At 34.8% G+C, this 144,179-nt stretch overlaps 1 protein-coding gene across 4 annotated transcripts; it reads left to right on the top strand.

The window, feature by feature from the left end:
• The first annotated feature begins 31,895 nt into the window (after positions 1 to 31,895).
• On the top strand, positions 31,896 to 139,577 carry LOC143252036 (uncharacterized). Of its 4 annotated transcripts, none has more exons than XM_076503587.1 (5): positions 45,661 to 45,795; positions 45,993 to 46,176; positions 66,999 to 67,316; positions 134,639 to 134,804; positions 136,791 to 139,577. In XM_076503587.1, the coding sequence occupies exons 3-5, from the start codon at positions 67,021 to 67,023 to the stop codon at positions 138,036 to 138,038; spliced, it is 1,710 nt and encodes a 569-aa protein (XP_076359702.1). In that variant the 5' UTR covers positions 45,661 to 45,795; positions 45,993 to 46,176; positions 66,999 to 67,020; the 3' UTR covers positions 138,039 to 139,577. The 4 variants fall into 4 exon arrangements, with proteins under 4 accessions (XP_076359722.1, XP_076359702.1, XP_076359733.1 ...); XM_076503596.1 differs by lacking the exon at positions 45,661 to 45,795 and adding an exon at positions 45,797 to 45,812; XM_076503607.1 differs by lacking the exons at positions 45,661 to 45,795; positions 45,993 to 46,176 and adding an exon at positions 31,896 to 32,031.
• The last annotated feature ends 4,602 nt before the right edge of the window (positions 139,578 to 144,179 follow it).

Below are 144,179 nucleotides of genomic sequence, written 5' to 3'. Positions count from 1 at the left end.
AATATTATTCGTAAAATTTAGTGAATAGCTTTGTTTTCCTTGGATTTATATAATATGAACTAGGTATTAAATTAGTTGTTGGTTAAAACTCACTATTTAAATCAAGTGAATAGCTTTCTTTTTTAGGTTTGTATATTATGAACTAGGTATTAAATTAATTATTGATTAAAACTCACTATTTAAATTAAATGAACAGCTTTCTTTTTTTAGGTTTATATATTATGAACTGGGTATTAAATTAGTTGTTGGTTAAAACATTATTGGTAAAATTTTCTCAGAGAAAATTCATGTTGTGAACATTAATATTATTTGGCTTCTTTGGTTATTCAAAGTATATGGGAAAATATCGAGTAGAATCTGCCAAGATTGAAGGAAAGGTCTATTAATATGGCCAGAAATACTTCAAATATAGCAATACAATATAGACTTCTAATAATTTTTTCAATTCTCCTTCGAAGCAGTAACCGGTAGAAATATATGGAAACTACATTTAAAACATGCATTTAATTGTATATCTTATATCACAGTGCTCACACAGAAACATAAATTAAAATTAAATATTTTTAGTCATTAATGTTAGCAATTCATTGAAATGCAGTTTTTGGTGATTGCAAACCAAATAAGCCCGCATTTCAAAATCCCTCGTTATAGAATAATCTGTTGGCTTGCTTTGTGATTATGCACACAACGATGAAACCAATTTCCTGCCGAGTTGACGGTCTGAGATGAGCTGATCGTGACGTATATAAACTTTCTAATTAGAACAACATTGCATTTCTCCACCAATCAAACAGAAGCTTCTTACCTGCAACCTAGACCAAATTCCACAAGTTTAATCTTTTGAACGGTAGAAACTAATTGGTGTTGGCATTAGTGTCACCTCATTCAAATCAAACCTGTTTATTTACGAAACAAGATCTACTGTAAGGTTAAAGCAAATTCTCGTGCCTTTCCACATAAGCAACTTGTATCATTTTAATTCCAAAGTGCTTAGATCTTTAATTTATGAGAGGCTTTCAAATCTTATATTATATAAACATTCACCCCTCCCCCCAAAAAAAAATCAAAACAACTAATATTTCTTGAGTGGCAAATCATAATGTAAGTTACTTCCACTGACGTCACTAAACTTTGAAATGTTAGATTTCTTACTTACCCACCAATTATTTCACCTTCATAAACAGTTCATATTGAAAATATTGTGTGCTACTTGTTTGTGCATTATAGCTTTGCTACCGAGTTGAACAAATAAAAATACAAACTAATTATGAAAAGGAGGAAACCTATAACACCAGGAAAATTGGACGTAACTGCAATTCCAAAAAACAGATATGTTATTATAAGTCATGAATTTATTTTACACATTCTGATATGAAAATAAAAGTTATTTTCCAGTTTTATTGGAAGTGCCACTAATTCTCTTTTATCTCATTTGTTTTAAAATTCCATTGGTCGTTTAAGATTGGATGTTTTGTTAACTGTTTTCGAATTTGCCTTTTTTTTTTAAGGTTAGCTGTGTGGTAGTGTTACCAACTCGTGGCTGACGAAGGACTTGTCGATTGTCAACAAATACTGAAAAAAGCACAACAAAATAATGTTCAAATGTTGAAAACAGGACAAGCCCAGAGACAAGCTGCAGTTGAAAAGATCGTAGACATGTTATTAAATAGCTACTCTGTACATTAGGTAGTTTGGTTAAAGTCGTGAAAGAGCTGAAAACATGGCCATTATAAATGAATAATCTACCTTTCAATCAATGTGTACTTCGGAAAATGATTAAAATGTAGGCAACAGACACCTTTAGCCTAGCTTAAGGTCAAGGAGGCTTGCTTCAGCCATGCAGCTGACTTCAAAATATGTTCAGGTTTTTGTTGAGATCACCGGCAATATTTTTGATAGCCTACCATGAACAAGACATCATTGAAGTCATGGGGTAGCTAACAGTAAAACGAAATTTATATTCGATTTGGGAACTCCTCAAAATCGACGTTTTTGATATCTTACCTACAATCTTAAGTCAAAAAGCTTTCCGCTGTTATGAATGACTTAAGTAACAGAATTTCACAAAGTTATGTCCACTGATTGATCTTAAATATGCTCCATGGTCTGTACTCGTTGCTGACCATCACCTTTTGCAAAATAAGACTTCTTGAGACAGATCAATTCAGTCAGAGCGTATTTATATTGCACAAGTTTATGACCATAGTGAAATAGTACAAATTAATTCAGATAAAAGCTACAACTACAAAATTATACTTCAGTTTCATCTTTGTTGTTCCTTCGGATCAGATACAATTTAACAATTTACTCTTGTATTAAATTATACTGTTTTATTATACATATTTTTGGTGCAGTTAGGATAATACTTTGAATGTAAAATAACAACAAATTAAACATTATTTTTGTAATTAAATTATAGATCACTGCTTAATTATATACGAGTATATTCTTATGGTTAAGATTGTACTGACTTGTTTGTTTTCTGACCCGCAAAACTGGTATTTAGAAGTGTAGATATCTCATCAAAACTATCCACTGTCAACACTTTACCTACTCTGATACCAAGGAAATCTAGGAAAGATAATCACATTATAGTTCGCTTATGAATGAAAGGGTGGACGCCTTCGATGACGGGATTTAAACCAACGATCCATAATTGGTTAGTACAGCACCCTAATCACCAAATCCTATATTGAGTTGAAATTTGATATTCTATTTTATTTTCAGTGTTCTTATTATCTATTATTATTTCAAGTATGAATTTGAGCAATAATGTTTGTTTGCTTGTTACATTTCGCACAAAGCTACTTAAGGGTTTTCTGCAATAGCCGCCCTTAATTTAGAAGTTTCATGTTGCAAAGCAATTAGGCTATCTGCGCCCTTAATTTAGAAGTGATAGACTAAAGGGAAGGCAGCTAGTCAACACCACCCATTACTAAATTTTGGCCTACTTTCATTCCAAAGAAAAATGGGAATTATCACGTATTAACGTCCCCTAGGCTTAAAGGGCAAACATGTTCGGTAATGGATTGAAGTCAAATGCTCAGCAATAATGTAAGTTTAACTTTGTGTCTGTTGTTTTCAACACAAAGTTACCACTTATTATACAATAAAACTAAAACCTTTGCACATTTAAACTTAACTAAATATCAATTTCTTTTGATGAAGACAGAAGCTTTTAAAATTATTCTTTATTGGCTAAGAAAACTGGAAGAAAACTATTCTGGTAAGTTTAAAAAAGGTTATTGATATCATCCATATCTCTGTAGGCCGGCATAGCCAGATGGTTAAGGCTCTCGACTCGTAATCTGAGGGTCGCGGGTTTGAATTCTCGTCACACCAAACATGCTCGCCTTTCAGCTAATGTGACGGTTAATCTCACTATTCGTTGGTAAAAGAGTAGCTCAAGAATTGGCGGTGGGTAGTGATGACTAGTTAGATGACTTCTCTCTAGTCTTACACTACTAAATTAGGAACGGCTATTGTAGACAGTCCTCGTCTAGCTTTGCGCGAAATTCAAAAAACAAACAAACATATATCTGTATAGTGGTCGTTAGCGATAGGGTGTCAGTTCACTTGTATTAATTGGGTAAACTAAGAAATATGCCAACTTTTCCAAGTGTAGCAGAAATAAGAGGTAATCCTCAATAGCTGCGGCTGCAATTTGATCTCAAATCGATAGAGAGATGGAGCTATAAGCTGAAAGTTTGTATACGTATTTATACTTTAAAAAACAAAAAACTCGGAATCATTCTGTGAGCCACTAAGCCGCGCTAAACTTTAAACTTTTTCCTCAATTATTAGCTCATTTTATTTTACAATCTACGTTCATATTTTTATAAAAATGTATTGTAATAATATCATTGCGAAAATATATTGTTTATTTCTCATAAATTTTATGTCATATTGGAAGAAGAGCAAATTTCATGGTGTGAAAAATATTCCTGTTTCTTTGAAAGTGTAACGACAATTTGATATAAATAAATCTTTTTCGTTTGTTTACTGTTACTACTCAGAGAGTCTCCCGCTGGTACAGCGGTAAGTCTACGGATCTACAACTCTAAAATCAGGTGTTCAATTCCTCTCGGAGGCCTCAGCAGATAGCCCGATATGGCTTTGCTATAAGAAAACACACAAACGTACATACTACATAGAGGGTTCGAAACCAAATTTTCAGGGTTGTAAGCCCTAAAATTTAATGTGTATTTCCTCACAATATTTGAAAATATATTTTTATTACAAAACAATGCTGACTCTGTTTTATTCCACTATGTTAAACCTTTAATACTATTCTAAATGTTATGTATTCACCATAAGTTAAGGACTCTCTTAAGTGTATTTGGTAACTTGTGACGTGCCTTCTGTTTTCCACTTAAACTTTTCAAAAATAAAATAAACTTGTAGCATACGTTTATTCTAATATTCAGTTTAACCAGGTTAAAAATTACTGCACTCTCTGGTTCTTGAAGTAATGCAGACAATGGAAGGTTTAAAAAGACCGTAATGGTACTGTAACTTTGTTATAAGCTACACGTGGGCGAAATACAATTATAACCTCTTTCAAATAAAACTTAATCCTATTAAAGTGTTTTTATTCAAACTACAAAAAAAATTAGCTGTTTGGGACATTGCACTTCACTATTTAGATTAGATGCCCCTCTCCTCTCAGGATAATGCCTGAAAAGCCTTCCTGAATTGAAAGAGACTTTATTTAAAGTGAGAGTAGTGAGGAGGGTAGAATAAATGAAAATAATAGCGCTTTAAAAAAATCACACCCCTCATTTTTCCGGCAAAAACCTTTTGAAACCTCTATTTGTCATACACTCGAAAGGGAATAGTCGCTTTGATTTTTTTTTGCTACTTTTATGTCATTTTTTTGTGCACAAGTCACGTGAAAAAGACCATAAAAAGGGGAAAGAATACTCAGTTCTTTAAGGCCAGCAAACATTTCTTGAAAAATGCAAATTGAAGTCAATACTGAGACTCTAGTGACAGGGTTGTAAAGTTGTGACTCACCCGTTTTCTCCGCATGATGTGACACTAGGTCCTCGTTAATAGAAAGAAATTAACGAGATAGCACATGTTTGAACTGAATGACTCAGGACTCACATTGTGTGTAAAAAGAAACACAATTTTACAAAGCGAGAGTTTTGGTTTCTTCGTCGAATTATTAAAAAATTCGAGCTTATAACATAGGAAACTTTAAACCACTGACGTTTGCAATTACCATTTCAGTATATGACTCTGTTAAGGGTCTTCAGATATTAGTTGATAGAGTTATGTGTGTAGACTAACAAGGAATAACCAGAACTACGAAATATGCAGTTTTTTTTTACTGTAAAATATTCAGGTAAGTTTTGATCAATAACTGTGACTGTTTAAGTTACACAGAAGGTTATTTAATGTTATCAGTTCGTTTAAAAATTTCTAGAGTTAAACTCTATTTCATATTTTGTGACTGTCATGTATATAAAATTGTTATTACCGTTTTTTTCCTCACTTACGTGTCGGTTACGTTATTGTAGAAACTTTATGTTCGTGTATAATATTAGTTGGTTATGTACAATAATAATATTGAAATATACCTTTACTATCATATCGGTTCTCACAGTACTTATGAAAACCTAGCCAAACATGTGAACTGAATAAGTTAGGCTTTCGTTTATGAAATCGTAAAGTTGTTTAAGTTCATTATCTTAACGATATATCGAGTTAGTTGCAAATATAATAGGGCAGTGAACTGCCTAATAGTTAGCGTCCCAGGACTGTTAATCCGAAGGTTCATGGTTCGTTGTCCGTTGTTGTAGAAACACTCTTCTCACGTTGGAGCTACGGGTAACAGTGAAATCCTACAAATAGTTAAGGGAAGAGTAACCTTAGAGGTGGCGATGGGTGATGGTTGTAAGCTGCCCTTCCTCTAGCCTATCAGTTTAAAATTAGGGACATTTCTGCACATATAGTTCCTTATGCAACTTTTCATAAAAGAGTTGAAAACAACCGCATTTAATAACACTCCAAATTTACTTTTAGAGCTGCAGTCACTAGCTTAGAAGCTCTGGTTGTGTAGAAGCATTAGTAGCTTAAAAACTTGAATCTTGCGAGTTTAATAACATAGTTTGAACTTGCATTTGTAATGTAAGCATAACAAACAAACAATCTTTTCAGATGTCTGCTCTAAGTAGTTGGTGTTACGCAATCTCTCAGTGATCGATATAACATTATCTGAATATTTGAAGCTACATATTATCTTAGTGATTGATTCTGTTTCATCTTTGTACGCCAGATTTTATTGATTATCTGATTGATGAACCTCCTTAATATCTGAATGAATAGCACTAGACAGTCTCTGAGGGTTATAAATATTTCGTAACTTTGTCAATTTATGAACTAACTGTCTGCTGCATAAATCGATTATCTGTTGTTCTTTTATTAATACTTTTTAGAATGTTCGCATACCATTATTTGTAAATGACAAGACAACTTTTCTTCATATATAGTTTATAAGCCGCCATCTATAAACAGGAATTAATCGACTGTCAGTCGTGTGATTCGTTGATCCATGCTCATAACTCACTTAGGCTTAAGCTTTGCTTGGTCCTCCAAAATAATGAAAGATTGTGACACAGGACGAGAGAAAATAAAGCCCTGTTTCCCACTTAACATCGCTTTGGTTGCTACAAAAAATATTTTTACTTATTTGTTTGTTGTTAAGGATAAAGATACACAATGATCTGTCTACCTGTGCTGTGTTCACTACGAGTATCGAAGCTCAGTTTTTAGCGTTAGAAATTTTCAGAATTTTAACTGTTATATAGAAACATAAATTTGAAATTAATGTTTTCAGTTAACTAACAAACGAAGAATAAATACCATTCGTCTAGCGTTTAGATGACAAATATTGGAATAAATGGATATTCTGGTTACTTATGTAAAAAAAAAAATCCAGAATATCTACGTATTGTGGTACATAAGAAATAAGAAGCAAGAAACTGCTGATATACTGCATAAGACTGAGTTCCGAAAGAGTTAAATATATTGCATATCCTTTCAAGATGCTCTCTACCATTCAGTGTGTATGTTACTTTAAATTGTTTGTCATGAATTATCGTTTCATAGTTATTTTTTAACTGAGATACCAAACTCTAATACTACACAGTTGTCAAATGTAGCGACCTATTGACGAATTTAGCAAAGGTTCACAGGTTTATTTAAGTAAACTCATAGCAATTGTAAACTGGGTTTTTAATACCTTTAACCTCACAATATGGAGAATGAAACATATTTATCGCTAATACTACAATTAATTTAAAAAAAAAAGAGTCGAAGGAGATATCATTGAAGAGGTTGTCCGCTTTTGACCCCTTTACGTAAATGAACAGCTTTAAATTGGTAGACAAATTTCGCTGTACGGAATATGATTACAATGTGATCATTGTGGTATTCAGTGTAAAGAAATAAACGCACAGGTAATTTGCCGTTGCAGTAATAACAGAAAAAAAGATATCTATATAGCAGGTAACTAATGAGTACAAAGTGGAAGGACATTGTGACATTGTGGACGAGGCATAACGAAAGAGAGACCAGAAGCAGTAAATGTGAGTTAACGTGCGCCATATCTATTCAGAGGTAAAACAAAGGTTAGACTTGCATAAAACAGAAATGAGTCGCCACAAAATGGGCCAATACAGAACTTCACCTGGACTTTACTATTCGTATGAATATTGAGAGATTACCTCGAGAAAGACCGCCTTCACTGTGACGATTATAAAGGTGAGAGTCGGTCTTGGGATTATACATATAAATTGTTGTTTTTTGACAAATCTGTCATTACGTTCTATAAGGGTAAAATATGATAAAGTTACAAACATATAACCTACAACGATAACCTACCAGTCTCTGTTCTTGTTGTTTTTTCGGATGATGCAATAAACTACAGCCACAACTGTACAGTTAAAAATGTGGTAAGAAGTTGTGTACATTAAACGTGCTTGCATCTCTATACTAATAATATCCGTTTCGTTAGGCCTGCGATGTGTCTGTTAATGAGGCAGCTGTAGGTTTACGGACTTGTAATGCTCGATTACCCATGGTGGACAGATCGCATATAGCATATCGTATAGCTTTGTGCTAAAAGAAAAGTATCTAATATTTCTGGCCTGGCGGTTACGGTGTTCGACTCGCAATCTGTCCATAGTCTCAGTATACAATAAAATATTTATTGAATTATTGACTGCATATAAATAAAAGCCTTTAACTCTTCGGATGACGACATTAATTCTAATTTGGATATTTAATGTTTCGTTTGATAAAGCATGATTTTTTCCAAAAAATTGTTTGCGATTTCAGTAATAAGATTGTGAGTTTTTCTCAAGTTTAAAAACGGTGTTTCGAACGGCTTCATAGTCATTTTAAAAATAATTTGTAACGATAAAATAAGGGTTAAGAATAAATTTTGAAAAAGTAACCATTATTGATCATGCGTCTCAGGGACTACAATAATGACATGTTTGAAATTGTAGGGGACGCTGTATATATTTAATTGCATTATTGTATTACTATTCAATAGTGTTAAGTACGCGAAAACGTTTTGTGAAATAATCAATATAGGTATGAAAGTGTTCTTTCGATGCTGGTTTATTGTGGGTTTAAGTTCTTGTATTACGAGAGATTCTTTTATTTCTCGTTTAGTCACCTTTGATTCTCTTAGCGTGTCAGTATTTTCTATGCTTATGTTATGTTTATCTAAATTAAGATGTTCATAAACATGTGACAGTGTTTGTTTTTTATGCTCACTAAGCCTAATTTCACACTTTCACCTTATTTCTCTGAATTATGGCACTTGCATTATATTTTATATATAACTTTAATATTGTGTTTCTCAGAGTAGTTTTTACATAGTGCAAATCTTAGTTTTCTCCCTAGTTTTTGGATGAATTTACTGTTATAAGTTATTTCCAAATGTGAGTTATTTTTTTGTTTGTATGTGGAATGTACGGCATGTTTTGTTATTGGTTGCTTCACTGAATTTTGATTATTGGTTGGCTCTCCATTGTGTTGTTGGTTGATGTTTCTGTGTATAATTCTTTTTACAATGTTCAGAGGAAACTTATTCACAGTGATAAAGTGCTGTTTCAGTTACTTGAATGCGTCATTAAGACTTTCAGGTGTGCAAAGTTTTGTGACCGTGTTTATTTGGCTTATTAGTACGTTATGTTTTTGTTCCATGGAATGAACAATCCAGTATGAGTGATTTTTCTGTAGCTTTACTTTAGGTTTGTATTTATTCATGTGATACTGAGGCTAAGAAATGTTAGTACTTTTTTTTTATGATATTCACTGGTGACTTAATATTTGGAGTTAATGAACTTGAGAAAGCTGTATGTGTGTGTTCTATGGATGTGCATACGGTAAATGTATGGACTGTACCATTACAGCAGTGGGTGTAAAGTGGAACTGACAGATTTAGTTCAATCTGATCGTAAATATGTTAGCTAGGATTAGCGACATCGGGCTGCTGATGCTTAAACGTAGTTTCTACGTAGTTTTGGTTGTTTAACGTAAAATTAGCTCTTGAGGTAGTAAATTATTAATGAGTTGCTAGGGATGTGTATCATCTTTGATGTAAAGCCCTAAATCTATGTTGCAGGATTCGGTGGGTGGAACTTCTGTGAAGAGGAAGACTACGTAACAGGGTTTAGTTGATCAGTTATAGTTTAAAAGTTAAAGGCGTCTTTGATAAAAGTGTTTACAACTTAGAAATTACCCACGATATGTATTTACCTAGTAGACAATCTATTTTGTGGGTTTTTGGGAGCTAATACACTTCAGTAGTGGAGGTCTCAGAATCACGGTCTGTCTCCATGAAAACCACTGTTATGTAGAGTATACAAGACGACAGAAACACACCTTGTTAAGGCTTAAAAACACCTTTATGAGATACAAACAGTTCTTTGTTGTCAATAACTTTGAACTCAGAAAAACTCGGAGTTCTTATTTTATATCCCATACAATGATATAATAAAATACATTAACTTTTCAAACTGTGTTTTCAGAGCTTTACGGAGTTTTCTATTTCCTACTTCTCTAAATATTTGTTTTGTTGACATAGAAAACCGGATGTGTAATTATCATTCCTACAGCACCCATCAAAGTTTTATAGAATGGTGTGTTGTTTATCACGTCTATTCTCTTCATTTTGTTACCTACACTAGCATTACAGTGTAAATGTTGTTTGTAATGTGGGTTATTCTTTGCCGTTCAAAACGTTATCATGAACTTCAGTTGATCGGGTACACGAGCACGTGCATACATCCATAATTCAAGAAACACCTGGTCCGGCATGGCCAGGTGGTTAGGACGCTCGACTTGTAAGATGAGGATTGCGGGTTCGGATCCCCGTCACACAAAACATGCTCGCTCTTTCAGCCGTGAGGGCGTTATAATGTGACGGTCAATCCTACTATTAGTTGGTAAAAGAGTAGCCCAAGAGTTGGCGGTGGGTGGTGATGTGTAGTTGCCTTTCTTTTAGTCTTACGCTGCTAAATTAGGGACTGCTGGCGCAGGTAGCCTTCGTTTAGCTTTGCACGAAATTCAAAACAAAGAAGCAAGAAACACCTAATTCAATCTGCAATTAACACCTCAATTGAACTGGTCGTAAACAGAAAGCTTTTAACAGATTAAGATGAAATGATACTTTAATCCCAATTAGGGTTAACGTGCTCGGATTATGAAGTGATATTTAAGCGTGACGACCAAATCCATTTATTAGGCCAGTCAAAACTAGTCTGAGATTTGTCCATGAGTACTGCTGAGTGGCTACCTACGTTTTCTATCTAGTCGGTTAATTTCAAATTAGGGACGGATATGCACAAATAAAAGTTGTATAGTTTTGTGCCGAAAATTTAAAATATAAGTACAAGATATATTAGAAAAAAATATTCTGATATGTATGAATTATGCAATTTTGTTAACCATTATTACTAGCTGAGGGTACCCGTTGAGGAAAAATAAAGGATAATGTTAGATCAGTGGTTCCCAACCTTTTTTATGCCCCGCACCCCTAAAAAAAATTAATATGTTCTCGTACTCCTCACAGTAATTATTTATTTAAGAATAAAGGTGAAGATGGCCAAAACAAATGTTATCTCGCATCCTTTGGAACGCGAGCACCCCTGGTTGGGAACCACTGTGTTAGATAATATTTCTATTCATTCTTTATTTTATTATTATATTCTTAATTACCTTACTATGTGCTAATTCCATAAACTGCTTGTCGATAGGCAGTAACTGACGCGTTTAACTGATTAAGCACTTGTATCTTTTAATTCAAAACCAGAAATCTATTAAAAAATGAAAATATGTTCTATTTCAGGGGCTTTTATACCTTTCTCTAAGTCAAAAATCCGAAAACTAAATAGCTTATGTACACCCTCGGACAGTTTCCAGTTGCTACATCAAACCTTACAGCAATCAACTGTGGGTGCTGGATGCTAACACACTGCTGCACATAACGAATAAATCATCTTAATAGCTAGATTATTTATCATATAATAAAAGTGACAACCTTTATTTGTGAGGTCATTTAGGGTGTTCAGCGAAATAAAATGGGTATCGACTGTGTTGCTCGCTGTTAAGTGTTCATTGAATCAGTTTTTGAACTGGTTTGATGTCACGATGAATAATTTAAAACTCTGGTTCATGATATTTATAACCATTGTTATTGATGTTTGTTTTTCGATTTTATAAAAGCGTGTATTTATTCAGACGCATGTCTTACAAGACTTCTTCGTGGACTTGATGTGCTCCAAAGCAATAGTCCTGTAAATGCTGTCATCATAAACTACTTTTAGTTGACTTAACATTAAACTATACCCGACACTTTCCCGGGTAACAAATAAACTAACATTGAACGTAAATCGTTTGAAAACATATTATGTTGAGACAATGGTTCTTCCCACAAAAACTGCTCCTTGTGAACCCGAGTACTTTCCTCTCTTTCTACCTATTTTTTAAGAGAAACCTGCTCCTTCACCGAGAAACAGATGACTGACCATACAGGGTTTGGAATACATATTCGCTCAATACTTGAAAAGCTGGACATTTCGTTTCCCTAAACGTGTACGTGATACTAATACTGAAACGCTCGCTAATCTCAAACACATCCGTCACACCATTACTTCCATGTTTGATCAAAAGTTACTTTCTTTGCACGTAAAAGTAAAAAAGAAACACCCTGTACATAGATATAAATAAAATGTTTTCTTTATCTCATAGAGCAACTTAATGTGACCTTCAACGGAACTCAATCACATATTTTACCTATGATATAAAAGTCAGCTACACGGATACGGTATCAAGCACAGTCTTGTTTATGTACTCTTTTTCCAATTATCTTCTTTCTAGATATTTCCTGGTGGTTCAGTGGTAAGTCTTAGGACTTATAAATTTTAACGCTAAAATATGGGTTTCGATACTCGCAGTAGACACAGCACAAATAGCACATTGTATTGCTTTATGCTGAGTAATAAGCAACAAATAAATCTTCCAACTTAAATAAATAAATAAATACATATATAGCTTTCGTATCAGCACAGCGATTTATATGACTTGTAAATGGTTTGGTAAAAGATCAACATGACTCGCAAAATTCCACAAGCGACATTTATTTCGTTGACTTCACTTGGATGACAGAACAGTGGGCGTTTGTGAGTGCCATTAGTCATTTAGATCTACTAATACCAGCATATAATATCCAAGAAATTCATCCCTACTAGCCAGAGTCTTCATATGTAACTATTTTCGAAGCATTATCTAGCTTTTACTTCTGGATGTGCTGAAAGATTGGAACAGATCCAAGAACCCCTGAAATAATCATGGCGATCAGCATTTAGAGAATTGGCACTCAGGCAGTTGCAACGGGGAGAAATGGAGCGTTTCCTAAACTCTTACAATTAGAGAAAGCTTATAAAGTAAGAGTTTTCAGAACCCCGTTGGAACTTATTCAGAAACCATTGTAAGTTTCATGGTGATATGGTGATTTAAAAGCTAGAAATTGAGAAGCATGCAGCCATAAGCCACTTTAATGTATAGATTGTTCAAACACTTAAATGTTGTCACTTTGTTCAGTTGTATAACATCAAGCGAACTAATTGTTCCTAATTTTCTCAGTATTTAGTACTAATTAAGAAGAAATTTTTTAGCAAGATGACGCCCAAGTGTTACATAAAATCAGTATCTCAGACGCGATTATTACTTCATTTGTCAATGGACTCAGGCGGTAGATGCAGCATAAAGGGAACAAACAATGAATCAACATTACTGAAGAGGATTAAATATCAAACAAATACCTAATAAAACAACTTCGTCTGTTTAGAATGAATTTAATATTACGTCCTACGTACGTATTATAGTAATAATGATTAAAACACTTGTAAGAAAAAAATGTTTGAAACTCGAACATAAAACTGTAAAACTTAAAGATAAGTAAGTTTACAAAATCAAATTACAAGACCCTAGTTGTTTAACGGATTCGAAAAAAAATAATGCTATGTATACCTTCAGTAGTTTTGTATTTCACACACATTACAATAGGTCCAGCATGGCCAGATGGATAAGGCACTCGACTCGTAATGTGAGGGTCGCGGGTTCGGATGTTCGTCACACCAAACATGCTCGTCTTCTCAATCGCGGGGCGTTATAATGTGACGACCAATCCCACTTTTCGTTGGTAAAAGAGTAAACCAAGAGTTGGCATTGGGTGGTGATGACTAGTTGCCTTCCCTCTATTCTTACACTGCAAAATTAGGGACAGCTTGCACAGATAGCCCTCGTATAGCTTTGCGCGAAATTCAAACCACATTACAATAAAACAATAAAAATACTGTATACCATTCGTTGCTTTTGTGTTACACAGAAAAGAGCAAATGCAGCTATTTTGACTAAGGCCTATATTATAATTTTTTTTAACTTTTGCTTTGGATGTAAAACGTTTAATTATTCAATTTTCAAATACGATAATATACCCGCAAAAGCCTTGTAGTTACACGCGGATAAGAGAATTAGTCAATCACATAAACGTTTCAATTTGTTTGAGGCCAAAAGAAAAAAAATAAAATTATGCCGAAGGAAATATAAAATAATTGGCTCCTTAGATATGAAATAGCAGTGTCGCCTTTACTGAACAGGAAGAAGTTAATTAATTTTGACATTATTCAGAGTTCACCTGATAATAGAATAATTTCAAATGGCCTACGGGTAACTACATGTGAGAAATAAACAACAACGAATTGGTCATTTATTTATGTTAACATGAAATATAAAATGCCAACTTATTTTTTGTTCGAGTAAGCTTATAACTATATGATATGGCCCGGCATGGCCAAGCGTGTTAAGGCGTTCGACTCGTAATCCGAGGCTCGCGGGTTCGAATCCCGGTAGCACCAAACATGCTCGCCCTTTCAGCCGTGGGGGCGTTATAATGTTACGGTCAATCCCACTATTGGTTGGTAAAAGAGTAGCCCAACAGTTGGCGGTGGGTGGTGATGAGTAGTTGCCTTTCTTCTAGTCTTACACTGCTAAATTAGGGACGGCTAGCGCAGATAGCCCTCGAGTAGCTTTACGCGAAATTCAAAACAAACAAATTATATGATATACACAAGAGAGATCTATGCCTTTCCAATATTGTTTGCCAGTCAGTATTACATATTATAATTTATCCCGGACAACGTTAAATAACAATAAAAGGTCGTTATTTCAAAAATCTCGAAATAGAATTATATACGTTAGACATCTCGTAACTTTCTCTCTATCTCTAATATTAGAAGAAATTTATTGTGACGTGTTTTGTTCTCTAATCAGTCCAGTGGATCAGCGGAAAGTTTACATATTCGTTAAAATTAAACGATCGATTCCCGTCGTGGACATGAAAAGCTTTTCGATAAAACAACAAAATTTCTACATTTAATCCCCTGATTGGTCAAATGTAAGTTTATAAACTAACAATATTAAAACCTGGAGTTCATTTTCCAATGGTGGACACAGTTCATATAACCCACTATGTATCTTTGTCTAAAACAAATAAATTACATGTTTGTATACAATTCTATACAAGACCTATGAATAGGGTGGTTATGCAAGTTGTGAGCCTGCACATAGTGCCAACCAATAGAGCGCGCGTGTTTACGTCTTTGATTAGGTATTTTTGCAGAGAATCTATACCTCGCAAAGTTCAGCATCAACGATCCGTAGGCCCTACTTATGAACAGCAATACCAGTTACATACAAAGGCATTAAGTGATATTAAAACGATTTTGAATATGCAAAGTAGCAAGCCACATGCCAACCATGACCGATATAAAGTAGCAATAGAAGAACTCCACTTCGAAATTGTTTTGCGCTTCGTAGGTATTGTCTTTGTTTGTTTGTTTTTAATTTTGCGTAAAGCTACACAAGAGCTACCTGCGCTAGCCGTCCATAATTTAGCGGTGGAAGACTAGAAGGAAGGCAACTAGTCATCACCACCCACCGCCAACTCTTGAGTTACTGTTTTACCAACAAATAGTGGAACCGACCATCACTAACGCTTCCACGGCTGAAAGGGCGAGAATGCTTAGAGTGACAGGTTTTCGAACCCTCGACCTTTAGATTACGAATAGAGTACCGATTTTTTTCTTTTCGTATTTGGAAAGGATATGTAACAGCCTATTATTATACAAAACATTCATACCCTCATGTCAAAATCTAGAACTTCCAAGACCTGCAGAAAGTCGTACCTTTGTCATTAGGTAAAGTGTACGAAAGTTTTCTGTGAAACATTACAGGGTAAAATAAGCAGCGTCTTACGAAAGTCTGATCTTAAATACATCATCATCATGACACGTATTTCTCGCTGGTACAGAGGTAAGTCTACGGATTTACAACGCTCAAATCGGGGGTTCGACTCTCATCGGTGGACTCAGTAGATAGCCCAATGTGGCTTTGCTGCAAGAAAACACACACCCTCATCAGATGTTGGGGTGATTCTCAAGCACAACATTAAACCGTTTACAGGTTTATAAGAGGTCATGTAAGACTACGATCTCTACTATTTTCATTCCTTTACGACCTCTTCAAGGGAGTTTAGTATTTGTCTCCAGAATAAGTTACTCTTAAGGGAAAAAGTTATTTTTATTTGAAATATAGATATAATTGTAAATTGTGACTAGTTAGACTAATTTATCTTCTTCCTCGTTAAATCATACAAACTTCAAGTATTAGGCTTATGGTCTGATGGGTAACTTATGGATTAAGAACTACCATAAATACGAACATTCATATATTGGCAATATTGATAATTTTAATCTATATAATTATTATTATTTCATGACATTCTAATATTTGGTTTCGTGGTTAGTTCGCTTACTTCGCAATTTGATAGTCACTTGTTCGACTCTCTTTCACTGAATGTGCTCGCCCTTTCAGCCATTTTAAAGAGTAACTCAAGGGTTTGCGGTGGTAGTTCTAGTACATCTCGCAATTTGATTGTAACTCAAGAGTTAGCAGTGTTAGGCCCAGTCTATCGCACTATTTTTTTGTTGTTAACGTAAGAGAAGGCAATGGGTAATGGTAGTAAGTAGCTCTAATCTTTCATTAGTAAATTAAGGAACAGTTAGCGCAGATAGCCTTCGAGTAGCTTTGCGCGAAATTCAAAACAGCGAAACACACCCAACCATACTAATATTTTTCAATGAACCTAACTCTCTCTGGTAGGCCTAAATCCTGAGAAAGAAGAATTGTGAAAGTCTGATATTTGAAAGTAAAATCAAAATGGCACTTTTTTGTTGTTTTGAAGTTCTACAAACCGTACTTAAACAAGTGAGAAATATAGCTGCCCTTATTTTGTTATACGCCGTTTAAAACATCATTGTTTAAGATTAATGAATGTTTGTTTGTACGTGTACCTGGTTTCTATAAAGAGATCTTTTTGAAAAGTTTAGAAATAAAAACTAATTCGTTGATTCTACCGAAGTTTAAATTTTTACAAACAGAAATCTGCTAAACATCTGCGATCATAGTACTACTTTTTTGTAAGAGTGCTTCTTTAAATATTGAATTTCTGGAATATCAAAAAATTATAATCGTAAACACCGAAATCTAATCTATAAGTCCTTTTCACTTAGGCTTAATCTTAGCTAAGCCATTTTTTAATACGGCCTATATTCAATAACAAGATTAATAAATGCTCAAATTTGTATATATATTTGGATTTAGCATGTAAAGGGCTGGTTAAAAGAATAGCATCTAAACTGCCGATTTTTGAAATTTTTAACTTTGTTGAGTATTTAGAAAAATTCAAGTCTGTAATTGGATCAACATTAAAAGTAAAACGCGAAGTAGGAATGGGGATAAAAATGGCTACGCCTACTTTAAGGTTGCGCAGTGTCAAAATCCATCAAGTGTTGTAATGTTATCTCGCCAGTTCTTACCTATTTTCCTTACTTTTTTGACGTTTATCTTTCTTCTTCCAAAGTTTCTGCTTGAGGTTTTTACACACTTGTTTCATAATTTTTGTTAATACTAAGGATTGAAAGTCACTAAGCGTCTTATCGTAGCTTTTCTTCGAGCTATCTCTTGACATTTCGTGACTTTTGCTGATGTCTTTGATACAGTTTTTCTTCTTTTTAAGCAAGGCAGCAACCTTTTCTTTGGCTATACTAATAAATAAGATTTTTTCGCATATTCGACGTATCTTTTTCAAACCTTATTTTTATTTCTGCAGTAACAATTTCTTTCTTGAGACAAAGATTTTTCAAAGATATCAAAATAAGATTTTCTCATATTCACTCATGTTGTTTCCTTGAAAAGCATATTTTAAAAAATGCACTGTTTCAAATGCAACTTGAAATGTTAATACATCAATATTCGCATATGATGAGAGAACGTATCGTTACTGGGAATTTATAGAGCGTGTTTGTAATCATAGAATATGGTTACTAGTATACTGTTAGCTCGTTAGTAGTATTGCAAAATGGTTATTGTCACTACTTGTTATTACCAAGGTTATAATAAAAATTAAGAAAACAGTTTATAGCCAAAGTAGCATAATTCAATCATGTGCATTTCGATTTGCATAAGGTGAAGGCAAGAAAGACCTATGCCTTTCCAACATTGTTAGTCAGGCAGTATTACATATTGTAATTTATCCCGGACAAGCTCTTAATTTATTATTGATACGTATTAGGGTTTCATATAGGCTGAAATTTTCATTTTCATTTAGAAGTTAATTGAATATCGATATGTAAAAAAAATATATTTCCCAACAAAATTGATTATACACAATTTTTTTCTTAACCAAATATATTTTAATATATGTAAACAATAATACAATTTATAATAACGGTAATTGCAACTAGTTATTACAAATAATGATTTATATACCAAAGTTTTACAATCTTACAAAAAATGCTGAGCATTCTATCTGGTCTGGGAATGAATATTTTATCTATGGTTCAGGTACAATTCACTTGACGGAAAATTAGCTAGCTCTATTCTTGGCTGGTTTCACACGGTTAACTAAATAACTTTTCTCTGAAATTGAACGGTTTGTAATGTTCCAAATCTATTAACGTTCCTGATGAAATATATATAGTTTTCCGATCAATAAGCGTTTATCACAGTTATAGCTTTTGAGGTATATAGTATACTAACTGTAGCAAACCAACAATATAAAATTTTCTCTTGGCACATCGACTTATAAACGTTTATGGTGAGGTTATCGAAGGTTCGGTAGGCCTCAATGTAAAACATGTTGTTGATTCTTACACTCGAGAATCTTCTACACATTTCGAGAATAAACTGGAATTTCGCGACATGTATTGAACACTATAAGTTACATGCATTTCTAAATATACACTTAATTGAAACGACCATTGATATTAAAATAAATACATAATAGTAATTCCGTTACAGTCAGTCAGATTAACAAATTTGTGATTTACATTTTTACTCTACCAACTTGTTCGCATCCTTCGATGGCCTGTTACTGAGCAGTTGGTTTGCTTACTACTCAATAACGTCTGTAAAGCGTTTATACAATTTTGCTTACATACTGTTTGAAGTTTGTTTGAGATTTTAGTTTGTATTGTACATCTAACCCGTTACTACTCATTGTACTACTGTACATATGGCGTTCATATCCTCCTTTTTTGTTTTACTGTTGTTGAAATGAAGTACGCACGCATTTTCAGAATCCCATTCTCACAGTACTTCCTCCACGGTATTACTAGTTAATGCACTTTTAACAGTAAAAACTACTTGTCTTTCAAATATACACAAACTTTCTAAGAGATTCTATAGCGATCAGAGTTCTGTTCTCTAAATTTTGCACAGACCACTTAGTGATGACCTCAGAAACATTTTAAACTGTATGTTCTAACTTTTATAAGAATTATTTGTCTCAATAAAATAACAGCAGTAAGTAATTACATGAGCGATTTATCAGCGTTTAGTTGTTTATGTCGTTTCCTGTATCACCTTTCACTTGCTTATATAGTTTTTGTATCAGGCTTGAATTGTTTATATAGGTTTCTTTGTATCACCCTTCAGTGGTTTGTATAGTTTTTGCATCACCCTTTAGTTGTTTTATATAGTGGTTTGTTTAATTTTGTTCTTGTTCAAAAGACGAATATTTTTTTATTTTCTTTTACTTATCATGTTGTCTCTATTTATGGATTGCAGGTTTCTTGCTCTAATAGACAAGCTTAAATGTTCATAAATGGTCAGAAATATTTTGATGTAAAAGGCAAAACAGAAGTTAATTTTCAGAAAATTTTGTTGATTTATCTTCGAAAGACATAATAGTGCGTGTTAGTAATGTTTGTCCATATGTCTTAATTGTTTATGTTTTGTTAAGTACATTTTCTGAATTGAAGAAAATAAATGCTGATTATGCTTGTAATTTTTATTCGCATTACTCTTAAATAATTTGACAGATTAGAACCAATGTTATCCATGAGATACACAGATCGCTTAGAACCCGGTTATAGATTACTAAATGTACGAACTTCGTGTTCAAGTGAATGTCGGTTAGAAAGTTTAAACTAAATAAGATGTACAAATATGGCGATTACTTGTATGACACGTCATAACTTCATTGTTAAGTTTATTCTTTTGTACATTTAGAGAAAGTTATGGTACTTTGCAAGATCGGTTTATGTAATAGTAAATTAATCATGATTTGGATACAGTATTAATTTCGCGGTATTTAATCAAACATGATTTAGATGCAATAATTCTCTTATAGTATTCAGTCAACCATAATCCATTTTTTGTAATACTTTTGTAGTGTTCATCAATCATGATTCAGTTTTGTAGTATTTCCATAGTAGTAAGTCAACCATGATATAGATATAGTAGTACATATGTAGTACTAAGTAAATCCTGATTTAATTATGATAGTGTTTTTAAGTAGTAAGTCGATGATGGTTTAACAATTGTTTAAGTGATTGTTGTAGTATTAACTCAATCGTACTAGAGGTGTACTAGTATTTTTATAATGTTAACTCAATTCTGATTTAGGTATGAGAATTTGTTTCTTTCTTTGATTTGAATTTCGCGCAAAGCTACACGAGGACTATCTGCGCTAGCCGTCCCTAATTTAGCAGTGTAAGACTAGAGGAAAGGCAGCTAGTCATCACCACTCACTGCAAACTCTTGGGCTACTCTTTTATAGTGGAATTGACCGTCACATTATAACGCCTCAACGACTGAAAGGGCGAGCATGTTTGGGTTGACGGGAATTCGAACTCGCGACCCTTGCATTACGAGTCGTGCGCCTTAACCACCTGGCCATGCTGGACCTGGTATGATAATTATGGTCTTTGTAGCATTTGAAACGTCGTCACTTATCGTCTAGACAGGGTACAGGTTCTTTCTTCCCTGGAAATTAGCACTACAAACTTCAAAACGTTTCCTTAAACCATTTATGAGTTACAACAGTGAATAAACATTTGGACATTAAAATTAATTCTCGGAGCTTTAGAAATATATGGGATAAAAAAATAAATTTTTTAATTAAAATTCTTTTTTTTTTTCAATTATTATGTTTCAAACGTGTATGTTAAATGTATCACAAAATAATGAGATTGGAATGAGGGTTTTACCAATACCTTTTACAATATATATCATGTAGATGCAGAGTCCACTGTTAATAACAGTTCGATGTTTTCGTTTTTGTCGTAGCTGAAAGGAAGTGTAGAATACAATAGAAGAAATATTTAAGCTTTTATTTTGTCGGTGCTCAGAAGAAAAGTCCCAATAGAGTTTCTGTAGTTCTATACCTTTAGTGTAGAAAAGTGAAAAGTTGTTATTTCTTTTGTCAAATTTTTTCATTGTTATGGTTGTTTTAAATCTTTACTGTTGCAAAAGTTTGTTTTTAACTTACGCGAGAAATAAATACAATAAGAAATAAAATTTTCTTTGTATCCCGGAAAACATTAATGAATCCTCTTATTTTCAACAGATCATAGTAAAAGTTTATTTCCCTTAGACTTAACTAGACTATTTGGGCTTTGGTCTGTTAATCCCTTCTTGTCCTGTTTCGCTCACAAACGAATCTTTTGCAGCTGCTTTCCCACGTGACAGTATCTGTCATCAGTTTCATTTCTTTTTTTGTTATTGTTATTTGTTTTTGCTTTTAACTGAACAGACACTGACATGTTTGAAAATTACACGCTTTTGTTTTTGACTGCAATTTGTATCACAACAGGCGTGCAGATTCCATTTTATGGTCATTACCAGATTACTTGGCTGTTGGCAAAAGTAAAAATAAAAACAGAGTGTTAAGTGTCAGGAAACCTTTAGTTTCATACGCCAATTTTTGTCGCCATTTTATCTACTTCAATCTTTCGTTTCTTTACTTTCAAAGAAGAAAGCAAAGTACCGATGGACGCGTTGTAACAACTGCCATGTAGTGAGTGCATCGTTCTCGTAAAAGCTAAATATATCCTCCCTCCCTGCAACGAAGCTGGTATCCATACCATAAGTAACACCCCAGGGTTGATGGAATCTGTCATTTCGTCGTTTGTCATATGTTACACGATGGAGGAGCGAACGTACGCCTGCGAATTACATATAATCAAGAGTCTAGATATCTTGGAGTTTGGTTGTATCTATGTTTGAACAATTTACTTCTCACAAGATCTTGTTTACCTATAAAAAAAATTGGCAAATGTAATAAAGTAGGTTAACCCACGGAGAAGCACAAGAAATCGTAGTCTGAAAATGTCAAAATATTGTCTTTTCAGTGTGTTTGTGTTTTCGAGTCAATTCACTGTGAAACTGGTACTTAAGAAATCTCGTGCTGACCAGCTATTAGCTAGTCTTCCAAATGGATTGCCTCGTTGCGTACTTAACCACGTCTACAACTTCACTGTCGACAAAAATGAGCAGTTTCATCATCATGGTTACAAGTTTTTCACCATCTAGCATAAGAAAATACTGCTACTAATACTGTCTTCGTTTCTTAATAGTTCACATCAACCTTAGCAGTACTTAATTGACTAACTGAAATTCATAAATTTGCCAACGCCAATCGTTGAGCCTCAAAGCAAGCCATTAGACATAAAGGTTTACAAAGTTAGAGGTTGCCTATTCTGGAAGTTATGATAAAGTAAAGAGTCTTTGCTTCCTTTTCTTTTTGTGACATTATACACTTTTGTTCATATCTTAAGTCTGACGGAAGTCTAAAAGTTGTGTAACACACACATTTGTTAAGCTGAATAAAACTTATTATATATAGATATCTGAAATGTTAACAAAAACGAGTCTTATACAACTGTATTAGGTTAAGAGTGTTCATTGTGGTCATGATTAGAACATTAATGTCTAATACTATCAATCGTTTTTTGGTAGCAAGAAAACCGAAATACCAAAATAGAGAAACAATAAAGATTCGTAATGGAGTTTTATGAAGGTTATTGTGGCAGGAGGTCACTGAAATCTGTGGTATTTTATTTTCCAAGCGTGTCTTACCACTGTAAACCATTGGCAGCGTGATTATTAGTTAGCGTCATTTTTAAGTGGAAAATTTTCGCGATAAATAAATTAATTTTTGACACGAATTATACTAAAATGAGCAGGTATAATTATCGATACAAGAAACGAGTCTACTAAGCCTAATTGTAAACTTAACTAAATGTGACATATTTTATGTTATTTTATCAAAACTAATAACACTAGCACTTTTATCACGACTTTCCAAATATATATAGAAAAGTAAAATGTGACGAAAATTATAAAAAAAGACAACCTAAAAACATGTTTACTTTTATATCTGGCTGTCATGAGCCATCTCATAAACGAAAACTTTTATGCGTAGAAGAAAGATAATACTGAAAGAAAACATCGTTAATAATTTATAAATGAGTGTACGTCATATTATTTAATTAAAAAGACTGAAATTATAACCAATGATTAAGTAAGTTCTTTAAGATTTAGAATTGTCTTTCGATTATATATCTGTCTGGATTTTATTTAGTGACATACTGTTTCAATTAATATGGTTCTAGACTTGTATTTGGTTTTCGCATAAGAAAATACTGTTTAATTTAAAACTGTTTACAACTTATACTTTTGTTTGCTTTTTAAATAAGGAAAAAACTGTTAGAATTAAAATGATTCTTTTTGTACTGTATTTGAATTTCAATTAATAACGCATTATTGAGTAAAAACAATTTTTTTAACTTGCACATTTGCTTGGATTTATCACTTCACTTATATTTTAACTATACAAAGTTTACTAGGCAAACTCGAATTACTTCTGAATTCCCGTTACACCGAACATGTTTGCCCTTTCAGCCATGGGGTGTTATAATGTGACAGTAAATCCCACTATTCGTTGGAATGAGTAGCCCAAGAGTTGGCGGTGGGTGGTGATGACTAGCTGCCTTCCCTCTACTCTTACACTGCTAAATTAGGGACGGCTAATTAGGGACTGCCCTCGTGCAGCTTTGTGCGAAATTCAAAATAACCAAACCAAACTATAAAATATGTATGTTCTTTTAGGTACTCAAATGTTCTGGAATCTCTTTGTGAGACGTCAAGATCATGTGAACACTGAATATACCAAATTTGTACTACTACAGAACTTCAGTCGTGCTTTAAGTTCCTAGATATGAATGTATTATTAGCTGTAGTAATTAACTCTTCCCTACAGTCAGGGCCCGGCATGGCCAGGTGGTTAAGGTACTCGACTCGTAATCAGTTTATCGATGATTCGAATCGCTGTCACACGAAACATACTCCCTCTTTTAGCCGTAGGGGCGTTAGAATGTGATGGTCAGTCCCACTATTCGTTAGTAAAAGAGTAGCCCAAGAGTTGTCGGTTGGTGATGATGACATGTTGCCTTCCTTCTAGTCTTACACTGCTGAATTAGGAACGGCTAGCGCAGATAGCCGTCGTGTAACTTTGCGCGAAACTCAAAACAAACAAACAATTACTTCTGAACCAATCACGAGATTTAGTAACGGATTAAAGTTTTGATTCCATGCTGCACTTGTTTATCCGGCTGGTGAATTATACTACGAAACTGTGATTTCACACTCTCATGCATGTGAAGTACTGATACAAAAGCTACATCCATAAAATTGTAAATTCTCACTCCCTTGTTTAGAAAAAGAAATTTCACACCCACTCTACAATTATGAAAGATTACATAATAATATTTCTGAAAAAGTACCGTGAATACTGTCTTCTGAAGACATATTCATAAAATTCTTGAGTGACCATAACATTTGTTAACCTGATTTTAACAGTTGTCTATATTGTTTTCGCTCACCAATTACACGACGTTGCAAGCTGTTTATAAATTTACACCTTTGCTTAGATAGAGAGTGAACTTTTACTTGTAACAAATATACACATTTATGGCTATGAATTATAATTTTGTACACAGTAAAAGGTTTAGAGAAATTACACTACAATCATACATTTCTTCTCGCAGTGTATACAAAAGATATTCCATTTTTATGAATTATCCACCTGTATGAAAATATATAATTGATAATTAAAATTGTTTAAATTCGTATGAAACTAGTAGGAGCTGCTTGGAATTGTTTAAATTCGTATTAAACTAGTAGGAGCTGCTTAGAATCACATCGCTTATATTGACCTTGTATGATTATTTTTCCTTACGATCACAGGTTTCATGATTAAGTTAAAAATTTAAGTTCTAAATATCATGAGCATACGAAATTTTATAATGTTGTCATTAAACAATATACAGTAGCATATGTAAGCTATATCCATTTTGAAGTTTATTGTAGTTAACGTGTTGTAGGTAGGTACTGAATGCATATAGATCAACGTTATATGGCAAGGAAGATTTCTGTTGGCAAGTTTAATATACATAAGTGAATATACCTATGAATTTTCATATATGAGCTCTCCTCAGCATCGAATAAATCAAGTTAATCGCATATAATACGACTTCCTCACACGGCAAACAACCATATAATAATTCGTGTTTGTTTGTTTTTTCAGACTTGTATGAACTTCACAAATAAATTTGCTTAGCTTCATATGTTGCATGTACATGAGAAATATTCTGGACCTCGAGATATCTCTCTTTTTTTATTGTGTTTCAGTAGGGCAATAATAAAGAAACTAAGTGTTCTTTGGTTGCTTACAAGTGCTCAGTCACTTTCGGAGAATTAATAAACTACAAAATATAGACTTGTTAAAGTATAAACTATGCACTTTAAGCAATCACTGCCCTATCAGTGATTTTATTAATATTTTTAAAACTTGCAACGTCCCTTTTTAACAACATTTCAAATACTATTATCGAGTTAAGAAAGATACGAGTCAATCTTTTAATAACCTTTTTTGTTGTTGTATTTTAGCACAAGACTACAACATGGTAGGTTTGAATGAATTAATGAACAAACTCTATAATAACTCCAGTTCAATTGTTAGCTTGGATCATTCGATTTATTTCACGTCGATAAAACATTTTGATAGCAGTAAACGAGTATGTGTGTGTTTTATTATAGCAAAGCCACAGCAGGCTATCTGCTGAGTCCATCGAGCGGAATCGAACTCTTGATTTTAGCCTTGTAAATCTGTAAACGTACCGCTGTACTAGCGTGGTACTAAACAAGTATGAATAAATCAGTATTTATAAGTATATGGTGTTTAGGTATATTATTTACGTGTAGTGTTTACAATTAAACATTTTGATACAGTATTTAAGTATTTTCTCTAAATATGATCGTTTATATGAGTATAATTTAGATATAATGTTTAGATTTTGGTGTTTGGGTATAGTGTTTAGGCATCAGTATTTATTACAGTATTTAAATTTAAACATTTAGATGCAGTGTTTAGGTCTTGTGTCTATATTTGATTGTTTATATACACATAGTTTAGGTATAGTGTTTAGGTTTCAGTGTTCATGTAGAGTAGTAAGGATGTCTGGTTTCAGTTTCTTACACTCCCAAGGTTATTATTTTCTTCAAAAAGTAAAATTATAACCTTCTCACAGGCACATAACCGTCAGGTGCCTCGAATTACATCGCTGCTAAGCAATAGCTATGATAATAAATATCGTAGTATCTGGCACGACAATCTTATATTTGATCAGCCACACCGAAAACGCTTTGACACTTAGAAACAAAGAAGTTTGGTTTCACAAGTTTAAGTTTTTCATCCACGACAGAATCTATAACACTGGTATTTTGTCCCTTGTCATGCTTTTATGTTACAATTTATCGTGCAAAAACTGAAACTGTATCAGTTAGAGTCTTTGTTTAAAGGCAAACTGGTAATGGCTAAAATATCTGTCACTGCCATATAAAGCATACATTTGAAAACGCAGTTCTCTGATTTACTGCCATTCCGTCCATGAAGGACTAAACTATTCTTTTCCTTCTTAATTTCCAATGTTTATGATATAAGAATAGATATTTTTTTGTCTTTTAACGGAATCTTTAAAAAAAGTGTTTATATAATTACAAGAGCAGGTTTTAATCGTGTTAACAGAGATCAAACAAACACTGCCTCGTCTAATTGGCTGGATGAGTCTTGATTGACTGTGATTTACAGACACTGAGTTTGCGGAACAGGGTGAGTAAATTTAGCACGTGGGATACTGAAGCTGTAGGAACAAAGTTTTTGTTCTCATCCTGCCACGTGGGTTTGATTGATGGTTTGGCAACTTGCCAAGTGTAAGGCAGCTTTCTATTGAGAGGAACAATGCTGCTTGCTCTTCTCAGTGCAAAATTCTAGCCAATTTTAAATTCTTCATGCAGAAAGAAAAGCAAACCTAAATTACCATCTCTATATTTTGTCAACCTCAGTGGAATGAATAAATTGTGGTAAAGTTTCTGGGCTTACAGAAGAAGAAAAATGGCTTCATATAAAGTCACATTATTTCACAGTAAAATGATTTTAGAATAATTGATCATAATCGTTCTGAACTATTAACCCATTCTTAAATATCGACCCTATGTAAGCACACGCAAGATATCCATTTATAGAGCATGTTTATGTTTCATTTTATGATTTTATACGCTGTAAAAAAAGTACGTTAAGTCAGTTTCGCAGCAAAACTAGCTCGATTATAAAAAGCCACTAAGTAAATTTTCTGTAATGGATCAGAATATGTTGTCACGACTATTCTTTAAAAGAAACTTTTTCCCTCAAAATGCAGGGTTTTTTAAATCTGTCAGTCATATAGTTTATTAAAAAGTATATATATATGTATGTTTCTGCACGATTATTATTATTCATTATGTTTGTTTTTGAATTTTGCGCAAAGCTACACGAGGGTTATCTGCGCTAGCCTTCCCTAATTTAGCAGGGAAGGCAGCTAGTCATCACCACCCACCGCCCACTCTCAGGCTACTCTTTTACCAACGAATAGTGGGATTGACCGTCACATTATAACGCTCCCACGGCTGAAAGGGCGAGTATGTTTGGTGCGACGGGGATTCGAACCCGCGACCCTCAGATTACGAGCCAAATACCTTAACCCACCTGGCCATGCTGGGTATGTTATTCATTTAAGATGCAGCAATAGTTATGTTAAGAATCATTAAAAGCAGTCGCCTAACTGCATCTTGAAATTTTAGTTTCTTTAGGAAAGATAATAAGGCTAAGACAAATTGTCGAGTGTCAGTTTAGTTTGTTTTGAATTTCGCGCAAAGCTACACGAGGACTATCCTATCTGCGCTAGCCGTCCCTAATTTAACAAGGTAAGACAAGAGGGAAGGCAGCTAGTCATCTCCACCCACCGCCAACTCTTGGGCTACTCTTTTACTAATGAATAGTGGGATTTACTGTCACATTATAACGCTCCCACAGCTGAAAGGGTGACCATGTTTGGTGCGAAGAGATTCGAACCCGTGACTCTCGGATTGCGAATCAAGTGCTTTACCACCTGGCCATGTTTTTAATGTTAATTCACTTACAATTTTATTAAATATCACATTTTGTTAAACAAATTAAAGAATCTTTATTCTCTTAAGAAACTGTATTTGTTCAAGTGCAACCTCTTTCAGGTGGAGATGTGTTAATTTGCACAGTAAATATGGAAACACGATTATTGTTATAAATAAAGTTATGTTTATTTGTGTATTTAAAGACTGGCAAGTCTACAAACCTTTTAAAAGCGGAATGTCTGGTAAGTTTCGGTAGAGACACTATTATATAAAGGAGCATAAATGTATTTAGTGCAATTTAAAACCCAAGACGCGGGTTTATTGGAGCCTCTATTCATAAAACACTCAAACAATACAAGACCAAAAAGCTTAGAAAACACCAATATACCATACGAGGGTATTCTTTCACAAATCTTCTTAGAAGCTATGCGACTGCTATACTGGGAACCCGAAACGTCGAGAAATCAATAAAAACTCAAGAGGGGTTCATGGGAAGCTCAGTCCGTGTGTTGAATGCACTGCCTAAACCCACTTTAGAAGAAAATAGACAGGTAGATAGATATTCAGTTGTGTAGTGGATTATAATAGGTTTTAACTGAAGTTCATGCCACCTTTGTCAAGCTGAAAGATATAGGTAAAAATCATAGGTTGGTTGGTTGGTTTTGAATTTCGTGCAAAACTACATGAAGGCTATCTGCGCTGGGCCGTCCTTTATTTAGCAGTATAAGACTAGAGGGAAAGCAGCTAGTCATCACCACCCACCGCCAACTCTTGAACTACTCTTTTACCAACGAATGGTAAGATTGACCGTCACATTATAACACCGCCACGGCTGAAAGAGCGAGCATGTTTGGTGTGACGGGGATTCAAACCTGCGACCTTCAGGTTACGAGTCGAATGCCTTAACCACCTGGCCATGCCAAGCCCATATTAGTAATAAAATTGAGAAATATTGATGGTATAAATCTGTACACCCTATGTATAAATAATACACTGATTATTTGCTACGGTGAGTTGGAGGATTTCTAATCGCAGCAGCAATGGCAGTGGCAGCAGATCATATCCTCATTATTTGACTTAATATGTATATCATTGTTTATTTGTTTTAAAATTAAACATAAAGTAACACAATAGGCTATTTGTGCTAAGTCCACCAGGGTATTGAAACCCGGATTCTAGCGTAGTAAAGCGGCAAATATACCGCTCTGTATATCATTGTGTTATTCAAAGAAACGTTTCTTTCCCCAATCTGTTATTTTGTTCATCATAACACGTTTTTCTCAGCATTTCATTGTGTTCATCAAAGAACACTTTATACATGCTTAGTAATACAGCTGTTTTCATATGGAAAAGCAGTCAGTCTATGAACTAGCAAAGCTAAAATCCAGAGTTCGAGTCCCCGCTCTCGACACAGCAAATACCCTAGTGTGACTTTGCTCTGAAACAAACAAACAAAAGAATATCTAAATAACTAGACAGCAAATGATTAACACGAAGTCTGTCTTTAACTGAATAAATTTAACCTTTTTCTTAAAAAGGAAACGTCTCAATCGATATACCAGAACTGTAAGAATTATTACTTACTTTTTGACTTCAGAAATGCTTTAACGATACAGTGAAATCCTTTAAGTCGGAAAACCAACAATAGCTTTTTTTTAAAAGCTGTGACATAAGATGTGGCGTACCAAACATGATGACAGCATAGCATCTTAAGGAAAATGTTTCAGCCAGATATGACACGGATATTCATTTCTACAAAATTCCAACATAATTCGTTTGAAGCTCTTCGTCTTTGGATTGTATAAGAGGAAATATTTATCCTTTATAGCGTCTATCGTTATATATATGTATAAGATTTCTGCTAAGTGTCCAACAGCGTATTGTCATGAATTGCGCTTTTAACAGTTGCTAATGTATTCAAGTTTTACTGGTAGTTCCATAGGAGTAATATACGAACTTAATTTAGCTTTCCAGTTCCATATACAACATGTTGGTTATTAGAATATTGGATAGGCCCATATACGAGACAATAATTTTACGCTTATCTTTACACTAATATTGATTTTTTTATCATGACTAACTAAAGCATATTTTTTTTATAACCAAAATAAATTATTTTGAGAAAAACATCATTTAATACTGTTGCTTGTTAAAGTATTTTATATCTTTAGGGATATAGGGTTAAAAGATACGTTTTATTCCAAACGTTTCGTAGCTTATAAGCAAATGATTATTGCGACGATTCCATGTTTTCCTCGGATCCAACAAAAACTCTGTTTAACTATCTTTCCAAGCTAGTATTGTTTTATACATAAGAAGTAATTAAATAGCAGTTGCTTATGTAAATTGCGAGAGAAAATTCAAAGAAAACCTAACGAGAAGAATTCCACCAGGAAGAGAAAGTTAGAACGTCATGAAATTATTAACTTCATTATGTTCATTACTAATACATCCAGTCTTCGTTGGATTATCTGTCGAAGTACAACAGAATGTGTGAAGTTTACCTCTAAGCAGTGTTTGTATATCTACTGTTTTTAATTAGGAATTCTATTTTGTTTATGGAAATCCTTTTCTTTTATCTTTACTTGAAACGTAGGCGTCTACCACTTAAACTTATGAATTTAAAATATTTTATTTTTTCTAGTTAGATAAGTATATAATTTCCTGGATGATAGGTTTTAAAGTAAATATTTCAATTTCGTCGAAACAGGACCTTAATATCTTTTTTCTGTGTCTTAGAAACAATTAAAGTCATAAGGTTTGTTATTCATTTTGAGCATTGTTGGTTGTTTTGAGAGAAAAAACAAACTTCAAAGTGATTATTTTTCCAAATATTTTCAAGCGTATAGAGGGCGTATAACAAATTCCTCCATTTTCTATCTCGCTTCGTTTGATGGCCGTGGTTACGCCTTATTGCCCAATACCTCAATTCACATTGTAACAAGCTTTTGCGGAGGACAACGTGGTCAATCGTAAATCACTCACTTTGACAAACTGTTTTCAGACCAGCCACTGTGCTTAGACATCAACTTATAAGATCAGTTGAAGCAAATCAAAGACATAAGTTTATAAAAGCAACAACACCAACGGACTTGACAAGTATGTATATAGTCGAATGGCATAGCTTTAATTCACGTTTCTTCGTGTGTTTGTTTCATGAAAACAACTGCTGTTTTAGAAATGAGGCTAGAAGCTTGTAAAGTTTCTTTGACTCATAATTCTTGTATATTATGTTGTGGCACCAGAAATTACGCCTACTTTTATTGCATTGCCATTTTAGGCCTGAGAGTTATCTCTCTGTATTGTAGTATTCAATTTGCTGATGAGGATATCGCTCCCGTCTGGCAGAGGGCTCTGCTTTTCGAACACGAAATCTTCATTTTTCGAAATGTTTTGTTCTTTAACACACTATTGCTTACAATCTCGCTATATTAATATCCATTCTAAAATAAAAGGACCATGACGAATTCTTCAACGAAAAACGTATACGTGGTGAGATTGTACTGTAGAACAGTTGGGAATTTACCATAAACCAACTATATTGACGGTAAACGTTTCCCTTGTGATGCCACATCTCGCGTTTGTGACAGACAACACGTTTCTGTCTTGGTGCACGTAAGTCCTTTTTGTGTATATATTTAAATATGTGTGAATACATGTGTACATTAGTACCTATGTGTGTGTGAGAGAAATAAAATAATTATAACATTTATTATACACATACGTGCACAATGAATTATAATAATATTCTGTTGTAGCCTAACATCTATACTATAAAGAGTCAACCAATTGTTATTTTAGCAACTTGAATACGGTGATGACTTTTATCGTGACTTGAAATTTGAAATTCACAAAACTTTTTTGCATCGAGAAGCTCCGCAGAACTTTGTAAATTACTACAAGTTCATAAACACTTTAAAACTGTTACGAATAAACTAACTTATTCGGCCTTTCTGACACATAACGATAACTTAAAATGACTTCGTGTGTTATTACGCATGCTCTGTTTAACAGTTAAATATCAGGCGTTTAATGCAAGTTTTACATCATTAGTTTATCTCGTACATAGCATAAGACTCAACGTATCACAAGTATCGAGTTATTCAGTCCTTTCTAAACGAACCACTACCTCGCGCCAGGACTAGAACACACGAAATTACAAATAATTGTACACACAACTGAACTGAACCACCATATGATAAATCAATACATAATTGGGTCACTTGTAAATATTTTCTTTCGGGCGAATATTATATATTGACAAGAAGTTAACTGAGTGTAAAACTGTGTGTTTTTGTATAAAGAGTCCCAGAGATATATTATAAAGCTTTATAATATTTCTGTGAAAAGCTACTGAGATCGGTCATTGTTCGCATGTTGACTAAATTTGTTGTGTTAATATGTATACATAGTGTGTATTATATAATAGGGGTGATTTAATGAGTTTTCTTTCGTAAAGTATGTGTTTCCTTATAACAAAGCCATATCGGGCTATCTGCTGAGTTCACCGAGGGGAATCGAACCCTTGTTAGTAAAGAGTCGTAGAAGAATAAGATTACAATTTAAAAAAAAACAATGTTTATTTCTATGACTTTCCTATGAGACAATTAATGGTTATAGTTTATTTCTATGACTGTTCTGCGAGACAATTAATGTTTATTTGTTCCTTAAATGAAGTATATTATATTGTTCATTTATTGTTGATTTCATTGACAATATTGCTTATACTAATAAGTATAGTGAATTTCATTATAATTCAAAAAACAATAAACAGCTTGAAAAAATGTTTAATTACTTGTCCCCGATGTTTCTGCTTATGTCTTTATCAAGTGTCTATGATAGGAACAATTATTAGGATTACGGCCGAAACGTCGGGTTAAACATTTTTTTTTTGAAGTTGTTTATTATTTTTACAATATGGATTCCATACTTCAGTCAGCAATGATTTTTTTATACTAACACGAATTTTTAGTATATTTAGTTTCAACGTCTTATTTCTTATAATTCGTTTATTATAAAAATTGTTTTCTATTGTAACTTAAATTTTGTATTTAGGAATAACCTAAATCTTGTAAAATAGAATTCAAATCATGTAAAGAAGAAATAACTAACGCACTTATCAACTCACACAAAAGTGAGAAAATAGACTAGGACGGTTCATACCGAGAACCATTGATGTTACGTTTTATGCATCTGATAGAAAAACATATCATATCTATGATACGTCAAAGTCATATTATTTTGGGGACTTCATGTTTGTTTACGTATAGAAAATCTAATTTACCATCCTATTTTATGTGTGTGTTTTCCTATTAAGAACGCGTAGCATAGTTTAATTATCATAGTGTTCTTATCTTAACAACTTGGCCCAGTATGGGCAGTTGGTTAAGGCACTCGACTCGTAATCCGAGGGTGGCGGGTTCGAATCCCCATCACAACAAACATGCTCGCCCTTTCAGCCGTGGGAGCGTAATAATGTGACGGTCATTCCCACTGTTCGTTGGTAAAAGAGTAGCCCAAGAGTTGGCGGTGGATGGTGATGACTAGCTGACTTCCCTCTAGTCTTGCACTGCAAAATTAGGGACGGCTAGCGCAGATAACCCTCGTGTAGCTTTGCGCGAAATTCAAAACAAACAATTCTAAACAGCCTCTGTTCTATTGTTCGCACTTTCGGCTGGACTGACTGGATTATTTTCAAGTGCTAGTGTCGAGTATAAAAGAAGCTAAACACGTTTTGTACGCGTTTCGACAGATATTCGTCAATGTCGACCCGAGTCTCTTCATGTGTTTAGCTCAGCGGTGAATCATCTCGGTAATGGAGCTCTGTTTGGATGAGTGGAAAACAGTGTTCTGTCATTTCAATCTGTTTTAATGGGTGCGTTGCGTCTGTGTCGAGAACGCTAGCTTTTCTGGTATAAACGCTTCTTACACCAGCAAATTATGCAACTCTCTCCGAATTTCCGTTGAAAACTGTCGTGGAAAAATCGTGCTGTATACAAGTTTCTTATAATAAACACTTGTTTTTCCTTGAAATGCAAAATAGTTGTGAATCAAGGTATTAGACGCACTGATTTTTATACGAATCGGAAACACAGGTTTTCTTTTTTAACTTAGATTTTATATATATAAAACCTTCTTTACGAGTTAAAAATGATAAAAGAGAAATAATGTAATAAACCATGTTTTTTTGAAGTTAATCAGAAAGCTACACAATGAGCTATCTGTGCTCTGCCCACCACGAGTATCGAAACTCGGTTTTTAGCATTACAACCCCACAGACATACAGCTGTGCTAATGGTATCTCTGTTTAGCGAACTACAAGCAATGTAACTTTAACTTCATCAAACAGGAGACTCAAAGACCTGGCAGGTGAACCTCACAACGATAACTTTTGGTTAAAGAGAGAGACGACACGAGAAATTTTTCTCAACTAAGTAAAACTTAATTTACTATCTCTCGTTAAAGAAATAAGAGAATATCCAAGTAAATACACAAGTATGGCAAAAATAAACGGAAAGTTATTGAAAATTAGAAATAATAAATAATTTAACCAGCAGTTAAATATTAACAATGAACTGACAGTAATAATCACCAACACAATCTAATTCACACAGGTTAAAGATAAAATTAAAGGAATCTTCTACATATACTATGATTTCGAGATGATACGCTGTTAAAACATTCTAACCAAAATAGAAGTGACTTCGATCCTGATAGTCACATATGATGTGATTCAACTCCAGTTACTCATGTGACTATTGTGTAACTAACATCAAGAGGTCCGTCCACTTTGTGGTCACTAAGTGCCCAGAAAGTAACGAGGAGACAGAGACAATATAAATTAGAAACTTATAGAGATGACTCGTCCTAAGGTCATGGTTGCAACATACTAATCACGGGCTTATTTGGCCTAAATAAAACCCAGAAAATATAACTACGTATGTTGGAAACATCTGTAATGTAAAGCATTAAGAGGCGTGTGGTAAGCAAATACCCCAAGTGTACAAAACTCTGTTATTCACTCTTCTTATTAGGCTTAATTATAAATTGGAGATTTTTTTGGCTCCGTTTCCTAATTATTTCATATTATTAATGTGTAGATATTTTTATGCTTGTTCAGTTCTACATTGCAGCTGTTTTTAAAAACGTACTTGATCATACATTTAACATTGGCTGAATAAAACTTCTCTCTGTGAGCATCTGTATTTCACGAAAACAGTTAAAGACCCATGGGCAATATTAAGCCTACAAGACCATTAATAAAGCAAAAAATAATAGCTTATAAGTTACATTTCAAGCTGAAAAATGAAAGTTTTCTTATAAGAAAATAGGGTGGTTTGATGAAAGCTAGACCATAAGAAAGTTTTGTTACAGTTTATCCTATGATACGTTCACTGAATATTTATGACACGTTGAACAGTAAATGTCTAAGACGTTGGCTACTGATCCTAATCCGCAGTAAATGTTTTCGTGTCGTTTAAGGAGCGGTTCTGGGTGAAGACACGGAATGTTCTCATTGGCCACCATATATATATTTTAATCTCGAAGCAGACTTTATTACTGATAAACTAGATTCAAACTCCCTAAACCAAAACGTGAAAAAAATTGAAGATTTTCTAATGGAATAAAAAAGATTTGATGTTACAGTTTCAAGTTATGATTCAATTCTAAATAGTTACTTGGGTCAATTCAGTCAACTGGTTGGTAAGCCTCGTCATCATGAGCCATGACAAAGCTTTATATTGTACTGATAAGAATACACTTAATTAATTAATACTTTGAAATAATAAACAATTATACACCCCAGATGATACAGCTGTAAGTCTCCGGACTCTGCTAAAATCCAGGGTTCGATTCCGTGGACACGTTTAAGGTAACTGCTATTTAATCAGAATAACTCGCGATGGTGCGACTGATTCACGTAGAGATATAACAGGCCATGGGTTATTATTAATAAGTCCCACGTTTTTCCTCCTCTTTTGCTCTATTTCTACTATTCATCCCCCCTTATACAGCTTAGACACGTATTGATCTCTCTCCTCGTTGATTTCCCGTTTCACTCCAATTATTTTAAACATGCTTTTAGCCAGATTGCATAGTGAATTTGATTTTATATGATAGCCGGATCCCGTGTATTTAACTGCTCAAAGTTCCATCAAATTGTGTGTTATGAAAGTAAACACAGCGAAAGGAAATGTTTAATGAGAAGTTCCTTCTTTGTGTTACTGTATACCTCAGAACTCATATTTCAAACATGTTGAACAATGTCCTCTTATTATGCTAATTTATTAACAACCAATAAAACTTAGTGTCATTAGAAATGAAACCGCATGAGCTTTTCAACTGTTTTAATCACCACTGTGTTTTCTGAATTTCTCGTGTTACAACAGATATTTGTGGTGATAGATATTTGATACCCTTTTAACCATATTGTGTACGCTACAATACGAATACTAGCCATTTAATATTTTAGTATGCACCCTTTGTATATATATATATATATATATATATCACGGTGTGAACAATGCTAATACAATATTTTAGTATATATCCTTTGTGAATACCACCATGTTTGGAAAATAAGTCACGGAATACAACTTTTATCGATATATTGGTATACCACACTATAAATAATAATTGCGTTATATCTTAACATGTACAGTTGAAGGTAGCAACGTGAATATCTTATGTGTGATACAGTACTATCAGTTTTTGAGCGTACCGTGATGTGAATAACATATACAGTTTCACATTGTGTACATTTAGGGGTATACCACAATGGAAATAGCAAAAAAGATTGCACGTGTTTTACACTTATATTTAAGGAAAGCGCAGAATATTTAACAATTTCAAAATATTATGTAACATTTCTATCCATTCGACAGCTTTTCAACGAAAAAACCAACATAGTGAATGTTTTCATAACGCTTTCCTAAGAACAGCTGTAGTTCAAGTATTAATAATCTATAATACCGTGTAATTAACGTAGTTAAGACTTTAATTAAGCAGCTAGGCCTTTTTTTCCTGCAAATTACTGAACAAAATCTTTATCTCTCAATATCATTCGAAACACGAAGCTCTAAGATATAGCTTTGGACTCGAACTGTTGAAGGATAGAATTCTTCGTATCTGAAATTTTTCTAAATTAAAATTGCTGTTAGAGAAATTTTGGTCAAATCAAATGTATGTGTGTTTGTTTGTTTTGAATTTCGCACAGAGCTACACGAGGGTTATCTGCGCTAACCCTCCATAATTTTACAGTGTAAGGCTAGAGGGGAGGCAGCTAGTCATTACCACCCACCGCCAACTCTTGGGCTACTTTTTTACCGACGAATAGTGGGATTAACTGTAACATTAAACGCCCCCATGGCTGAAAGAGCAAGCATGTTTGGTGTGACGGGGATTCAAACCCGCGACCCTCAGATTATGAGTCCAGAGCCTTAACCACCTGGCCATGCCAGGTTTCCAAATATGTGACAAAATGTAAACAAACAATCTTACCATACAATTGTTTATTATCTTAGTTTAAAAAGAAAAACAAGTGTTTAGAAATTTATTTTTTTAAACTTAGGTGATTGCCTGAAGTATGCTATTGTGACGTAACTATTCTTTCATTAAAATGAGATAGTGAAAAATTGAAATTAAGAATATTTATTTTGGTGACTTCGAAACGCGGGAAAAAAAAAAACGTTATGAAAATACTTATGAACACAAAATTAAACTTGTGGTTATCTGTGTTCTATTCACCCCTGATGATGAAACCCGGTATTTAAAGTCAAAGGTATTTACAGTTTACAAAATGCATGCCAAATCAGTTTTAGGGAGCTGTAAATACATGTATATATAAGCAGACAAATGAAGCGAGGTTACAAATCGCACGTGGAAGAGTACAATGTGATCTATTGTATAATATAAGTGCTATTATACATAATGTGTATATTAGACTACGCCCAAACGTTCTGAAGCACGCAAAATAAAAACAATCAGAAGACAAAATTATTGGTTTTATTTATTATTCCAGCTTTGTGATGCCGTATACATTTTATATATAAATAATTCCACGTTGTAGCTTGTACCTAGGATTCTTTTTTAAAATATGCAGCGTATTTTGTTTCATGTTAATGTGTTTAAAAATTATGGTTATAATATATATGTGTTTGTGTGTATAAACATACATTTCGACTTATAATGTTTATATTAGTAGGCTATCGTCTATGAGGTATATATAGATCATAGACGATAATCTATGTGTGTGTGTTCATTAATGCTGAATGGTAATTGTTAAAACATCCCTTGGCACCTATAAGGTATCATTAATCCACATTTAGACGAGTGCTTTTATTCAAAGCTACAACATTCTATTATTCTTAATAGCAAAGTGTGTTACGATTGTATGGAAACGTCTTGACAAATTAAAACAACAACAACAGAAAGAATATAATAAATAAATATTAGTTACGATAAAATTTAGAAATTTGAAACAATATTTAGGAAAAAAATATTTAATTATTTAAAACATAATAATATTTAATATAAGAAAATTATAAAATATATACGACTTATTTTCTACACAACCTAACGTAATATCTTGCATTTTTGATATGTTACTTCTCTTTATCTTTACCCAAATGTCCGGCATTTCCAAGTGGTTAGGGACGTTCGACTTGTGATTGTCGCGGATTTGAATCTTTGCCACACCAAATATACTCGTCCTTTCAGCCGTGGGCGCGTAATATGTTAAGGTCAACCCTGCTTTTCGTCGGAGAAAGAGTATCCCAAGAGTCGGTGGTTGTGGGGGTCACTAGCTTTCTTCCCTCTAATTTTGGTCAGGGACAGATAGCCCTCGTGTAGCATTGCGCGAAATTCAAGATGAAACATTCTTTACCTGAAAACATCCGACAAGCAACCAAGAAAACAACAATCTTACAGTAAAAGAAAACACAAAAGAAGAAACAAACATAATAGTAAACTTAATTAAAAATATTTTCATAGAGCTTATTACAGAATTTACTAAACCGAACCAATCGAATAATAGTATCGACCTTTTTATAAATATAGCTAAAAAACACGTAACACCACACATACCACAACTGATAACAATTACATGATACATGCTAAAATCATAAAATTCACAGTTCTAAGTATCAACATCCAAGGTGCACTTGCTTCCAAGAAACATGAGATCGAAGATATAATAACAGATATTAACCCTGATATTTTTTATCATAAGTGAAACATTCAATTTATCCTGAGAATAAATTTAAAATATGTAACTATACTTCAATAAGAAAAGACAGAAGAAATAATCATGACATCAACAGATGAATTATGCTACTATATAAAAACCACCTTTCAGTTACGGAAATCCAAATGAACAGCAACAATGAAAATATAGTGGTTGATATTCTCTTAGAAAACCACTCGAAAATAACAATAGCAGGATTATACTGTTCTCCAAATAAGTGTATAGACATGTATCTAATATACAACATCTTTTCCCACAACCAAAATACAATAAAAATAGGTGATCTTAAGAACTTTGGATGTAATTCTACAAACTCCAATGGCAGACACCTATTACAATTCATAGATAATAATAGTATATCTCTTATTAATGATAATACACCTACCCATACTACCTATGCAACAAATTCTAATGATATCCTAGACACCTGTCTCACCTCTTACAATATAAGGCAAAAGCTAATAAATTTTAATGTGGGAAAAGATGTTGACAGCGACCACCTGCCAATATGGTGTCTTCGATCTCACCCCCCATAAAGATAAAATCAGTAGGCAGGACAAATTTGATTACAAAAAAGCAAATTGGCAAGAATTCGAAAAGTGTTAGACAGTATACTACCAGATAAAGTTAATCATACAGCATACAACGGATAAGAAATAGATTCCTACAGTCAAATAATCATGGAGTGCCTTCTAAAAGCAGCTACGGACACAATACCTAAACATAAATATATAACCACAAACAATGGATGGAAACCAACCAAACAACTACTAACAATGATTAAACAACGAAGACAATTAAGAAGACTATTCATGGCAACAAGAGAACAAGAATTAAAAACACAAATTAACAACATTAGAAATAAAAATTAGAGCAGAAATTAAACAACTTAAACAAGAAAAATGGGACAACTTCTGCTCTCAATTAAACGAACGAACCGACCGTAGTAAGTTTTGGCTACACTTGAAAAGATTCACAAATGAACCCACCACAAGAAAATACCCAACACTGGAATATAACAACACTTTAGCACAAACCAACAAAGAAAAAGCAGAAGCCTTCAAACATCAATTACTAAACACATTTAAAACACACAATGACACGGACATGAACAACTATTACTACAATAAAATAAACAGCCACGTAACAAATAACATAGAATTATATAAACCACACTTTCCAGTTAACATTAAAAACAGCAATACTAACACTACATATGACTACAATACCCTAATACTCACCAAAAAAATCAAACTAAATGAACTTGAACAAGCAATCAAAAATACAAAAAGCAAAGCACCGGGAAATGATGGAATACAAACAATACTTCTCAAAAAAGACACTCCAAAATTATTTGACCACCTATTAGCAATATATAATTTATCTCTTTACTCTGGATACATCCCAGTTTCTTGAAAGCAAGCTAATATTTTAATGTTCCACAAAGACGTTAAACCAGCCAATAAACCAAACAGTTATCGACCGATCAGCCTGACCAGCTGTGTAGGTAAAATTCTCGAAAGAATAATAAACAACAGACTCTCCACATTTTTGGAGATTAATTCAAAATTACCAGAAGAACAAAACGGATTTAGAAAATATAGATAAACAACAGATCACTTAATTAGGTTAACTGAAACAGTAATAAATAGCTTTAATAATAAAGAATGCGCTGTCGCTTGCTTCCTCGATATCCAGAAAGCATTCGACACTGTATGGTACAATTGTCTTCGGTTCCGGTTCCGTATGTGTGAAATGGGACTACTGCGAGGAATTATTCGCTGGTTATCAAACGTTTTGGAAAATAGAAAATGCAGAGTAAACGTAGAGGAAACTTTCTCGGAGTTCTTCACTCCAGAAGCTGGAGTCCGTCAAGGAGAGGTGGTTAGCTCTATTCTCTTTATCATGTATGTAAATAATATGCCACTTAAAGACCCAAACCATGGATACGCGTCTCAGTTCGCTGATGATGTAGCAATGGGGAAAAGTGCCGATACACCAGAAATAGCAGCCACTAACTTACAACCACAACTAAATAGATTATGTGAATATTGCGAAAAATATAGAATTAAAATAAATACAGCGAAGACGCAACTAGTAATATTTTCAAAATCTACGAAATATCAAAAAGTTCAACCCCAAATCTATATGAACGGAGAGCTTCTCCAGACTGCTACATCTGCAAAATTTTTAGGATTAACATATGATTCGAAACTTACATGGATAAAACATGTAAATAACATAAAAACTAAAATTTGGCGAAGAATAAACTATGCTAGGAGTCTAACTGGTAAACACTATGGAACAACACCAGAAAACATCATTAAAATATACAAGACATACATTAGACCTGTAATAGACTACGCAGCTCCTGCAAGGATCAATGTAAGTGTAAAACAAATTTAAACCAAACTCCAAACATTACAGAATACACTAATTACATCAGCATACAGAGTACCTAAAACCACTTCATCAACATTCATGTATAATTACTCAAACACACAAACAATACCAGATAAACTTCTACATAGTACAATAAAATATTTTGATAAAATTGGCGACAAAATGAGTTGTTATGCGAACTAGACAGATATTGCTTATATGATGAAGAGAGACCTAAACACCTCTTCCCGTTAAATATATACATTAGATCACTAAGATAGAATCATTTAAAATAATAGTAATAATTTTAATAATAGAATAGAGTTAAAATAAAACAGGTCACCTACGTTCTAGAGTCTAGACTTATGTTAATAATAATAATAATAAAATCAAAGAACAATATAAATGGACATTGTCCTGTAAAGGACCTGACTAAATTTATAATATCACTCCAGCCATTCAGTATATAATCGAGATATGTTAATCTGGCCACTTCAACAAAGTTATGGAAGGAGGAAGAGGTCTAGTGTACCTGACCCTCCTGGGTACACAAATATATATACCCAAATACCAGAGAGAGAGAGAAAACATCCGAAGTACAAACCTTACACAGTTATTATTTCTCAAAATTTACAAAATATAGTTCCCGCGCTAACCTTCTTCAACAAGATTCTGTATAATTGAACAGGTATGTATGTACGTCCGTGTCTCTGTTCAGTGATTTATTACAAGGTTATAGTACACTGCATTTTAAAAATTACTTATCGTTGAAGTATACGTGTTACTTATGCCGTAATGGTGTATATTGATGCCTTCTTATGAACGATATTTATCCAATTGTTTTCTTATATCTCACCAATTCTTAAGCTAATATACTCTGCATCTTACCATGTGTCAGCAGTAAGATGTTTAATACAGTGTGGAAATGTCACACAGTTAAAGAGGAGGTATTCTCGATAATTTCGTTACCTGGACCACGCAAGTTACTATGACAACATCATAGGTGGAGTATGTTGGTTGAAACGCGAAAGCGTCACGTTACTCATTATGTTAATTCGAAAGCTCCCATACCAATGGGCAAAATCTTTAATAAGAGGTTTTATTAAAATATGTTTTATTTTCAAGCAGAAAACAACAACAAACATTATTAGTTTATTTTAAACGATAAGATTTCTTTGGAAAAACTGGCGTTGTTATAAATGCAGTCGAATTCGTTTTACAAACAGCATATTTTTAGACCAACAGCGTTTTTCTGTTTTTTCTTCTCAAGGTTAGATCAGTAACTAGTTCATTCTGCGTTTAATAATATCGTGCATATAATGAGAACGAAACCGAGGCGAGCTTACCTGTGTATATGTACACACACACTGAAACAATGTGTCTGCAGGTACACATATATTTCAGGTGGATAAGTGAGTTTTTGCAGTTATAGTTTCAAGCCTGATTTTTTTAGGTTTGTGAGTAAACCTTTTTTCTCTCGTCATGTTTAAAACACTAATCTACATTTTGTTTTTAATAACTTACAAAGATAAGAAATAACATTATCCAACTATTTTGTGTTCTTTATTTAGCAAGTTGTGTCTGTTGTGACACGCTTTGCTAGAGAGATTTTATGAAAACATGTTTGATTTCACAAATATACTACGTTTATTACTCACAACTCTACATTAGCAAGTGACAAACAAGGGGCTTTCCTCCAAGTGATCCTTCCTTTGTTATGTTAATAGTGGAATGAGATGCATTTCATATACCTTGGTGCTGTCGTGAGGATAAGTTCGTCGCTGAATGTTCACTTCCTCATTCATATGTATATTGTTCTATAACTCTGTACCTCTTCGAAAGTCCGAGCTGTTCGTGCTGATAACGTATCCATGGCTGATGTCATACAATTTTCGCGTGATATGAGAAAAGTTTTCGATGCCAGTACCTCCCGCGAGACGCTTACAGGGACGCTTATTTTGCCAGATTTAATAAACTACATTGAAATTTGACGTCTGACGAGAGCAGATTTCTAAAAGGCTTATCCATATTCAACATTTTCATCACGACCCCTTACAGAGATGAAGTCTTAAAGATAAATAGTATTCTTACCAGCCGGCTTAAGAGCCAATAATCTATTTGAATGTTCTTATCTGGTTTCTTATACTTAAGTTTACTATACCTTGAACGCGCGAATTTTCTTTAAAGCGTTTTTTTTTCTCTGACCAATCATTTTCTAATGTTCTGGTAATGATTATTAATATTATTTTTCGAACACTATTCCATTATATGTGTTATCTTGAGATAATACTGATAATAGTACAACATCAGTTGATCTACATAAAATTGTGAAACACTAGTTCGTTAGGAAAACAAACCATCTTTACAGTATTCGTGTACTGTTATGTCGAGTTATGAAACTGATTATAACCGTACCATAAATGTTTGAGCTGCTCTACTTGCTAAACTTTATATTTACAGTTTGCTGAAAATTATTCCGTTTCGCTCCTCTACATAGTGCTTTCTCTATCCATACCAGCCGTTTTTACACGTATAATATTCCTTTTCATTTTTTATCTGTCTACAGGTAAGTGGTTTACGTTTTTCCTTCATATGATGTGATTTCTGTTTTTATAAATAATATCTACTGTGTTTGTGTTTGTTTCTGCCCAAAGCTACACAAAAAGTCTATTTGTGGTGGATCCGCCGTGGGGCTCTGACTCTGAATGTTAGCGTCATAAGGCCGCTAGGCTACTGCTGAATCAGGGTGGGGTGTCAATTAGTTTTTCTTTGAAATAACTTTATACACACACACACACACACATATATATATATATATACACACACACACACAACTAGTATTTATTTTTTCTAGTACTATAGCGTCGAATATTAGCTCATTTTTACAGAAAATTTCAAGGCACTCGACTCGTAATCTGAGGGTCGAGGGTTCGAATCCCCGTTACACCAAACATACTGGCCTTTTCAGCCGTGGGGGCGTTATAATGAGACGATCAATCCAACTATTCGTTGGTAAAAGAGTAGCCCAAGAGTTGGCGGTGGGTGGTGATGAGTAGCTGCCTTCCTTCTAATTTTACACTACTAAATTAGGGACGGCTAGCACAGATAGGCTTTGTGTAGCCTTACACGAAATTCAAACCAAACCAAACTATTTGGTATGTTATTATTTCTCAGAAATACTATATTAATGTGTTATTCTTGTATTTATTTTTGGGTTGTATGAAATTTTAATGGCCATTTGTGTTGATAATTATATAGCCGCACTTTACAAATCAGTACTATAATGTCAAATGTCGTTGCTCTAGCTTACGTTTCGTTTCTTTTCCTGTTTTTAGACCTACCGTTAAGTTTTACTATTGTAGAGGTTTTCCAGATATTACTCAAAAAACGATCGAGAAACGATTGTACTAATGTAAAGTTAACAAACGAACTTCAGTTTTAAACTTTACTGATTAACATGGCTGTATCGGTTACCAACTTAAGTTGATGAGTTATTTTAACATTAGATGCTTTATATTCATTTTTGATTTTGTTTGTTTTATTTCTACAGAACGTTCTTTCTGCGTTTTGCCGAAGTTCAATTTTAAGACTGGATTTTCAAGTTATAGGTGCCTGTATGAACGCTTCCCAAAGGTTTGTTTGCTCTACCTATAGTGTTAAAATAGACTCACCCATGCTTTCGCGGAATATTGACCTTAGCGTCCGCTTGGCCTTCTCCTTCATTGAGTGGTGTGGCACGAGACTCGTGTTGTGTGAGTTACTGCTAAATGTGTGTACTTGTGTTGTTTTGTATGATAATCTCTTCGGTTTTTCATTCGTAAAGAGCTATGTAAAATAACATACATGTGACTGGATAGATAGTTAAATTATAGGTCTCGTTTGTCTTTATTACATTGTTTGTTGTACACTCAGGTTTAAGATGGTTTTCTTCTCGCTTGCACACCAACAGATGTGAAATGTTGGGAGACCTGGTTTCTACCTGCAGTGGTGTTTCTTCAAGAAACCAAACGAGGCCGCCTTTAAGTTTGCTGAACGATGGTTACTGCTGAAAATAAACAAGCTTAATCGGGCACAAAATAGAAATTTGTAGATAATGATTACCACCAGGAGATGAAAAACGAAACCCACGAAAGGTATTTCTCATAAAAATCGTGTGTTTTTCCGAGTTGGAATATTTTTATGTACTCCAAGCTGCGATTAAATGTCACAACAAAAGTATCTTAGATTTTGTAAAAATAAATAAAAAAGATAATAATAAGAGATTGAAGTTCTTCGCCCAGGTACTTCTAAAGTTTTTGTTACATGCTTGTCCTAATTGCAGAAGGGTGGGGGTAAACGTGACTGATTACATACGTAATTTGAGCGTTGTTCTGAACACGGTGTTGATTATGAGCCATTATTATAATTACCCTGGAAATAGTCCTATCAAATTAGAATAACAATAAATCCTTGAACGCTCTGCCTTTAAATACTTCTTACCCATTAACGAACTGTTATGAATTTCATCTTTCTTTCTCTAAGCTAGTTAACTTTAGATAATTTTGTATACTAAAATTGTGATTGGAACAAACACTTAAGTTGCTTAGTTACTGACATAACAATAACTCTAATAAGTTGCTAGTATTACGATTACAGAGACATCTGAAAATTTACTCTAACTAGTTTGTCTTTGGTTTCTTATTGCTCCTTGTTACAAGCAAAGTCTGAAGCTTTGCTTCAATAAATAAACTTAAAATTATTTTCCTATCAACAGAAGTTATAAGATCACTTTATTTGGAAGTCTTTTAAAATGGCTTCCGGATGAACTACAAGTATATGATAGAATATCCTCAAGAGTAATTAGCTTCGTTGTACATCCGTCGTTTCTACATCAATTTCTACTACTTTTCTATCTTATTGTTCCTGGCGCCAACCATGAACTTAGCTCAAGCGAAGAAACCACAATGAGCGTGATTCGTAAGAAAGAGGAAATAAATATTATATTTTGAACATTTAGTTTTCATACTGTAGTATAAAATATATATCAATTCTATAAATAAACGAACCTGAAGCTTTGTAGTGTTAGTTAAGGTTTATGTTTTAGGGGAAACACTTCTGAAAAAGCCGTAAAGCGAAATGTTGATTGTCCAATTTAATAATTAAAAAAACAAGCAAAAACGAAATAAGGCCATTTAATTTTATAACTTAAGAAGAAATTGTATTTCAGGGACAGAATCTGGATTCAACATTAAAAAGGTATTCTAAACTACGAAATATTGCTTTTCTTTAAAACCAAACAATAATGGTGCTGAGAAGAATGAAAAATGTTAAATTAAACTACTGATTATAATGCCATAATCTTATTTTCAAATGTTTTTAAAGAATGTTTGATAACATTACAATCATTTTTTTTTGAAGGGGAGTGGGGGAGTCGATTATTTTTCTATACTTTATTCTTCTCTGTAGAAACACTTGCTTTGTAATTAAAACGAAAAAAAATGCGCTGTTTAAAGCATTACAATCTACCATTGTCCGCTGAATATAATTAAGTGAAAACCAATTCAATTATTTCTTATCGCTGTCTCTTCCTTTTTTTTTTTATACTGCAAAGAAGAAGTGATGTTCTTTGAAGGTAATAGTCTTGAAACAACATTCCCTTCGTGATACACTTGAAAGAGAAAATTTGAAAAACCGCTAGTTAAGTTTATTTTTCAAGAAGCGCAAGATGAAAAAGAACATAACAGACCAATAGGTGCTAATGTATTCATTCTCTGAAAACTATTTTGATTCAACTGATACATTACTGCGAGCTTTTTTTTTCTTATATATAATTATGTAGACATGTAAAACAATAGACTGCACGATTTAGTCTAGAAGAAGTAAAAATAGAGTTCTGTACAGCAGTCTGTTTAGTTTGATAACATCATCATTACTATATTGTTCCTGAAAAGAAATATTCTTTACTTCGGGTTTTATTTCGCTCTAACGATGTAACATTGAGTGCCGAAAAAGAACATTTGTTTTCAGTTCAATTATATTAAACATCCCAGATAAAAGACTCGAATCAAGACCCAAAATTTGATATTTCCAACAGTTAAAGTAATATCAAATGAGATTTGTTGTTTCGGCTCCATTTTCTACAAGTTAACAAGACAATATTCAAATCCTAGTTAATTCAGTTTGTTAATGGTACACTGTGTGTCTCGAATCTTGAATCTGTGTACGTTTTCTCGTAGCAAAGCCACATCGGGCTATCTGCTTAGCCCACCGAGGGGAATCGAACCCCTGATTTTAGCGTTGTAAATCCGTAGACTTGCCGCTGTACTAGCGGGGGTAATCTTGAATATGTATATCACCGTGTGGTGCATCTTAAACATATCATGGTGACTCCAAATCTGTGAAGTTTGAAGAATTTAGGTTCTAACTCTGGTTATTTTTTGCACATCATGCGAGTTAAAAAACTTAGTGTCTCCTATAGCTAGTAAAGCAGTTTACAGGTTAAATTACATTGCTGTCTCGTTCTTTTTGGATAAAAACAAAAATGGCCTGCTGCCTCTGGGCCTAATCTCTGATCAGTCTTGTAGTTTCTAATTTTTACAACTTTTCCATAACAGAGATAGAACAGACATCTATAATTCTTGGTGAGTACTCTATCTTATGGGCAAACTGCTTGATATTTTTAACAATTTGAACTACCACGAGACAAACATGTTAAACCCTATTATTAAAACGCAGTTTAGCGAACACAGTCAGAAAAAATAACCAAATTGGTCTTGCAGACGAAACGAGAAGAAAAAGTGTGTCAGTATTCTTGTACGCTGTGTATTATACGTATAAAAGTTCATCGAAGAGTAGTATTATAAATATATCAAGTGCAAAACGTTGTTGAGAAAGTTACAGGTGACAATCAAACAAGTAATAATAAATAGACCATACTGTTCACGGTTTTGGCATATGAATTACGAAGACTAGAGAGTGTACAGTTAACACATAATTCAACTGTCAGTAAACCTAATACATCAGGAGTGACAAGAAAGATGTCATATGGCGCAACTTTTATTTTATCCAAAACGTAGACTGATAAAGTAATTCCATACCTAATGTTATAAAAATGATTCTTTTCTTATGGACATCTAAAAAGTCAAAAATCAAATCAAATCATTACGATACTTTATTACAGCGTGTCCGTGATTTTTATGGTAATCGAGATCGCCTTGTAATTCACAAGAATCTGTTCTTAGAACGACGGTTTTGTTTGTCATAAAACTGGTGTAGGAAACATTGCATAAAGAATCAATATGGCGAAGAAGATGGGTGTTGGCAGTTAAGTGATTGCCAGTGTACACAAAATGTGATACTTATGTGCAATTGAGAATGCCAAGGAAATACAAAGGTACTGAGCATTTTCTATATGTAACAAATGTTTAAGTGCATACCTGAAAACAGCCACAGGCTCTGACATAATATTATACATTTTAAGAAAATACTGTATGGGGTTAATAACTCATTTTATTGAATCTTACAAAGGAATTTCAAACGAAATACATTGAATGAGATGTGATACAGACTAATGAGATAGAAGAAAGAACAAAACGTGTCTATATATAATACTGGAGGAGGAAAAGTGGGCGTAATATGGAAAACTGCGCATGGAAGTTGTATGGGGAGGGCGTATTGACAGTAAAATCAATCAGTCATTTGAAAGACTATTTCTAGAAATTTCCAAGCAAAATTATCTGTGGAAGATTTAAGACGAAAGAGAAGACAAAAATTTTAATAACAGTGGATTTACAAAAATAAGTAAATTGTCTTTTTATTTTTATTTTGGACAATAAATATTACCAATAAACGAAACGGTTGAAATGAATTAGAATAAAACATTTTACCTGAAACGTTTCTATTCTAAATAAAAAGAACGCAAACGTTTTGTTTTGCTCACTAATTAATTTTATATTGATTAACTAACTTTATTAATTATTATTTATTTTATTATTTTTTTTTCAAGAAATTAAAACCTCTGAATTGTTATGCAAGTTACATTATAAAAAATAAAAATATTCTTGGCATAATTTAAGATTTTTTCTTTACGGAGAATAATGAAATACCAGATAGTTAACGAAATAGAAATTACTGACCTGTAATTAATAAAGTTTTGTGCAACAGTTTTAATTCTTTACTTACATAAGTTTTTAGAATACAAAACAAATGAAGTGTTTATTCGAATTATTTTAAATAAATCAATGTTTACAAGAAAGACTTATAATCTGTGAAGTTCTGTTAAGGTTAATTACATAGTGTGTATTTTACTATTAAAAATCGAAAAAAAACTTTGTTTACAAGATCAAATCTGAATATTACTCAGAAGGCAGAAACAGGCCATGGAAAGATAAAATGGAATTTTGAATAAAATTTGTAGTTTCATAGTGTTTAACGTTGCCTGGAATATTGGTTTCGTATTAAACCAGTCAACGATATGCAGCTCTGAGATTAACTTATTTTATTAGGTACATAATATAATTGAGTGAAAGACGCAAAACGTTAACATGAATTAAAACACAACAGCTACCGATCATCATTTCACTTCTAGGTTTGGTATATTGTTGTTTTAACATTAACTTCTGTTTGAGAACAACATTTTTGTTTAAGTAGGATACAGAAATTACTTATTAAGATGTTAGAATCACTTTAATAAAGAAAATGCTCCCAAAATTCCAATTCTCGACCAAGAATTTACCTTTTATGTTTCAGCTTTGGCATCCGTAAAGGCGTTTTGCTGTAACAGTGAATCCCACTATTCGTTGGTAAAAGAGTAGCCCAAGAGTTGGGGCAAACAGCCCTCGTGTATTTCAGATATCTCAATACAACAATGCGTTTGTGGTTCCCTTAGCTATTACCAGTGTACCAAACTAACGAAACCATGTCCACATTAAGATTCTACTCTATCTCTTTTCATAGTTAATACGGGACGCAATCCTATTTAATTCATCAAACGTAATCAAACAACAAGCAGCGGAATAAATCGCTTCCTTTAAGAGTTTACTGTTGTTTTTCATCGCAATGTTTGAATATCAAGACATAATGAGAGCTAACGCTTTGCATTTTGGCATCGATGGGCAGGATATCATCAGTGACATAATGCAGATGGAGCTACATGTGCAAAACGGGTTTTCTGGCCAACAGTTGTGAAAATTCATTAAATTCTGAGATGTGGATTTCATGGTACCAATGTCTGTTTCACAATGTGTTGCAAGAATCGAGAAGTGACTCAATTTGAGCGTACCAGGCCAATTTTCTGCATTAGCACGTCCAATGATGGCTATCCATCTCTTCAACGTATTGACTACAAAGTAGTAGTATATAAATAGTCAGCCTCAATCACTGTGATGGTCTTGCTGGTAATATTGCTATCAATACTATTTCCTCTGTGAAAGTCATTAAGGTCATTTTCTTGTGACATCTTAACTTCACGTAGCTGCTGAAATTTGAAAAGTCTTGCAATTCGTCATAAGATTCATATTATAATTTATTTGGTGCTATCATTATCTCTGCCACACGTCTATTAGAAAAATAATTCTTTGTCCAATTTCACCTTAGTTATTGTTTCATATTATTATAAAAGGGTTAAGGTTCAAGAGATAAGATGGTTCAAATTTGGGATTTAGGCGTGTTAAAAAGAATAGTGTTTTATATAACAGTGCTTTTATTTTATTTTATTTTATTTTATTTCGAACACGAAGCGATAAGTCTTCGGATTTACAACGCTAAAATCAGGGTTTCGTTCCCCCTTGGTGGACACAGCACATAGCCTGATGTGGCTTTGCTATAAGAAAAACACACACTCGCACACATTTCGAATATGAAATGGATCGTACTATTAACTGGTACAAGTTACGATTTTTACGCAACTGAAAGTATTTCTTTCTAAAGACACAACTATACAGCTAAGGGAAAACTTTTCAAAACAGAAGATAAATGTAGTGATGACTTATATCAATCCTTCAAGAACAATACAAACTAGATAGCAGGGCTGGTATGTCTATTATCTCTACATAATAGCACAGGCAATAATTAATATATGGCAATCACAATTAAGTTTTATTTGCCCTATTTTTGTATGTTAATATTGTACTACAGTGTTATTAAACAGGAACGATGCAGATGTCATTCTCACTGTCTTGTATACATTGTTTCTGAAGGATTGATATCCTTGTATTTACTTCCTTTTTGAAAAGTTTTTCTTTACTTGTAACGTTTATAATTTATGTATTATTGTCTAGTAACTAATAACTTCTGTTTTATCCTGCACTTAAGTCTCTAAAGGAACATCAAATTTCTCTACAAAAGAGAACTTCAAGGGGTAATGACAATATCGTTTATACAAAAAGTATGATTTTTTAAACCACTATTCGTTACTAATAATACTTATAAAATCTGTTTAAAACTACGTAACTTCAGTGAAATTGGTTGACATCACTGTTTTGGTTATTGAATTATCATTTCATAAAAACAATAATTAGAATAAAGAACAAGAAATTCAAACTCTTCGCTACGATATTTACAAACATTTGGTCATTACATAGATATTATTATAAAAAACACACTGAAGTTCTGATGACCTTTTGAGGAGATATTTAAAATATCAGTTCGATGAACATTTTAAGCCATACCTACATAGGAAGTGCTACCGCCAGACTGGTACGTGACTTTTCTTTTCTCACAGTCCATTCCAGTATCGTCTTGAGCCTCAAGCACTTTCACACACACGCACACACACATTTGAAGATTGGAGATTTTAAAGTTTAATGGAGATTCTTTTAATTATTGATTGCTCTGCACACGCACACCATAAAAGTTAAGTCATTTCCTTATACTATCCATGAAGCAAAACTTGATAAATATTGTGATAACACAATATAAAGTTTTTCTTATTTTTTAAATGTTTTAAAATAAATATAATAAAATAATTTCAAAAATAAAATACACATGTAGGTTCTCCTTGATTAATTCCTTCTCCTATACATTTTCGTATCCTGCTTACCAGTTGGTTCTTCTCAACTTTGCCATGAAGATAGGCTCTGTGCAATAAACATAAAACACCCAACACAGGTGGTTAGCATGAATCGAATTACTTTTTAGTGAAGAAAAAACAAAAGGTGGGGGGGGGGTGGAAGAGCAGCTTAATGCGTACGTTCTATAGTAAATATTCTTTAACGGAGGAAACTGAGTGTTGCGCTCGAGGCCAGTGGTTTGTAATACCCATTTAATACGATTTGACAATAATAAATCTATTTATGAATTAAATCAGTGGTTATAAATAGACGGAAGGTTTATTTAAACTTGTAAAATATATAGAAACCTACAAGTTGAACTAACTGGTTGACGTTTTTTGCAACTAAACGAACTAACCTACTTCGTCGAATGTAACCAGATGCACAAGTGAAACCAGGATCTGTCTGCTGTGTTTCTTAGATTATAAAAATCGCATTTCTCTATTCAAAGCTTCAAGTGTGGTTTATCGGTTTACCTTATTTTCTTGTAAGCAAGATAACATCAATAATACTACGAAGAAAGATAAAAATGTAAAAACGCTGAATAAATTCAGTGTATCTCTGTGAGTGTAACGCAGTTATCCTTTAAAGTGATGTTAAATTATTAACCAGGGCCAATGATGAACAAAGTTTTTATATAGAAAGTAACTTAATCACTCATAAGCTGAGAATGAAGTTAACCAGGTTATTCGTGTAAACCCACTTGAAGTAAAAATGTATCTCAAGACGACTGGTATGGGTATTAAAATTTTAATTAGAATAAAGTAGAGAACAACATTTCTTAAGAAGGTCGAAACGTTGTTCTCTATTTTAATAAAAGTTTCTAAACCCATAACCAGGTTATTTCAGTTTATAAACTGCAGTTGTTGTTTTTTATATAATCCTAAAGTGAGAATCAGATTATAATAGTAGGTGGATACACAATACAGAGAAAAGTATTCTAAAATAGTATATATTAACTGTCATGAAACAACAACTAATTTATATCTGGATACTAACAAGCTGGACTGGAGAGGATACTTCAAAGTGTCGAAGTTCGTATCCATATAGATTTGCAGTAGTTCCGTAATGATGGATTTAAAATTTAAAAGCGAATGTTACATATATTTCATTTTAACACTTTCTGTTCACAACAAAATAATACAATTGTTACAAAACAAGTATTTCTGTAAAATCGTTTCGTTTTTGTTGTGTTTTTTTTTTTTTTTGTAACTCGTAGCTCGTAAGTTTCCGCTTGTACAGCTATTGCTACACAAGATTGATTGTTAAAAGTTAGGAATTCGTTAAGGTACTATCATTGTTTGTGTATACAAGCAGTAATTGGTACCGCTACGTATAATCGTGATACTTGGACGTCATCGTTCATATGAGCTTCCAGCATTTCGTCACGTATAATGTGAGCTTTTAAGAGTAAGATCGAAAATATTTTTACCTGCCGTTGAATCATTTTATGAAATGAACCAAACAATTACAAAACAGTTCAATGGTTCAACCGCAACACATATCTTCGTCAACAAATATTACCTGGAGGTAGAATGAAGAGACCTGAAAACTGACTACGTCATTTCTACTCTTCAGCCTTACAGAACTATTATAATCCAACACAATGCAGCAGCAATATGTTGTAGTAATTCTTGGTTTAATGCTATTTGTGTACAGCAACAATATGGATTCTAAAGCTGTTTTAAGCAGTGAATTACTTTGTTCTTTCGTTTGTCTGCATCGTGATGTAATCAATAGAAGACTTGTACCCCTGTCAGCGGGGATCTCGTGACGTAAATCTTTGTGGCAGACAGGATGTGGTTCCCTGGTGATCCAGAACGATAACATTGAGAAGGAAGCCTATAAGGATTAGAACGTCTAATTTTTCCGTAAGAAATTGATTCTCAGAAATCGACGAATTTGTAAAAATCAGAATTCTACAGTTTTATGCGGATAGCGGTATATCAGAAGTGTTTATGACTCTATTAAATAAAAAAAACAACAACAACAACTTATTACTTATGAAAGTAAGTGTTCTGGATTCTACGCAAAAATAGTCAAAACTGAAATACGGCCAAGTAGTGTGGTTTATTTTTTTTACCTTGTGTGTGTGCGTGCATGTTTGTCAGCAAGATTTCTCAAAAATGGTTGAATGGATTTAGGCGAAAATTGATATACATTTGGACCACAATCTAACTTTAAAAGAGATTAGTTTTGGAAGGTCAAAAGTCCGAGCAAGTTCACGAAGAAAAATCTCTCTTTTAACATTGATATCGATTCTTCACATTATTTTAACTCATTAACAGTTCACAAATGATCGAATTTTGATTAAATTTGGTGAACCCATGTTGAATATTATTCCTCATTATTCTGTTAGAAATGGTTTATGTTCGTTAAGAACGACGGACAGACTTTCGTATGTTTTTTTTTGAGGGCCGAATATTATTAAAACAGCGTGGCGCAGGTATGCCCTCTAGTGAGTGACCTTCTAGCTTCTTACTTTATTAAGCGCACCTGTATTTCAGCCTTTCGCTCAAAGCTAAGAAATATCTAACTTCCCTTGATTTGAACCGATAGAACAAACTCACGAGAGGAAAAAGCGTGTGGTCAACAACACTCACTACCACTTCTTGGACTGCTCTTGTCTGACGAAAAGGTGTGATTTGACCATCACTTTTAGTCTTCTCGCAGCTCCAAAGTGTGGAGCTCGTGCTTGCAACATCATATCATGAACCATGATTCTAAGGATTCACAGTCCGAGCATGCTAACCACTAGGCTACGCCGGGCCTTCAAAGGAGATAAAAAAGTCTCTACGTGATACAATAACCCACAGCCTTTAAACCTATGTTCGGAGGATTTACATTTGTAATACTGGGAAAACACCTAATTTGTTGCGTTCGTGCCTCTTGTTTTCTTAAATTATTGATTTTGCATTAGATAAATTGTTTAGAGACGCGTCAGTGGTAAAGTAGGATTCAGTATAAATTACATATATTACATCTATCACGAGATATTCTCTCTCATACATGCTGCATATACCATACATCCGGGTTCCAAACTGAACACGTACGCTTTTATCTAAATATTATAACATGCATTATCAAGACAAAAATGTTTTTTTTCCCCTTACGCACGTAATTATAAGAATGTTTTACGTTGTTAAAGAACATTATCCTTTCTCTCAAAACGTTCAATGAGGCACTCTTTCAAAACTTTGTGAACTAACGTTATGGAATTTGTTACGAACAATCGGTAAGATGATTGAAACACTACCTGTAGAGACTAAACAAATATCCAAGTAGACACTTCCGTTGCACAGTGTTATGTCCGTCTTCACCATTATTCCTTTCAATTTTTCTACTTTTTTACATATTTAGTTGTTAGCAATGTCGTTTATTTTTTGTAAATATGTATTTAAATATGAGCTATAATGCATTACAATACATGAATAAATACAGAATAAACCTATCTTACTTGGGCCTAATACATACACAGAATACGATAACGTAAGAGGCCCGGCATGGCCTAGCGCGTAAGGCGTGCGACTGGTAATCCGAGGGTCGCGGGTTCGCGCCCGCGTCGCGCTAAACATGCTTGCCCTCCCAGCCGTGGGGGTGTATAATGTGACGGTCAATCCCACTATTCGTTAGTAAAAGAGTAGTCCAAGAATTGGCGGTGGGTGGTGATGACTAGCTGCCTTCCCTCTAGTCTTACACTGCTAAATTAGGGACGGCTAGCACAGATAACCCTCGAGTAGCTTTGCGCGAAATTCCCAAACAAACAAACGATAACGTACGTAAGCCCAATTCATGATGCTCCGTTTTATCGTTTAGCGCAACGTACGTTTTGTATTTATATCTAATTTCCTTAAAATTCAGGTTCGTTTTACCTGTGACAGGTATATCATGCTTTAAAAGCTAATTAGATTTTAACGTCCAATTAGGTATAGCATAAAATGTGGTACTTTCAAGATACAACTTGTGGCGTACCACCTATAGGAGATATTTCTTTGTCATAGTATCTTTTTCCTTTATTACAAACAGATACAGTAAATGCAACTAACAAAAAATTATCGTCTGTTTGTTTTTAAATCTATATTGGCTTTAAAATGTAATAACCTCTATAGAATGCACTGCGTGACTCGGTTGGATCCCTCTCTCCATAATAAGCTGAAATACATACAATATTTCATGCGTGTCTAGTGCGCAAAAACTCTCGTTTGATGAACACATTTTAAATACACATTTAACTTAACTGATGCTTTACCCTTGTACATTTTAACGCTATTAAAGCCAATGGATCAGCATTAACCTTGAGCGTTTATAACGCTAAAGTTTGGAGTTTTATTCCTGCAGTGGGCCCGGCATGGACAGGTGGGTTAAAGCGTTCAACTCGTAATCTGAGAGTCGCTGGTTCGAATCCCGGTCGCATTAAACATGCTCGTCCTTTCAGCCGTGGGAGCGTTATAATGTTACGGTCAATCCCACTATTCGTTGGTAAAAGAGTAGTCCAAGAGTTGGCGGTGAGCGGTGATGACTATCTGCCTTCCCTCTAGTCTTACACTGCTAAATTAGGGACGGCTAGCGCAGATAGCCCTCGAGTAGCTTTGCGCGAAATTTAAAAACAAGCAAACGAACAAACATGTTCCTGCAGTGGACACAGATAGTTCGTTCGCTTAAAAAAAAAAAAAGCTTATTTTTAAAAAGTATAGTAATGGTGATAAATGTGCCACATGCCACAGAAGTATAACATAAGAAAACGTGTACCTAACGCGTGTGAATGTATATGTAATTATATTATTCTTTCTTTTTTTTAGTTTTGTAACATTTATTCATATTCTGATAATTTATATTTATTCTGTAGTTATTAGGTTTGTTATTTCTTCTAATAACTAAAATGCCCTTCATTCTTATACTGAGTTAATATCATGACTGCATTAGGCTTGAGCTGTTAAACTGAACGCAATATCTGTCATGATAAATCGTGTTCAGGCCAAATCTATGCAGTTGCAGCTTATACCTTATTAGTGATCTAAAATAATGGGACGAGCAGTGGAATGTGCCACATCAACTGATGTCGCTTTTTAGAAAACAAATATTTGAAGAGCAAAATTTGTTTATAATAAGACCAAATCAATCAAACGCATTCGTGAGTGTGTTCCTTTCGTACGGAACTGTCTTGATAAAGTATAGAAAATTAATAAACTGCATGTTTTTATAAGTGGACGCTAGTGTAAAATGGATAATGGAACACTGCTGTCAAAAGGCTTTATATACGTGCTTATAAAAAAAACTAAAGATGTTCAAAGGTTTAAAACGATAGGTAATTTGTCATTTGTTCACAATTCAATAGAATTCTAACTTTATTGTTATTTCATAACAGTAATAATTGCTCTGCTGTTTAAAATATCAACAGAAAAATTGCTTAATAGTATATTTAGATATATTTAATAGAAGTAACTGGCGTGAGGAGCATGAGAACACCTTTACAGGATGAGACAGAATTAACATGTTACTCTTTATCGAGTTTTTCTTGAAAACTGGGATATTAAATCATTCCCCAGTGTGAGTAACAATTAGAAAGTAATGAGGAAACAAGTGTGGTAGATAAAGTTTGGAAGTAAACGTATTAAAGCATTTTTATGCTTGTGACTCAGCACAATCATTAAAAGAAAACTATCACTTTTTTTCTTAATAAAAAAACAACAAACAAGAACAAACCCTACTGGAGAAAATGTGTCACTTGCTTATTGTAATATAAACTTGAATCAGTTAAGGAAATTTATGGAAACCAAATATTTATAAAGGAAAAATCCGCTTATCACCAGTAAAACAAATAAGTTATTGTACAGTGGAACCCCTCTAATCAGGTCAGTTTGTCTCAGTCCCGAAGGTGGCTGCTTTAGAGGGGTTCCACTGTATTCTGAAAAAAATACTCTTGCTCTACTATATATAGATAAGACAATACAATAAGGTGGTAAGCATGATAGTTAGTTCCATAAACTCGCTTTACGATTTTAATTAGACTTTTAATCTGAACAAACTACGCTATATATATCAAGACAATGTAGTGATATCACCTAGACCATTAATGATTTATAAGTGATACTGGGATCTGGTTTATACACGCATTGTAAAACTCTTATACTCAACAAGTTGATAAAAGACACTTTTGACGTATGTTCTGTTTCTTGATAAGTTTAGTACATAAAACTACTAGGAGCGTATTATACAAAAATAACAAAAACAGTATTAAAACATTAGAATATGTTGATTAATGTGTATAATAGCTTATTGCAGCTGTTTCTTTCTTTATAAAAGCATGGCTTTGCTTCAAAGGAAAGTTATGTAGTGGACTAGACATGTAGACCACGTGCTTTTGCCGTGACACTTGGAGCCTGCTGTTATTCTCTCAAAAAAAACCAACTTGAAGTTAAACCTGGTTCACTCGCGGTCGTTGCTTGTTCATGTTTTGCTCAACCGAGGCGATCTCATCCCATTATTATACCTTTTTTTTACATTTTTTACAAAGGTTAAGTATTAGTTGTTGTTGTGAATGTTGAACACTGTTCCTCCTTGCAGAGACGCATATTAAAGGTAACGACTATAATTGGATACTAAATGTAAGAGATGAATATACGTAGAAACTATTGATGAATAAGTCATAGTTGAACAATAGTTATTCTACCAAGCACTTAAGCTAACTTTTATCTTTTTGAGGGTACGAATCCCCGTCCCACCAAACATGCTCGCCCTTTCAGCCATGGAGGCGTTATAATGTGACGGTTAATCTCACTATTCGTTGGTAAAAGAGTAACCCAAGAGTTGGCAGTGGGTGGTGTTGACTAGCTGCCTTCCCTCTAGTCTTACACTGCTAAATTAGGGACGGCTAGCGCAGATAGCCCTCATGTAGCTTTACATGAATTTCAAAAACATACAGTGACTTAAATTGATGCCTTAAAGATATCATGTATCTGAATTCCCAGATAATCTTATGCCTCAAAGCACAGTTTAAATCCAAAGTGACTTATATTTATGTATCTTAAACCATTTGAGACCCCAGTGACTTAGTTTCAAATAAATGAATCCAGAAAAACGTAAACGTGTGACTAAAAAAAATTAAGTTCCAAATACTTAGAATTTTGCTTCTAAATGATTGGAATTATAGTAGTTCCACTGACTCAGCCCGGCATAGCTCGGTGATTAAGGCGCTCGAGTCATAATCCCAAGGGCGCGGGTTCGAATCCCCATCACACCACACATGCTCGCCCTTTTAGCCGTGGGAACGTTATATAGTGACAGTTAATACTACTATTCGTTGGTAAAAAGGTAGCCTAAGAATTGGCAGTGGGTGGTGATGACTAGCTGCCTTCCCTCTAGTCTTACACTGCTAAATAGGGACAGCTAACGCAGATAGCTCTTGTGTAGCTTTACATGAAATTCAAAAACAAACAGTCATCTTTTCAAATATTCGAGTACTATTCTTGTAACGAAACCTGCGTGACGTCTTGTGAAAACTGAATATCATCTTTACTTTTTATAGTGTAAATTCAGGTGACTACTGTTTATTCAGTGGAAGCTCTTAACGAATCTGTTTACATACAGTCACTAAGTTAAATGGTCCAGTTCACATCTGCTGCTTCGTCACTGTTATAGTAGTTAATTCATTAGTGTATGTAAGACGTCCCGCCGAGCAGAACATTATTACTATATCAAGGTTGGTAAATTCTGTATATCACGATACAAGTTAGATGTGGTGCAATGAACATCGATTAAAATGTGTTAAAAACAACTTCCAAAAGTTAAGTTTGATAATCAGAGATGACATCATATATATGCGACTGATATTTCCGACCGAGTTTGACGACATACCTTTGCACCAGCTATTTTAAACTGTGAAGTTGTAATATCGTATGGAATCTATCGATTAAAATTGATTGTAATTTTTTGTACCTTTCATTTCTCTTTAGTTTTGTTTGCTAGTTTGAACACCAATTCTAAATCTTTAGTTTTGTTTGCTAATTTGAGCACCAATTCTAAATCTTTAGTTTTGTTTGCTAATTTGAGCACCAATTCTAAATCTTTCTGGAAATATTTCGATTGATATTTGTTCCATGTTTTATTGATTGTATTTCCAATTCACGTATCTATATTTCTTTAGAATGTTTTTCATTCCGTTGTTTGTGTGTGATTTCCGTCGGACAATGCTAAGCCCAGTTGTTTTCATTGTCTGTAGAGTATCTTCTTTATGTACAATTCAAACGTGTCTAACCCTTCAATATTTCACGAATTTTTCATAGTTCTCTTGTCCACTGGGGTTGAAGAAAGTACAACGACTTTTGTTCACGTGTTCGCTTTGCCCTAAATAACTAAATACCTTAGTTTATACTAATTTATTTATGATATACGTTTTGGGTTTACATCTAGACTTAAATATAATGAGGTTGTAAATGGTTGAGTGTTTGGATTGCTTATCGTTAATTATAAAGTCATTTTTGAGTTTTGAGCAAGCTATATTGTATTTATTATACGGTTACTAACCCTGGTATTTGATACTAAGAAAATGACGTATTTTGTCACCTTAGATGCCCATATACACTTAATCATTTTATACAAATTCACAGTTCTTCACTGATTTTATACTGATGCTTTATTCATTTGATAAAATAGTTACCTTCGTAAAATTTTATAGACTTGCAGATCACTTAGTGTGTTATTTTAACAAGTGAAAATGGAAAAACTTTACTAACTTTACCTTTTGTTTCCTGTTGTGTGTACATTTGATTAACATATAGTTGCTATAAAAGTTTCTAGTTTAAGACCAGATGTATCAAATGAAGTTAGTCTAAAAAATAATTATGTGAATTGGAACTTCAGCTGCAACCTAACCTATAAAACAGAATAGAAACGGTACCAATAAAAGGCTTAACTGCCTCTGTTCAATGTAAAGTAGAATACTTATTCACTCGGTCGTATATTTTTTATTGTTTGAAATGTGTTTAAATGCATGATAATGGCAACAATTGTCTCTCTTCTCTTCCTCTCTAAATCGAAAAAAATGTTGTAGTTCTACTGGTGTGAAAGATTATACTGCTTTGTTTTTAATTTCTCGCAAAGCTACTCGAGGGCTATCTGCACTAGCCGTCCCTAATTTAGTAGTGTAAGACTAGAGGGAAGGCAGCTAGTCATCACCACCCACTGCCAAGTCTTGGGCTACTCTTTTACCAATAAATAGTGGGATTGACCGTCACATTATAACGCTCCCACGGCTGAAAGAGCGAGCATGTTTGGTGCGACCGGGATTCGAACCAGCGACTCTCAGATTACGAGTCGAACGCCTTAACTCACCTGGCCGTGCCGGACCAAAGGTTATACTGCATGAAAGTACAAAAACAAAAGTAGTATGTTACCCCCTCCTCCATTTCGTTTGGCTTCGAATGTAAAGCTAAATTAGAGTTACATTATAATTATTTCTATTGTCATTAAAATACAAGTGACCAGACCACCCAGGCTTAAATAACATTAACTTAAAAGTACTTTTAAGACAGTGACGAAACATAAAAGAAAAAGGTATACTGTAATTACATTGTATTCAATAGTGATTGACCCAGACCCTGAATAGAAACAGGAAAGACCCTTAACTGTAGCTATTTTCTAATCTACAACGACATGATTTGGGTGTGGCAACCCCTTCTGTGAACTGGAGAGATATCAATCATTTAGGAGCTGCATAGGTTGTAGCGAGCGGTTTGTACTCAGCAGTTTTCAGGAAGCTATTTTTAGGAACGGCTCCTGCAGAAACTAAAGTGTACACTCATAGAATTGTAAGAATCAATTATTTTTGTAGAAAAACTGAGAAACGCAACAAAGTAGTCACGTGTGGATCTTTTAAAACACGGGTCTTTAAGGTTTGCCAGAAATATTTCTCGTTTATAAGTGTCAAAAGCTTGCATATATATTTGTCATATCTGTAAACAACGATACCAATAAAAGAACCCTTTCGTTTGCCGTATTGTTAAGCAGTGTTACAACAATAGCAGACTAGTTAAATCTGTTGAAAACTAAAGTTGTCAAAACTCTTAAACTGTTATGTACCGATTCCATAATTTTTTTTAAAGACGGGTCTTTAAGGTTTGTCAGAAATATTCTCATTTATTAAGTGTCATAAGCTTGGATATATATTCGTCATATCTATACACAACGATACGAATAAAGGAACCCTTTCGTTTGCCGTATTGTTAAGCAGTACTACAACAATAGCAGACTAGTAAAATCTGTTGAAAACTAAAACTAACAAACTCTCTATGAAACTATTATATACTGATTCCTTATCATTGTAGCTTGTGATAATACAACACTTTCTACTTGAGAACACACATAAAATATTTTAAATCTAAATTCAAACTATTTTGTTAAATGTAAATAATGAAATACTAAAGCGAAGGCAAACTTCTTTACCAGCCTACTACCAACACGTATTTTGTTAGTTTATACTTGTATTTTCACAGAAACTAACACTTCTATTTCACCCGTGTATCAGTAACTTTGTACAACAGTGTTCATAGTTTGTATTCAGTTAATTTCATCTTTTCTCTTGTCTATTTTCTAAATTAAGGTATTTGCTTCAATTGGAAGAATGTTTTTTGTGTCTAACTCATACACTGTTAATATATTTTGAGAAACTAAATCCAGTGACTTACAATACCGCACGTGATGAACCGATTAACACATCTGAGACTTAACTCGATAATTTTGATGAGAAGTTATTTAGGTATTATTACCTACATTATCAATAATTTCTAATCAAAACCGAACTATCTACGAAGGTTGGAATGAAAATTAGCTTAGGAGCTGACTTACCAAACCTGTATATAGGTCGGAGTATGTTATAAAACAATACATTTATAATAATTAGACTGTAATAAATCACCAGTTGGGTGTGTACCCTAGCTGTTAGAGATACTCAGCCGTAACCTCGTTAATATCTCGCAAAGTTTCGATCACATTAGAAGAATTAGGTTTGCTCTATATCCATTTATTAAGCTAACAATGCAACACAATTCTCATAATAATAAAAATATATTTAAGAAAAAATAATATTACATATGTTAAATGTTTTACTAATACTGTTATTGAACGTATTATGAAAGAATAATATAACAAAAATTGCCAGAAATAAACAGACATTAAGATAGTGTGAATGTCAGTTTTATCGCACAAAAGCCAATAAATAACCTCGCATTTAAGTATTATAATTAACCTCAAGTGAAATCATAGAAATTTATTTCTTTAGACCTTTACTTATATTAGATTACGTCACCCATAGCTTCCCGTCATTCGGCTGTGTTAACTTCTTTTATTGTCAGGTTCAGAGCGTGGGCTAGTGGTTGCATGCCTGGACTGTGTGTCCGACTGCTCATTGTTCGTGATCCGTTACCGCACTTTGGGGCTGTGAGTGTGAAGCCCTGTAGGCTGTCAAACAAGAGATGATGATGGTTGCTGTGGATTAACAGTATTTCCTTTTACTTTTTTGGTTGAATATGACGGACGCCTATGCACTGATAATATACCGGTAGAGTTTTGCACAAAATTCTTAAACAGACACAAAATCAGTTTTGCTGACATTCTGCAAGAAAACGTAGGTACTTTAAAGTTTCACTTTAAAACAAACTAGTCATTCAAGTTCAACTTTGTTCTTACTTTAAAACCCATGTGGAAGTGGTTATTTTCCTTAAGAGATTTACATATTTTATGTTAGTAAATTGAGTTTTACCTGTTTTCTTTTTTAAGTGGTTGAACTGCTTTTTTTTATGTTAAAATTAAGTACATATGTATAGTCTGTCTTACCAATCTAATTTGCGTTCTGCCAGTTATTTGAACATTTATATTATTGCTTTTGTCGTTAAGTTTATCTTTGCCCAGCATGCAATGGATTTATATATATATATAAATATATATTCCACTTCTATTTTGTGCTGTTTTTCCCTCTGAAGCTAATTAAAAAAATAAAAAGAGAGAATTTCAAACAGAACGTGATGTTGCAGCGTTGATTGTTAACCAACCCTTCTGAGTTTTATGATACGCTAATGCTCATAACATTTTTAATTAGTAATAATAAAAAGAATCTCGTAACGTGAATCATTTCCACGTTGTTCTGAACGTGAAATTTATGGACAGTCCCAATAAATGCTAATTCAAATTTGTGTGCATTTTCTCGCAAAATTTACGGGAATGAGTTCGTTCTGTTAAGTGCTTTTCAGATGATTGGCAGATAAAGGTAAGAACATTTTATTTGAAATTTGTTCTACTATTTGAATTGGCTTGAGAAGGAAAAACGTTTTGAAGCTTTGTACTGTCAGTTTACGTTTTAGTGAGCGCTTCTGAAAAATCTGTAAAGTGAAACGTTGAGCGTTTAATTGAATAAAAACAATACGCACTACAGAAATTAGATGAAGCTAACAGTTATATGATCAGCTAAAGAGTTTTGATTAGAACATTTCAAACTGAAAACATATAATAACGCAATCAAAATATTTTTGGTGTTGTCTAACCTTTTCTATTGTGAACATTGGATTTTCATCATAAAATAAAAAGTACTGAACAGTTAACTATTAATTTCTCACTAAAGATAAGTTCTAATGTACATTAATATTTATTTTTCAAAACGTACTATGTCTATGATTAAAACTGACCATCTTTACAAGTTTGTTTTCTTAAGAACCTCTTCCGTGTGTCAATTTTCATTACTAACAACACAAACACGTCTTTTCTAACACTCTAGAATCTCATTCATAGTTTTGTTATTTGCACTGAAGATAGAATGCTATTCACAAAACGTTCAGGCTGCAACTATGAATGAGGTCCCTAGTAAGACAGCAGTAAGTTTATGGATGTACAAAGCTTAGCTACGGGGCTCGATTCCCTGCGGCGGATACAGCAGAAAGCATAACGTGGCTTTGCTATGAAAACAAAGGAATAAACCATTAATGGAATTAAGATATTCTTACGTTCCTCCTTTGTCGTTGTCCCTGAAGATATGTTTGTGTTGTTATTAACAACGTTCTAAAGCGTTTGGAAAATGTGTGAATACTTGTATTAGTTTACGTTGTTTCAAAGTGTTGAAATATGTTTTATACGTATTAACATTCAACATTTCAAGGTGCTTAGAAAATGTTTGAATATATGTTGTGATTTAAGTGATCCTGAGTAGCTATCAAATAACTTTATATGTACTGTAAGGCAAACCAGCTGTTACTTTGCAAGATTTATCAAGTGTCTAAAATATTAGTAGAAAAGGATAAAGCATGTTTGCTCAGCACATACTTGTTACGTTTTACCCTTGAAAAAGTGTGAAATAAGATGTGCTACAAGTGGATCAGTGGCGATAATTTCTTAGTTTTTGGCGAAAATAAGCAGGCTAAAATAATCATCAGTGTGGTAGAATGACGACGTAGCTTTATTAACAGTAAAATTATATATGAACTGATACATATACTCAGTGATAGGCATCCTATGTTAAAATTATACAAAAAAGTTGATTTTTCGAAGTGCTAGACTTGTATATTTATACATTATAAATTGAATTCGTGGTTTCAAGTTTTAATTTTTAGGCTACACCAAGCTACGTATCTCTATATAACCTGGCGAGAGTACGCTGTTTTTTGACAGCTACATAAGAATCAGTATTAGGAGTGCCTTCACTCCTCAGGCAGGGCACTCAATACTTGATAACTATTTTGTCATGGACATAAGAACCAACTCAATGTTGTACACGTTTCAGAAAGTACAGGAAGTTATAGTTTGTGATTTTATTGTTTATTGTGCACTGATTTAAAAAAAAATCTGAATAATAAATTTACGAAAATTACTAATTGAATACGTACATTTTCTTCCATACTTAATAAGCTAACGTAATTTGAATATGATATACCCTTTTAATTTTACAGATTTCATTTTTCCTGATAAATTATGGACCCGGAGAATAACATGTACGTGGGTCTTAATCCCTACTGGAATGAAGAAGATGAGCAATACGACAGCTGTGACTGTCCAGGACCTCCTCCCCCTGAATTCATGATACCCCCGCCTCCTGCTCCCCCTTACGTACAGATGTGTCAGGGCCAACACTCTGACCTACAGTATTGTGACGTTCAACCGCTAGGGGCTGAGTACACACATCCAACTTTTCCATCTCTTCCTGTAATTGCTGTCTGCTGTTCTGTGGTGCTTGTCGCCATCTTGGTTGTTTCATTTTTGCTGTGGAAGTAAGTATAGTTAATTTTCGGAAAGAAAACTTGCTGGGTTTTCAGATTTTAGTACTTAAAGATATAGAACTAATGCACTAATGTTTGTTTTTTAGAAGTAAACAATAACAAATGGATGAAATGTTTTTCTTAGAATAGACATATTTAGTCGTACTTTTTCTCAATTTAGTTTTAGTATAAAATACTTAATGAGTTTTAGTTAATCTTTCCACAATTTTTAAGATATTTGAGCAAGTGGATACATTTCTTCATAGAATTGCTGTTATTTTATTAGTTCACAAAAATGTTTAAAGCTGTTCTGTTGCCCAGTTAATTGAGATCTGGTGAAGCATGAGCTTTCCTTTGAAGATTGCTATTATTAGCTCGCGAAACACAAACAAGTTACTATACTAACTTTTTAAATTTTCCATTAACCAAAAATTGAATAGTAAATATACTTTTTTAATATTTCATTTTTTTAGATACATGTTTTTTTAGGTGTTACAATTTCACATGTTTTAATAGCAGTGGAAACGCATCTGATAATTCTATACATCAAAATGTATTTTCATTTTTAAAAATTTAATTTGACTCTTGTATTGCGCGTGCACGACTAACAAGTTTAACAACGTCAGACGAGTGTTTCAAAATGATTCAAAGTACTTCAAGTCGTCTTTATTGTTCAGAGTTCAATTATTTGTATTCTAAATAAGTATAGGTTTCTGACCGGGAAACAAAGCAATTAGCATCATGAGTTATATACTACAAACTGAAACCTGTCAAAGCCAGAATTCACACTTCACCAATACATATACGCGTGTGGTTCCTTTTAGAAGAAGTGTTACTCGTGTGTGTAACATGGTGTTAATTGTAACAATTCGACCTAAGCAGGATATATAAAAACAACGGCCTCACTTACTAATGTGTATAGTTTTTAGTTCAAGGCCTTGCTCCTTTCCTGGAACGTATTAGTAACCCAACACAGAAGTAAAACATATTACGTTAAATTTCCATCAACACCTCCGTCATACCTCGTCGGTAGAGTTCTGTTCTGTAAAAAGATTCTGTTTTCTGTCAGTAGTGCATTTTTTGTGTTAATCTAGCCCCTAATCAGCCCACACTGTAACGTTCAGTATTAGCTTAAAGCGATGCCCTTTCAGTCACCTAGTGAGGATTCAGAACGTGTGGGTCAGTGGATGACGTAAATATAGTCTTTGTTGATACATATTTTAATGGCATGTGATAGCAGTTCTTCTGTATTTAGCTGAAGTTCTCGCAAACCACAAGGATCGCAATGTCCATGGTACAGTGGGGTTCTGTTCAGAAAAGCTCCCTGAAAGTGCGAAGGAGACGCGTTAAGATAAATTATGTCCCTATAAAGCTTTGTACCCTAGTTTTTAACGAAGGGTACAGTGTGAGATAGACGGATAGGCTTAATGGCGCGTTAAGGCATGGAACGGAAATAAGCGTTTCTGGAAGGTGAACAAAGAATCGCCTGTAGTTCGTTGTACCCACCTCGCGCTCTCGCGCGCACGCCGAAAGAATGTTTCAACACAGGGCCGACAGAACATGCTTGCTCCTTTTGTCGGAAAGAACGACTTCCCCCTACCTCGAAACGAATGACAGAATTCTTGTTTGTTTGTTTTTTTCATACATTTTTTATATTTTTTTTCTTACTTGTTGTTAAGACGCTAAACTAAAATTAAAGAAAAAGTAATTTTCCATTTTAATACCAATATTAACATGTCTTCCAATTCACTTCTTACGAAAGAAATTGTTCGAGTTATCGAATTTTTAAAATCGCTTGGTGGTTTTACTGGTAATTTATATATAATGGGCACATATTTACAAGTGTTTTTTTTTTCCACTAGAGCGCTTCGAAGCTCTCCTAATTTTAGCTGACGATGAAATTTAAATTGACAATATTTAATATTTAAAATGTGGAAATATTCTTCCAAATGTTGCTCTTAAGCCTTCGCTCACAACTTCATTGAGTTGTTCAGTATTTCGTAGAAACTAAACCTATTTGTTTATGTGAAACATAGTTATTTGTTATAATATTATCTCAATGAACATATACTGGCATTTTTTTTAATCGATTAAAGTGCATTATTTGGAACAACGCAGATAATTAATATTTTATTAAGAATACTCAGTGAAGAGTCCGCTGTTGTGTGTTTGTGTATTTTTGTTTTACGTTGCACAAATACGTTTATCGTGATAAGTAATTGTTTCCCCTTTTCCATACTGATATCATCGGCAAATAATGTGTACGTGTATATTTTATGTGTGTGTTTACGCATATTTGTTGATATACTACTGACAACTATAATTCTGTATTGTCTGAAACAAAACCTAACGTGCTATATGAACGATGGAATACGTCTCTTAATATATTGTCAAAGTAGAAAATTCTTTTGTTTCTTTTTAATTTTGTGCAAAGCTACACGAGGGATATCTGTAGCCCAAGAGTTGGCGGTGGGTGGTTACGAGTAGCTGCTTTCCCTCTAGTCTTACACTGCGAAATTAGGGACGGCTAGCGCAGATAGCCCTGGTGTAGCTTTGCGCAAACTTCAAAACAAACCAAACCGAATAATCTTAATATAAAAAAAAAAAGATTAAGGGTTGTATATTTTTATGTATTGACTTTAACTATTTAGAAATAATTTAACTCTTTTTTTTTTTTTTTTTTTTTCATACTACCTTCACTACTGTGGTATTCATATTACACCAAACTGAATAATATAGTGTTTTGACCTGTTTACAGCACCATCTGTAAAGAAGTGACTAAACACAAAGTTATGAAGATCATTCATTTCCTTCGTAAAATATATAGAATATTCCAGTAGCAATAAGTGGGAATAACTGCAATAATAGTTTTGTGGGCGTGTGTGGTGTGTGTGCGCGCACGCCTAATATTTTGTTAGAATCCCTATAAGAAAGTCACGGATCCGCTAACAATTTGGTGAATTAAGAATAATGTGTCAAAAAAAAACCGATAGGGGTCCATATTGGGCCTTTCAGTGCTTCAACAGTTTAACCCTTAATCCCTGTTTTAAGCAGTTAATATTGATTACAAACACTAGAGATTATAAAAACACCATTTTATCCTTCATATTTTTAGTCTGCATGTTTCATATAACACCCAGTTCTCTCTCCAAGATAATTAAGTCTATCTCAACATTGTAAAGATTCTGGGCGTTTTAGAAGTAAACACCAAGACAAATGATATATGCTCTCAGTGAAACAGATAAAAATGCTGTAAGCAGAAACAGGTGAGTTTTCTGAATTCAGAAGAAGCTAGTATAGAATCAGGTGATAAATTTCCTATTTGTTTTACAGCGATGCCACAAATATTTTTTTAATTATTTTGTGTCTGTTGGTACTGTTTTTCGTAGTTCATCATGAACAGTGTGATAATAGACATTTTATTTACGTCTCGTCTGTAATTCATCAGTATGTATGTGTAGTATGAACATTCTCTGTCTTCAAAATTGTATATCATATGGAGTTCATGAACCTCTTAACATCGATTGAATTAAGTTTTTTTTATATACTAATGTTTCATCAAGAACATAGAACCGTCATATAAATTCATCATCTTGAATATTAAGTTCGTTGATGAACCCAGTAACGTCAACAATCTGTCACATGTCTTATGAGCTCTAGTAATCCCATATATCATTCAAAACTATTTAAAGTTCGTTGATGCAAGTAGAAAGAAATGTTTATAAATCAACAACATATATCGTATATATGACACTGATTGTTGTAATGAAATGTAAGTACAGACCTAGGCCACACTTTACACCTTTTAGACTTTTTAGATTTGAACATTTAACATATATACTTTACAGTTAATCCACATATGATTTATTGTCTGACAGTACATAAGCTTCATATTTATAAGTCAATTTAATTTATGTTTGTTTATTTATTTGTGTATCTGAATTCATTTTTAATTTCGAAACAGAAACTTTTGACTTTCACACATTATGATCTCGTAAGCAAAAAATTACGCTGCAAAAACTTCTGATACTTTGCTAAGCTAACAAGACATGTATTTATGTGCTAAGCCTATATTTTCATACAGTTTTAAAAAATCTTTAATAAAAATTTAAAGAAACAAAATAGTGATGCTACTATATCTAAGAGCCTTCACAAAAACCAAAGATTTCACTGAACTGTTCTAAGTGTGGTAATGGCTGACAGATACGTTATTGTGGTTTAAGTCTTCCAGTATTCTCTTCATGTATAAAGATTCAGACTTTCCTAAGTCACAGTTGTTTATATTTGGGGAAACTTTGCTCATTTGATGAAAAGAGCAATTTTAATAAAATTGTTTCATTCCGTTTGATTATTTGAGCTAGTTTCTTGAGTCCATTTGAAACACACCTAACTGATCAAAATTTCACAGAATAGTTTGTTTTATTAACGCCACAACAGCCTTTACTGCCTTCGATTGTTCTTAACTTGATTAAACAACTAAACCAATAGTTTTCAAATAGAATGAGCTCACTTTGCTATAAATATTGGTTCTTTAGACGGCTAGTGATCACGTTCTTGAACTTTCATAGCTGATATAAACCAACTTAGTATTGGATCTTCAGATATAACTGAATGAGGACTATTCGTACGGTTTGTTAGAGTTGAATATCACGTAGGGTGACGAAGTGAACTGAATATATGAATGACTTTAACAATCTTCGTTAAGTTACATCAGAAACATAATGTATTAGATTGTTCATTAATTAGTTTGTGTTCCTGAATGACACACGTCAAACACAAAATTAATTTGTAGATTAGCTAGCATATCATCGTAGGTGTCATGAGACACATCAAAATAAATATTATAATAACTGATTGTTCATTAATTAGTATTTATCATCCTGTGTGATTATTAATTAATTAACTGAGAGTCCTAAATGAACCCTTCAGCACATCATGCTGAATTGTTGATTTACTAGCTCAACAGCTTCAATGGCGACACAGTTATAGTGTAGGAGAGCAGACGCAGAGATCTGACTGCTCTACGATATATTGAAACTGTATTTAACTCAGTTGTAACTCTGCAATAATAAGGAAATCGATGTATGTGAATATTAAACACTCAAGTTGTTGATTGTCATCTAAACACACACAACAGGAATAAATATACACAAGTTTTTTTTTATAACCACGTAATTAGAATATAATCTAATAAACATAAAATTGAATAAAACTCACATTAGCCAATCATAAACAAATATAATAAATATAAAATTGAATAAAACTCATATTAGCCAATCATAAACAAATATAATAAATATAAAATTGAATAAAACTCACATTAGCCAATCATAAACAAATATAATAAATATAAAATTGAACAAAGATCATATTAGCCAATCGTAAACGAATATAATAACATGAAATTGAACAAAACTCGCATTAACCGATCATAATAATTACAAATTAAATACAAGAAAGACCAACATTCTCAAGCGAGTACAATATAACTTTTTCCCACCTTATTTGATGTGAGGTCCATAGAATAAAGTTGAAGAGTGAATGGTGTTAAAGGCAGCGGTAGGTGGCATAAACTACATTTATATTCCAGAAGGAATGACACTAAGTATTAACATATTTTGAAGTATGCTAAATTGTGACTTATATACAATAGTTTCTGTGTAAATAGTTTTATCCACAATGGCAGAAGATTGACAGGCAATTTTGGGGAAATGAGATCCATTATTTGACACATAATATGGGGTCCCGGCATGGCCAAGCGTGTTAAGGCGTGCGACTCGTAATCTGAGGGTCGCGGGTTCGCATCCCCGTCGCGCCAAACATGGTCGCTCTTTCAGCCGTTGGGGAGTTATAATGTTATAACGGTCAATCCCATTATTCGTTGGTAAAAGAGTAGCCCAAGAGTTGGCGGTGGGTGGTGATGACTAGCTGCTTTCCCTCTAGTCTTACACTGCTAAATTAGGGACGGCTAGCACAGATAGCCCTCGAGTAGCTTTGTGCGAAATTCAAAAACAAAACAAACAGATAATATGGAATTTCATAAATTGTGTGAATTAATACATTGTTAATATGCATTTTAACATATACCTATATAAATTATATATATCTATGTTCAAAGCTATCTATTTACTACATACACTGCGATTTATTTTTTCTTCTGTAAAATGTAAAAAAAAAATTGAAAATCCGAGTTTTTGCTTTAATTTGTAGGTTTTATTGCAAGGCTTCTTTTTGAAAGGTTTCACCTACATTGGTCTAGATTTACAGGAACAGCAGACCAGAAATCTTAATTCTACGAAACATTTTTACTCTCGATTCCTGTAAGTTGTTTTAAATTAACTATAAAGCTACTCAATGGGCTATCTGTGCTCTGCCCACCACGGGTTTCGAAAGCCGGTTCTTAGTGTTCTCAGTCTGCAGACATACCACTGAGCCACTGGGGGGCGATTCCTTTAAGATTGCAAGAACGGTATGAATCCCAAATCTATCTGGAGGCTGTCGCAACGTATTGTTTGTGCAAAGTATCATCTGGATTGACCAAAATAGAGGAATGACAGGTCTAAATCACAAATTTTGGGATTTTGTAAAAATTTTGACCCATGTAACATCAAAAGAAAGACAAATTCAAACTGTTTTCATCTATGGAGGTTCTTGCAGGTTATTTATATTCGAAGTCTTATTTGGATTAGTAGAATCGTAATAGAACTGAGGTTTAAAATACGTGTTTTTTGTGATATTTGATCTTTTAAAGTAGGATTCGTTTTTTAATTTGGCGCAAAGCTACACGAAGGTTATCTGCGCTGGGCGCCCCTAATTTAGCAGTGTTGGACTAAAAGGAAGGCAGCTAGTCATTACCACCTACCACCAGCTTTTACCAATAAATAGTGGGAATGACCGTCACGTTATGACGCTTTATGGCTGAAAGGCAAACATGTTTGGTGTCACGGGGATTTGAACCCGCGACCCTCAGATTATGAGTCGAGCACTCTAACCACCTGACCATGCTAAAATGGGAGCAGGTATTTAATCAAACAATTCAAACGGTTTTAGAGGCCAAGGTATATATTCTTCAAGTTTCAAGAAATAAACTTCATAAGTGGCTTACAATTGTGATTATTAGAAGGGAGCAGGAAGAACAACAAAAACACAGGGATGGAAAAGATATTCCAAGAAGAAAGAGTTTATACGTGTGTGTATATAAGTACACATAACTACTTTTAGCTCTTTAACGGAAACTATGAGCACAAATCCTCTGTTTGGCAAATGTAGTAGCAGCTTTGAAATCCAGTGACGACCTCTGAACCCGGGTAGCAACAGTTCTGTCTCCTTACGCGACTGTCGTGTTGGCAACAGATCAATAAGAAAACAGAGGCAGCCCAGACTGGCAATAATCAGAGGTGTGACATACCTAAGATCGTGTGTTTTTCCTATAAACCAATAACGTAAGTTCTGAACACAACCCTCACCCTAGAGCTATAGAATTTTATGACGAATCTAAACATACAATATCCAGACACGCACATACTTCATAAAAGATATCAGAAAGGCAGGATAATACCTGGAGCACTACCATACCACTAGGATTATGATGGATTGTCTTGAACAAGAACCTTTTGCATTCGTGCATAGACCAACAAGATCTAAGTTCCATGGATCACCTCTGGAAGCTCCTTGAATGTCGTGTAAGTCAATGCAGCGTTAGATAACTTAACGGTACATTTACTGAACAGTGGGACAAAATTCCCCATAACGTCTTTTGCCATCTGTTTGGGTAGCACGAGCCACATGTGCTGAAAGGTTAGTTAGTCTTTACTGATTATATTCTCACAACCTTGATATTTTTAGCGACGCTAATCTAGTCATGCCCTAACTCTAACCATTTTAAATGTTCCGCTTGTTATAACTAATGATGTCTCCAAAAAAGCGGATTCATCAAGTGAACTGAATAAACAAATGTTGTTCCTAAAATATGCTCTAACCTCACTTTTGAGCTTCATTCGATTGAATAACACTTTAAGTTATATTGTTTCCAGGCTGGGTAAGCACAAATAAAATGTAAATATAAGAGGCAAGGTACACGTGGCTCAAATAAACATTTATTGTAATTTACGTCTTACTGTTCTTATATTTTACAAGAAGATATAAAATAAATATTTAATCTTTAGGTCATGAACTGTCGACTGCATATTGTGCGAGGCCTGGCATGGCCAGGTGGGTTAAGGCGCTCGACTCGTAATCTGAGGGTTACGGGTTAGAATCCCTGTTGCACCAAACATGCTTGCCCTTTCAGCCGTGGTGGCGTTATAATGTGACGGTCAATCCCACTATTCGTTAATAAAAGAGCAACTCAAGAGTTGGCGGTGGATGGTGATGACTAGCTGCCTTCCCTCTAGTCTTACACTGCTAAATTAGGGGCGACTAGCGCAGATAGCCCTCGTGTAGCTTTGCGCGAAATTCCAAAACAAACATATTGTACGTGTAGTCCACACATTCACGTTAAGATTAACCTGAATTCGAAAGCTCCTTTGAAGTTTAAAAAATAGCTCAACCATAAGTTATTAGATTAAAAGTTGGGTTTGGATACCAATGGTGAGCAAAGCACAGATAGCTAATTTTGTACGTTTGAGCTTAATAAAAACAACCAACAAACTCAACAATTTTGTTAGTCATACCAACGTTGCTCTTATTCTGTACACGTGTTATTTCGACGTTCAGGTCCTCGCACAAGTTAATTAGCAGAAGTTTTCTCTTGTTAAACTTTTCTTTAAGATACCATTTAGGTTGGCATAGTTTTTAAAAATATGTTCGCGATAAAATAACAGGTTCTGTTCATGCTTGATTAACTGAAGTTAATTTTATATTCTGATTAGCGGTGAGGCTGTTAACTCCGGTTTTATACTGGTGGATAACAAAGTTGAATAAACAAGAAGCGTAGTAGCTATGAAAAATAAATATAGCTAAGATCATAACACAGATAGCTCTATAAATAGGAAGGCGGTACAGTGCATCAGGAACTGAACGATGTCTCAGCCAGTGTAGGAAGAACTGGTAAAGTAAATCATCGTCCGAGAGTTCGTTAGAAACTTGGCTTGTTTATTATCTCAGTATTTATCTATATAGCTAGGACTAACCAAAAATATAGATTATACATTTATGTATACACCCCATCGTTAGCCAATCAGATATTTTAAAGATTAAGAAATTTCTTGCTATGAAAGTTTTTAATTTTCAGTTCTTTTCTTTTGATTTTTAACTACATTTTGCATTTATAAATGATGCATTGTACGTGTTGTGTAAACTTTACGTGAGTTTTCTGCTTAGTTACTACTGAATTCACTTTTGATATTAATGTGGTAAAGTAAAACAGAGAATGTTCTAACGAAAGCGTTACGTGAATTCTAAATATAAGTGGTTTATTACACTATTTTTTTTCAAACACAAAAATGTTCCCTGGTGGGACAACGGTAAATTTACAGACTTACAACGCTAAAATCCGGGGTTTGATTCCCACCGTGGACACGGTACATAACTCATGGTGGCTTTTATCTAGAACTACTCACCATACGGACTCAAAACTAGAGCACGTATCAAGTCTGTAAACGAATTTTATGAGACGAATGTATGAAATTACAAAACCTAAGGAATTTGGTTAAAGCGTAATAACAACAAAATGTACTATGCTTCAGAATCGGCTTTTCTCAACTTGGGTCGTCAGAAGTATGAAACGTTTGCCACAGATTTGAAAATAAATAAAATGTAACCTGTTTTAGTAATTTAGAAACCCTGAATGAAATAAAGTTACTTACTGGGTCTCGATTGGCTATCAAAGTTAATAAAAGGCCCGGCATGGCCAGGTGATTAAGTTACTCGACTCGTAATCCGAGGGTTGTGGGTTCGAATTCCCCTCACACCGAACATGCTCGCCCTTTCAGCCGTGGTGGCGTTATAGGTGACGGTCAACCCCACTATTCGTTGGTAAAAGAGTAGCCCAAGAGTTGGCGGTAGATGGTGACGGCTAGCTGCGTTCCGTCTTGTCTTACACTGCTAAATTACGGACGATTAAAGCGGACAGCCCTTGAGTAGCTTTGCTCGAAATTCAAACCAAACAAAACAAAGTTATAGGTCCTGACCAATGGAAGGTTGAGAACCACTGTTTTAGATGTTACTGTCTTCGGTTGGTAATCCTACTGACTTCAAAGTGGATGAAATTGATGAGGGAAGATTTTAAAAGTTACATATTGTTCTTTTAATTTACACTAAATATTGTAATAAATCAAAATATAAAAGTATGCAATATGTAAACTGAACTAGTAGTAAATCGTACTAAAACTTAACATGTGGACTAATGCATAGCTATGATGACACAGTGTGGTGAAGAAAAGCGTGGTAAATCGTAGTGATGACAGTATGAAGAATGGAAAGTCAGTGGTCAAGGTCATTCTTGATGACGAGAAACCCACTTGCAACAAAAATGTATCTCAGAACGGCTGCTATGGGTATTAACACTTTTATTGATAAGGAGAGAACAACGTTAACACACATTCAAACTCTCTTTCGTAACCTATAGATGACCTGGGAAGGTAGAAACATTGTTCTCTCCTTTTCAATAAAAGTTTTAATACCCATAACAGCCGTTCTAAGATACAAAGTTAGAGGTAGAGTGATAAACTGTGGTGACGAAATACGAAAGGCTAGTGTTTATTTGTTCGTTCGTTGAATTTCGCGGAAAGTCACACAAGGGCTGCTCTTTTTAGACCACATAATGGGGGTTTCTCGTCATTCTTATAACGCACGCACAGCCCCGACTTACGGTGTGCGAATTTATTTTATGCTTTAACGTGACGTGAGCCACGGATCCTCAGATCCACAGTTCGGCACGTTAATCAATAAGTCGCACTCGGCCCGTTAATAGCCATGATGACGTATTACAATACAATATGAAGAGTTAGTTTCGATTAGAGTTCTGTGGTCATAAACATAGTTTTATTTTCATTTTGTGTCATTATTGGAGCTAGAAGAATTAACTTAAGTGTTATAAGTAAAAGTTCCAACCTGTAATCTCGTAGCAATGTTCAAATTTAAAATGGTTATTTAAAAATAACCATTTCCATTAAGGAAAATATTTTATCACCATATAGTCAAATCGTTGGTGTTCCATTTTGTACTGTCATTGGAAACCATAACATTAAAATGTACTGTTCTATCACATGTTTTCGTCACGTTGTTTAACATTACAACAACAGTTTTGTAGCTGTGGTTTGAGGAAGAAGATAGTACTTTCAACATTTACCTGGTTTTTCTTGCACGATTTGTTTGTTTTTAGATCGCTCTGAATAAGGTTGTCAGATCGCTCTCGAGTACAATGTATGTTGTTAATAGTTTTATTCTTCATCGACCAAATATCAACACACTTGTAGAGAAATATATTGAGAAAATAGCACTAGTGTGGCAGTTGGAGTTGTTAAAGAGTGCTGTATTGGTAACTACTAGGAATTTAATCCTTTGTTTGAATTGGCAAAGCGTTCGTTCCCTTGGTATGCAAGTTGTTGGTCAGATCTAGAGCCTTGTGAAATATTTGATTACCTCACAGAAACGTGAGTAAGGCTGTGTGTACAGGTTTTCTTACACAATTATTGAATATAACAGTGAAATGTTACACAACGTAAACCGACGCTTACAACGAAAAAAATAATTTAATATTCTCCGCAGTACTGATGATAATTTCATTTCTCGTTATAGCTGGTAACAGGTTTATAGTAGAAAATCTTTGATAGAATGTATCAGTAGTTTCAACCGTTTAAGTACTTCGAAGGGCCCGGCATGGCCAAGTGTGTAAAGGCATTCGACTCGTAATCTGAGGGTCGCGGATTCGAATCCCAGTCGCACCAAACATGCTCGCCCTTTCAGTCGTTGGGGCGTTATAAGTAACGGTCAATCCCACTATTCGTTGGTAAAAGAGTAGCCCATGAGTTGGCGGTGGGTGGTGATGACTAGCTGCCTTCCCTCTTGTCTTACATTGCTAAATTAGGAACGGCTAGCGCAGATAGCCCTCGAGTAGCTTTGCGCGAAATTCAAAAACAAACAAACAAACAAGTACTTCGAAAATGTTATTAGAATATATTAGGTTAAAAATAATAATAACCGAACTTATGAGACCAACAAATACTTTCTTAACTTTTCAATTTACAGTTATTCTCAGCTAAATTTAAATAATGTCTTCCATTGCAGCAGCACTAGGACAGTAATTCAATTGCAAAATTCAAAATAAACTGAAATGTATCGTATATAGTATAATTAATATATCCGTGCGTTTAATGTTACTGAAGAGATTTTCGAAACTAACTGTTCTTTCTGGGTTGATTTTATCTTTGTCTGTCGTATAAATGTACTCGATCGATTTCAACAATGTCTATTATAATGATGATGTGTTTCGTATCAAGTATTTTGATGATGGCAGCTACTGAATAATATACCACAGTTAATAATGGCTAATTGTTATGTAATAATGATTTTCAAGCACATATTACCTATATTTTCATATATTGTTAAATATGTGCTTGGAAAATCGTTGTCATTTTAAGTCTCGACTTGTTCAGTTCGCTGTAAACCCACGCGCTCAAATCACGTATCTGGTATAATATCGTTACTGTTGCTTTGAAAGTCGACAGTGAAAGTCGATTTTGTGTTTTTTTTTACCTTTTTGTTTAAGACATCGGTTAAGAAATGATGACATTAAGTTTGAACTGTAAATGACACTTTCACAAATATTAAAGATATTTGTTGGCATTAGATTAATAAGTGTTTAGTATCCTTACGTGAAAGAACATATTTTAAGGTAACTCCATTATTCATGTTTCATACTTGTTTATAAATCGTGCTTTCTGTAAAAGTGTGTGTAATTTTGTTTAATAAAATCGTAAAAAATTCTAAGGTAAAGCTGTAGTTAACATTTTGCATGACTCAAAACTAGCATTTTAAGTTTGTCATATGAGAGAATTATATAGTTATATACTAGAAATTCTATTTTTTGTTGTTTAGGTCAGCTAAGGTCATAAATCACTGTTTTATTAAATCCGTTAGCTTGTTTTTATTTAGTCTCACTGATCGAAGTACCTCATTAATTTGATTCAATAAGAAAGATCTCGTACGTGTGGGTTAAATATGTTAATCCATATTTAAACCATTAGAGATAATTAGCCTCATAATTCTACACAAACAAACCAAATAATTCATCGTAGTTTGATATCCAAACTTAAAATTTTTATTTTTATTATAGAGGGCCCAGATATTTATAATTTATGTATAGTAATTTCTCAGTTAAGTGGCGATTTAAATATACTGTGTAAGAGCATACTTTGACTTTTTAAATATTCATGACTACGTACAGCAATAAGATAATTCAGTTACTAAGTTTGTGTACTCGTACTTTGGCTACGACTCGTTAATTTAATACTTGATATTTCTGTATTACTTATTTCAATGAAATTGTTTGTTATAGCTGTAAAAATAATCAAAAATGAATATGCAACAACTTGGAAAATAATATACAGATATCAAATCTGTGTAAATTATGAAAACGCATTCTTATGCATACGTATATTTTTACGTACAGAGTATCTCAAGAGTCCGTACTCGTGGCCATTCAACTGTTCTAAATAATATTTGTTTATTTTCTTCAGATAATAGATGGTTGTAAAGATTATGATAAACTGTTTTTGATTTGTGTATGCAAGTTGATGTCAGTTTGTTGAGTTGTTAAAGTAAAGGTGAATAGTGGTTTGGTTTGAATTTAGTGCAAAGCTACATGAGAGCTAAATCCGCTAATTTTCGCAGAGGAAGGCCAGAGGGAAGGCAGCTAGTCATCACCGTCCACCGCCAACTATTGGGCTACTTTTTATTTACCAAAGAATAGTATGGTTTACCATCACTTTATAACGCCTCCAAGCCTGATAGGGCAAGCATGTTTGGTGGAACTGGAAGTCAAGAGCCCTAACCATATGGTCATGCTAGGCCAGGTTAATAGTGAATTATGGAATTATGCCTATTAGTACGAGCCTTTGAAACACATCGTGTATATAAACATATATGAAAATACGTACCAACAACCCTAAACAGTGATGTCTACTGTGTTATTTCAACAAAAAATAAAGTCCATTGCCACTTATTGTCATTATTACGTAACTCATAACAAACATTTCTATTGTCATAACACCCTAAAGCGTGGTTAGAAATAACAAGTCTCAAATATGACCCAAACGCAAATGCCAAACTAGGTAGTGGCTACGGAAGGTGATTAACAGCTGAGTGCTTTGACCCACATAGTCTCAATTTCTACTACAGTTTATGATCTGCAGCTAGCTGTGACGAGGCAATCACTTCTGATATTTGACCTAAAAGGCAGTTTTTTTAAAAAAGTCTTATAGTAAAAATAAGTCACCTTATATTTCTACATCTGTATGACTCCAAACTTCCACTCTAAATCAAATAGATGTGCAAGTTGACTGATTTATATACCCATCTCTTCCCTTGATGAAAGTCTACAATTAAGTGAACTTTCAGTCCATAATGGGCTTTCATTTCATGCTCTTATAATGCACGCTAAATGTCTTGCCTTAAAATATTTTTTATTGTAAGAAGATTGCACTTCTTCCTCTTTTGTGAAAGCGCAAAAATACACGAACAAACTGGCTAAAAATAAGCAAAACCTTTGTGTTCATTCTCCAAGAAAATTGTTATAAGATAAGGGTAAAGAGCTGCAGCGAAACAGATGCGTCGTTCCTTGTTCAACGCAACGCATTTCACAGTGTGTTTAAGATTTCTGCTTTCTGAATTTGCTACATTTAATGCGTGAAATTTAATAATCTTGAATTTTGCTTCTACAGAAAACTATATTCTACATCAGCTAGTAAGAATATCCTGAAAAGTATTGTAATCATGATATACTTCTCTAATTCAGGCTTAAGTGCTTATTCAAATCCTAATATAAACTGGAAGTTAAATTATGTGAATCGGAGAAGATCGGGGAAACCTAAACAGCAGTAATATCACTATTCTCCGCATTATAGCTGGACATGTTATTACTCCATATTTTTAGTTATTATGGGAAATAAGCAAAAATACTGAAAACTTTAGTTATAGTCTTTGAATTGTACAACTTTGTTGCGATGCGGGTTTGTTCAAACTAAACTATTTACATCAGTAATCCAATAACGATATACGGATTATTTTATAAAATATTCTTATTTTTCAACAGACCCGGCATGGCCAGGTGGTTAAGGCACTCGACTCGTAATCCGAGGGACGCGGGTTCGAATCCCCGTCGCACCAAACATGCTCGCTCTTTTAGCCGTGAAGACGTTATAATGTTACGATCAATCCCACTATTCGTTGATAAAAGAGTAGCCCAAGAGTTGGTGGCGGGTGGTGATGACCAGCTGTCTTCCCTCTATTCTTATACTGCTAAATTAAGGACGGCTAGCGTAGATAGCCCTCGCGTAGCTTCGCGCGAAATTCAAAACAAATAAACAAACCATTTTTCATGTATATGAAAAAAATTAACATGAATTTGGTTTTCTTTTTCACTGTTAAGTTAACAAACCAAATTTGGTCTGAACCGATTAAATTCCTTTAGACGAAGATAGATTTCTTTGATATTGGACACTTACTAGTATAGTTTAATATGTATAACGTGTAGCCAGATTTTTATACTGAGCTGTCAAGTTTTGCTCGGCAGAGTTGAATAATTGTTACAAAATGTTAGATAACTTTCATCTGAATGATATTATTACATTTTAGAAATCGTAGAGAGGATAACTATTGAAGGTCATCCTGGGTTTATGAAAAACGAACCTTAAAATATTATTTAGTGACTTGTTCAGTGTAGAGGACCGGAAATACCAGTTTCAGTTAGCTGGGTTTGTCTCCGCTTACCAGGATTATATTTGAATAAGTTTTGTTAAAGATGGGAGATAAGTGTGTTGATAATCTTGTTAAATTTAATTTTACATAATTTTGTAATAATTATGGAGTATCTCCAACTCTTTTTGGTGTTATAATGACAAGGACTGGAAATGGACAAAGATTTTTTTTTCTTAAATAGAATGTCATAATAATTGTCTCTGTTTTGGTTTTATGATAATTTCCTTCATTGTTATATAGTACTGATTTAATTGTCTCTCTACAAATAGTGTAATTTATGCCATTAAGACTATTTCGTGCATTTACACACACACACACACACACACTCACATTCACTAGCAGTTACTTGTAATAAATAACTGATGTTTAGTAAAAAAAAAGTTATTAGAGTTGTGTTTGATACAAAATGTGCAATATAGGTAATTTTTAAGTTTAGCTAAATCTGTAATATGTTTCTTAAAGACGATTTCTTATTTTCCTTTGATAAGCAACTTAAGTTTCATTGCAGAGAGAAAATATTAGTAAAATTCAATCACGGAAAGTTTTTAATGTTTTATCACCAACTTACACTAATTTCCGATCAGCCCAAGTTATCTGCTTAGAGCGTGAATAAAATTCAACCTGATATCGCTAACAAAAGAAAAAAACAAAACTTTAGGTCTCAGTCAGAACTCAGTTTTCCAGATAAAATCTGTTTCAGTGCGATGAAATTCATCAGCTTTAGTTTAAGAGCTTCTAAACTGACGACACACAGATAATAAAATTTGAAACGTAAGAAATGTTTATCATACATTTCAGTTATTTTTAACACCGAAGTGGCACATGAGCTGGAAGAAAACACCAATTTAGTTTATCTTTTATATAATCACCAAAAATGTTATACAAAACAAACCCTATTTTATATATTCATCTAACGTTAAGCAGTTTATTAATCAGGAAAACCTTTCAAATTATCATGCGAAAGCACATTGTTAAAGCCTTGAGCAGCTGAATCATTTGCACTGTCTTTCAGTCATCATCTGTTTGGTTGTCTGGACTTTAATTATCAAGCGACTCTGTAATTATAGATAATCTATTTTGAGCTTGAGATTCCTCTGGCTGCAGTACTATAGAAGATAGGCCCTGCATGGCCAGGTGGTTAAGGCATCCGACTAGTAATCTGAGAGTCGCAGGTTCGAATCCCTGTTGCACCAAACTTGCTCGCCCTTTCAGCCGTTGGAGCGTTATAATGTACGGTCGATCCCACTATTCGTTGGTAAAAGATTAACCTAAAAGTTGGCGGTGGGTTGTGATGATTAGCTGCCTTCTCTCTAGTCTTGCACTGCAAAATTAGGGACGGCTAGCGCAGATAGCCCTCGTGTAGCTTTGCACAAAATTCAAAACAAACCAAACCCACAGTCAGACGATTTAAGTTTATTGTTATTACATACTGATAACGTTCTGTAGCTAGTCGAGAATAATTGTAACAAAATTATAAGGGAAATTTAGGTAGCTAACATCTGACCAAAAGCGTAACATGTGAATTTTGACTTTGTCTTCAAAGTTAAATAATATTGCACAGAAACTCTTTCTGTAGTCTCGTACAATTTCCAAATTGAGCAATTCCCTTGAAGAAATATCTCTCGGTGAGTCAACGGTAAGTTTACGAACTTACGACTCTAAAAGTTGGGGTACGAGTCCTCCTCCTTTTTCTTTATAAAGGGCATAAATAGCCCATTGTGTAGCTTTGCGCTAAAAGTGAACATTATTAATTTTCAAGAAATTCAGATCTGAAATAAAAGTTGAAAACATTTTTAATGAATTTATTATTTTTTCATTAAAATTGTACATAGGGAATAAATTCTATATAATTTGTTTGTTTGGGATTTAGCGCAAAGCTACATAATGTTTTATCTGTGCTCTGTTCGTCGCAGGTATCGAAACACGATTTCTAGCAATGTAAGTCTGCAGTCATACCCCGGTGCCACTGCGTATTCACAGTTGCATGTTCTTCAGAAATATATACCCAATGTGATTTGGTGTTTACTATTTCTGAGTTTTTGTGATTTGTGACGAGTTCCCGTTAAAACACGCTCTGCATGTGAGTGAGCTGTAAGGGTGGTTGTCAAATCCCATTATTAGATACGACAAGAGCAACCCCACAATTAGAGGTGGTTGCTATATTGGCTAGCTGTCTTCCCTCTAGTATATCTGTTCAAAATCAGCAACGGTTATGCACCAATAGCCTAAGTCCACATATACCTCTCTCTACAAAATTGGATACTTGTTGTTAGAAGAGGAGAGATTATCACGAAAAAATTCGCGAACTCTACTAGTCTCTTTCACACACATACAGCCTGAGTATTCTGCCTGAATATTTTGCTGTGTGCCACTGAATATTTAAACGTGAAAAATATAATAAACTGCAGAAATAAAATTTAGATTCAGACAAAAGGTATCGTTAAAAGAACAACGATCTTTGATTCGTCGTCTAAGCTATTTAAAAATATTCTAGTATTTCACTGTTCGATCGCTATGCAATTTTTGCAATTCCGTACTGATATATTTGTGAAAACTTGTATATATCTTAAATCATCTCAACCGCTCTAAGGCAGAAGAAGAGAAGCGATAATATACAGTATTAATATCGCATGTTCACCAAATTTAGTTTTAAACAAATTAAAATTCAAATAAGTAGATTTAACATCCTAGTACTTTGTCCAGTGTTAAACGTACGTCTAATTAATATTTTGCCTTTCTTAAAAGTTCGGATATTTCAGAGCAAATTGCAGCCATAGCTTTTACTAAGATTGTTTTATTTTTGCATCTGCATAATTAAATTAATATTTCAGATTTAATCCAAAGAATTTCAGCGGAAAACCTCTTTTGTTTCCTGTTGTAAACAAATTACAAGTTTTCCTGACATCATTTTGTATATTCTTTCGTTACATTGATTGTTGAATGGTTCTACCAGGTTTTCTTTTCTTCAGCGTTTCTTTACTAATAGGGGATTTTTCTTATTTTTTCTTCAGAGCTTTTTTTATTACTATACCTTATTTAATGTTTATTTAGTGATACCAGGTTTTCTTTTCTCCAGTATTTCTTCAGTTGCGAGGAAATGTCTATTTGCTGAGTTTACTTCAGAGCCAGTTTGTTAATATGTCATAAACGTGGAAACAGAAAATTCTCTGTCAAATTTATGTAAATTAATCACCTTCACATCTCTACAGAGGGGAAATAAATGAGATTAAATTTAAACAATTAAGTACGAGTTGAAGCTAATAATTTCAGTCAGAAGAGCCCACCAGTGAAAGGTGACTGTATAGCCATGTTGGAAAGAAAACAAATTAACTGTAAGTAGTATACAAATAGTTATATTCATGAATTTACAGTATCGCAGTACTCTCTACATAAAGACTTCCCTTTTCTAAAAAATAAAATGCCAAATCAAATTACTTTTTACATATTTCATAAGTACACACTTGTTGTTCGTTCATAGAATATTTATTTGAGGATTGCATCTGTAAAGTATCCTTTCTCGACTCGCTTGTATCTAGTCTAAAATGATTTTTTTCCAACCACGTATTTTTCATGTTGAGCTATTTTAAGATGCATGTTATTAATAAATCTTACGATACTACACGCTGCGAATTCATTTCTTCTTTCTTATACCTTGCAGCTCGGTTGTTATTGTTTTCCTAGCATAAAGCTACATAATGGGCTGTCCACGTTCTGGATTTAAGTGTTGTAAGTCCGTAAACTTATCGTTGACCTATTGGGGAACATTAGATTTGTAAGGTAAACGAGTTGGAGGAATTATTTTGAATATTAAATCTTGTATCTCGTTTTTTGTTATCTTTTACGAACTCGCGGCAAATTCGAATAAATACAAGTAAAGAAACAAAACTATTCAAAAAAGGAAGTAATCGTGGGTATGGCTAATCCTTTAAAAACAATGCTAACGCCATTTCCACTGTCTTGTTTATATTATTTTTGAAGGATTGATAATAGCCATCCACATTTATTTTCTTTTTTGAAAAATTTCCCAACTTGTTTGAATGTTTTTTAAATGCAGTGTTTCAATAGACATAGGAGGTTGTACTTATAATCAAGTTTTAAGTACAATGAGATTCCACCTACAGCATTTATTATTTATCTATTATTGGCTGGTAATTTCTGTTTCACCCTGAATTCAAGTTTTTGAAAGAAACAGATTACTGTAAGAAAACTTTAAGGGGTAATGATAACATTATACAATTTTTTTTTTAAATCATTACTAGTTATTAATAACACTCATAGAAGCGAATACACCGTTTGAAGCTATGTCACTCCAATGAAAATGGTTGACACCATTGTTTTGGTTTATTGAGTAATCGTGTAATAAAAATAACAATAAAAAATCAACTTTTTTGCTACAATATTTACAGACTTTCCTGGATATTGTTATAAATGAAAACACTATACTATTGTAAGGTCCTGATGACATCTTTAGGAGATATTTAAAATACTATTTCGACAAAAAATACGAGCCATCCTCCACATAGGAAGTGCTACTGTCTGCCTGATATTTGAAATCTATCCAATGAGATAATACATGTTCTGTTAATAAAGGATATTCAAAATTTTCCTACTTAATGACATTTTAAAGTCTTATTAGAAGTAATTTTGCAAACTATTTGTCTTACTATTATTCATTAGAAAACAAGGCAGGTGCTCATTGATTCGAAATTTTAAAATAGTACATTTCATACACGTTTGAGTGGAGACAGCGGCCATTTTACCTTTGTCAATCAATAGAACTAACAGCATTGAAGATGCTCACAGCTAACACATAGATTCTAGTGTATGCAGCTAGGATCGACTAACTTGCATTAACCGTTATCAGAAATCGTCATGAATTCACCAAAGGAACGTGCTAACCGATCAAGTCATGCGTTGGAATACTTCACGTTATCATTGCATGCTTTTTTTTTTTTTTAAACACGGTCTCCACCCTAAATTATATCAAATCAGTCTGGAGTGTCTCGCGCCCCCTGCACGACACTTTGATCTCTTGTAATCCCTCTTCGTGACTTTGTTTGTTGCATAAAATCTTTATTTGATGACTGGCTGGATATCATTTTGAATGGCGTTTCTGTCGTCAGCTTGCACACCAAACCTTATCTTCTTATATTAACAAATGACTCCCATGTGACGCTGGTGTTTTTGAGTCTCATATTAAACAAACTTTAAACTACTTTTCAATATTGCTTTCAATATAGCTGTTAAGGATTTAATAGCTATAGTGTTTGTGTATGTAATTGTGTAGTTAATTTAAAGTCCGCTACTCTTTCTATGTGTTTACTAAAAAAGTCCAACATGACTTAATGAATATTTTTAACTCATTCGTCGTCATTCTGTTTTAGATGTGTTCAAATATTACTATAATAATCAGTACATTTATACATTACCCAAACATAGCTTAACATATTTTGTTCATCATATTTATCTCCCAGTAGGCCAGCGTTAATCTCACGTATTGAATTGTTTTAAATCTAGAGTTTGATTTATGCGGATAAAATAGTGCAGATAGCTCATTGTTTTGTTTCTTAATTTTGCGCAAGGCTACACGATGGCTATCTGCGCCAGCCATCCCTAATTTAGCAGTGTAAGACTAGAGGGAAGGAAGCTAGTCATCATCACCCACCGCTAATTCTTGGGCTACTCTTTTACCAACGAATAATGGTATTCACCGTAACCTTATAACGCCCCCACAGCTGAAAGAACGAGCATGTTTGGAATGACTGAGGTTCGAACCCGCGACCCTCAGGTTACGACTCGATCACCTTAACCACCTGGCCATGCCGAGCTGCGTATTGTGTAGTTTTGCCTTAACACGCACACTTTATCATCGTTTGTTGTTACCGTGTACGATTTTGTAAGTTAAAGTTTCAACTATTTAATCTGAATAATATCCTACAAATTTTGGAAAGATATAGTATACTTATCTACTTTTGCAGACGGTCCGAGCAGGGTCTAATTGTTAATGTACCGGACTGCATTACGGAAGTTTCAAGATATGGTGCTGGGCACTTCCCGTACTCTCAGTCTTGGGGGTTATAGCCGCGTAGACAGCGGATAATGCTAACTGGTTGACCTCCCTTTGACCAACATTTCAAAAATAGAAATTCTGTTCCTGATTAGGACATTTGAGAATAAATTTAATACAATTTTCATTCAAATCTTTATAAGAATTATCTGCTTATAGCTTCTCCAAATTATGAGACGATGAGTCAGCTAGCCAACAAAACCAAATGTCAAACTCTTGGGCTTATCGTAGGTGATCCAATAGTAGGTTTAGACCGCCACTCTTGCAATGCATGCACAGCCACGAAGTTTGAAGCGTGTTTTTGTGATGAAGGGACGTCAACCATGGACCACTGGATTCACAGTCTAGACACTAGATTACCCCTACTTTCTTAACACATTTCAATGGAAAGTTGTGAAATAATGATCGGAGGTTTCATTTAGAAAGTTTGAGCTTTACAGTTTCAAGCATTTAACTCGTTCAAACAAGATTCTTGCAAAGAGAAGGGGGGCCTGACATGGCCAGGTGTTTAAGGCGCTCGACTCGTGATCTTAGGGTCGTGGGTTCAAATCTTCGTCACACCAAACATGCTTATTCTTTCAGTCATGAATGCGTTATAATGTCACGATCAATCCCACTATTTATTGGTAAGAAGAATAGCTCAAGAGTTGACGATGGGTGGTGATGACTAGCTAACTGCCTTCCCTCTAGTCTTACACTGCTAAATTAGGGACGATTAGCGCAAATAGCTCTCGTGCAGCTTTGCGTGAAATTCAAAAATAAACAAACCAGTATATAGATGGAAGTTCTGTGGAACTCTTAAGAGGTGGAGAAACTTTACGATCCTGTACTTTTAGCAGACGTATTAACACGTCAGGGATCATATAATCAAAGCCTAAGAAACAAAACACGCTCACCCGATATAACGTGTTTGTGCAAAGTAAGGGTTGCTAGTTTTTCAAAAAGAAATTAGTAAAAACTAAAATATTTGTAACGAATGCTTAAATAGAGGCTATTTTTAAATATACACTAGAAACATCTAGCTTCAGTGGATTGTTTTTGCTTTTCTATCTTTAACTTGTTTGTCAGAGTTTGTGCTGATAACAAACTAGCCAAACGATAAATTGTTAAATATATAAGCTAGCCATATAACAAGGTAGTTAACTTATTTATTCCTGGTGTTCATATTGTAGCAGAATGATTGAAAAAAATATATTTAAAATTACTCCACGAAATTGTTGATATTTAGTAATTTAATTATTACAATTAAAAATTACTTTTATGCTGAGAAATGTGCGTATAGTATTTCTGGTACTGAAAATGAATACTTACTTTTTATTCAGTCTTTTTCTAGAACGCAAATAATTTCCATGTTCTTAAATTTCTGTTTCGATTGGTCAGTTTGTATGTCATCCACAGGTGACGTATTTAGGATTTATTAAATTCTGTGGTCAACAAAATTGTTTTCGAACTGAACTATGTTAAGAATCTCGACAGCAATTGTCATGTATTTAAATATGACTTTCATCAAATTAGTGTACGGAAACTCATCATATAAAGAAGATTTGGTTTCTGTTGAATTTCGCGCAAAGCTGCACGAGGGTTATCTGCACTAGCCGTCCATAATTTAGCAGTATAAGATTAGAGGGAAGGCAGCTAGTCATCACCACCCACCGCCAACTCTTGGACTACTCTTTTACCAACGGAGAGTGGGATTGACTGTCACTATATAACGTCCCCACGGCTGAAAGGGCGAACATGTTTTTTGCGACGGGGATTCGAACCCACGACCCTCGGATTATGAGTCGAACGCCTTAACCACCTGATCATGCCTAGGCCTATATAAAGAAGACAGTCAGATAAATTGTTTTATAGTTCATACCTTTTACATTATGAACATGCTGATATTTGCTTTAGAGCTACTTTCTATGACATCTTGGACTGCACTATGAGCATGTTACAAGTTGATTTTACTATTACTGATGTGCTTTGTTATAATTTTAGGTGTGTACGAAGAGTAAAAAAGTTTCAACGACAGCTGTTATTTCACTCTCGGTGTGAAAAATAAGTATAATTACAAAATATTAAATATTGCAAAAAACAGAGATTTTGTAAATCTCGCCCATTTAACATGAATTTCATCAAATTGCTTTTTTTCTGTAACAGTTGCACGTTACTTTGCATGTACTTAAAATAATGTATTGTTATATAACAATCTCGTCTTGGTATCAATATAATGGATTTATATATATACGTATGTCAAGTGAAAAATTTCTAGACTGATAAATCAACAACAGAACATTGTTTCTGAAAACAAAAATCTCTGTGACATCTAGATATAGAGGCAAATAATGGATTTGGATTTATTACTATAAATGTCCTTCACTGTTTAATTTGTCACCTTGTACATTTTTCTTACAACATTTTGGCCCGGCATGGCCAAGCGTGTTAAGGTGTGCGACTTGTAATCTGAGGGTCGCGGGTTTGCATCCCCGTCGCGCCAAACATGCTCGCCCTTTCAGCCGTGGGGGCGTTAAAATGTGACGGTCATTCCCACTATTCGTTGGTAAAAAGAGTAGCCCAAGAGTTGGTGGTGATGACTAGCTGCCTTCCCTCTAGTCTTACACTAGCACAGGTAGCCCTCCAAGTAGTTTTGTGTGAAATTCAGAAACAACAACAACTTATAACATTTTTATGAACTTCTTTCATATGCATTGCACTTTTTCTGTAAAAGTGACATTTGCTTTATGCTCTGCTTTTCGTTCACTAAAATTATTTCTTGCCGACATTGTATTAAATGTTTGATACTGGCATTCATTTTTCTAAAGACAACGTTTACAACGATAAATATATTTAGTCATTTATATTAGTAATTAACTACGTAATTTAAGTCGTTCGTTAGTAATACATCAGACCTGTGCCATATGTATGTATACATGTATACACTGCTGGCCAAAATCTTGAGGCCAGTGAACATAAAAAATATGCATGTTAGACTCAACCACTTATTTGAGTAGAGCTTCGAAAGATGAAAATAAGAAAAGGGAAAATTAAAAAAAAAAAACATTTTTAGCATTTAATACGGAAAATGTGAACACTATGAAATTAGCATAAATACTAGCTGGTCCAAAGTTTATACTGAAACGAAGCGTTAATCGGTAAACACGTAATGAATTTAGTCATTTGTGTTCAAGCATTAGCGTTGTCAACATCTCCCACTGACATCTCCTGTGTTACATTGGGTAAAGACATGGCAAAGGCTGAAAAGTTGACAGAGTTTGAACGTGGCAGAATTGTCGAGCTGCAAAAGCAAGGTCTCTCTCAACGTGCCATCGCTGGTGAGATTGGGTGTAGTAAAACTGCTGTTGCTGTACGGAACGAGAATTTCAAGTGGTCGGCCCAAAAAATGTCGCCGGCGTTGAGCAGGAGAATTCGACGGGTTGTCCGGCAAGACACCAGCCGATCGTTGAACCAGATTAAGGCCCTTACGGACGCAGAATGCAGCTCAAGAACAATAAGATAGCATATACGAGAGAAAGGCTTTAAAAACCGTAAATGTCTTCAAAGGCCACTCCTCCTTCCACACCACGAAACAGCTCGGTTAAACTTTGCTGAGAAGCACCAAATATGGGACGTAGAAAAGTGAACGAAGGTTTTGTTCTCTGATGAGAAACAATTTAACTTGGATTTAATTTGATCCAGATGGCTTCCACGGTTACTTGAACGATAAGGATATCCCACCGGAGACATTTTCTACACGACATAGTGGAGGAGGTTCCATCATGATCTGCGGTGCTTTCTCCTTCCATGGAACAATGAAGCTTCAGGTTATACAGGGGCGTCAAACAGCAGCTGGCTATATTGGCATGTTGGAGAGAGCATCCTTATTGACTGAAGGCCCTCGCTTGTGTGGAAATGACTGTATCGTTTAGCAGGACAACGCTGCAATCCACAATATCCGCAGGACAAAGGACTTTTTCATGGCGAATGACGTGATTCTTTTGGACCATCCAGTGTGTTCGCCCGAACTGAACTCCGTTGAAAATGTGTGGGGGTGGATGGAAAGGAAAGTCTTTAGAAATGGACGTTAATTTCAAACAGAGTATAATCTTCGTGAAACTATCTTCACCACTTGGAATATCATTTGGTATGGTCTTAAACTTTTGATCAGCTAGTGTTTAGGCTAATTTCATAGTGTTCACATTTTCCCTATTAAATGCTAAAAACGTTTTTTTTATTTTTATTTTCCCTTTTCTTATTTTCATCTTTTGAAGCTCTACTCAAATAAGTGGTTGAGTCTAACAACCCAAAATGCATATTTTTTTCTTTATGTTCATTGGCCTTAAAATTTTGACCAACGGTGTATATATACATAAGATGCTACACCAAAGTGTACGGTCATCTTCTGTTTTGAAGGTAAATAGGTTACTAATGTGAAAGTACGTAAAATATGTCAAAACATGAACTTGAAATAAAAGAAACTGGATGACGCTGTAAGTGTAAAAATCGATATGTTTAATAGTGAGATACTTCAATGTTAACTGAGACTTGTTTGTACAAATTATAAGATTTGTTAGAACGTTTCAAAGAGTTATTTGTTAAGCTTGTTAACACTCGTTGGAAGCTCTATTTCAAACAAATTTATAGCAACCTACTTGCCTACACTGTGGCCACATGTGAACACGCACCATCTGCAAACTCTACATAAATGTGAATTATTTGAAATAACTGGAAGATGAAAACTGCACATTACATCAAAGAATGCCATGTACAGTTTCTTTGTGTGAATACTGTCAATTCTATTTGGTTTGTTTTTCACACAGTGAATCAAACCCCGTATTATAGTATCTTAAATCCGTAAATTTATCGCTTTCCCATCGAGTGTCTCCGTCAATACTGAAATTTTAATGATTACTTTCGTAATTTGTAACCCAAAGGAGAGCGCCCCACCCTCTTTTAAGTGATGGCCAGTTATAAGTTTGAAGGTAGAGATGAAATTATTTTATCAACGACTATAATGTGTATCTGTAAACGATTGTAGTGGTTATTGAACGTGAGATCCATCTGCGAAATCTTTGTACATCTGAATACCCAGAAGTGTCTGGATGTCTAAAAGTAACGTAAGTCATGCTCAAAGTATTCTCATCAGGCCAGTGTTGTTGTTATTGTACAAGATAATGCTCTCTGCCTCAAAAGCCCACGAACCATTTCTGGTTTCGAAGTGATAATATCCAGGTCTTGGAAGAGCCTATCTAGAGCCTATGTCTTAATGAACACACCATCTTTGGGACTTTTAGTAGCCAGTTCGAATTTTTGAAAAAAAAACAATGAATTCGAGTTGTTAAAGACGTTTATCAGAACCTAGTCATGGGCATAACTGACAGGATAGCAGAGTTATTCAGAGAGCAGTAGTCCACTGCATGAGGACAGTGGTTATTGACCAAAGAACGAGTCTAACTTAGAGTATAGAATGTCTTAGCTGGCAGAACAAATATTCTAAGAAAAAAGATGTGGTTCCAACAAACACCCATTGTTTTTACTAGGTGAGAATTCGCACTCTCTCTTAAAACATAGATTTAGAAAAAACAAATATTTATACTCCTGCTATGTTTGTGAAGATCTAAACTTATGAGCATAATAGAAAGTAGTTTAAATAGCGTGTAAACTGGGTGTAACTTCTATGTCAGTACTGCATACTCATAAATTCATTATTAGTAATATTATTTGTGTTACACAAATGTGTCAGTGTAGAGTATTCTAGAATGTAATATTAGAATACATTGATGTTTGCCGTTTTAAAACTTCAATATCCAGCAAGCTCAGTTATTTTTCAGTGTACAGTTTTGGAATTGGATTGCTGTTAATCTTAACAATAAAAACTGGTTTCTTTTGCGTTTCTTGGAAGGAATAACTAAAGACGATTATGATATTTTGCATTTGTTATTGTACACCGGTTTCATAAAGTTACATTTACCTTAATTACGAGTCATGATCGACTGCATTATTGAATTATCCTTTGTGGATGTGATTAAGCTAACTTTATAATTGGTTTGTGAGAAATGATGCATGTATTTCTGATTAAGTTATAGTTGAAATTCAACAAAGATCACATGGTTCGTTGTACTGCAAAATTATATATATATTTCTGGTTGAGATATTTGTTGAATCTAAGCTCATGATTTGATGGTAGAAAGTCGTTCATATGTACTGATTAAGTTTTCATTAGAGTGAAAAAGTTTAATATGAAAAAAACAAACAAACTGCATTGCTTGTTGGTTACGCTAGAATTTCAATTAAGCAAGTTTCATCGCTTGTACGTCAGGTTTGTATATTGCGTCACTGACAGCGATCTAAAGATCGACCGGGGGTTTTCTGATTGATTAATTTTTTTTTTATTATTCTCCGTTAAATAGAAACAGCTTCTGGGGCGTGCCTGATTCGATTGAACAAATTCTCACGACATACAAGACATTCGTGTTAGCTGTATGTACATCAGCGTGTGAACTGGTGTCTGATATAAGAGAGTTAATGTTTCTATATTCTATTTAGCCAGCAATATCTTTAAAGTATGCCTAAGCCTTTTTTATCAGATCCAATAAAGAACAAAACGCTGAATTAAAAATACAATCTTTAACAGAACTCAATTAGGCCTCTGTGCAATATTAATTAGGAATACAATAACATATATTGACTAAAACCAAGAGTAATTTATCGAAAATAAAGCTTGTGTTCAGAAAGCAATAAAAGAAATGAAGACGTAATGGATGTATGTATAATCACGGTTATTAGAGATGATAGTCTATTGGTATCCGGTATCTACGGAAAAGAATCCTCACTGTAATATTGCGATCAATGCTGTATTCTGCAATCACTTTCAAATAGTACGTGAATATGACTGTTTAAGTCACAAAAAGAAGTAAAAACATTCAATTCTTAAGTTTTTGAAACTCCAAAAGCTGCTCCCTATTAAAACGGTGTCCTTCGCTGGCACAGTAGTAAGTCTACGGATTTATAAAGCTAAAATCAAGGATTCGATTCTTCTCGGTGCACTCAGCAGATACCCCGATCTGGCTTTGCTATAAGAAACACACGGTTAATTAGACGTGTTTGATGTATTATTATACAATTTCTTACTTGAACACAGAACTTCTCACAACTTCAAAATGTCATAAGAGAAGAATGTCTTTACTTGGATTGTATTTACGTTTAGACATTGAATTTTTATAGCAAGTAATTAAAACCAATTTTGAAAACTGTTTTATTAATGTCCGAATAAAATTGCCTGTAATTTACTTATACCTTGTTTATTTGTTTGTTTTGGAATTTCGCACAAAGCTACTCGAGGGCTATCTGTGCTAGCCGTCCCTAATTTAGCAGTGTAAGACTAGAGGGAAGGCAGCTAGTCATCACCACCCACCGTCAAATTTTGGGCTACTCTATTACCAACGAATAGTGGGATTGACCTTCATATTATAATGCCCCCACGGCTGAAAGGGCGACCATGTTTGGTATAACGGGAATTCGGACCCGCGACCCTCAGAATAAGAGTCGAGTGTCTTAACTACCTGGCCATGCCGGGCCCCTTTATTTATAACAAGTTTCACAACTCTACAAACTTTTAGCATGTTCTTTGTTGAGCAACGAGTTTCATATTATTGTTTTTGTCCAATGGAGAAGAAGCATTGATGCACGTATTATGAATATCAAATCCACCTTTTCAAACAAATTTGCTTAATTCTCTATCCACTACAAGACCATTTTTATTGGTTGTCAATATTATTTAGTTTATAAATACATGTAGCAAAAGATGTCTAATTTAAACATGGTTCATTTCTAGTCAGTCAGATTATGTCCGTTAATCTTGATTATCATACTTACATATGGTATATGTTTTGTTAGAATGTAAAAGCGTGTTGTAGATGTGAAAAGCTAGTACATGATAAATAAATTACTAAACATCTACTCACTCCCACAGTTGATCCTTATTGCACATTAAAATGTTTTCTATCTCGAAATTGTAAAATTTTTACTTGAACTTTCTTCTAATTATATGATATTCCGTATCATTTCATTTCTAGGCACAATGAATTCTAGCTTTTCATTGAAGGAGCAAAATTTTGCTTTTTTTTGTTAACAAAATATCCAGAGACAGTGTAAGGCGTGAACTAGTATCTACAGATAAAAAATGGTTGGTAGGCAACGAAATGGATACAGTAAAAATATTTACATACTACAACAGACTGAGAATTATTAACAATGAAACCGCTTAAGATTTAAGGAAATGATAGGTTTTGCACTTGTATGGAAAGATGATTTTTTTTCATCAAAAATTGTAACATACAATAATGTAAAAAGGGAAACTATGGGACAACATAAGATATGTCATAGAACATTATAAAAAATTAAGGCACTGAAAGATGTACAACAGCACGTAGAAAAGTTAGGGGACAACTTAAAACGTACGATAGTATTAAAGATAAATTATTTATAAGAACAGTATAAGGTATACACTATTGAAGTCAACTATTCCTTAAGGGGTTGTAAAGTATATGGTAGCACGTAAAGAGATACTATGATAAGCAAAGTATACAGTAAAATGCAGAGAGAAATTATAGGACATATAACAACAGGTGTGTAGAATATTTTCAGGGTTTTGCGAGATGTGAAGAGCATGCTAAAAAGAAAGTATTTCCTAGGAAAATTTAACGTAAAATACAAAAATTTTATAAGAATATCGTAACGCAAAAATACAACAACACAGACGGAAAATACTGAACAATGTAAACTTGACATTAAAGGTCTCTTTGATTACTTGGCGGTGCTATTAAGTTTACATATATACTTGTAAGTTTATACAAATTAAATTCAGACATTGAAATTTTTACTCAAAGATATAAACAAGAATAAATAAGTGTGTACTTTTAAGAACTGCATATTATAAGTGTTAATATACAGTTTGCCTGCGATCCTAATGTCTTAAGTACAAACGTTATGCAGTGAGAGCTGAACTTTGTGTGGAATAGCTTGGCTTGCATTCGTTTTAGTGCCGGAGAAAATGAGCCTCGCCCATGATTAGTATGGATCGAGTACAGTTAGAGTTACGAGGTCTTATCAGTACAAGCTAGAGGAGTGCAATCGAGACCGTGGGTTGAGCTGTGGCCAAGAGAATACTAATGGATTTAAACTTTCACTCGTAGTCATGGTCGGTTTAAACATTGAACCAGTATGTACTAATGATACTGTAGTTTACGTGGCTTAGAGTTAACTCTAGTAGAACATGAGAACTTGCTTTTACATACTGTTATTATTTGCTTACTACTTGTGGTCAGTGTTCCAGCTTGCTGGGCAATTCTAAAATATATAATAACTAGAAATGATTTGAAATGTTTACATGACGAACATGGCTATTTTCAATTGGATGTTTTAAATCTTTATATACTTTCAGCTTTTACTACGTAAAGGTGGCTAGAAACGACTTAAAAGTTTTAATATACAAAACATTGTAATACAGATACGCATGCGTCAGTTATCCGGGAGAAAGAAGAATGTAAATGTTGAAGAAAAATAACAAATAACTAAACCTAGAAACGTGAACCTTGTTCAGGTTCCTTATTCACGTTAGAGAAGTAAGAAATCAAGCAAAACTATCGAAGTTATGGTCTGTATAACAGTTGTTTGTTTGTTTTTAATTTCGCGCAAAACTACACGAGGGCTACCTGTGCTAGCCACCGCTAATTTAGCAGTGTAAGACTAGAGGGAAGGCAGCTAGTCATCACCACCCACTGCCAACTCTTGGACTACTCTTTTACCAACAAATAATGGGATTGACCGTAATATTATAATGCCCCCACGGCTGAAAGGGCGACCATGTTTGGTGTGATAGCCTGTTGTGGCTTTGTTACAAGAAAAACAACACAATCCATTACTTTGTGTTTTTTCTCTATTTCTTAAATATTGTTCATTACCCTTACTTACTGTACTCATCAAATATTATTTGTTTCCATTACTTACTGTACTCATCAAATATTATTTGTTTCCGTTACTTTTGTGCCTTTTCTATTCTTCTCGTACGTTGTTTGTTTCCGAAACTTTTCGTACTTCTCAGAAATTGTCCATTTAATCCAAAGCGTGCGCTTTTCTAATTGGACTAAAATCCTCTATTACAACAATAAAGAAAACAATTTCTCGAATTGAACCTTTGACAAATTTCATATAGTCTTCGTTTACTCTGTATTGCAATTATTATTTTACAAGTTTAGCAATCTTCCTATTATTAATCTATTTTATGCCTAGAACTACAATGATTCTGATTTAATCACTTGATAGCTGACGTTCATGCAACCGAGATGACTGAATCCATTCAATTTAATTTAATTTTTATTCAAATTCGCCAGATGTGAGTTTCGGTAATACAAACAACATGAAGTAGTTTCTCATTTCATCTAATAATTAATCTCTCATTTCATCCGTAAACCTATTGCGTAGCTTTATATTTAACAAAAACCAAAAATATATGTCATTGCTATACACTCTTCTAGTGTTTCACCGATAAATGTTGTCCATTTCTAACTATTACGTCTAACATATTGTACCAAAAAATGGAGTATTCGCCATGGAGCTTGGCCAGGCATGGTCAGGTGGGTTAAAGCTTTTGACTCGTAATCTGAGGGTCTCGGGTTCAAATCCATGTCACACCAAACATGCTCGCTTTTCAGTCGTGGAGGCGTTATAACGTTACGGTCAGTCCCACTATTCGTTGGTAAAAGAGTAGCCCAAAAGTTGGCAGTGGATAGTGATGACTAGCTGCCTTCCCTCTAGTCTTACACTACTAAATTAGGGACGGCTAGCACAGATAGCCCTCGACTTGCTCTGCGCGAAATTCAAAACAAACCAATCCATGGGGCAATTTAAATTGTGAAGCAATCAAAAGTCCATAGGATTAATGTTGTTTTTTTTCTTTAAGCAGGGTTATTGATTTTATGAATATGCGTATTTACTTATTTTTTTTAACGTGGCGGTAGCTTTTGTCATAAGAAAATATAATAATGAGCATTAGGGTAGGATAATCTTTATTACCAGAGTGGCCACACGTTGTGGAAAGTTTTGTGGCTGACTCGCCCTGAGTGTATGAAACGTGCCCAGTTAGCCGTATTATTTTTGCGGAGATCACGCAATTCAATCGTATATTTATGTCGATGGCAACATTACGAGTTGACAACTAATTAGTGATTTGGAGTTCTACTATCGTAAGAAAAATCTCATATCACATTTGTTAGCAAATGAATAATTAGCCTACATATGTAGTTAATATAGGGAGATAAACTATGTACGTCAGTTGTTTCTGTTTTTTTTTCTTTCATTGCGCGAATTAACTTCTGTTTTGTTTATATCTCAGCAATCGCTAATTTACTTTGTTTGCTGGTCTTTTATTAATACAGAATTTCTGGGAATATTACTACTTCAGTATCATAATACGTTTGATTAAACCTAGTGCTTCATGCCTGTCAATTCACTCGACTTTAAAATGACTTTTGATTTTATAGTTTGTTTTACGTGAATGATATTTATTTATTTATATTTCGATTCCAAGCTTCAGATTCTCAGACAGTTAGGAAAGATGATAATAAGGCAGATAGAATCTTCTACGTTATTCACTTATACACTGGCTGTGTTTAGCCAATCTTTGGAAGGTTTGTTCTGACGTTATTCTCGATGTCCTATTATCTTGCTAAGAATCAAAATTTAACTGTAACAGACGGTTGTTATAGGTCACATTTATAACCCATTGTACCATTGTTTCAGATGAGCTAAAATTCGTTCCCGAATAAATAATTTCGTGTGAGACATTATATCAAGTGAGATATATATATTTCGCCCCAAAACAAAATACGATTAGAGAATAAATTAGTCATCTTCGACTTTGACATCAGTTAATGACACCATCTTATCATTCCTTCCATGTGTGAAACCCGATAGCAAATGTGTAGTGCTAAGTGAATGCAAACAGCAAACAGTGGGTGTGTTATACAGTGTTACGGTACACTACCGACAGGCAATGTTTAATGACTTCGGCAAGACGACCATTAAATGATATTTTAAAACGATTTAAATGATATAATACCGACAGCGGATATTTAATACTGTCTAATGGTACACTACCGAAAATGAGTGTACCATGAAAATACATTACTGATACTAAGAGTATGTAATAACAGATTACCGACAGTAGAGTTGTTAGATGTTAAGGCCCCACGGCGTGGATTCCTGTACGTGGTGAGGGGACCTCTCAAAGAACGTTCTGTTCTTTCAGTTTACCTCTTCTGGGATCTAAACATCCACCCACGAGTTTGCTGTGCGTGACGACCCGTAAAGGGGAGAAGATGATTCTGGTGATTGAGAAGTCCAACCTGAACACACCACTTGGGCCTTGAATTCCTGTAGATGGGCGGCCTTCATTGGGTTAGGGTCAACCAAGTACTAATGTTGGATGTTTTCAAAGGATGTTATGGACATTGTATTTGATGTTGTTGTTTGGGTATAGTGCTCACAAAACCCTGTCGTTGCTGCAGTGTTCTTGTTTGGTATTGTAGTGTGTCCTCTCGCAGGGTTTCATGGTGGGTGGGGTCAGTGGGCACCGAAACTATCTTTCTTTATTATGGATACCCCAAATAAAAACTTAACAAAATAATGAAAAAACAGTCCGTAGGTAAACGACCACGTCTTGAAGGTTCTGAACACCAATCTTCAACATCTATAACACCTGTACCTCATTTACTTATACTACATTCTCTTTCAGGCGAACCTTTGGGGCAAATGTCTCGCTTTTTTTTATTCAGAAGGGACTAGAGGGACATGCTGGCTCTTCAAAGTCAGTCAAAAAGCTTTGATCTGGTGACATATTGGTGGAAACATCCACATCTAAACACAGTGAACTTCTCTTACATTCGAAGGCGATTGGGGATTGAGGTTACTCCCCATACTACTTTGAATTCGTCATGAGGAGTTATTGTTGAGAGGGATTTGAAGAACATCCCCAAATCGGAAATTCTTGCTGGTTTCTTCACCCAAGGAGTTTCTACAGTGAAGCTATCTCCACTTCCAAAGATGGAATTATGATGCCCACCGATGTCCTCATTTTAACATTTACATCACCGCGTCTACCTGCTGCCATCAAGGCAGGTTATCTTAATTGCAAAGTAGAGCAAATATTCCAAAGCCTCTAAGATGTTTGCAGTGTCAGTGGTTCGGTCACTCGAAGACATCATGTCGTGGTTCCCTGACGCGTGCTTGTCGTTGTGGCAAGGACCACGATGCCTATGAGTGTGAAACATACCCTCATTGCGTTAACTGTAACGACTCTCACCCATCCTACTTTCGTTCTTGCCCTAAGTAGTTGGAAGAAAAAAGAGATGCAGCGTTTGAAAACAATTCAAAACATTACTTACTCTGAGGCTTGAAAGCTACTGTCCACCACTTTACCTCGGACGTATGCTGCTGCACTTCGTTCCACTACTACAGTGGGAGTGCAGGCGGATCTCTCCGTGCCTCCGAAAGAATCGTTCTCAAATCATATGAAAAGTATTTTGACCTCAGTGGTTAAGAAAGTTGATGAATCAACGTTAACACCCATCTCTGCCCCTAACATTCATTCCAGTAGACCCCCAGATCCACTTCCTTTGGTTCTGGATTCGGGAATTTCCTCGGGTACATCTTTTCTTGCCCTAAGATGCAAAACGATCATTCGTTCACGTCCTCAGTCACTGGAATTCTCTTCCAACGATAGAGACCTGTCCAATAGACCCAGTGAAGGATCCATGGAGGTCGATTGATCTCTCTTGTGTAAAGAAAATAAAGAAAAAGATGTGGTCGAAAACAGAAAGGCTCTCCATCCAATTCACGTACACATAAATAAAAAATGGCCATTTTTATATAATGGGACTGTCGAGACTTACGTTCTAATCTGGATGATACCAAAGCGCTGACTGCTTCTTACAATTCAGTATGTATTTTCTTACAGGAAACACTTTTGAAACCTGCCGATAAAGTCACCTTTCGGCAGTTTTCTTTGTACGGAAATAACAGGCTATGTGATGGACGAGTGCATGGAGGGGTGACACTGTTGGTTGATGAGCATGTGCCCACCCTGTCTTTGCCACTCGACACGTCCTTGGAAACTGTAGGTATCCATGTTTCCTTGGGTCATACCATCACTGTTTGTTCTCTCAACCTGTCGCCTGGAGACACCGATGAGCAATCAGCCCTTGATGCTCTCATTGAACTGTTGCCGTTTCCCTTTTTAATCCTGGGGAACTTTAATGAGCACCATTCCCTCTGGAGAAGCGCTGATATTGATGGGAGGTGTCGCTCTGTAGAGCATATGCTCTCTGATTCTAACTTTTCTCTTTTCAATACTGTTTCTTATACTTATTTTCATGCACCTAGTTAGTCCTATACTGCTATTGATCTCTCAAGTTGCTCCCCTTTACTATTCTCTTACTTTTCACGGAGGGTTGACAATAACCCGCTGATCATTTTCCTATAATCTTGAGAGAGACTGGCCGTGGTCGATGCCACCCAACTTGCGTGCGTCGGTGGAAGCTGAATCAAGTAAACTGGCCCTCTTCCACTGCTCTCGCAGAACTTGATCCTGCCATCGTCTGTAAGCCATCAGTAGACAACTGTCTGGCAGCAGTAACTGACTGTATTATATTATTTCCACGATATCCTCGTCCATGGTGGAATCCTGCCTGCCGCATGTCACGGAAGGCTCACAAACGGGCCTGTGATATTTTTTGTAGGTATCACACACTCACGAACTGCATCGTTTTCCAGCGGGGCTATGAACATACTTGGCAAGTAAAAAGTCAAAGCCAGAAGGAATCTTGGATTAAATTCACAACCAGCATCTCTTCTACTATCAGTTCCAAAGTCATATGGGACAAGATTCGAAAGGCAAGTTGGTAGTATAATTCTGTCCCCCTATTGGATCTTACTCTCTGATGGCCAGGAAGTAGCTGATATCCTGAGCATCGCCGATACTCTTGATGAAAGCTCTTGCCGGGTATCTAGCACTTCTGCATCATCCTCCACCTTCTTAGTCATCAAGGCCAAGCGATCACCTCTTTCCCTTCTAGCTGGCCTGGCATGGCCAAGCGCATAAGGCGTGCGACTCGTAATCCGAGGGTCGCGGGTTCGCGCCCGCGTCGCGCTAAACATGCTCGCCCTCCCAGCCGTGGGAGTGTATAATGTGACGGTCAATCCCACTATTCGTTGGTAAAAGAGTAGCCCAAGAGTTGGCGGTGGGTGGTGATGACTAGCTGCCTTCCCTCTGGTATTACACTGCTAAATTAGGGACGGCTAGCACAGATAGCCCTCGAGTAGCTTTGTGCGAAATTCCAAGACAAACAAATCCTTTCTAGCTGATCGTCTCTATGACTGCAATGCCCCTTTACACTGGTGAAACTCAAACTAGTCCTTTATCGGTCTGACACTACATTGAGAAACTGAAATATAGCTAATTAAAGCATCCAGTCAGAGAGCAGTTTGTATCGTCTTCATAATAACAAGAAGTAAACAGGAAATGGTTTGCTTTTCGGAATATCACAGTAAACACAACCGCTGAGAATAGGAAAGAGTGAAGAAAAGTATATTGCTTCTGGGAATAAGATAAATAGTTAAAGAGCTAGTTTAAATTTTCAAGGCAGAAGAGTCAATCAGCAAGAGGTCCCTTTTTACTACCGCCCCGAATATCCCGTAGGCACAGTTGTGATTGTATCTTCATCGAAAATCGGTGACCCATGACCATTGGTTCTTCAAGCGAATGTTGTTGGCACTGAACTTTAGCCTAATGTAAAACAAATTGTTTCACCATATCGTGTTGATGTTTGGAAACTAAAAAGATAAAATAATCGATTAATAGGAAAACAATAATAACGTATGATTTAATTTATATTACCAACGACATTTAACTAATCTTTTATTATGCAAATGTTTGAACTGGTTAGAAGCTCATGTGCTGAATAATTTTTGTCTTTCAAATTCTGAACTGTGTCAGTGTATTTACTATAGGTTGCACAATGTGATCACCATGGATCCCGGTGTGTTCTAGTTTTGTATCGATACACGTTAAGATAATATTTCGTAGAGTTAGTGAAAATATGGTGTAATATGACATTTTAGTAATATCAACGTTTTGTGTTGTTATTTTATGAAGCTGTACAGTGTTGTTAAAATTGATACACGATCAGTGTAACCTTTAGCCGTCTACCTCCGGGGTTAATGAAGTACAGAAATGAAGTGTGACTCAATGAACACACACGAACAAGTTGTGGCCACCCGTGATGCCTCGTTAGAGGGTGAGTCAGGATGTTTGCCTTTAGTTAAGCAAAACCGCAACGTTACATTTTTTAATAAGCAGGATGTGCCATGGTGAGAATTCAACTTAACCCTGTTTTTCATTCTATTCTTTAAATGTGAACTTCAAGCTAATATTTCTTTTGACAAGAATCTTCTCGTCCTGAACCTTCTTGTATTATCTCAAAGTTTTCCTTGGCTTCCAGCAGGTGGCGGGAGGCCTGGGCAGAGATAAAGAGCTTCAGTCAAGCCCCTTCTGTTGTGTGTTTAAAGTAGCAATAAATAGAACAGTTTTAAGGTACTTGTATATGCATAAAAATTGAAAACAGAGGTTCGATCAAACTGGTGCGCAAGTTTTTATAACTTATGAGTCCTACCATTCAGCAGAAAAACTTTTAAAATGAGAATAAAGAAGGTAACTTTCGTAATGTTTATATATATACAATAGTCTTGCACTATTTTACAGAAAACGACGGGTTGAGGGGTTTGTAAAAAACCTCCAGGGGTCCCCGCTCTTCCTCCAGCAACCTTTTGTTCACCAAACTTCCCGTTCATTATAAATTACAGAAGTTTAATTCAGATAGCTCTCGAGTAGAATTTGGCGAAATTTAACAAATAAACGAAGAGTTACTCTTAATAATCAAGTGTTGTGCAAGTATTGATTTGATATCAAATACCAGATAAAATATTAACTATTATTTACGACATTTTTAATGTTTAATACTTTACGCTGTATTAACTAATTTCCCCGAAAGGGGCCAAGGGCCACCTGGAAAGATCAACTATTTTAACCAGTCTCACCACTCTACAGTAGTGTGCTGTCTTCACTCAGTCAGTTAGAAGATACTAAAATGACGTTACATAAGATGCGATAACGTTTCAATTTGTACTGTTGCGACGTCAGTAAAACTTGCGCTTATCATAACTCACGAGAAGAATTATGTATACACTTTGTAGGATACTACACAACATGACATATAAATTTCGAAAGAGAAAACATATTTGTTACTCTTAATTTTGCTTTCATTTACTCTTGAAACAGAACTCTTCTGGGACACCCTGTGAAAGTGCACCTAATATATATACATATACATATATGTCTGGGATTCATCAAACTGTTTAACAATTTACTGATGTACAAAACTGTTATATGCAAGTTCATCATGTACCAATACACAAATATGAAATACAAAATTTTCGTTGAACGATAGCGTTTGCTGGTCATTTTGTCGGGGAAAGTTAAAACACATTATTTTATTCGAAACAGGATACTCAAAAACACAAGTAGTCATGTTATTTTTCTCTTTCAATTTTTCGTAACTCGGCCATTTCTTGCTTATTTTTTTGTGCGTAAAGCTACGCAAAAGGCTATGTTTGTATAACCTCCACTATGAACCAGTAGATTAGAGGGAAAACTGCTCGTAAGCATCATCCACCGCAAATTCTATGGCTATAGTCTCGTCTGGACGAATGAGATTTGATCATCGCTCTAATGATGCTTCCAAAGTTCAAAGCGCTTTTTTTTTCTTCAGATATGAAATGCGAATCGTGACCTTACTAATCTAACAACCTCTCCAATAGGACGCGATCTTTTTATACTTTCGCCACTGTTCATTAGTGATAAATTAGTTTGTTGAAGAACAAAATACTGCTAATTAAATACAACGTTCGTTAAAAGTAATTAACATTTGCGACCAAGGATGCGAATGCAGTTGATTGCCTTCGTACACAGTTATGCAGTTTACATGTACCATAATAAATTGCCCAAAAATGTTATCAACAAATTACCAACGTGATACTAAAAGTTGAAATTCTCATTTTACTTCCACTATATTAGTATTATTAGATGATGCAACTTGTTAGTCATTTTCTTAATATTCAGTTTGTTTCTAAATGTTGAATGGTTTGTTTGTTTTGAATTTCGCGCAAAGCTACTCGAGGGCTATCTGTGCTAGCCGTCCCTAATTTAGCAGTGTAAGACTAGAGGGAAGGCAGCTAGTCATCACCACCCACCGCCAACTCTTGGGCTACTCTTTTACTTACAAACAAATAGTGGGATTGACCGTCACATTATAACGCCCATTCGGCTGAAAGGGCGAGCACGTTTGGCGCGACAGGAATGCGAACCCGCGACCCTCAGATTACGAGTCGCACGCCTTAACACGCTTGGCCATGCCGGGCCGGGTGTTGAATGGTAAGTGTACCAGTTCTCCTTGTTTCGTGTAGAAATGCTTCCTGACAATTACTCTTCTAATTAGACATGTTTCACATAATACAGAAAATACACCTCTAAAGGAAAGTTCCAAGAAAATCATTATAATTTTAAACGAACCATATTACATGTAACTTATAAATTTAGGTGAAATGTGTCACTCGGAAATTACACATTTTTGAGAAATATGCAAACTGGGAAATTACAAATTGAAATGTAATATGTTGCAAATTCAATATTAAAATTCTGAAACTATAACTTAAAGTCTGTTACAAGTTTAAATAGTTCTAACAAAATATTTACGACAGCAACTTTTTTTTACAAGCAGTTAGTACATATACATAATTATTTCGTTATAGTAATGATGTATTCTAAACAAAAAAATCTCCAATAAATTGAGAAGAATCACGGACGACATGAATACAACTGTACCAGATTCAGAAAATAATTGTGCTAGAGGGAAATGTAATGCTCTTATAATTTCTAAAATATAAAAACTTGTATTGCTAAAATCTTACCCAATGTCATGATGTCAAGATGTTTTACAAAGTATTTGCTTGTTTGTTTGTGTTTGAATCTCGCGCAAAGCTACACGAGGATTATATGCGCTAGCCGCCCCTAATTTAGGAGTGTTAGACTATAGGGAAGACAGTCAGCACCACCCACGGCCAACTCTTGGACTACTCTTTTACCAACGAATAGTGGGATTGACTGTACAGTATAACTCCCTCGCGGCTGCAAGGATGAGCATGTTTGGTGTGACGGGGCAGAGAATTTAAATCTCGCGTATTAAACTTCGTATTAAAAGCCAGATGAAATGTATACCTACACGAACTTTAGTTCTTCAACAAAAAGAGAAGATATCTGTAAAGTGTGACATTATTCTTCAGTTAAAGCAACTATGTCAGCCATATCCAGATAGGAAAGGCATAATGTTCTAGACGCAATTTATATCATCATAAATTTTCATGTAATTATTATCAATGCTATTTTAGTCAGATATTTAAAACAGCAATAAAGTAAAATCAAAATTAAATAGGTTATTTAATACAGACTGTCTGAGTAACAGCCTTTAAAAACAATTGATCAATACGAGTCCGTGGTTTAGAGGTTAGTATAGCCGTACTGTAAATGTGATGATTCATGATTCGCGCCTTATTGAACCCAAAATGTGCGCCGCATTTACACGAATGATGATCAAATTCAACTATTATGCCAATAACGAGCAACCCAAGAGTTAGCGATGAGTGCTTTTGACATTCTGCCTTTCATCTAGTTTGCTACTTTCGTAAACATGCTAAAGAATTAAGTTTCACAACTGACACGACCTATAAATCGGGATTTATAGCTTTGCCTAAACAATGCAAGTTATTCCGTACGAATATTTAAAGCCTAACTCATAACCTCTTGTTAAATTACCATTGATTTAAAAGCTTACCAGTTTAAGGTTAGATCTTCACTTATAGACTAATTTGTAGAAATGTTCTCCGATTTCAGTTTATTATTAAAATTAATCTTTTGGGAGTACCGCAACTTTTCAAATATATTTTAACAAATTTGTTTCATAATTATATGAAAGTACAACTTAGCAAGAGGGTGTCAGCTTTCAAAGTTGTTAAAAATTTCTGTACTTGCTTGGCTGTTGAAAGAAAGTGACGAAACGAGCTTTCATGAAAGGTGTTCTTTCATACACAATGACAAGAGTTGTTTCACTTCTCATAAAATTAAGTCAGCGATTATTAATTATAACCGAAAGTTGAAGCAACCAGCAAATGACACACGTGAATAGTTTTCTAGAAAGGGCCTGAAGTTCACTTAAAAGAAAGTAAGCAAATTACGTACATTAATATAGAGTGGATTCATAAAAAGAATCTGAAATGCCTAAAACAAAGTGACGACTAAGATAAACACAAGAAACAAAGGTATAGTTGTAATATTATAAATAAGGCACGTAGTTCTTAAAACAGATTAATCTGAATGAAATCAAAAGATAAGATATTACGAGGCATATTAAAATAGAGCATTTTAAATTTATGAAAGTTTCTGAAAGTATGTGTGTGAAAACTGACGTATCACCAGAACGTCTTGTTTTACGTACAGACTATATAAATAAGACGTTGTTTTTAGTGCTCATGTGATAAGATGGATGCGGATAGATCTGAAACTCAGTTCTAAGACTTATGACATCAAAAGTTGACCGTTAAGAAAAAAGTTACTAGGATATTTCTTCACCTAAATAATGATAGTTCAGTATAAAAAAGGAGACCAGATCCACAACAGTTTTGGGGGGTACCAGAATATCTGTAGTGTTTCAGATCGAAAGGCTGATCGCGTGGTATCTCTTAACTTGTAAAAAAAAACAAACTAGAATTTTTGTGATGTAGAAAAACCATGTCGCTCATCAGCCATCAATCGGCAGGAGCGCATTTATAAACCCTGATAACCCTACACGCCAATCTTCCTACTCCATTATAATATATTTATAAATCCTGATACCCCTACACGCCAATCTTCCTACTCCATTATAATATATTTATAAACCCTGATACCCCTACACGCCAATCTTCCTACTCCAGTATAATATATAATATATTCATACTAATGTTCTGTTACTAGACCCTTCGTCGGACAGGATTTTATGCAGTGATGGATTCAATAATCATGAAATGTTTGCAAAATATGTTATCGTTCTACAGTATTACAGCAGCAGAAGTGTCACCTAACGGAGTTACTAAATCTAATTAATTAATTTGTGTTGAAAAATTAATTCAAATGAAAGTTATACCAATGTATGTGTGTGTGTGTATAATGTATATAAATGTAGAGAAGTACATAAATATTATTCGAATTCCTAATTCTTAAAACTTTAAAATCAAAATTGAACAATATTAATTTAAATTAATTAACTTGCGAGACGGCCCGGCATGGCCAGGTGGTCAAAAGCACTCGACTCGTAATTCGAGGATCGCGGGTTCGAATTCCTGTCACACCAAACATGCTCACCCTTTCAGCCGCGGGTACGTTATAATGTGACGGTCAATCCCACTATTCGTTTGTAAAAAAGAGTAGCCCAAGAGTTGGCGGTGGGTGGTGATAATTAGCTGCCTTCCCTCTAGTCTAACACTACTAAATTAGGGACGGCTAGCACAGATAACCCTCGAGTAGCTTTGCGCGAAATCCAAAGCAAACCAAATCAAACTTGCGAGGCATATGATTGTAGAATAGACCCAGTTCTATACAGTGTAGGTTTATTCCCTCGATTAAGAATTTAAAAACTTTAACTTGTTCGTTGTGCTCAGTTATATCTGAAGGAGATGACCATTTATTCATTTTTCTTGACCCAAAAACTTTAGATAATTTGCTTGTAAAACTTGTTTCATTAGTAAACTTGTGATGTAAACGAAAACGATTGTCAAGTAGATAAAAACTGTAGAAGTGCTAAATAAAAGCCGGAAGGCTCGTTTTGGTGTTTCTATGTTTGATTAATCCTGTACTACTGCTACTACTACCAATAAGGTTAAGTGTTTACTTAAGTTTACCAAAGATATATAAGAGACGTGTAAGGTTGATACATTTGAAGGCTTTTTTCTTAATGCAGCGAAACCTAATTATGTTTAGTGAGGGTTAGCAAACTCGTAAGGCGTGTTCCAATATTAAGTTGATAAATTCTGTCATTTGGGTAATTAAAAATTACAAAACATGTATCACAGCTGGAAACAGTAAAAAGAAAAGGCATAATTAATATTTAGGTTTAATAACTATTATTTTCACACCTAGATTAAATAATTTATCCAAAATAAGATTATCAAGTGATATGCTCTATACACATGATGATAAAGTGTGTGTTATTAATTTGTACTTGAAGTTACACACCTTATTTTGAACCTCAAACTTTGAGGTGTTTGAAGTTTTGTTTTGGTTTGTATTTTAGCCGATCAACATTTTTTTCAGTATTTTGTTGTTTTTTAATTTAGAAATTATTTTCTCTATGACGAAAGTAGATACATTAACAACACCATGAAACTAAAAACCACCAGTTATTTATTCCTTTTTCTTGTATGAAAGAAGGATCCTCATGGCTTATGGTTAACGCAGTCCGATACGTGGGCCTATGTCTTCCACCAGAAAAACGTGTTATCTGTTCGAGTTTTCATAGCCTTTTTAAGTGAACTGTTTCGTCCTGCTTCTGGTGAAAACCGCAGACGGAGCTGTCCTCATCGGCCTGGTTGCCGCCGTAACGGTATGCTATATGTACCACCTGGAAAAAATGTGCTGTTATAATTTTCCACAGCTGTTCTTAACGAATTGTTTCGTCCTGCTTCTGGTGAAAGCTGCAGACGGAGCTGTCCTCATCGGCCTGGTTGCCGCCGTAACGGTATGCTATATGTACCACCTGGAAAAAATGTGCTGTTATAATTTTCCACAGCTGTTCTTAACGAATTGTTTCGTCCTGCTTCTGGTGAAAGCCGCAGACGGAGTTGTCCTCACCGGCCTGGCGGCCGCCTTAATGAGGTTTCAGACGTCTTCACTAGCGGGTCGGCTTGATGTGTAATTATAGCTGCTGGCAATTTAAGTGTGTGGAATGGCAGTGACAGACTTGTCGTTCTTTATTCCAATACACATGCATGTTTGTTACTGTTTTAAGCAGAATATTGACCAATCATGCTCAGGTAAGCTCGTGTAGTGTGTCCATTATCCCATAATTATGCAAACGTAATGCTTAAAGATACTCATAGTATCTGTTACCTTCGAGGATACTTACGGGACACCAAATTTGCCTCGAGGATTCCCACAGTGTCTATTGTTCCACAAGGACGCAGACTTAGTCTAATGTACCCTGAGGAGGACGGTCCATTGAGCCCCGAGGACTTCACCTGTAGTGTTCATTACGTATAAATACCTCATATAGGGTAATCATTATTTCCCGTGAACCTCAAATTGACTACAAATTATGCTCAAAGGACACTTACTTACGTCTGTGTAATCCTTTTCTTCATATTTCAAATCGGGAAGATAACATTGTTTACTTTAGGCTAGTATTTATGACGACAATGTTCCAGATCTGTTAGCTTTCATAACATAGTATTCGTTATTACTTTAATAAACTTACAAGTAGTAGAGAAATTCAGAGTTTAATAATATGCAACACTTGGATCGATTAGCGTTTTAATTGGGTATTTCTCTCATAACGGTAATGCACAAATAATCAGTTTTAACTTCTATGTTGACTGGATTAATTACTTTTGAAATGGTTTGTAAAATGCTTTCTGCCAATCTACAAAAAGTATAATTAATTATTTAGTATTAAGACTTAATTGTCTTCAAGTAGAAAGTTACGGTTTTGACGCTGTTTAAGAGAGCAATAATCATACAATGGAATATGTAGTACGTAAATAAAAATATATGTTGCAATAATTATTCAATGTTTTTATTTAATATAAAAGCTTACGAAACATATATTAATACAAGTTACCTGGTTCACTTATTTGGGCTAATCCGGTGTATAAATGAAAGTCACTCTGAAATTACATAGAAGGACGTAAGTAAACAAATTGAGTTATTCTGCTCAAATCGTCTAGCTTTAATCCCACACTAAGTCAGAGTAAAGATTATACAAATGAAAGATATCAGTGAAAACAAGTCTATCAGTTTACGCCATACTTGTACAGCATGTGGATGATCCACAACTAACAAATTGTCATTCAGGCCTAAGAACAGTTTCGTTTTTTTAATTTCGCACAAAGCTACACAAGTACTATCTGCGCTAGCCGTCCCTGATTTTGTAGAGTAAGACTAAAAGGAAGGCAGCTAGTCATCACCACCCACCGCCAACTCTTGGACTATTTTACCAACGAATAACTGGATTGATCGTCACGTTATAACGCCCCCACAGCTGAAAGGGAACATGTTTGGTGCGATGGGAATTCGAACCTGCGACCATTAGATGATAAGTCGAACGCCTTAAACCACCTGGCCATGCCAGGTCTCTTAAGAACAGACACAGTAGATATCAGATATTGAGACAAGCAAAGGTAAGACATTTATCAGGTGAAAAGAGGTCAAATATTTCCGTCATTGGAAGCGCCGAGATTTGCTGGGTTCCTGTGGATTTGTTTGATTCTAGAAATCTCCCTATAGCTTATAGAAACCTCCAGATTTAACTGAAGGGAAAAAAGCTGGTTCAAAGTACCCGTCGCCAGTTATTCTATTGCACTTTCCTGATCATATAGTGGGAGTTGGCTGTTACTCGTACAGCACATTAACACTCTCAGTATATGACATGCTTACCTTTGGCCACGCTGTGTTCTGGTCCGGCCCGGCATGGCCAGGTCGGTTAAGGCGTTCGACTCGTAATCTGAAATTCGCGGTTTCGAATCCCCGTCGCACTAAACATGCTCGCCCTTTCAGCCGTGGATGATGAATACTAGCTGCCTTTCCTCTAGTCTTACACTGCTAAATTAGGGACGGCTAGCGCAGGTAGCCCTTGTGTAGCGTTGCATGAAATTCAAAAAACCAAACTGTTCTGGTCCCCTTTTGAAATAGCAAAAACAATCAGGCGGGTCACACAAATTGTCTAGTATAATCCTGACACCAGTAGTGCCTGGGAATTTAATAAAGTATATTGTTTGAGGTAGTAGAAGATAACTGAGAATAGTTTTAGAATACCTTTATCGTACTGACGTTCCAAGAGCATCAGCTGTAAATACAGGAGCTTTTTCTGGAAACAGCAATAACTTGAAAGCTACTTTTTGCCGATTAACAACAATTTTTTTTTTTTTTTTTAAATACAACATAACATTTTGATGGTGATAGAAAAGATCCTTTGTCAATCCCATAAATTAGTTCATTAGAGATGAAATAGTGTCGGAACACACCACAGCTTGACTCGAGATCATTATTATCGTCTTTTGGGAGGTCAACGATACTGCAATTTCCACCTTTTTAAAAGCCGTATATTTTCTTCAGCAGAGGTAAAAATATTCCAGTCAACACAAATCCAGTAGTGGCCAGACTGCTCCAAATCCGCTAAGTGAGGCATCAGTAAAAACAGTAACATTTATCACTAGAAAGAGATACAGTGAGAACTTTGTCATTAAAGTGAGGAAAGAACTTAATCCAACAGTCTTAGTCCTCGTTCAGGAATCTGTTTACATGAGGGTTTTGATGAGAACGTGTGAGTTTAAGTGTCACTAAAACGTCTGGTAAGTTTTTTTCTCTATGAATGAGTGGGGATTGACGGTATTACAATACAATGTTTATTGGGCTTTATATCAGGTAAAGTGGCTTGCTTTTTTAAGACAACATAGAAAGATGACCAAAACTGTTATTTGGTTTATGGTGATAGCAGTTTTGGACAAATTTATGGTGAACCCCCAAAATAGCGTGCAAGAATAATGAGTGTGTTGAAAACAAGAAGACATTTTTTATAAGAAGTACTAATCTGGAGAGTAGATCGCACGCAATGAGATGAGTATAACTAATAAATTGACTCTTAAAAAATGTAAGGTAAATAAGTACACAGAATTATAATTGTCAAAATGGACTTTGCTTTACAGTCGTTTTAACACGGTAAAGAAACCTAAATATCGTCTGTGATTGAAAAGTGTGTGATATTTGTAAGCCTTGAACTCCCTAATTTCTTAATGGTGAGTACTCATCACGAGAGCAGTTAACTTAGTTCGATTTACTGAAATAATGTGCCAGACTGATATTCGGCCCGGCATGGCCAAGCGTGTTAAGGCGTTCGACTCGTAATCCGAGGGTCGCGGGTTCGAATCCCGGTCGCACCAAACATGCTCGCCCTTTCAGCCGTGGGGGTGTTATAATAAATATGACGGTCAATCTCACTATTCGTTGGTAAAAGAGTAGCCCAAGAGTTGGCGGTGGGTGGGGATAACTAGCTGCCTTACCTCTAATCTTGCACTGCTAAATTAGGGATGGCTAGCGCAGATAGCCCTCGAGTAGCTTTACGCGAAATTCAAAACAAAACAAAATAAAACAAAGACTGAGATTCTAACTTAAATGTGAAGAGGACACACCAGATCTTGTTAAATAAAAGAAACAACAATAAACAGTATGACGTTTATGTTGAACTTTAAGTTACAAATGTGTTTGATTAATTTATCGTAATTGATTTACAAAGTGAACGTAGATGATATACTACATTTTCTAAGTAGTTTTTAGTGTTAAGTAACAAATTTTTTGTTGAAATTTAGCGATAAGAGCCATTTGTTCACTTTTCTTTATAACCACAATCTACCGCAAACTAGACTTGTAATATAAAGAACCGCGTAAATTTTTGCTCAGTTTTAGAATTGTCTGTACATTAAAGTTTTATAACCGTATTCTTATAAGTAATTCGAGAATAATTTATGAAAGAAATCCCGAATAAACGTATTGCAAAGTTTTCTTTGATAAAAGCTTACAGTGTAGAGTTTTGCTTATACAGGAGCTCTAAATCCTTATATATTAACATTATTTATCATATAATTTCTTAACGGACTGTTCGTCTTTAGTTGCAAACATTTCAAACAATAATCGTTTTCTACACCTTCATAGTAGATTCTCCTACGTATAGTCAGATAATATTTAGAAAAATATTTAGATAACTTTTAGAAAAAGTGGTACTTTGGTAGATCGTAAAGTGGATATATTAAAACAAATAACATTTTTGAAAGAAAACATCGTCGTTGTATGTTCATTATAGCGCCCTCAACATTTATTAAGAAATATTAAAAACTTAATTTTCAAAATTACAGCTAAATCAATGGCATGTGTACTCTAAAACAACTGCTTGTTCTCCAGTTATAAAATTATAATAGCTCCACTGTTGATGACAAAAGACATGTTTATATGTAAAAAGCACTATTATTTATTATTAAATTGTATTACTTCAGATCAGCTTTCAAATGTCATTAACTTAAGTAGAAAAAATTGAACACATTTCTAACAGCCTTTATCTCTTGTCATATAGATTAATTTCACTTAAAATTAATACTGATTTACAATAAAATAGGAAACTCGTTTTTGAAAATAGATCATTTATTAATATTACTAAAAATGTATTTTCCTTAAGTTAAATAATGAGCTTAATATAAATGAAAATGTTTTCAACTCTACATACATCAAAAATTTGCGTCTAAAATATATTAATTATAAATGTTCACAAATAGAAAGAACACGTATCGCAAAACATTTAGGTTTACAAATGTTAGACTTTGCTAACAACTAAAGTTCACGTTGATCAAAATTTATTCTTAGAAAAAAATTGAATATTTAAATGTTAAAATCTGTTTATTAATCTTGGATACAATTTATTAACACTGATATGTTTTGATTCGTGAAGGAATACAACTAACTTACAATTATTTATAAAAATTACTAAAACATATAACTTATTCCTACTGTGAGTTAATTATGTATATATATATTATTAATATCATTGGGAAATATATATTTTTATAAAAAAAGGATGTTATATTATAATAAACTGCAATGTCAAAAAGAGTTAAAAACGAGGGAACAACATAAATTATTATTATATAATACAAAATATATGGACGAGTATGGCTAGGTGGTTAGGGCGCTCGACTCGTAATCTGAGGGTTCGAATCCCCATCCACCAAACATCCTCGCACTTTCAGCCGTGGGGGCGTTATAATGTTACGGCCAATCCCACTATTCGTTGGTAAAAGAGTAGCCCAAGAGTTTGTGGTGGGTGGTGATGACTAGCTGCCTTCTTTCTAGTCTTACAGTGCTAAATTAAGGATAGCTAGCGCAGATAGTTCTCGTGTAGCTTTGTGCGAAATTCAAACAAAAACCAAAGATATTTAATTGTTTATCATTAACTTTAAAAAATGAAAATAATTAACTTTACGGTACTACAGGTGGAACTGTTAACTGTAAATATATGTATATATATATATATATATATATATATATATATATAAAGTTTAAATGGCGAGTTAATTTTAGCTAAAATAAATTACTGCCTTTACATTCCATGTGTCCAGATATACTTGATAAAATTATGTTATTTGTCTGGACGAGCTTAAAGTTCTTGAGTTACTTATAATCTGTTTATTACTATTGTCAGTAATAATTATAAAAAAGGTTATTTCATTGAAATGTGTATTGTATTTTATTAGTAAAATATGCAGTGTATAGTATTATTAAGTGTGTGTGTTTTCACAATAACTTGTTACGAAAGCATTCAAGAGTTTTTTTTATGGTAAAAGATGTTGCAAAATGATTTTCACAAGATGTGTCTAGGTTATAAGCTTAACAGAATATTGAAGCGAAAGCTATTCAACCATTGACAAACGCTGCACAACTAGGCGCCGGAAGAACGCTTAATATTTGACATTGTTTCTCTTACGTTAAAACCCTTACGTCTACTAGACAGGAGAAGTGTTTCAACGTGTTATTCAAACTTGCAACAAAAATCTTTTTAAATATGTAAATTTTGTCTTGAATTTATCACCTCTGTTATTGGTAAAGATAAATACAAACTCCCGTTGAAATGCAAAAGACAGTTTATAAGATTTTCTTATGTACAAGATATACCTAAAGTGTTTTCGAATGATACACACAGAGGACTGAAAATATTGCATATAGTTTGTTTTTTTAATTTCGTGAAAAGCTACACGAGGAACATCTGCGCTGTCCCGAATTTTGCAGTGTAAGGCAGCTAGTCTTTACCAACCACCGCCAACTTTTGGGCTACTCTTTTACCAACGAATAGTGGGATTGACCGTCACCTTATAATGTCTCCACGGCTGAAAGGGCGAGTATGTTTGGTGTGACGGGGATTCGAACGCTGATCCTCGGATTGCGAGTTGATTGCCTTAACCACCGAGCCCGAATGCGGTCAACATCTAACTTATTATTATTATTTTATTCTACGATATAATTCGAAAAATAAATACAATAAGACCATTCATTGCATATATAAATGTTTTATATCTTTGCTAAGCCTTTCATGTAGGAGTTTCTTTTATTGCACTTGTGTTGCATGAATGATCTGCTTATGTTGTTGTTCTGCGTATTTTTAAGTAATAAAATAAGTAAAAACTTCCAAAAAGATCATTTTCGTCGCTGTTCATTCTTATATAATTCTAATATACAACAACTTATGTATTTGCTACAGGAAATAGCCTTCCTTGTTTGGTAAATAATTATTGGAAAATTGTCCTTGTCCGTTAACTTTTCATTGGTAATACCGAATTGTCATTAAATTGTAAATGTTTTATCTTTAATTATTCTTTACGATGCTTCAACTATCGTCGTTGACAGTAATAATTATGATATGCTAATTTCTTAATAATTTGAAGAAAGAACGAACATCTTAGTCGTCTTTCGTAGCTGTTTTATAACGAAATACTTTTCGCTATTTGTTTCTTTCTTTTATGGCGCCATCTAGTGTAAAGTAAAGCAATGATGTATTTACAGAAGTAAGTATTGTGTTGTGGTCGTTTAATTTTAAAGCACTGTATATGAAGTGTTCCACTAGTCCTATATATTGTAGTTTTTTTATAATAATGATAATACAGTCTCTTCTCGCAGCTTTCATTGCGTTTATAAAGTTGCACTCCGTAGCAAACTGTCATGTATTGAGAATATTTTGTTAACCTGTAGCAAAGGAACACTTGGATTGATGAATTTATGGATTCCTGTACGTGGTGAGGGGACCTCCCAGGGAAGGTTCTGTTCTGTCTGGTTACCTTCTCTGGGATCTAAACATTCACCTACGTGTTTGCCGTGCGTGGCGACCCGTGAAGGGGAGGAGAGGATCCTGGTGGTTGAGGGGTCCAACCCTAACACACCACTTTGGCCTTGAATTCCTGTTGACGGCCTTTGGGTGGTCCCCCTTGGGTCAATAGGCTGGTCCACTTGGGCTAAAGTCAACCAAGTACTAGTGTTGGAAGTTCTCAACGGGTGTTGTGGACATTGTGCCTGATGCTGGTGTTTGGGTATAGTGCTCACGAAACCCTGGCGTTGCTGCACTGTCCTTGCATGACATTGTAGTGCGTCCCCTCGTAGGGCTCCATGGTGGGTGGGGTCAGTGGGTACCGAAATTTTTCTTTTTCCATATGGATCCTCCTTCAAAAAATTTAAATAAAATAGTGAAAAAACAGTCAATAGGTAAACGACCATGTCTTTAAGATTCTGAGCAGCAATCTTCAACATCTGTAACACACGTAACTCATTTTCTTATATTGCATTCACTTTCAGACAAACCTTTATGGCAAATGTCTCCCTTTTTTATTCAGAAAGAACTAGAGGATCTTGCTGGCTCTCCAAAGCCAGTAAAGAAGCTTCGATCTGGAGACATATTAGTTGAAACATCCACAACCCAACACAGTGAACTCCTTGAATTCAACGGCAATTGGGGATATACCTATTGATGTTACCCCTCATGCTACCTTGAATTCATCACGAGTAATTATTGTTGAGAGGAATTTGAAGAATGTCCCCGAGTCAGAGATTCTCGCTGGTCTCTCCGCTCAAGGAGTTTCTGCAGTGAGGCGCATCTCCATTCGCAAAGATGGAGTTACACTGCCAACAAATACTCTCGTTTTGACATTTACATCATCACGTGTACCTGTCAGCATCAAGGCAGGTTATCTAATTTGCAGGGTACGGCCATACATTCCAAACCCTCTCCGATGTTTCCAATGTCAGAGGTTCGGCCACTCAAAGACATCATGTCGTGGTTCCCTGACACGTGCTCGTTGTGATGGCAAGGACCACAATGCCTGTGAATGTGACATGGACCCACATTGCGTCAACTGCAATGGTTCTCACTCTTCCTACTTTCGTTCTTGCCCAAAATGGTTGGAGGAAAAAGAGGTGCAGCGTTTGAAAACGACTCATAACATTAGTTATCCTGAGGCTCGTAAATTGCTGCCCATCTCGGACATATGCTGCTGCACTTCGTTCCACAACTACAGTGGGAGTGCAGATAGATCTCGCTGTGCCTCCAAGATAATCTTTTTTAAAACAAATAAAAAGCCTTTTGACCTCCATGGTTAAAAAGGTTGATGATTCGATTTCCATACCCATCTCTGTTTTTCCGATACATTCCAACAAACCTCAAGATCCACATCCTTCAGTTTCAAATACAGACATTTCTTCTGATACATCTTTTTCTTCCACCCCAAGAGGCAAAACAATCATTCGTTCGCGTCCTCAGTCACTGGAATCCCCTTCCAATAACAAAGACCTGCCCAATCGACCCAGGGTAGGATCCATGGAGGTTGATAGACCTCCTCCGACTAAGTAAGGAAAAAATATGTGGTCGTAAACAGAATGGTTTTCCAGCCACTTCTCCTACCTGTCATTAAAAATGGCCACCTTGATACAATGTAACTGCCGAGGTTTACGTTCTAATCTGGATGGTATCAAAACACTGATTGCTTCCTACCATCCTGTATGTCTTTCCTTACAAGAAATATTTCTAAAACCTGCTAATACAGTCACTATTCGGCAGTTTTCTCTGTACAGAAATGACAAGCTGTGTGATGGACGAGTACATGGAGGGGTGGCACTATTGGTTCATCAGCATGTGCCCACCCTCTCTTTGTCACTCAACACACCCTTGGATGCCATAGCCATCCGTGTTTTCTTGGGTCATACCATCACTGTTTGTTCTCTCTACCTGTCCCCTGGAGAGACATATGATCAATCAGACCTTGATGTTCTCGTTGAACAGTTGCCCCGTCTCCCTTTCTACTCCTGGGGGACTTTAATGGACATCATCCCCTCTGGGGAAGTGCTGTTATTTGATGGGAGGGGTCACTCTGTAGAACGTATGCTCTCTGATTACAACCTTTCTCTTTTCAATACTGATTCTTATACTTATTTTCATGCACCTAGTCAGCCTTTACCGCTATTGATCTCTCAGTTTGTTCCTCTTCATTATTCTTCCATTTTTCATGGAGGGTTGACAATAATCCACCAGGCAGTGATCATTTTCCTATACTTTTGAGAGAGACTGGCCGTGGTCGATGCCACCCCGCGTGCCCCGGTGTAAGCTGGATCAGGCAGACTGGTCAACTTTCACTGCTCTCGCAGAACTTGATTCTGCCATCAATAGAAGGCTGTGTAGTAGCGGTAACTAACTGTATTATACAAGCAGCTGCTCAGTGTATTCCTAAAACCTCGACACGTTTTCCACGATATCCTCGTCCGTGGTGGAATCCTGCTTGCCACTTAGCACCGAAGGCTCAAAAACGGGCCTAGGATACTTTTTGTAGATATCTCACACTTTCGAACCGCGTCGCTTTCCAACGGGCCTGAGCACATGCTAGGTGGGTAAGACGTCAAAGCCAGAAGGAATCTTGGATTAAGTTCACAACTAGCATATCTTCTACCACCAGTTCCAAGGTCATATGGGACAAGATTCGAAAGGTCAGTGGGCACTACAATTCTGTCCCCCCTCTCGATCTTACTCTCTGATGGTCATGAGGTGGTTGATGTCCGGAGCACCTCCTATACTCTAGGTGAAAGCTTTTGCCGGATATCTAGCACTTCTTCTTCCACCTTCATAGCCATCAAGACTCGGGCAGAATGATCACCTCTTTCCTTTCGAGCTGATTGTCTCTATGAGTATAATCGTTTCTTTACACTGGTGGAACTGAAAATGGCCCTTCATCTGTCTGGCAGTACATCTGTTGGACCCATTTAACATGGGTTAAATGGCCATTTACCCATATTTATTAAAAAAATTTTTAATGGACAGGAGATTTCAAGTTCGTGTGGGTTCGACACTTTCCCGTTCTTTTGTACAAGAACTTGGAGTCCCTCAGGGCTGTGTTTTGAGTGTCACACTTTTCAGTATAAAGATAAATGCCATCACTGAACAACTCCCTCTCACTGTTGCGAATGGGCTCTATGTCGACGACTTTCACATCTCATGTCAGTCGTCGAACATGAGGTATATTGAGCGTCAGCTATAAACTGCCCTCAATCGTGTACTGAAGTGGACTATGGCGAACGGCTTTAATTTTTCTCTTTCTAAAGCCGTTTGCATGCACTTTTGCCGCCAACGGGGTATTCACCCTGATCCTAAACTCTGTATCGGTGAAGTTTCGCTGCCACTGGTCCCCGAGACCAAGTTCTTGGGGCATATCTTTGACCGTAAGCTGATCTTTATACCATACTTAAAGCAGCTACGGGTCAAATGCACAAGAGCACTGAACATCCTCCGTGTCCTCTCTACTGCCAGTTGGGGAGCAGGTCGACGTTCTATGTTAAAGGTATATCGTGCTCTTATTCGACCAAAACTCGACTATGGATCAATGGTCTATGGCTCTGCCAGACCCTCGGCCTTAAAGATGTTGGACCCCATTCATTACCAAGGACTTTCTGGGGCTTTCTGCACCTTTCCAGTTCAAAGCTTATACGTTGAATCTCATGAACCTCCTCTACACCTCTGCCGTTTGCAGTTGTCTTTACTGTATTCTTTGAAACTTCGTTCCTTACTAAAGCATCCCACCGGGGATGTGTTTGCCTTCCTCAGTGGGCCGTAATTTTTCAGAACAGACGATCTGCCATTTTTCCTTTTGGCCTTCGCATCCAGGCGCAATTGAAAAGGCAGATACTCCAGATTGGAAGTACCGTTTTTCATTTAATGAACATCTTTCAAACGATCATTCCGTTTCAATTTATACAAATGGTTCCAAATCAGATAATTCAGTGGGCTCTGCCATGGTTTGCTGCGGTTTGATGGTTGCACGCAGAATCCCCTCTACAGCTTCTGTGTTCACTGCTGAACTGTACGCCATATCTCTTGTCCTGGATCATATTGAAGCTGAGCAGTACTCCAACTGTACTATTTATACTGACTTGCTTAGTTCTCTATTGGCCTTGGAATCGCTACACGTTGGCTCACACCATGTTCTCGCTGATATTCAAAACCGACTGGCCCATTGCTCATTAATTGCTACTTCTATACAGTTTTTTCTGGATACCAGGCCATGTTGGTATTTGCGGGAACGAGCTTGCAGACACGACAGCTAAATCTATCTGCTCTGGCACTATCACCACTGTGCCTATTCCGTACCTGGACTATGGTCTTGTATTCAAGGCTCGGCTCCGTGCCAGCTGGCAGTCCACTTGGAGTGAGCAACGCGACAACAAGCTTTTTCAAATAAAACCCTATATTGGACTTTGGCCATCTAGCTTCCGTAAAGTTCGGAAGGAGGAAGTTGTTCTAACTAGACTACTCATTGGTCACAGTTTTTTAACTCATCGTTTTCTTTTAACTGAAACTGATGCACCAATGTGTAGTCTGTGTAACACTCAAATCACTGTAAGCCACATTTTACTTTCTTGCCATCGTTACGACTCTCAACGATGGCACTATTTTAAACAAGTTCTGTCCCAGGGTTTGTCTGTAACATTGGACAGTGTTATTGGTGATGGTGACACTGTCCACCTTGATAAAGTTTTAAGTTTTTTAATGGCCATTAATCTTTTTAATCTCATTTAAGTGTCGGATATTTATTCATTACACCTTTTTAATTGTGTTTCCCTTTTCAACGTTTTATTCTCTCTCGTTCAATTTGAAATTGGAAAATGGTCAGAACATTAAATAACTCGACACCAGGACTGGAAAGGCCAACTTCAGGTGACTAACGCTGCTGTTTGAACTATCTGTTTGAACTACTCGTTAGTCGTCCTGGCGAGTTGTTATTCCAATTTTGCTGCATGTCTTTTAAACTTTTATTACTTTACTCTTTGGTACTGGCCATAATGACACATAACCCGGAACCAGGACTGGAAAGGCCAACTTCAGGTGACTGACGGAGGTTCTTGTACTTACCTGTTAGTCTTCCTGGCGGGTTATGATCATTACCATTTTGCTAGAGTAAGTCCTTTACAACTTCTCTTACTCTGCTTTCTCTCTTAACATTGTAAACTAGGTGTCAACATTGATTTTATACATTTTCTGTTTTTCAATAATGTTTTGTTTTACCTTCATTTCCTTTTCTGTATTTTACTACATTTAATTTGTTTTTACCTTTTTACCGGGCGTTTGGCGCAGATAGCCTAGCTGCTTTGTGCCTTAAAACATTATATCAATCAATCAATCAACCTCACTGAGTGACGTTATTAGCTGTTATAAATTATTGTGCTTCACTCAGTGGCAGCGCCAGGATATTTTCGTTGGGGGTGAGGGGGGGGGGCTGAGGTAAACTGTGGAGGGGGCTTCCCAAAATGCCATCAATATGAAGTACACATGGTAAATTATAATAATGTAAATACCAAGGTACATTTCAGAAAGGTGTGCTATTTTGAACTTCGTTTTCAATACAGTTTTCATTGGAAACTCATACTCTGATTAATAATCCATTATTACAAATCAGAAATAATCTGTTTATGAAAATATGCGTATATGTAAAAGAGGAAGCTCACCTAAATTCCACCCAAGGTAATACATAATAATAAAGAAAATCAAGATTAGCTTAGATTGAACATTTAGTATACCATTAACAGTAAAGCTACAAATCAAAAGAAATATAACATACAGACATAGTTTACATAGCAAAAACAAATTATCCCATGTGAAGTTAATACACTCTGAGGAAAAGTAAGGTCACTATCAGGCTAACTATTTTTCACCTTAATGAAGACGTTGAGTTCTACAGATCTATGTCTCTTTGATGTTAATTGTTAGCAACAACGAGGATTGTGTTTTCCATATTTTATGAACATATGTAGGTAACAATATTGGGAGGCTGACGGGGGCCTTGTCTCATTTGGGGGGGGCTCAATTTCCTACAAGCCCCCCCCCCCTTGGCGCAACCACTGACTTCACTTGATCAGTTTTTTTTAATATTTAATATACAGTAGCTATGATATTAATTTGATAAGTCAGAGAATGATGCAAAGTTTTAAGAAAGCACTTTGATACATTAATTGTTAAAGTACATTGTTTGAGTCATACGTCCTCGCGTTGTACATAAAACATTAAACACTTGCATTGATTTCGTAGTTATTTATCGTTTTGGTTTTATTCTTCCTATGACACAGCAAGAATTTTAATTACACCATCAAACCTCGTAATGATGCTCGTCGTTTAGTGGAAATTATTCATTTCAACTGGTTACAAACAAGGTCGTGCGTAATGTAGGTTTAGAGTGGATAAACTGGGTAGTTAACTCTGGCCACCTCTAATTGAAGGAAGAACCAAAGCTGGCACGTCCAGTCACATTTGGAGTCAGTATTCTCCCGGACCCGGAAAAAGTAAGCAAAGCTCAACCATCGTAAAGTTTTATTTCGTAAATAACACTAAATGTGATAAACACTAGATTTGCAGAGACATTTATTGTTGGCCTCACCTTGCATGCGAAACTTTGGACCGCGTTTTTGAGTAAGCGTATCATAACAAAAACTGGACAGATGAGAACAAAATCCGGAAAGATTGATGGTATACTATTAACCTTCTTTAAGTTCTCTATAAAACTGATAGCTCGTTTGTGAGGACTAACGAGTTAGACTACGGCATTGCAAAGTAACAGAAACAAAAACACCAACACTCGCTCGTGCACAAATATTATAGTGAGGTATTATTTTGTCTCGTGAGTACGAATTCCACTTTAATATAGTCAATTTCTAGTTACAAATGTCTTGTAAATATTAACTATTTGGTTTAGTTGCAGCATATTCGTGTTTTAAATAAAGTATAGATATTTATGTGAAAACATAAAACGTTTGAAGTAAAGAATCCGCTCGTTTCAAAATTTCGCAGGTTGGCTAGTAAGAGATTAACATTTGATCTCGTTTATTCGTTCGTTTTGAATTTCGTGCAAAGCTACACGAGGACCATCTGCGTTAACCGTCCCTGATCTAGCAGTGTAAGACTAAAGGGAAAGCAGCTAGTTATTACCACCCTGGCCAGGTGGTAAAATAACTCGACTCGTAATCTGAGGGCCGTGGGTTCGAATCTCCATCACACCAAACATGCTCGTCCTTTCAGCTGTGTGGGTGTTATAAAGTGACGGTCATCCCCACTATTTGTTGGTAAAAGAGTAGCCCCAGAGTTGGCAGTGGGTGGTGATGATTAGCTGCTTTCCATCTAGTTTTACATTGCTAAATTAGGGACGGCTAGCGCAGTTAGCCCTCGTGTAGTTTTGCACGAAATTCTAAACAAACATCATTACCACCCACTTCCAACTCTTGGGTAATCCTTTCAACAACGAATAGTGGGATCGACCGTAACTTTGTAAAGTCTTCACGGTTGAAAAGGCGAGCATGTTTGGTGTAACAGTGATTTAAACCCTCGACCTACAGATTGCGAGTCGAACGCCCTAACCACCTGGCCATGGCAGGCGCATTTGATATCAATTATATGATAGTGCTTCTGTAGGTTAGAAAAACATATCTGTTGTGTTGAATATTTCTGTGAAACAAGGCGTGGACGAAGCATGTTCACAGGTAGTACTAGAGAATCTGTGAAAAGAAGGAACAAAAATGAAACGGTCAATAACATGTATATTGAAGAGACAATAGATGTGTTGGTAAGACAGAACAACATGTCATTATGGGAACAAAAAGTAAAAGCAGCTATTAGAACTTCTTCGCCTTAATTAAGTGTAATTGGTTTTCATGTGTAATAGACATTAAATCATAACGCCAGTGATAAATGGACTAGCATTTAACCCTATTTTCATAAAGTAAAGGTGCGATTAAAGTTAGCTATTCCCGCCTATTTAGTTTGGATTCGCTCCTGTTTCACCTAGAAATGTCTGTAAAAGTTATTCATTGTAGGTTCATCACTAAATTACCCAAACTGATACTGTAAACGAGACAGAATATCTGATTTTTAAGTCGCTTATAACAAAGTACATCATTTCACCATGAGAACGAATTTTTTTGCTACTGATTTTCTATACACAAATGACAAGGCTTGAAATTTAAAATGATAAACGACGGAGACAACTAGTTAGAGCGCCAAGAAATGTCATACTTTTATATTTAAGATCAATGATAACGGAAAAAGTCCGTAGTCTTCAATGCTCAAGCTATGTTATGAAAGTATAAATCTGAAATCAATATTTTCGATTATTACTTTATGTTCCATGCACTCTATCACTTTCGTTTCGAAGGGCCTAATCAAGGAACAAACGAATGAGGTGTTTTACGCAAGAGAAGAGCATCTTATTGTGACACTAGTAATTTTTCAATAGGGCCGATTGGGTTTTTGCGTGTCGGCAGTGCTTAACGTCACAGTTGAAGAGAAAACGCGCGCGTGTGAAAGTCCATTAATTTATTGTTGTGCTCGACCGTTGGTGTCTCCAAGACCTACGTTTGACTTAGTCAGACGACAGACGTGCACAGTGCTGCAATGCCTAGATTTGGCAGTAAAAAAAAACAAAAAACAGTAGTAGTAATATTGAATTTCATGACCTGAAAGGTTGTTGGTTATGTGAAGAAACTATTAGACAAAAATACGGAAGAAATTAATAATACGCTGGAGTTCAAGTTTAAATAATGAAAACAAATACACGCACGCATACATCTACCAACAGAGAAGATTAATACAGATCAAGAGAAAGATAAGTAGTATTAATAAAGTATGAAGAGTATTAAGAAACGTAAGCCTAATATTGTCCATGTTCACAAATACCTGAGTGAAAGTTATATTTTTTATACGTGTTTGTTTTTCTGTGAGTTACTTATCTATTCGATCATGTTGAATACAACCTTAAGTTCATGCACATTCTGGGATAATTTCACATGAAAGGAGTAATAATGTTATTCCAATGTCTGTAATAATTAACATATTACAAAGCCATTAGCAAAAACTGTTGTCCGATTTGTTGAGTTTTTCTTTTAGCTGTTCAGAGTTGTATGTATCCTTTAACTAGCATAGGCTCGGCATGGCCAGGTGGGTTAAGGCGTTAGATTCGTAATCCGAGGGTCGCGAGTTCGAATCCCGGTCGCAACAAACATGCTCGCCCTTTCAGCCGTGGGGGGGGGGGGTTATAATGTTATAACCACCCCTCGGTTATATCCACCCACGGTCAATCCCACTATTCGTTGGTAAAAGAGTAGCCCAAGAGTTGGCGGTGGGGATGATGACTACCTGCCTTCCCTCTAGTCTTACACTGCAAAATTGGGGCGGCTAGCACAGATAGCCCTCGAGTAGCTTTGCGCGAAATTCAAAAAACAATAACTAGCATAAACTTGGTCAGTAAACTTATCTTGTCAATTCCAGGTTGTTTAAACTGTGAAATAAAAGATCCGTTGCTGATCTTTTAATCCAGGTAAACTTTTCAGTCATTGAAGCAACAGATACTTAGTTAATATACTCGACTTCTCAACCCTCGCATCCTTTTTAAAATCTAAATCATTAAGAAAACCATGTGCTGATTTTTCAAACTAGGAAAACTTTTCAATTTTTACACGATTGAGAACTTATACTTCTTGAACTTCTGGAAACTTCTCAATTTTTCGCTAAGTCCCAGAAATATGATCACCTTAAAACTGCAGACATTCATCGAGAAAATCTGATAATTGGCAGTTTCTCTACTATGATTGTAGTGTTTCTGTTATGTCTCGCCCACTCTTTATTTGTACATGACAATACACTGTATTTATAACTTAAACTCATAGTTATGACACACTCCACCCTCTTTAGGTTCGAACCCTTCTCTGTGACTCTAACAGAAAATGAACTTGTTTACCATATTATTTCCATAAGCACTGTATGTATATGTTATGTACAAAAGAGCATTACATTCCCGAATATTATGGGTTTTACAATACCTCGAACATTGATATTTAACATAGTTGAATAACATCCCGTGCCAAAGTAAGTAGCATGCTTTATTATATGCTTAAAAAATCTTGTTACTAGTGTATAAAGCAGTAATTAGCAATTTGTTTAGGGTTCCATTACTGTGATAAAACAATATTGTTTTTGTACAAGATAGATTAAACCTCAGTATATTTCAGTTTACTTTTTAAGCCTTTTTTCCACGTGTGGTTTGATAACGGTGGTGAATTCTGTGTTCCAAAAAAAACAAAAACTGATGAAAAAACATCAGTTATGAGGAAAGATTTGTTGTATTACTGGTAATTTTGTCTTCCTTTATTGAAGGTTAGGTATGTGTGTGCTATAAAATAATAAAAAGCAAAATTAGCACATTATGTTGGAGGCTTTGTATTTTGGTTTTTTTTTCACTTTAAATAGGTTAAAGCATCGAAAATGGTTTTATTGTTTGGAGTATAGGTTATATAGATTGAACAATTTAAGATCTTACAATGAGAATTACTCTAAGTTCAAGATGCATCTAACTATATAGATAATAGTTAAAATAATATACACATTCATATATATTTAAAGAGAATGTTAATATTAATTAAGTAAAATAAAACAAAATCATTATAACGTCGTAATTATTCAGATTTTGTAAAATCTTTAAGTTACAATATTCTATTAGTAATGTAGAAATAATGATGCAAAAATTAATATTAAATGGATTTAATAAATAAACTTCAAATAAAACTATTAAAATAATATAAGAATGTATTAAAATAATAAAGAAAAATGAAAATCAAAGAAATTTTACTAAAAAATTCTGATAACATTTTTTTAGTTGCGAATTAGGTCATTTAACAACTTGGCACTACTTTAATCTGATGAACATCTTCCCCCGTATTAAGACATTTACAGTATGAAAAATGATAGAGACAGTAGACTTAATGGGTGATTTTCGGGTGTTATACTAGTTAGTTTAGATAACTTAATACTAGTATAGTTCATTTGCTGGGCTTTTTCTACCATAATGGGGACTTGAGTGCTAACATCAAGAGGTAAGTTTATTTAACTTACTTACCTCCAAATGGTAGTACCTTATTCTTATTCTTATTTTTTTCATTTAATTTTTGTTCTCTTCTTCTTTACTTTTGAGAGCAGTCACCTTCTCACAACCTAAGGTACATTCTAAGACCTACACTATAGCCTGTACCCTGGGATTCTTTTAATTTGTGAAGGTTTTTTTTAATTTTTGTTTCGGCCTATTTTTTGGTTACATTCGTATATGCACACAAGTAAGTAAGGCAATCATGTATAAGAAACTGAGTAGAAACACTTAAGTGCCAAATAAATACGCTAGAGAACTAACACAATAATTAGAAGACACTGCATTATTAGTAGGGTAACCTTACAGCTAATCTGATTTTGGGGAAGATCGGGAGACATAATCCAATAACATCTCACGAAGTTTAGTCAGCGCAGCCCCCCAGTGGCACAGCAGCATGTCTGCGGACTTACCATGCTAGAATCCGGGTTTCGATGCCTGTGGTGGACAGAGTACAGATAATCTATTGTGTAGCTTTGTGCTTAGTTTAAAAAAAAATGGGTCAGTTCACTGGATTTGGGATAATCCTAAATCTATATGCTAAGTAAACAATACAAATTTATCTTCGTAAGTGCAGATTTAATGTTTATTTGCTATTATACACAAAACTACACAAAAGATTATATGTACTCTACCCACCGCGGGTATCAAAATCCGGTTTCTAGCAGTATGCGTCCGCAGATATACCACTGTGCCACTAGGGGGAATGGTAATATTAATGAAAACAACAAGCTAAGGTACCTGTCGTTTGTTCGGGTTATGAATTTAAAATGTATGTTGTGATAACTTCCACACAATTTATTTATAACAAAACATATTATATTATTCATTATTACCTCAGCAAAAAATTTATATAACCCATAAGAACTCAGTATGTATATACTCATAACCTGATATACACTGTGTGATAGTCAATGTGACTTTGATGGTTAAAGTCGTGGCGGTTGTTGTGCTTTCTGTTACGAGCTTTCAACGCCCACCACTTGATGTCCTTCCACACCGCTTCATGCGATTAATTAATTGATGTTCATTGGCCGCAGCAGTGTCTTATGAAATAAAATTGTAAGGTCACGGGTCAAAGCAGGAAGTCGGTATAACTCACTAAATAGGTATTCGTTTCAGCGTTATGGTAGTTGTTGTATCAACTTCATCTAACTTTATGTATTACCCCTATAGCGACGGTCACTTTTCTTAAATTGCATTTCTTCATAGAGAGTACTAGCGGACTCTCTTAGATATATTAGACGTGTGCCCTCCCTAATACTGTGTATATGTTGTGTTACAGAAAATTCAAGGTGTGTGTGCATGATTTCTTACAGCAAAGCCACATCAAACTACTGTGCTCATTCAAGGGAATCGAAAACCTAATTTTAGTGTTGTAAACCCGAAGAATTCACAGGGAAGAGAATATTTAATAAATTATTTGTTCAAGGTAAGAACGTGGTGCTGTGTATGGATGTAGTTAATGTTAGTGTACGTCAAAAATAATAAACGTTCAGTAACAGCAATAACTGGGTGGTTTGAACCATTCTTTAACGTTCTCCTTATTTCAGACTAACATCCCACAAACTATGGTTGAGATTGGCTCAGTAACAAATATACAGACACACAGATGATTGTGCTTTATATATGTAGGTAAGATTTAATAAAATTAGCTATGAAGGAAAATGGAAGAGATGAGTAAATAAACAGTTTTCCTTCAGTTTATACGTCACTAATATTTACCAATTATAGTCTGTAGTAAATTGAGACTTAGGCTCGGCATGGCCAGGTGGGTTAAGGCGTTCGACTTGTCGTCTGAGGGACATGGGTTCTAATTACCGTCACACCAAACATGCTCCATCTTTTAGCTGTAGGGGCGTTATAATGTGACGGTTAGTCCCACTATTCGTTGGTATGAGTAGCCCAAGAGTTGGCGGTGGGTGGTGATGACTTCCCTCTAGTCTTACACTACTAAATTAGGAGTGACTAGCGCAGATAGTCCTTGTGTAGCTTTCCACGAAATTCAAAAAACAAACAAATCGAGGCTTTCATCTCTCAAGAGAGAATGCTGGACTTTTCTCATGTCAAGCGTGCTCTTTATCATCACATTTAAAAGTTATATCTGGTAAATATTTACAGTCAAAGTTAAAAAACAAGTAAAAACTCAAAGTACTTGGCTTTCACAAGATCAAGATTTTGTAATCGTAAAAGTACAAACACTAGATTCTGAGTACACAAATTTTCTTTTATTTGTTCTAAAGTTAACTTGAAGTAGAAGTTGACAAATAAATCGCCATTAAAATTTTTTTTTTCTTTGGCTAGAGTATGCGCAGTAAAATGATGCTTGTGTACATATTGTATAGCCCTCGTTGACCCCAATATAATTTTAGGCTATAAAAATACAGTATGGTTTTATATTTAATTCATTTTGTATATTCAACTTTATTCCATACAAGTATGATAAAAAACAATTAACTTATAAATATATGTAATCTAGCGGACTACATCAATATGAAAAGTTTTAATACCACAAAAATGATTGAAACAAGAAAAAAATAGCACAAAAACTGAGTTACATATTAATTTTAAAAAACAGAAACAATTATTCATACTTAGGAAAATCGCTGTAATTATGTTAGTTAGAACCAAAGTATAGACAAAATATTTTCTTATACTTGTCAGATTCGTTTTTATAAGTTATATTTTTCTGCGTCAGCATTACCAAGCGTGGGTGTACGTAATTCGATTTTATTACTCATCAGAATCTCTACCAAGCTACCTTCAAATCTAATTATGTGCCTAAAGTAGCGCATCGTCCATTTTATATACGTTTGCTCTATATATCCTTGTATCCATTTCGGTACAAGGTAAAAATCATTGAAACCCCAGAATTTTATGAACGAATTAAAATGGAAGCATTCTACAAAATAATTAGAGGAATAAGGTTTGCCAGTTTTTTTTTCTGTACTAATGTCTGGAAAAGTCACTTACTTACTTACCTAGGTGAAAATTTGCATGAAAAAGTAAAGCTTTTTATTCACTCTATAAACACGTACATAGTGAAAGAAGTATATTTATAAGTATAATAAGCTTTAATTTTGCTCATACAATACTGTAGAATGGTCATTGTTAATGTTCAATCATTTTAAGATGGTTTTAAGTGGGTGCTTTTTATGGCCGCCATTTTGTTTCATCACAATCTCATCACAACATTAAGTACTACCGTACGTAAGGATATAGTCTGAAGTTTTGCACAAATAACTTCTAAGTTACGATTTGTCATATTGCAGTTTGAAATTAAACAGACAGAAAAACAATAGGCTTTCCTAATTACCCATCAGGCGTTACTTTCTTTAGTCTCTTAAAAACCTAAGAATCACGCATCAGCGTTTTAATGAATTAATGTACGTGTGGTTGCACTTTCATCCTCTACGAGGCGCCATTGTGTCTTTCAGTGTAATGATCACAGTCACGATGGAAGCTTGTAGTTTTGGCTTGATAAATTGTTCATGTCAAACGAAAACTTCCTCTCATCGCTCAGTATGCAGAATTCATCGACTAACATGTAATGTGAAGGCATGTGCTCCACTATGATGGGGTTTTTTTCTTCAGTTTATATCGTGTATTCCGATTTGATGCGTGCAATACGCTTATACATTTTCTTTATGCACAGATCTATATTTCATTCGAAACTAGCTGTTCTTAATTCTTCGATAAATGAATGTCAAAAGACAGAGAAATAAAGTATATACTATGTATGAAAACTAATAGACATTCTTTCCTCATTATAACTCAGAACACAACGATCCTTCAAGATTCGCTTGTATTTAATTTTACTTTAGTCTAATAATTATATATATATTTTTAATTTCCCTATTTAATCTACTTTTTGGAAAAAAAAAACTTAAAACTACAATCACTTCTTGTTTTCTGTATATATTTTATGTAGGCACAAACGAAAAGTCCAGAACTTTCTACCTTGCAAGAGTGAACATCAGCCTTCGTGTGATATTCCCAGTTCTAATGGAGTGACGTATGATGACATACTAATCAGCCATCATCCTACTCGAATACCCACAGTTGGACCGAACAGTCAAAATCTTCCTCCCATAGAAGTAAGTTGTATTCCTGGTAATGTTTAAATAAATGTGTATCTTTTTACCTCATTTCAGTAACCGACTTTCATAATACAGAATCTTCTTCAGTATGGTAAAAGCTCGTAACACATTTTTTATTCCTATTAAGGGTGCTTTAAATTTGTATTATTGGTTATTTGAAATATGACCTTGTTTTAATTTTGTCAGTATACAAAAGACGTTCCGAAGAGTGCAACAAAATGGTGCAAACATATTTTGATAACTACTAAGTTTTACTTAATTCTCCAAATATATTAATTATCTCTTCCAATATTATAGTCCTGAAAGCTTTTGTTCATGGTTTGTGCTAATTGTTACTTACATTACAAATAATATAGCCATAAATATTTTCTTCCAAATTCCAAAGGATATCTGATAGTGCTGTTAGTCGTTTTGCCACTGAGCTGTCATCCTTACATTTTATCTACCATACCTTACTTTGTACGACAAGTTCCAGTTTTTTACATAACTGACTTGATAAAGACAACATTTCCCTTAAGGGTTCACGCTTTGAAGTCTGAAGTTTTATAAAAGTGAGCTCGAAATTTTTCAATAAGGCTTGAAATAAGTTTATCATAAGTTTAAGGGACAAATAAAGCCATGAAATTAAAAAAATGTGCTTCGTCTTTGCGTAATAAAAAAAGTTACCAAACGTATTAATTGCTGTTCTGAAGGATAGTTTACAATGTATACACGTATGTGTGTGTGTGTTTTATATATATAAGTACATGCTATAGACTTCCTTCAAATGCATGATTCTAAAACTTTTTTTTTATTTCAGAAAAACTTTAAGTAGAGTAGATTCTTGTGTATGCAAATGCCTTTCGAACACTCAAGTTATACCAATGTCAATGTTTTGGTATTGAGGTCTTCATAAGGCCAAATAGACGTAATGAAGATCTGAACGTATAGGATGAAACGTCATCAACTCGTATACTTCAGGCAGATGTAAACAAGTTGTTGTACTGTTGTATACATTTTCGTTTCTCCTTCATTTATAACAAGTACTATACAAATATTATTAACCATAAACATTATACATTACTATGCGCCAAAACCTACACTACACTTCCAACTGCTTACGTATGCACAAACACACACTAACTCTCGTATATATATATCTAGCTGTGAAACAGTATGGTTTTTGATATAGTTAATTCAAATAAATGTATTTTAGATGTACTAATAAGACAATCTATAAGATACTGGAACGTTAATGTAATAGTGGCTTTAAGGTTACTGGTCATTCATCTCAATCTTGCTTTCAGAACACTTTAAATTTTGATTGTGTTGAAGATGTAACTGACCAATATCAGAAGCACTTCTTTCTGAGTTACTTACTAAGTGAATTACACAGCAAAGGAAAAGCTTTTCGTTTCAGCCAAAATATTATGACTGTTTTTACATATAAATATTAATCTGAATGCATCTTGTGAATTGTATGAACGTTCGTTTATGTTCACGGCGAATACTTTTTTTTATGAATTAAGAAAAAGGATAAAAGTGAATGAATCAAAAGAGAAAGATTCTTTTCAGTTTTCATACATTACGAGAACGATAAAATAGGCTATTTCTATTTTTTAATAAAGATCTGTAAACCACATATAGTGTTTAGCTAGTCAAGTGAAGAGTTTTCCATGAAAACTGTACCCAATATAAAATATACTTTTACTCTTAGACCAAAAAGGCTTCTTTTTTGTTATGACAATAACATAATTCAGTATATTTGAAATTTTCCTGATATTTGTTTTTTCCCTCTATTATTTGAAAATATCTTGTAAAATTATAATTTAAAATGTTTTGTTAAATAATCGCTCACGATTTGTTTGTCCACTGTTGTTTACTTTTTAATTGAAAGATAGTGTAGGTTATCAGCTTTTATTTTTTATTACTAATATATTTTTGTTATATGTCATTTGAATGTGTCATGATTTTCTTAACATTGTTTTAAATGTTTTTCATTAGCAGTTTCTGGATGTCAAATATGGCGCCTATGGACCATCTCAGTTTTCCCATGCCAATTTTGCTTTCTCAGGTAAACAAATGGGAAGTATGACTTACAACAAAAGCAAAGAAAATATTAACCCTATATACGAGGAGGTGTCTGGGGGATCAGACGAGAAGGTAGAACATCGCAGTGGAGACTCGGATATTGAAGACAGCGAAACAGAAGCTCGAATAATTGGAAGTGAAGACGAATTCGCAGAAGACGAATTAAGTCTCGCAGAGTTCCCTGCAGATACATCTCAAGTCGGTTCATGTACCATTAATCTTCAAGGTTCCACTGAAGGAAACCTGTGTTCTAATGTGGCGTCTGGGTCTAGTGAAGGCGCGTTTGCTGACCGCTCTGACTCTCGAGAACTGCGTGGACGATTCCGTGGTGATAAGGGTGAATGTACATCTCGAAAAAATGGCGGCCACTCTTTGGAACACAGTCGAGATGGACGTGTTAGCGAGGAAGCTCATGCCAAACATCAGTATTATATCGATAAAATCACGAATGGTACTGATCAAGATCCCAGTTTACAAGGAAGGGTTAATGACCCCTTTCCACAGTACGATTTAAAACTCGAAAATCCTCGAAACAAATCTGGTTCATTACTTAATACTAAAATAGTCTCACACGATTCAGGAAATCGTGGCAACAAAGAAATGCGCCCTGGCCACCATACAGATAGACGATCCCAGAAACGTTCAACAGAATCTCCTGCTCCTCTTCCCAACCCTTTCACCCACCATCAGGATCAGACTCCAGCAGTATACAGTCCAACCCCGGGGTCAAAGTCTCCACGGCTACCAGGGCCTGTCCTTTCTGAACTCAATCAAAGAATTGGTGGTTCTGGTAAAAGAACAGGACTACATTCTGCTAATCAGCCTCGTAATAGCCCCACATTTAATAATCAGCGGTCTATGGCCCCTGTAGAATTAGGAACATTCCGACCGACGCCAGGGGCCAGGCCCTTGCCTAATCCCATGAAGGACAACGTATACGCTTCAATAAATGAGGATCAGTCTAACACTAATGAAGGTAGCTGCCAATACACTAGTCGAAGCCCGGGAAATACCCGACACAGCATTAACAGATGGGGAGTGCCAAAGGACTGGAATAAAGCCTTAATCAGCCAACACATTCCACCTGCTCACAGTACCGAGGAACAAGAACCGTACGGTGATATTAGACCTGCAAACGATTCCACAATAATAGGAACGTGATTACCTAAACATTCTGATTTATTGAAATCTTATTCAAATTCGTTTTTATCACTGTAGGCAATGTGGTAAATATCACAATATCTGCAGGAAAACAGCTTATACTGGTTTGCCGGATTCGGTTCTGGTGCTTTTTTCTTTTTTTTCAGCCAAATGTGCTCATTTGTTAGTCTCCGATGTCGTTCTTCAAGTTGCCCAAAATTAGTTAAATTCTTATTAAGAAAATGAAATTTACTGACTGCTCATGGTAAATATTTAAGCTATTCAAAAATATCAACATTTTTACTCGTGTGTAATGTTTGTAAATAATTTAAGTGTTAAACCAAAAGAACGTTTTGCTTTGAACAAGACTCGAGTCTAGACGTAGCTTCTGCCTAGCTAACAAGTAAGATGTGTAATCTCTGTATAGTCAATACTGTGATATGTTCGTGTAAGCGGTATCTCAGATCTTGCAGAATATACTGGCTTTATGAGGCTCGTTTGCCATCCTTGTATATAAATTTATGTATATCAAATGTAACTCTGTTTTGGGGAAAAAGCCAAGAAGTATTTTTTTTTTAAGTTGAAACACGTACGTCCATTTCAAGGCTACATAATATTCCGTTTTTACAGCTTGCCAATATACACGTATATGTACGTTCTCTTTTCTAACTGTACAAATAGCTCTCCTGCGATCTGAATAATTAATTCGTTTAAGATATTGTAGATTATGTTGTTTTGACTTTTTCTAAAAATATCGGAAGCGTGGAATTATTAAATAATAATATCAAGGATTAGTTCTATTAAAATGAGACAGAATATGTTGGATAATTATGATACATCCTGTAGTGTCGTCCCTGATAATCGACAAAAACTTAGTCCCAACCGGATAACAAAGCGTGCACAATCAATATTCTGCGTGTAGAATGCCTGAGGTAGGTTTTTAATTAATTGTCCAAATTCAGCACGGTGAAAATCCTGCCATCTGCTGTATTAGAACTAGAACGGTTCTGCCAGAACATGTGTGCATCCACAAATTCGATTTATTTGAAATTCACACATTAAAAAAAATTTAAAAAACGAAGACCAAGGTGTACCTTGCTTGATATGATTAAAAGTCCTTGCTTTATTATCGGGATGATTTTTTCGTTTTCAGAATCGAAATAAAAAAAAATTGTTTTGAATAATAAAGGATTTGTACACGTCAGCATCAACACCTAATCAACACATCGATAGCAGAGATTATACTGAGATACTAGTTGAAACTTAACAGTGCGAAATTATAATTTATATGTCAAATATTTCGTTGGGTTGTTATTAATTTTTTAAAATAAATAAGTATATGTACATTGCTGTGCTTGTTGAGATCCAGACATTCTTCAAAAGATTTTTTTTCCTGATATTAGACAAACCAATTCCGGGAATAGCTGTATTTGTAAAGTGAAGTGAAATATGGATATTGATGATAAAAGCCTATAAAAAATGTATAATTCATGAATGATAACGAGTTAGTATTGATGTTTGAAATAAACCGTAAAATGCTTATACTTTTGTTTGTTTTATGTAGTGACGAGTATAATTGAAGCGTTTTTTTTTCATTGGCAAACACTTAACATTTTTTTTTAAAGATAAAATTATCATGGACATAGTCTGGCTGTGTTTCTTTCTCTTAAAGTGAAGTTATCGCAGTGAAAAAATTAAGACTTGGTCACATAATCATAAGAAATAAACAAGTTTTGCTTTGCGGTTACTAAAATATTAACTTTAATGTCAAGTGTATCACCAGTACTGATCTTTCTGAATAATTTAATTAATCTTAAGGCTAAGTTTAATCACATAATTTTATTTCTAAAAAAATTAAGTTAAATGAGGCCAATAAATAATTACGAACAGAACTAGTTTTCAAGTGTTTTAAACGAACTTACAGGCTTCAAAAGTAGAAGAAAGGTTGAAATAGAATCATTTGATATTATGCTTATTAAAAAGTACAGTTGTAATTACAACTTGAAAGACTTATACGTGCAGAGATTGAATATGTTATATTAAAACGATTTTGGAAATTTATCACGTCATTCTATTCTATATTATCGTTCCATCCGGTCGTTCTCTACCTGACCACCGTGCATCTGGATCATAGCCCTGCAACCTGGCTTCCATTGCGAAAAGGTCTGTCGTAAGGCGGTAATGTTCAAAATCACTTCTACCTGAATGTGTCACAATATATTAAGTGTAGGAGAACGACGGTTTGCCAGTGTTTATTTCATTAGTCCGAACGCACAGAATCCACAGACGATGTATTCTACTACATGACCGGAATGAAATGTCTTTGTATAAAATGTGCAGACAGTCCTCGAGTAGCTTTGTGCGAAATTCAAAACAATCGCATAAAATAGCCTGAGTATCCGTTTCATTTTTGGCTTGACGTAGCCATGTAGTTAGAGTATTCAACTCGCAATCTGTGTATCGAGAGTTTGAATCCCCATCATCGAATCTGTTTGCTCTTTCAGCCGTGGGGAGCTAAAATATTATGATAAATTTTAGTATTCCTTGATAAAAGAGTAACTCAAGATTTGACGGATGGTGATGATGACTAGCTGCCTTCTCTCTAGTCTTTCACTGTTTCATTAATAAATTAGAGACTGCTAGCGCAGAAAACCCTCGTGTAGTTTTGCGCGAAATTCAAAACAGACCAAAGCGTTCCATTCTGCAGCTGTTTTAGGTACGCAACTGTTGAACATGTGGGTAGTAAGTTCGACATCCATTACCAAACATGCTCGCTCCTTCGACCATGGGAACGTTTTAACGTGACTGTCAATTCCACTACTTGTTGGTTAAGACGTATTCCAAGAGGTGGCTGTGGGTGATATTAACTAACTGTCTTTCCTCTATTCTTTTACTCAAAGACATTTTGGAAGGCTATGGCGATTTGCTGGTTAGTTGGATAAAACCGTCTACACTTCATAATCAAAGTTCAACAAGAAACAATACACACGAAGAACCTATTTGACAATGTTGCGTACTTTTGACAGATAAACTGAGGCCATCTGAAAAGAGACATGCGAAAAACTGTACCTCATCATTAGTGAGAATTTTATTTCCACAATGTCATTAATTACAAAGGATCTTCCCGCCTTAAAAATTCTAAATCAATGATGTGAACATATATTTATGAACTGAGTGTATGAATACCTTGCGTCGAAAAGGGCAATTATGTATACTCTCCTCAAAGGCAATCAATTTTCGGTGGCATCCACTATTTTATACATTGATTAAATGTCAAAATGTACTTCTGATACAACCTGTTCCACCCGAACTGTATTTGTCACGTGAGTGGCTATTTGCATATTCATATTCGCTTTTAGTATTGTACATATAATGTTTGAAATATTATTAATTGTATCTCTAAGAATTATCATTTGATAACTTCGACTTGTTCGTTGAAGGAAACTCTTGTATTATGTAAATTGTAGTCATTATTATATAGAATGTTGCTTGAAAAACAATCCCCTACGCCTTGACCCATCGAACAAATCATGTCTTACATTTCAGTCTCTTCTTTTTTTCCAGAAGAGTTTCACTGATGTTATGACAGACCATGAAATAATACTGGGAAGTTTGAAAATAAACAATTCGCTGTATTTTAATACTGAAATTCTTTTTTTTTTCAATCACACACAAGTGTTTGCCTAAATCGTATCTTACTTCTCTTAAAGTAGCGTGTTTTTTTGGTTAAATAACCTTGATCAATAAGCATGAAAGGCTAAATTTCTGAAACGTGATTAAGATAAGAAGTTGCCTGTTTAACAATCGCGTGTAAGAGTGTTTCATTAAACATGTAACAAATCTGATATTTTTAGTTACGTTCTAAAGATCTGTATGATTTTACTTCAAGTTTAATCCCAAATGATTTAGACTTAAAAAGTATTAGGTAGTTCGAAACATAATAGCGGATTTAAAAATTTAACTGTAATAATAACAAAAAATTTCAAAAGCAACTTTATTAATCGAAATAGAAACTTAATGAATCTATAAACTTCTGCCAACGAGAAACAAGATTGCTTAGATAAAACTCTGAAGTCTTAGAACTCAAAAAAAGTATTTAAAGCCATTGTATGCTGCTGCTCCGTTGTTGAATCTTTTTGTCCTGTAAAACGATGTCCAAATGCTCGTGATAGTCAGTGAACAATATGTGTGGGGAGTAACGAAAACGAGGCAGTGTTTCATAGCCTATTTGTGTGGGGAGTAACGAAAACGAGGCAGTGTTTCATAGCCTATTTCTATGAGCTTCTAAAGAGTCATTTGAGCAGTGTGTGACCGAACATTATCATAAAGCAAGATTGGTCATCTTCTATTGACTAATGTTGGTATTTTTTCACTCAACGTTTTATGAATTTCTCCCAACTCTTGACAGTAAACCTCCACAGTGATATTCCGGCTCTGGTTGAGCAAGGTGTAATGGGATAATACCGGCCACAGACCAACATACAGTGACCATAATCTTCTGTTGGTGCAACTTTAGCTTTGGGAAATGTTTTGGAGCCTTGTCATGGTTGAGCCATTGTGCATATCACTATCTGTTGTCGTAATGGATCCTCTTTTCGTTGTAAGTGATAATTTGACCAAAAACTGGGTTAATTCTGTTGCGCAAAATCAGCATAGAGCAAGTTCAAAACGGCGATTTTCCTGATTTTCACTGAGTTCATGTGGAAACCACTTATCAAGCTTTTTCACTTTTCCAATTTGCTCGAGATGGTTCAAAATTGTGGAAATACAAACATCCAATCCTTATGTCATTTATCCAACAGTTTGGCGCGGGTATCTTTCCACTAACTGGTCGTTTTAAATAACAGAAGAACGTCTTCTGCCCTCCTTTATCTTCAAGACTTACTTTTCCATTACGAAACTTTTGGAATCAACGCTGTACTGTGCTTTTGGAAGTGGTTCGTTTGACCACTATTTGATTGATATTGTGAGCTGTTTGCGATGCGTTATGACCAAGTTTGAATTTATACAAAAAACAAACAAACAAACAAACGATGCACCAATTTCTTTCCATCATTAATTGTAAGGATCTGAAATGTTGGAAATAAAGTTTTAGAAAAAAATAACGAATAGAAGCTAAGCTTTAGTTTTCAATGGTAAATATGAAGTCGTAAAAATCCACCGCTATTTTTCGAACAATCTAATAGTTGACCATGGTAAAAAGCCTCTGTTAACAAAGTCCATAATAATCTAGACTTACGCCTCAACTAATTTTATCAATCCTTGGAGAAAAAGCCTTCCAACAACTAGCTTAATAACCAATGACTTAAATTGATGCCTTAAAGATATTATTTATCTGAATTCCCAGATAATCTTATGCCTCAAAGCACAATTTAAATCCAAAGTGGCTTATATTTATGTATCTTAAACCATTTGAGACCCCAGTGACTTAGTTTCAAATAATTGAATCCAGAAAAACGTAAACGTGTGACTAAAAAAGGTTAAGTTTCAAATACTTAGAATTTTGCTTCTAAATGATTGAAATTATATTAGTTTCGGTGTCATAGCTAGGTGGTTAAAGCGCTCGAGTCGTAATCCCAGGGTTTCGGGTTCGAATCCCCATCACACCACACATGCTCGCCCTTTCAGCCGTGGGGCATTGTAATGATTCAATCAATCCCACTATTCGTTGATAAAAGAGTAGCCCAAAAGTTGGCGGTGGGTGGTGATGACTAGCTGCCTTTCTTTTAGTCTTACACTGCTAAATTAGAGATGGCTAGCGCAGATAGTCCTCGTGTAGCTTTGTGCGAAGTTTAAAAGAAACCAAACCAATCTAGTGACTTAAATGTATACTCAAATGGCTACCTGAATCACTAGTGACTAAGAATTATGCTTCAAAGATTAATTGGTATCCAAGTCTACATTTTGATCAAGCGTGTATCATAAATCACTCTTGTTTTAATTACATGATGCGAAGTATAACAATTTAGTATTTATTGCAAATCGACCTTTTATATGTGAGATTAGAGTAATGTCGAAGATGACACTGAAAGTTTGCCCCTGAAGAAGAAAGGCCCACCTTTTGAAAGCGCTTGGGTTATAGAATTTTTGTTTCATTTCTGTCAAGACTTCTTGAAACTACGTGTTTTCCTCACATCGTGATTGAAAGAAATATAATACTTA

Source organism: Tachypleus tridentatus, chromosome 1 (genome assembly GCF_004210375.1).
Source record: "Tachypleus tridentatus isolate NWPU-2018 chromosome 1, ASM421037v1, whole genome shotgun sequence".
Classification (NCBI taxonomy): domain Eukaryota; kingdom Metazoa; phylum Arthropoda; class Merostomata; order Xiphosura; family Limulidae; genus Tachypleus; species Tachypleus tridentatus.
Note: the sequence above shows the minus strand (reverse complement) of the source record. Positions and strands in the feature narration are given on the sequence as shown.

Coding starts and splice junctions, on each gene's coding strand:
- LOC143252036 (XM_076503607.1), top strand. CDS start 67,021: ATGGACCCGGAGAATAACATGTACGTGGGTCTTAATCCCTACTGGAAT. Junction 67,317..134,638: donor GTTTCATTTTTGCTGTGGAA/GTAAGTATAGTT, acceptor TATTTTATGTAG/GCACAAACGAAAAGTCCAGA. Junction 134,805..136,790: donor AAAATCTTCCTCCCATAGAA/GTAAGTTGTATT, acceptor GTTTTTCATTAG/CAGTTTCTGGATGTCAAATA.